This window comes from Pecten maximus, chromosome 1 (genome assembly GCF_902652985.1).
Source record: "Pecten maximus chromosome 1, xPecMax1.1, whole genome shotgun sequence".
Lineage (NCBI taxonomy): Eukaryota > Metazoa > Mollusca > Bivalvia > Pectinida > Pectinidae > Pecten > Pecten maximus.
In genome coordinates, this window is record NC_047015.1 from 11,522,214 (window position 1) to 11,644,130 (window position 121,917).

Consider the following 121,917-nt stretch of genomic DNA (forward strand, 5'->3'; position numbering starts at 1 on the left):
GGCGTCAATTTTAGTTTACAAAATTGATGCCATGCTGAAACTCGATGGGGATTGTCGAGAAGTTCAAACGGTTTTAGATAAATAATTCCAAACATCTTTAACGATGCCCAAAGTGAATACGTTAAATTCTAGTTTGGATGCGAACATTTAAGTATATGTTTGTTGTAATGATACATTAACATGTCCACATGTGTGGAATATATATGGCCTGTATATTTACCAATTGGAATTTTGCATAATGGTTTCCCAATAGCGGATTTTTCATGCTAATAGTGCAATGAAAATGTTTCAAACATATACCTGTATGACAAAAGTTGATGTTAATTAATGTGTATATCACAAAAAAATATTTTGTTTGAAATATACTACATCGTAAATATACCACTTGATGTCGAAGTGAAAGTTCATTGTGTAATTTTCGTGGTTGAATTTATAATCTGTTCCCACTGCAAGTTGAAGTACGTAGTGTCCGATGTTTCTATCATTTCCTGAATGTCCCTTGTTTTGAGTTCACCAAGTATTCCATATTCACAGCTATTACAAAATTAAGGCAACAATCAAAATCAATATATCTGCTTCCGACAAATCGTAATAAACTTTTTACCAAACAATATGAATTCATCCAAAACAACAATGCATATTGATACACAATTCGTAACTACAAATATCCATTAAAAGGTATTACCTTTGAAGATAACGTGGTCTTATATAATAATTCATTAGTGACATTTGTGTTTCACGCAACTAGCTAGTTAAAGTGTAATACTACCGTTCCCATAATAACATGGCCATTCAAATAATAAGAGCATATTTGCTTTTAACATTTTCATATGTTACATCTTGCTTACCAAACTGTACTTTTACACCGAGAATTTATGCTTACATTTTGACCTACCTTCAAATACGGTCTAGAAATTGCACATGAATCAAGAGAAACAGGTTTATACAGTTGGCATTTCTAATATTTTATCTTAATCACTTGTTTAGCTAATATACGCGATGATTCTCTTAATAACATTAAAGTAGAGAGCCTGATTATTTTATCAAAATTTATTTTATGTGTAATCCTGAATGTCTAGCTGGCGCTCACAAATTTTGGAAATAGATCGTAATGCTTGACAGGAAAAAGATTTTCTGTCAAGTGGGGAATCACGATTTCAATTATCAATGTGTTACACTACAACTATATGATGCTTGCCTGATGATGGCAATGAAAGAGTTAATTAAATCCCTTATTTAAGGTACAGAGTAAGCAATAAAATCTTTGATAAATACTTCGTACGCAAGTAGTCATTTAATAACGACATGATATAGACAATAACATTGTCTCTCCATCTATCTAAGTATCTAAACCTGCGTTACTTTCGTAAGAGTAGTATGGACGTCAATACAGTTTTAATGAAATATCTATAACACTTGCTTGACTATTGTCTTTTATATCAATAGAATTGATACCTAATTATCATGCAATTGATAAAATCATTTAAATATATACAAATGAAAACGTTTTTATATTATTCCGAATATATTCATAAACAGACATGATTTTCTACAGAGTATTTACGGATTTAATAATAATAATTCAACAAATCCATTATACATATATATATATGATCGATAAAATATTTGATAAATACTTTATATAAAAGTAGTCATTTAATAACGACATGATATAGACAATCATATTTTCTCTCCATCTATCTAAATATCTAAACCTTCGTTACTTTCGTAAGAGTAGTATGGACTTCAATACAGTTTTAATGAAATATCTATAACACTTGCTTGACTATTGTCTTTTATATCAATGTAATTGATATAATTGATAAAGATATACAAATGAAAACTTTTTATATCATTCAGGATATGTTCGTAAACAGCCATGCTTCCCTACAGAGTATTTACGGATATAACAATAATAACTCAACAAAGCAATCATACATCGGTAAGCGTTGACATATCTTCAACAAGTATGTTTTCCAGGATATGTAGACTAAAGATAGATCAAGCATAGCCTTGTGTACACTGCCAATAAAGAATTCATCACCGCCTTTAATAATTTCATATCTTTAGTCTGTCATAATAACGATATATTTTCATCCAAATGTCTGCACTAAGAAAACAATAGTTTGAGGTCAGTTCTTAAAACAAACTGTTCAGTCACAGGGAGATACAAGTAACATTTACTATTTCAAATTTACGTTCCCGATAAAACACATTTGTTTTAGACTGGCATGTGATTTTAACAGTGTTTGTAGCTCAGTAACATTTATCAGGGTAAACATGTACTGTACACGTATTTCCTAAATTGAACATAAGTATAAAATTATAAACCCGGGTACATTTTCAATCAATCGAGTATTAACAAAATACAACAAAATATACCCTATATACCATAATATATGTGTGTAACAGTAAAAAAGAAACATATTTTATAATGACGACTCAGGGATCGTTATTAATCATGTTATCAAAACTAACGACAAACATAAAGAAAGGACTTTGAATCCTTGAAATTACTAGATACTGATTATATTTTAGGATTTTATTTTCGCTTAGAAAAAGGTCGTTCATATAAATAAAGAATCATGACTAAAAAAATAACTTTCGCCACATTTGATATCTACATTTCAAATTAAATATTAAGTTTGAAAAAGAAAACTTTATAACGTAACAAATATTTTAATGAGACTTAACTTCATTCATAAAAACGCTCCTGGGCAATTGATAACTGGACGGGTTGTATATTTAAATACTAGATATGGGTTCTACAATGGAGAGGAACTCACAGTTTAATACAGTGTAGGATACGGACGATATTTTCAGTAATTCTGTTAATAATTACGAAAATTTAAAGTAAACGAAATGTAATTAGATTCATGTTCTTTCTTCTTACCTGTAAATCTGATCATAATATATATCATGTCCTTGATTAATATTACACATGTGTTATAATCACTGTAATCCTTATAAACATACTATCTTATTAATGTGAATTGAATCCTATCTGAAGCGGCTAGTTGGAAAGTCTTTTCGACAGTCATACTAACTTTAGAATAGTTACCGATACATGGCTACATATAACGTTAGATAGGTTACCGATACATAGCTAAGGATAACGTTAGACTATTTCTTTGTTAACCTACCATTCGTTGTATTAATGACTTTTAGTACAAAGAAACGCGGATAACGGGGACAGTTGGTTTGGTAATTAATATTCCTATTACGTACCTGTTTAAATGTATTCCTATTAACTATTGATTTTACGAAATATTTTTTTTGCACAAATCTCTTGGCACATTTGCATTCACACATGATAAAAATATGAAATAGCATATCATGGATAGTATTCCTTTGTTTTAATTGTATTGAAGATTGAAGTTCAAACAAAACTTATAACATCAATTGCAAATAAATGGACATCTTCCACAGTGACATGGACATTCTCCCTGTATATAGATACATGTATCTATACATTCTCCCTGTATATAGATATATGTATCTAGACATTCTCCCTGTATATAGATATATGTATATAGATATTCTCCCTGTATATAGATACATGTATCTAGATATTCTCCCTGTATATAGATACATGTATCTAGACATTCTCCCTGTATATAGATACATGTATATAGATATTCTCCCTGTATATAGATATATAATAAGATTAAGTATGATCCCTACGCACAAAGTAGTAAAAGAAAAGAAAACCTCGACAACCCGTATTTAGTATTTTCGTCGCATGGCGATTCTGCACACTGTTTATTCCAAATAATGATAAGAATAATAAATTACAGTCTGAAAGATGCCACATAAGTACTAAAGACGTGTTATCGAGTTTTTCTTTATATATAAATATAGATAGTGCGAAGTTAGATTTACTTGATATTTCTAACAAATAAATAAAAAGATAAATGATGAATTTAGGAGTTACATTTTCATTATAGACAACAATTGTAGACCACTACCTTTTCATCTCTATTTTCCTACTGTAAGATACCATTTCATCCACTTAACTTTTTTATTTACAAAGGACGTATACACATAGTTGTCATTATATATATATATGTACAATGTATATCATACAGAGCGTATACCTCCTAAATTTAAGCTAAATTGAAAATACACATTCGTGTTTGTTTTAGGAAAATGTGTCGATTTATCATAAATTTATATATATAATATATATAAAGATATAAAAAAAACAATAAGAATAACCCCTATATAATACGGAACCTCTTTTTGAAGTGGAACAAACAAGGGATACAAATTCTAATTAAGTATAGAGTTAATGGTATGAGAATGATGCCGTGCAGTATACGGACAAGTGTCTACACAATGAAAACACGGAATCATCATTGTACGCCGCAAGTCTCAGAAATAAAAACATACGGATTTATACATTTAAGAAACATTGACATATATTTAACAATATCATCGTACACATTCCCCGTTAAAAATAATGCTAGTATTTTGTAATTTTAAATACAGAAAATCAGACATTAAAAAAGTCATTAATATCTATATACACAACTGTGCCTTCAAAAAAATCCAAATGTGTAAATTTATAAATTAAATCTAAAATAACGTTATTTAAGTTTGGTTAGTGGTATTGTTATCAATACAATATCGAGGATGTAATCAATGGAAGTCGACAAAGCATTTTAAGTCTTACAGACTTTGACGTTATGGCATGACTAGGAACCGAATAAATAGAACGGAAAAAGAAGAGAGGACCATTGATAAAAATGTAATTCTATTTCATTTTTCCCATTGACCTATATAAGATGCCTGTATTTATGGTGGTGGTTTGGCTGTGAGCGGTTGTGTGTTGTGGCCAGGGCTACACAGCTGTGTGTGGAGCTGGCCGCCACCTAGCTGACTGAGAGAGATAGCACGAACCGAGGAGGCTCCAAGCCCTTGGCAGCCACCCTAACGAGGTGAACCCGATCACACACTCATATACTCCACAACCGCCTCAAAAACAAAGTGCCATTTTTTTCTCACGTTTCATGAAAACAACTTAGCATGATGGCGGCAAGAGAAGCATACTATGTTGCGTGCCTTTGAGAGCTGCTTTCCCTATCTCAAAGTGTTTTGCCGGCAGTCTGCTAAAAACGACAGTTTTGTTCTGTCAAGTTTCGTGCGTGTTGGTTTTCCGCCTTTCTTTATCTGTGTTTATTTCATGACAAACAAATAGGATGCCAATAGTTGCCATGGGAATAAAAACCATTTATATCCCGTTTGGACAAACGTGTGTGTATATACTGAGTAGTTCAACTAGGTCAGCAGGATGATAACGGGCCTATGGTCCGCCATTACCTTCCATATCATCCCTGATCGATATCGTTTTCATTAGATGGTGAACTCACTACATCATCTGATTATGGAGAAAATCCAATACATTTCCCTTTGTAATGCGAGAATGATCTCCGGGTTATAACTACAAGTGCAATAAATATAGACGGTGCAGGCGGAGTGGGATACGAGTCGTCTATCCAAGTGGCAGGTCGACCACGGTAATATGTACGTACGGCATTCAGGAAGGTAACCCGTGTTTTCTTACGTATTATGCATGACGACAAAGCCATTAAATCAATGGTTGCTAAGAATAAGACAAGAAAAATTAGAATTTAGTACCTTTTATCTGGGAAAATCCCGTACACAGCGTCACCTTGCGGTAATCACCGACCCTCACAAGCATATCATTAAATTCCAAGGCAAGCGTAAAGAACTAAGTCGTGGCTGTAAATTCGAAGAGGCGAGGAAAAGGAAAACCCTCTTGCAGCCAGTACAATATACATTAGTAAGAAGGCACAAACAACAATGGCTATGTAGGCTTCCGTTATACATAAATAACACAGTCACATACGTGCTAGGCCAACTTGGCCTGCCTTCTCGCGTTGTCTGTTTCCCGAACAAATGCAGTAATCCGGATTGCACGTCCTTTGTTGAGAATGCTTGACATCTTAACGTAGGAAATATTGGCCTCTCGTCTCCGAGGAAATCCAGATGAGCATAATATGCATGACTGATGTATTAGCTTAATCTGACACACATTTCAAACAACCCTCACGGATCACAACCTTCTCGCTTTACATATCAATTACCCAGTCATTGTCCTGCAAGGTCGCTTGCCAGCACTTCTCTCATTGGTGGATAGTAACTGCCAGCTCCGATAGGCGGAGCTCATGTCGGCGAAATTGTTTATTTTAGTGTCAGCGACTTTGGCAGATTTGGGTCGTTGGTGAATACTTGGCTCTTACACTTTGTGCGTCCCCTCCCGCTATGATTGAGCAATGAAATTTTGCGTTGATTGAATTTGATATTCAGTGGTTTCCTTTGGATTCTTGCGAATCTTATCAACTTTAACGAACCGGTTATTGATCCTGTCGGGGCTTACAATGTGGTGTCGGTGGTGGTGATAGATGAGCTAGGCTATGTGTGTGGATACACTATCACCGTGCCTAGTCGTGTCTATGTGACTACTGACGCCATGTCTTGTGCCTACCTGTCGCTAGTCAACCAGTGTTAGAGTAACCATGTCAAGGGCTCGCTCACCAAACATTATTTCATCAACCTGAAAAGAACGTTATTAAGGTTTTGAAGTTATCCATTCAGGCTTTTGCAATTTTCCGCCTTGCCTCTCCGAATCAATGACAGTATTTTATCTTACTGTGTCATCTAAATGAATCCGTTTTGCTCTAATCAAGTAAAGTACATTTTACATCTAAGAAGATCCTTTACCAACAACACATCACACATGAATGGAGATCAACATAGGCCCATGAATGTCATAATATACATCATATGGACATAAAATGGAGACCAGGCCAGCATAACACATTGGTACCACGTAGTACTACAGCGACTACGATAAGGCTTATATACAGCCTTTATAATGACTCAACACGTGTCGCTCGTAAATAATAGCGTCCGACACACTGGATACAAAGTATACGGGTATATGGATCAGGTATCGGGCTTTATTATCATTACTTCTGATTTATACTTGTGTATATGATTCGTCATCATTATCACATACGCATGTTATCTAGCCAGCATGGGTTATGTTACATTTGATGGAGCTATACCCGTCCACAGTACATGACATCGATACAAATATTATACATAAAGTATTCAAAAAGATACCGACATGTAAACGAAATCGTTATTTAATCTCAAAATCGATAAATCGACATGTAGGTTTACCTGTAGATCATTGATAAATCGACATGTAGATTTACCTGTAGATCATTGAAAAATTAACAATAAAACAAGAGGTGTTCCGGAATGCTAAGCGTCTTCTGCTTCGTCGACGTCACCCGCAACGTAGATTAAGGTCAAATCAATGTCACCATGTCACGCCTCAAAGAAAAAAAAACAAAATGATGACATCGAAAACTGTTCATTTCATAAAGCACAAGGAAATGAATCCCCCACCTCCTTCCCCCATAGAGACATCCTGATCTCGACCATAACATAATCCCAATGTCTTCGTCAACTTGGATCAGCATTACGGACTAAAACAACAGAGAACGACATGGTTTGATACAGATCTAATTAGACCATATCCATTCATTTCGAATCATGTCCGTTATCATCATGAAATTGGACATGGATAGTTAGTAATACCATAGTATTCGGAGCAGACTACCTCCACACTAACACGTGGGATGCCGATTTGTTATGAGAGGTTAAATCGTGTTTTAGTTGGGTGTTTTTTTTCAGTTTTAAAGTTTGCACACTTTTCTTTACAATCTGTCAGATAGCAATGCTTAATTCACCGTGGTATGTACGAAATAGCCCGGTCGCCAGGACAAGCAGCAATTCCAATGATATGAGTAGACGGAGTTTGATATATGACCATGAATGGAGACAGAGTTGGCAGATCGATCAAAACCTTATATAACGAATGATTAACATGAAAACGAAATGGCATGGACATCATATTCTTAGTCTGAAATTTAAAATAATATAGAACAAATGACCAGCTTCAAGATATAAACCGAATTCATATCCCATTGTCATGTCATACCCCAAGAACCCGAGCAGAAATTGGCTGTTATATTGGTTAATCGTTTCCTATATCACACATGCTACCTTGCTTCAGCAACATAAAACCAAGGTCCTGTAACTATGGTAAACACTGGCTACTTATGGAGGGAAGCCGTTCAGAACTTCATTGTGGAGTGAAGCTGTCCTGATAATATAAAAATCGATTTAATAATAATCAGACAGACCGTAGGATGAGTGTCGTCATGGTTGTATTTGAACACTGTAACGTTCATTAAGTACATTGTTTTGTTCGATCAAGATAAGACATTAGTTCATCATTTTATCATTAGTATATTGTTATGATGAATGTAGAATACATGATATTTCACATTATCTATTTTCTTTTATTTTGTAATATACTTACGATTTATTTACTGTAGTCTAATTGTTATATTGATTTAATGTGATCAACTTCGCCATGCAAAGCGTGTGGTTAAAGGGAGATCACTCTAACGGCACCTACATATACACTGCCTATTTCCAATGGTGTAAGACACGCGCCAACAATATAAAACGTACGACAATCAGTGGCAATTATAAAACAGCTAACTATACTATATCACAGGAGTAAAGAAAATATACGAATGTTCTCAAATAAGTTACATGTACATTAGAAATTGATTTTTTAAAGAATAACACAATATCATAACATACAAGTATTCTAAAGTTTGCATTCCCGTTTGAGATAGCCGTAGGACACATCATATTCTTTAGGTCTATATTCGTATTAAGTAATATCCTGACTACAGCTTCGGCCGATATCACTAAAAAGATAAAATCCATCTGATAAGTGTTATGTTCCTACGTTGATAAGACTGGTTGTTCCGTTGTGTTCCGTTTTCACTTTCCAATGGTCCAATGTGTTAATTTTTTTAATACATATGTACATATAATCAGCCATCGTTTTATTGATTTTGAGGTAGAATTTAACATTCGTCCACACTTCGCTGTTCTCGAATGAATCCATATAAAGGCATGTTCTCAAAATGATGGTGGGGGTAGTGACACCGAAATCGCCTAGGCCTATCATGGAACATGTCCAACTACCTCCACAAACTGTGTAACACACTTTAGAAACGTAACTATATTGTGGTGTACAGGGCTAGGTAACTGAGACTGACAAAGGAAATGTACGTGTAGCCTGCATTGAATTCAAGAACGATAGGCGTATTCTGCTTGTGTAAGTACATACATACAATGTATCATGCAGGAACTATCTATCTATGTCGGCTGAAGAAGAGTATGCCGCGATTTATGTACCACATCAGAATCTTGCCTGATGTCAGTCCTTCTTGAACAGTACAGTTAATTTGTTTAGTAAACCCCACTCAGCTTTACAGTAAACCCCACTCAGCTTTACATGTCCTCTTGCAATGACGTTGGTGTTGACGATCATTTTCACATTTGTGTTTCGGCTTGTTTTCGGCGAAGCACATTGCGAAGTACTCTTGGCATCCATGTTACTGATGGTCTACTGCATACCTTGTCGGATGGAAAGTTGTTCCCCGTGGAACTGGCTGTGTCATTCTTGAATGTGGCCTATGGTTGGTTAACATCGATCTCTCTTGATGCCGTCACACTTGCCTGGGGGAATTTGAATAACATTCTGCTGTGCAGCATTTATAAACATGCAAGCATGCTTTACATCCATGTCAGTCACAAGGAATAACAAAATAGCATAAGCTCCGAAGAACGTTTGACCGACATACACGCGACAAAACTAAGCTAACAAAATTACCCACGTCGTGTTTACTTGTGCTTGTGATTTCTTTACATGATTTTTTTTTTCAATTAAATTCAAAAGATTTATTTGCATTACGCATTTTTTAACAACATCAACCAGTCTGACATGCGCAGAGAAAGGAAAATAATTTGTGGTATTTAATAATGCAAAAGAGTTCCAGTATTGAAAACCGGATATGTTAAGACTTGACTTTATATACATATTTACTTTTTAAACAAGTCATTATGTATAAATATTTGGAAATAGCGTGGTGTCGTAGGCATATTGGACACACCCAACGCCAATGGACGGATATTTTATTCACAGATGAGTCAAGATTTCACTTGGATAGCAGTGACGGCCGTAGCAGGATGTATCGTCGTGTTGAAGAAAGATTCCGAGATACCTGCGTCGTAGGACGACGTTCTGTTGGCGGTGGCAGTGTCATGACTTGGGGAGGGATCACTGCCAATGGCAGAACCCCTCTTGTGTTAGTCCAAGGTATAATTTTATTGAAATTCAATACAGAGATGTAATCATTGCACAACATTTTGTGCCCTTCATTCGTGCCCAACAACGTTGAGTGACGTAACAGCAGGACAATTCACGTCCGCATGTTGCATGTTGTTATCGACTACTTAAACCAACAGAACATCAATGTTCTTCCGTGGCCGGCCGTTTCGCCAGATTTGGCACCAATCGGGCACTGTGGGACGCGATAGAACATCGTCTACGTCAACTGCCTAATCAGCCACTAGCGTTAAATCAACTAAGCCAAGACTTGATCAGGAGTGTGAACCATATTACCCAACACTTCTTCGGCATGTTAGTTCGCTCCGTGAAACGTCCGTGCCAAGCTTGCATGGATGCAAGTGGTGGACACACTTGATACTGACATTGTAAACTTGGTTTTGTCCCCATATGGAATTGAACCCATGTGAAATGAATTGTTATTCAAATCAATTTCAAATTCCATAGTATTTTGTTGTGATAAAATGAATAAAGTAACATGCAAAATTTCAACCAAATATATCAAGAATTTTTGATTTTATAAGCGTTTCCCCGATTCACAGGAACTTTTTTTCCACTAGTATATTACCTGAAACCATTATCATGTCAAAAAAAGTCATACACTTTTGTTAACAAAGCAATATTGGCATACACTTCAACCAAAAATAACAAAAAACGACATTTCTCGGTTAAGGATGATCTTCAGCATGTGAATCCATTGATATTGTGATAAATTTGAATGTATTTCATACAAAAAGCACAAAAATAACCCGTTGGTTGTCTACGTAAATGCAAAAAAAAAAAATGTTGAACGATTGTGAACACCGGCCATACAAAGCGAGGTTTTCTTTCAATAACTTTTTATAGAACATAAATATAATTCTCCTGAATATATGAATCGAAAAAGAAATTATCGTAGATCATCCTCGCAATAAGCGTATTTCGTCACATGCCTGCTATCTGACTACAACGGATTCTTTACTCACCTCTGTGCTCTGAAGTGGATCGGTGCAGCCATTTTCGTTCTCGCAAAGCAAAATATGACATTAATTAGCAAAGTAAATAGGTTCGACCCCCTGATTTGTTCCTTCCTCAATTAGATATACGAAGAATTCCTTGCGGTGCCGTCCTATAAGCAGACGATATTTTCTGATCAGTAGGATCATTTCAAGCATATTAATCAAGAGGAATAACTCTTCCACTAATGAAAGAAATCGCAAACGAAAAAAAATGATATATTTATGGCGCGGGAAGGATGTCATAATTAAATGTTTTTGCTTAGGCAAAAATAAAATATTGCCTAGGCATAATTCATAATGCTTCAACCAATGAAAACAACTTTTGCAAATAGGGAACTAGTTTATTTAGCGGATCAGGAAATCTATATTTCAAAGCATAGTGAATCATGTTCTTGAAAATATGGCGGCCGGTCACGACCGTTTTCTTCGTCAGTGTGACCTGGGCCAATTTGTTCGAAAGGTGATTAGGCTAATCAGAGTTTTACAACAATTTCAAAATCCTGATCAAATCATTTCTGGTAAAACTAACTTGACAAAATTTTATGAAACTACAACAATTTCGTCAGTCTACTCTTTTCCTACCTGCCTATTTAAGGAATATACATACACAGATTTTGAAGTAAAGGAGAAATGAGAATTTTACTTATCAAGTGATTAAGCTAATCACATTTTGAACAACTGGGCCCCGATTGCAGATTGTCCAGACTGCTGTTAGGTTGGTCACAACCAATTGCAACGACCAGGACTACCTCGATTCTTCTATACATCGTCTGGACAATCTCGTCATCCATGTAGGGAGTATAGAGAGTATAGCAACCTGCTGGACCTGGTTCAATCGGTCCGAACAGAGACGTGTATATCACGTCTCTGGTCCGAAGAGATATCGTTGAAATCAAAAGGTAAGATTTGTTTCCCTAAAATAATTCAGTTTTAAACGTATTTAAATTGAAATCAAATTATCTTTTAAAATCACATTCATATTTCGGCTAAGCCTTGACTAATCCATTTCACAACTTTATCTTCAGTATTTCAGCACAGTGTTTCTAGCTAGCAGAAGATGTGAACACGATTCAATATTCACCCATCCACGTCGTTGCTAGCAACGCGGTTGCTAAAGAAATCTAGCCAATCACAACACGAGTTCGATTGCCGGGCATTACCTCCGCCAGTTTGTCGGACTTCAGTTGAACACCGCGAGAATACATGTAAACAGTTAAACAGGTCCAAGCCTCGTCTGTCAATACATCCAATGATTATATATTGGATGTATTGACAGACGAGGCTTGAACCTGTGGTTTAAACGTATTTTATTGCCATTAAAAGCAGAAGGATTGGGCACAAGTTACAAGAACATTATAGACGCCTGTCCCTAATAATATTATTACACGTATGTACAGGATACAAGAATTTTTATTTAACGTCGCATATTTAAAACAGTAAACATTAGCGCTGTAGCACTATTCTTGCGACAAACATGAGATAAAATAACAAGTATAAACATAGTACTAAGAAATGCAATATTATCTAGTTAAGATAATATATATGTAGCATACAGGAATCGCAGAAGAAACGATACTGATAACAATACACAAATCACAGAAGGCATATGAAAGCAAAGTAACAATCGAGTTACACGCAAGCATACAAGATACAACAAACAAAGCAGCATATTAAGTAGTTTTAAAATTATCACAGAATAAGTATAGTGTTTAAAAGATTCTAATATGAATTTCATAAGTTTCATAATATAGAAATATTATTGAACACCTGCATATCACACACGTATTACTAACGGATCAGGTAAAAGCACTATGAGAGTCTAATGTACATACAATGCTAATATAGCAAAGGGTAAAAACTGAAATAATATACACTAATATAGTGTGAATTAAAACAAGAGACAATGAAGTCGGTTGAAATAGAATTACTATGGCTATAATCATACTGTTAAAAGTTTGGTTAGGAAAATATGCTGCTGCTAAGTAAATAAAGTAAAAACAAACGAAGAAGCAAAACTAAAACATGTGTACAGGTTGGCCACAGTATCAGGACACCAAAAGGAAGCACACCGGACTGGACGTGACAGAAGGACTATGCATGCGCACATATAGCACACGTATATAGTTTACGATCCCAGGTGCGCAACAATCTGCGGAAACTCTGGTAGTTTTTCTCAAGTCGTTTGGCAGACTGTTCCACACCCGGGCGGCCTCAAAACGGAATGACTTCTTACCATATCCAGTGGTGTTGACTTTCGGCATCTTGAGGGTCTTTTCATTTCTGAAATTATAAGAATGCAGTTTAGTCTCTACAAAATCAGGTGCACAACCATTTGAAATTTTAAAAACCTCTGATGCCATGGTCATGAGGCGAGTAACATGTAAAAAATCAAGTTTATCTTTTAGTAAATTATCTGAGACTGGTGATGTGAAATCATTTTCAATAAAACGAATTGCCCTTTCTTGGAATTTTTCCATCTGCCTGGTATTTGTAAGGCTACAGAAATGCCAAGCAAGAGGACAATAATTAAAATTTGACAAAATAACAGCCTTGAAAATTGGTCATTACCTTTTTTGTGAGAAAGTTGCCTAATCTTTTTAAAACAGCAAGTTCTTTGGAAGAATTTCTACACAGTCTAGAAATTTGTTTATCAATGTACAGGATCCATGCCTATTACCGTGACGAAACATATTACCGTGACGTAAAATGTTGAGGGATATTGAAAAGTCGGTATTGATTACTGACCGGAAGCTTTTGTTTTTATGTGAATACAACTTACCATGACCACTGTGTGCGAACTCAACTGTACGGCTACCGGATGTTGCGATAGCTGAAGCGAGGCGTTAAGGTAAAAAGCAGAGAGCAAGATAAGTTTTAAAGCTGAAATTAGGTAGTTATATTATGTATTGGACATATCCCAACGTAACGGTGTCTCCTAAATAAACTCTTGATATTATGTAGATTTAGAAGTTAAAAATACACATGGGAAATGATACTTTTATATCAAAACTCTGCGTGAAATCAGCTGTCGATGTGACTGTCGTATCAAATTTGCACATTTTACAGATAAACACGGATAATATATACCTTTCTGCCTGTTTGAGTAGAAACATATACGTCTCCTAAATTGAAAATGACATTCAGCATGATTCTGTCTTGACTACGTTTTGCAAAATATCGAAATAAAGTTAGCATCGAATGTACGGGTTGTAACACAAACAAATCTAGGATTGTGTACGGTCTATAGCGATGTGATTGGACGGTGTGTTGTGATTTATGTATATGCAACAAGATTTTTGCCTGGAAGTGTACGTACAGCGAACAGAATTCAATACAACCGCGTGTCAAGAAAATGTCTGGTAGTTTCTTTGGAGGTAAACTTTCCTGACCGTACAATCTCTAGAGCAATGCAAAAATGTCCCGAAACAGTTCATGATCGAACTTCGCTAGGAATGTCGTTGTGCTTTCCGTGTTGTAGCATAGAAATAGTAAACTCTGCAAAACGAACAGAATTTGAACGACGTAATACCGTGGTAATGAGTAAACAACTGGTGTTTGGATAGTTGACCTGGAAAGGGACATTTTTATTTCAATAGCATGCGTTATTTCCTCGTGTGGTCTTTTCATTTCATCTGTCTGTCTGGCACTGCCATCTGGACTCACAACAGCAAAGGGAGCATCTTTGTAGTGACGTATCTCACATCCTTCTTCTACATAGGACAACGACGGAAAGAAAACGGGTAAAACCTTTGATACCAGTGTTGCAATGGCATTGATTTCATTTGACGTTCCATACTCCATCCTTTGCATTGCCTCATCCCCGGGGGCCGGTTTTTCTTTTGAGTTCAAAACATTTTCATAATGTTCTTTCATCTTTTTTTAAACCGTAGAATCCAAGTGCTGTTTGGTCAGTACTTCCTGTCACTTTGGCGTTCGTTCACGTCTCTTGCCAGGCATATGTTCATTGCTTAATGAAGGGCGGGTTTATGAGATCTCCGCTTCTAATTCCATTAGGTCCTGTCAAGCAAATGTAGGTCTCTTGGGATGGAAAATTACAATTTTCCCCACGTTGATAACGTGCTTCATGTCGTTACAGTCAAACGCATTTATAACCCTACTGATGGTCATATTCAATCTGTAAACATGGGTTCTGATGGCACTGATGGCATATGTATACATTTCTTTCAACAGTGGTGTTGCGCATGCCGTTTCTAACTTTGTCAACGTGACAATCTTCCTTTGCCTTACAGTCCGCAGTTTGCAAACACGCTTGCTGAACATTTGCAATATGTCCTTACCAATCTTGCGAACTTGCTCCTTCTGTTCTGAAAACAGTTCGGAAAGGTATGTCATACCCCTTGCATCAAGTGATTCCAATACATTTGCAAATGTTTCAGTTAGCATAGTTCATCTTTCCGTTGTGAAAATGTAGGTTCTGTTTCATAGCCCCATATATTTACATCACCTTCTTTCTGATTCATTGCACCTGTGTTGATTCTGTTTACCGTCGATACAGAGTTTGAATGTATTGTAATGCTCCACGTTGTCCAGTTTTGCCATTTCTATCATCTCGTGCAATATTCCTGCCTTTACATTTCTTAGCTTTTGTGACAGCTCAATATCCTCTAAACATGAATGATGTGGAACAGCAAAATTTATTTTCGCGTCTTGTGAACTGGTTTCTTCCAACCTCCCATAAATCTCAGGAATTTCCCTTTGAACAGTTTCAATCCTGTTCTCCAAATATGTTTCACCACGGCGGAATACCGCATAGCATGAGTATTGTCACGGGAGCCATCATCTGTCACTATTTACTTTTATCTTCCCCCCCTGTTCCTTTTGGTGAGTGTTTTGCAGTTTTGAAATTAAGCATTTCATGTCCATGTAAAGTTTGACTGTGCTCAATTACGTCTTCAAACAGCAAACATTTGAAATCACAATAATAGCAACTGGCTCAGACTACTTATGATGCATCGATAACCATCACAATTACCCGTACGATTAATTTTTCATAAATCGCTACAACCCTTACAGTATTTTCATAACAACCCGTACATATTCCCGCATTCAACTCAGTGTATTTTTTCTCGTAAAATGTAAGTTTGCATATTATTATATCGTGTAGGAATGGTGATATAGAATAATCGGAGTTCAAACTTTCGTTTCAGAACTAAAATAGAAGACATAACACATAACGAGAGGATATAAATGAAAATAATAACATCTTTCAGATGAAATTTTCGATGAGGAGCAAGTGATTTTTAATCCTTGCGATAGTTTGGTTATAGTTAAAAGATATGTTGATAGTCTCCGGGCCAGATTGATATCTTTACATGTACAAAATGTACCATAACGTATTCTTTGTATCAATTCCCTCTTTGTCAGTACATAATTGTTAATTTCTTCTCACCTCTGCAATCAGCAGCCATTTTCAACCGCTTCAGCAATCGCAACATCCGGTAACCGTACAGTTGAGTTCGCACACAGTGACGCAGAACACCAATCACTGAAAAAAACGCCATGAAAATGCTCACAATATTCTTAATACTTATGTTCGTCATGATAATAGGCAATGTCGCATGGACCCTGTATACATCATAAGATGGCTTTAAAAAAAATGTAAGTATTTACAAAGATATGTAAGGTTATTTTCGATTGGCTAATAGATTGATCAGAATAGGCAAAAACATTCTCTACCAGAGTTCTCGTTCCTTACACTCACATCCTTCCCGCGCCATATAATTATATTGAGGATTAAAAATCATTGTATTAACAATGGGAACATTATGTCTGGCATATTTCAGATCACATATTGGAGACCCATGGTTGTGTCAAACATAAATATGTTACAGGATTTACATCCTTTGACTGTCAGCTCGAATAGACAGAGACATATATAGAATACGGATAAATGACAACAATGTGCATGATAAACAAGACCACATTCCATAAGTATGATAGTTTTTGGTTAATGTGGTAACTTTTGTAGTGGCCTATATAAAACGATGTGCTTTTTGTGTGCGTTTAAAATTGACGATGTTTTGGTCTGACGTAATGGCTGCTTAATTACAAAACTTGGACATGTCGATAGGACCCAATGGATTTTCGAAAATACGGATAAATGACAACAATATGCATGATCAATAAGACTATATCCCATAAGTATGATAGTTTTTGGTTAATGTGGTAACTTTTGTTGTGGCCTAAATAAAACGATGTGCTTTTTGTTTGCGTTTAAAATTGACGATGTTTTGGTCTGACGTAATGGCTGCTTAATTACAAACTTGGACATGTCGAATAGGACCCAATGGATTTTCGAAAATACGGATAAATGACAACAATGTGCATGATCAATAAGACTATATCCCATAAGTTTGATAGTTTTTGGTTAATGTGGTAACTTTTGTAGTGGCCAAAATAAAACGATGTACTTTTTGTGTGTATTTAAAATGACGATGTTTTGGTCTGACCTAATGGCGGATTAACCAGAACATGTCGAATAAGTTCCAGTACATCGATACACACATGCGCAAAGCCCGATTTACCTGTGCTCGCGTGTGTTTGATAGGGGACAGGGCGCTCTCGATAAAGGATATGCTTGAGTGGTCACGAATAAAGGGAGCCACCACTTGTACGGGGAAATAGCGATGTTACTTATCTCTCTATATATGTCTCTGGAGTCTAATAACGTTATTGAAATAATAAATAATTGTTTAGTTCACAGCTTGAATTTCTCTTTGAAACAGTACTTTTGTGGCTGATTTTTTCAATGTTCATCAAGTTTATATTCGAATTGTTTAATTGATATGGCATTTATAACATCAAATGGGAGACTATTCCACATATCCACAATGCTCTGCGTGAAAGAATATTTTCTGACATCTAATCTTGAGAATCCTTTATGTACTAAAGTTATGTCCGCGAGTGATTGGCCCTACATTTACGGAAAACAATTTTGCGACTTCTCCGTCATATTTTCCGGAGATGATTTTATAGATGTGTGTGCTAACGTTGTAAGCGACAGTTTTTGCAGACGTTCAGAATATGACAAATTAACCTGTTAGACAGTTTATGAAATAAAGACGGACCTGGTGATTTTATATTGTTTTTAGACGAGTCTTGACAAAGAATTCCAAGGCCAGGGACGTACATACAATATATATATACATGTATGTGGCACACAGAGGTGATTATTATTTATATACATATTTCGCCATGTCGATGTACATGCTGAATATCCTATTATAATGTGTACGTGTGTGAATGGGTTTAACCATTCACACGTTTCAGTACGATAAAGTAATGAGATCCTTGTAAAAGTAATTGATTATATATATTGTAATTGATAAATAAGGAAATACAGAATCTTCTATTTCCAATTCATCATTTGTTATTATATTATTCCCGGTTAAATGTACGTATCTTATAGTTAAGTGTTAATTGTCAGACTGCAGCCGTATCTGTAATGTGTGTATCGATAATGTAATGTGTGAGAGTAGTATGAGTCTTTGTTTTGTATTGTTGCAGGGTAAAAGATTTACTATAATAAATCACTGGTTCCAAGAAAAACTACATCGAGCTGGGTTATTATTTTCACCCATATTCCCCTCGGTTTCATGTATGTCCCTGTATTAACAGCCAAAATATATGTTTGAAAAGTTTGTCCGCATAAACGACCAGGCCCCCGTAGTTTAGTTTATGATAAACTCTTCCGGGGGACTGTCCCCGAGAGATATCGAATGGATTATGTGCCGGCAACTTTCATTGGTCGATTGTTAATAAGTGAGCCAATTAAATGACATTTTATATATTAGACAGGGGCTTTTAAAACAAGATGGCATACAAGGACAATATTACCCCCAGAGCATCAAAAACATTGTAAACTTGCAGGGTAAGCGTTGAAATGATAATTGTTGAGTCGAATAAGAAATGGTTGTTTGTTCAGTCGGTTTCGTTAGGCAATATTTTAGATACAAATATGTGTCCAGTGTCCAGTATGCGAACAAAACATGGGATTATTTCAATACAGACGATTTCTTTTCGTCTGCATATTGATATTATGATTTTACCTGTTCTGCTGTTCGGTGATCTGCACTCTTGGTTATATTAACATGTCTTTGAGTTTTGTTGAGAAAGTGTACATATGGTACTATACGATGCTGTGTTTATATATATCATTAAGCGATTCATGTTAAAAATATATTTTGCAATGTGAAAGTAAATTGCGAAATTGACAGTCGCACTGCACATATAAACTTAGATATTATGTCTCGACAACGAGGCCAATTGCTTTACTACGTTGGTCTATTTACTTGTATATGTATTATGGTGCATTTGAGCAGTTACATATACATACAATATGTATATCTGTCTTCTCAGAGACTTACATGTAATTATCAACCTCTGGTCTTCAGAATGACATGGATTGCCTTCATCAGGCCAGGGGGAAATCTAATCCAAAGGGTTCTGATGTTAATATCGCCTTTCAAGTTAGAAAATTTGGACTAGGAGAAGTCCTGATTGCACTATTATAGTGGTATTCCTCTATAATAGCTATATATAACTATAAAAACTGTAGCAAATTGAAGCATTTCCGCCAGGAAAGGTATAAGTGACGAAAAGCAAGAATTATGGTTGGTAGGTGCATTATCAATGTTCTTGATTGTTACAATATATACTAACAATAAATTTTAAATGTCACCTGTGCATCATAAAATCGCCCTTTTTCTATATATCTCTATACTAACAGAATGGAACAGAGGGAAGTAACTTTTAATAGATCAGAATGATGGTTATTATCTCCCGAGTCAGAAAACAATTAATAAAAAATGTTGTGTTACTTCACTTCCAGATGCAGCGGTTTTGTTTGGATTGGGAAAATTATGAGAAAGTATATACAGATTGTTGTGACATTCAGATGAATTGGATATTAAGAAATAAGTAAATGAAACAGAAATTGCAACATCCTATTACAAAAAAGATGATTTTACAGAAAAACGCACAGGTCACATGTTAATATTTAAACAGTTATCGTAGCAACCAATTGGAAGGACATGGATCATGCACCTTTTCTGGCGGAAATGCTTCAATTTGCTACTGTTTATATGCTGTAGCTATATATAGCTAAAATAGTGGGAAACCACTATAATAATATAATAGTGAAATCAGGACTTCTCCCCAAACTTTTTTGCTTATGCTACACAGCCTGCATGTGTAAAAGGTGTATATTGACCATGAATAGATCATGTTGCTATTAGATATTTAAGGCAAAAAAAAAAAATGCATTTCAGGTTTCCCTGCCTTCTTGATTGCCAAGAAGAAAACTGGAGAATCTAATAAAATTCGGGACCCACACGGGTCATTAATTTCAAACTGGAGAATTTGATTTTTGTATTGAATATTCGGGAGTCTTCAGTCCAATGCAGGAAACTTGAAAGGTATCATTGGTGCCTACCCTTGAATGTTTTTGCAATTATCAAGAAGCATCCAAAGTCAGAATTTATATACATGTACATCCCTTCTATAAGCTTAGTAAAAAAAACAAAATGAAGTCAAGAAAAAAATCCCCTAATATCAACATTTTTCTAGGATGACACCTGAAACTCAAGTAATTTTTTATTTGACCTAAATCTGTCATTTGGCTAATGACACGACAGGAGCATGCTTTTTGGCTCAGGTCGGAAATCTGCCAGTAGTCCGCTTTAATACTACCAGACAGTTTTATAGTCAAAGTCCTTCAGACTAGTGGATCAGTTGATTATCAAACTAAAGTCCTGAATTTATTTTTAGCTAGCTGGCATTCTACAGAAACATCTTGTTTTTCTCCCATTTTTCAATTGCATATAGAGTAGAGAACCTGCATACTTCTTTGACCCATTAATTAGTGTATGGAGATGTGAATTATTACATTGGAAACAGTAGTGTGTTTTAATTCTGTCATGGCATTCAGCAATTATTTGTTTTTCCCAGTACATGTGTTTCTTCCACACATCCAACAAACATCTGATTTGTATCCATGCAGTACCCATATACTGGACAAGAGTATGAGTTTTCAAAACTGAAAGAATTTTGACTATCAGTTAATTAATTGATGATTTGTGTAAAATATTTTAAAGGTGCCTAATTATATAACTTCATCATCAGCTGTTCAGAATCAGCAGGTGCACAGTTCAATATTGGATGCAGTGCGTCAATGCACACGTACATCGATATATTGGAAATGTAAAGTTGCTTTACAAGGAAGTAAAACAACACTTTTTTATTGTGTTTGTAGGCCCGGAATATATAGCTAATACACATATGATAATATGGACTTCAGTGTAATTCCAAACTATAAACATGGAATTAAATATTGCATTGATTTGTCTGAAATCTACGGTATGGGAAATTTATCCTCTACTAGTCCATATTTGATGAACATTTTTTTCTTATTTAGATAAAGTAAGCATCAGTTCAAGAAATCATCACATGGATATGATGGATGTGTTGACACTATGACTGAAGGTTACTCAACAAGGGAAGCACTGTCAGTTCTGTATGAGGAGCTTGCTGCAGAGGTGGACAAGTATGAGGATGAGACTAACCGCAAGAAGTGGAGGAGTTATTTGTCTCTGTTCCATCATGCCCACATCAAGTCTGCCTTCCACTGGACAAGCCTGGTGCTCCTTGTGGGCCTCTGCATTGCCCTCTTCATTGCATTCATTATTTCCAATGACAAGTATGTCTTCTGCCATGTGTATTGCTTGCTGTATTAATTCAAATTCTGTATTCAATCATGCTGCCTATGACAAAGTCCAAACTTGTTATAACATTATCAAACTAATTACTGGAACATTGATGTACAAGTCCCATGTGCACATGATTATAATCATCACATTACAAACAATAATTTGAAGAATAACAAATTATTATATAGTTACTTATTTGCGAGGTAACGGTTTATGGTTAAGTGCATTCACTTATCAGGCATTAACTATAGAACAAATTCCTGTCACTTAATTGTACACTATGAATTTAAGTCAGTAACAGTTCCGTGCCGTCACAAGGATCAAGACAAAACATGAACATACCGCTGCCTCCCAGAATACACACACTCAACACATGCATGTATCTCACTATCGCTCACACAGGGGAGGCAGTCCGTAATGACCATAGCTGTTGATGAGATGTTTAACAATATAAAACAAAACCAAAATAAATTGTATAATAAATATAAAGGTAATTATAAATCTTTTAGTTAATAAGATTAACTACATGAGACACAATATTTGTACCTGTTAGATGTTAGCTGCACCTTGCATGGGCTGATATATAATCTCTACGATGTATCAGAGTAACCTCCCTTTCTATTACATGTATCTCAAAATAATCTACAACTTAATTACATGTTGAATGAAACATGTTGGACTGTACATGTATTACCTGACTCATATATAGGTCCTCCAGCTATAGATTGATATATCCTTCTACAATGTACAAAACCTATGTCACTATATAGGTATACATTAAAAAAAAAGTACAAGAGATCTATAGATTTCTGCAGTCTCTTAAAGACAAATAGTGTTAAAGTGTCATTGATGTTTGAGGGGAAATATTTGGTCAGAATTTAAGACCAGATAACCTTAAATGAATTCAGCCAAATGATATATAATTAAGGAATGATATGTTTCAGTCAACCAATTAGCTGAATTATTGATGTTGAAAAAAACACCATTTGGCCTTTTTTCAGAGTGTCATTTAGAATACAGTTATACCTTTACAGAAAGTATCAGTCTCATAATTAAATATGTTAACAGTGATGAAGATGTAAGTGGACATGGATGGTGGATGGCTGAAGTAGTAGTCATCCTGCTGACGGTGGGCACAAACATCTGTTTCAACATCTGGAATGGCAAACAGGCACATGAGGAACTCATTTATGTCACCCGGCTGTCCCTCAGAAAACTAGAAGGTATATGTCCACCTAGACTAGTGCTTATATGGTTTTAAGATCGATGTTGTTGTATTTTAGCATAATTGATCATATGTCTTTGAGACAGCAGCTATGGTACGTGGTTGTATATAAATGGGAAATGATTGATTAATCATCCATTTTTGTAAACAAAACACATTTTGATATATCCTCAGCAATTTGTGTGATGTTTTATGTACTGTTGTCCCCTAATCCAACTTTACACTGGTCGAGGTCAGTATCTGCCTTTTCAGATTTACCAGAGACATATATATCTTTTGCGTTATTGTTTTTACACTCAGTTCATACTTTTTCATCATGGATATCTGTATAGTATAGGTAAACTTGTTGACACTCTGACTTACTGGCTGACGCCTTTGGTATCTAATGTTTTCTCTGATTTTGTTCTTAGATTTTAGCACTACTTGGTACTTGTCAGATCTATGCAATATACTGTTCATATGTTACATTTACACATACATGATTACCTAAAATAATTGTTGTTTAGAAATAACAAGTACATAATATATACTATATTACTTTTACAACTAAGTTTTAGCTATTTCACCTTTTTAGGCTATGTAATTGCAATATTGTCACTTTTATTTGTGCAACCTTCACAAGAAGCTTACCGATATTTGCAGCCAAAGGCACGGTCTACACCATGGTGATTTCAAATGGGGAAATAGAAACAATGTTGGATTAGCTGAAAAACATTTATAGGAAGTCCTAAGTTAATGAAGTGGACTAAGACTCAAGTGCAACTTAATTTCAAATGTTAATGAAATAAATACTTCTTATGTAAATCAGACAAAATTTGAATATATGGTGAAATACAGTAAAACCCTATATGCTTATAATCACTCAAACCCACATTCCTCGAATACCCTGTATTTGTGGAACTGTTCGCTTTGTCCCAACCAAGTCCTTATACCTTCTTTGTAAATTAACCTCACATAACTCAAACTGGTATTCATTGAATACCTTATATTCCTCAAATTTATATTTGTCCCCTTCCCTTTATATTCATGGCATTAATCTTTTCTGTTCGTTGAACAGGTGATCACTTGTCAATTGTTTACTTGTGTCATGCACGGCTGTGTCAGACCTCAGGGTACCTCTATGTAGATCATCCTCATGTGTACAGGAGATAATTAACAGTGGATTCATTACACACCTACACTACCATATACTTCATTATAGGCCTAGTTATTATTATATGGATATATTTCTAATAAGCCTGTATCAGAACACAAACAAAAGTTTCATAGGCATCGTCGTCTGCACAATGGTTTCCGTGTGATTACTTGCATGAGTTCCCTTGGGCCAATCAAACTCAGACTTCATACAGTGCTTCCTTACCAAAAGTGCTTGCTTGGGATTACTTTTCATGTTCAAAGGTCAAGGTCACTGTTACTATTAATAGAAAATTGGTTTCCATGCAATAATTTGAGTTCTCTTGGGCCAATCAAACTAAAACTTTGTATAGTGCTTCCTTATCAAAACTTGTTGATTGGGATTGCTTTTCAGGTTTGAAGGTCAAAGGTCACTGTTACTATAAATAGAAAATTTGTTTCCATGTGATAACTTGAGTTTTCCTTAGCCAATCAGGCTCAAATTTCATACAGTGCTTCCCTACCAAAAGTGCTTGCTTAGATTGCTTTTCAGGTTCAAAGGTCAAAGGTCATTGTTACTATAAATAGAAAATGGGTTTGCTTGCTATAACATGCTAATCAAGCGCAAAGTTGATGCATTGCTTTCTTACAGTAAGTGCTTGCTTGTTTAAAATTCATCTCCTAGCTTGCTGCTTCCGTGAAATTCTTGTTTATAATATGTGAAAACATTCATACATATTTTTGTGAGTCTGTCAGTTCCATCTGACCATAGACGTGCTAATGTGGCTGATATTGTGTAGCCCTTTACCATATTTCAGTTATATTCTTTTCTTTTAACTGGATGATTAAATCATTTGGCTTATATATATATATATATTTTTTAAATACTTATATTATATAAGTAATCAAATATTGTTAATTAAATCAAATGTTGTTAAATCTTGATATGTCTTCTTTTGTGTAATACAATAATTTAAAAAGTGTAACAAATCACAGCGATGTTCAAGTAGACATTCAGTGAGTATAGAGTAACACACATGATCAATACCTGTAATGGTCCAGGACTCTGATGACTCCAATACCCCGTATTCCTCAAACTAGGAACATGGTCCCTAGCAAGTTTGAGTTAGCATTGTTTACTGTAGTTCATATTTAGTGATATAAATTACATATGCTTTACATACGTACATATTTATTTTTTATGTATGTGTGATTATATTTGTCATACAAAACACAGAAAATTCATATGTAATATGCAAATTAAGATTTCTATACTGTCTAAATTGTTTTATGACTGAAAAGTACAGTGTACTGGTGTGTCTCCAGTACCCCTGGAATTGATAAATTGTCATTCATTATTGATTGTTTGACTGAGTGTTCAGGACCATCCCTTATCTATCACTTTATAGCTGATGATGTCTACAGGCTTCTGTAGAAATTCACTCAATACCATTATAATCTGGTTTTCTCCAGTATTTTATGGTCTATAGGTATGTAACTATTGTAGTGTGTCTAATTACTTTTTGTAGCTGATCAATGATCATAAACCTTTTGTATCCATTTGTGACATTTTTTATTTCAGCAGAGAGAATTTTAGCTTCACCTGATTTTTGGTTTTCATTAGTCATTTTAACAAAAAGAAAAAGTATTCACTGTCCACTATAACAGGCAGATTGATGCATTTCATATTTTAGGCTTAGGAAATTGAAATTTGTCAATAATGCATTGTAGTTGAAATAAATAACTGAATTTAACTGAAAATAACTTAAAGATGTATGGCGTTATAAAGTAATATGATAATATGTGTTCAATGTGCTAATTTAGAAATGTAATATTTACAGAAAATTTAATGTTGGAAGTGTCTCATTGTATCACCTGAAGTCTTCAGACATTATTGTAGTAATCAATAACTATAATTCGTTTGAAGATTAGAAATGTACCAGAGTTGTACATTCATCACACCAATATGCATGCATTAGGACATCAGTATTAAAAATTCATCATAATGAGGCAAAATGTCTTCAGCGTATCTGAACTCCTCATAGCCTCAGGCAGCAAGATGCTGCTAATTCGTTCACTGAAAAAGAAAATCATTCACATAAAGTCATCATTATTTATAGTTAAAGGAAACTTGAGGAACTCACATACTTTAAACCAAATAGTATATGTAAGCTTCATTAGATAATTCGCAGTAACTGAAGTCTTTTATGCTGTGTGATGTGAATTCACATTTAGAAAACTAATCTGGAACAACATTTTCTAAATATCATTGGTTGCAATTGGTATTCACTCAGTAGGTTAACATGCAATTCTGCCATTATCTGATTCACCATTAGATTTTATTGGAAATTGTGTTGAACATCTAAGAAAAGTTAGCTTACAAAAGAGTGAGAAGACAAAGATAATGGTATGATGACAGGCAAATTAAACCATTAACTTTATTTGTCAGCTAGTTAGAATATCAATTTGTCAATTTGAAAAATATCTAATATGTGTGTGGTCCATTGGGAGTTATCAAGAGTCATTGATATTATTCCCTGATACAGTTCATTAAAAAGTAAATATTTAAACTTTAATTACTTTAGCCGAGTTGTATGTAGCTAGCTAATACATGCCATATCATAGCTTGTATAAAAACATTGTTCAATTTCAGGGTAATGGGAGTATTCCCTCCATTCTTACTTTAAGTCATCAATCAGTCAGCTCTTTGGTATTCTGATTTTTTACCTGCCTTAAATGGTTTTGTTTAACTCTTATAACAAATAATGTCATATAACACTATAAACTTAAGCAAAATGATTAGATACACTGGCTAGTAAACAGGAAATAGTCTCCAGAATCAGATTTTATGTGAATTCATACATAGTCTCCAGAATCAGATTTTATGTGAATTCATACATAGTCTCCAGAATCAGATTTTATGTGAATTCATACATAGTCTCCAGAATCAGATTTTATGTGAATTCATACATAGTCTCCAGAATCAGATTTTATGTGAATTCATACATAGTCTCCAGAATCAGATTTTATGTGAATTCATACATAGTCTCCAGAATCAGATTTTATGTGAATTCATACATAGTCTCCAGAATCAGATTTTAAATTAATTCACACATCAAATTAAATCAGCTGGTAAATGATAAAATCTGCAACTAAGGTACAAATCATTAAGTTTGTGTGTGAGGGAACATTCACTTCTGTGAGTCACTGGCTGGTATATATATATACCAGTCCTAAAGTTAGGTTATTATTTCCAAAGTGAATAAAGGAAATCGTTGCTGTATCTTAATTTGTCAAATACATATGAAGTATCATTAGATAATTGGATTAGAAAAAGAAAAACAGAAAAAGGTGAGAAAGTTGAGAAGGCATCATACTTGGTCATTGGGATATAGAGGGGGTGCCCAATGTTGGGTGTCATTAGGAGGTAGAGGATATGGAGTGCCAGGTGGTAACATTTAAAGAATATATTTCGTATTATAAAAAATAACCCATTACAGAATTATTTGTCACAGAGAAATTAAAAATAAAACAGGCTTACTGTTTCTTTATTCACATACATGTACGTGTTTATGTGTAAAGTCTGGGTAGGTCTATGCACTAAAAAATGTAGATAGACTTATTCTCTAATAAAACCCAATGCTCCACGCTCTCCATCATGAATTTTGATACATTTACAGAGTGTATCGACAACAACACCTGGAACAGCAGTAATTACCCAACCCTGCATGCCCCCATTTCTCCCTGTGTCTCCCTCCAGTGGACTCTCCGTGACAAAGAGGTTATCAATCTACCCACCACCCTGCTGGTCCAGGGCGACATCATACTCCTCAGGCCAGGCCAGGAGGCTCCAGCAGAATGTCGCGAGGTTGAGGTCAGTAAAGCAAGGTCAAGGTCAGTTTTCAAACTCATCTGATTAATCTTATGAAGGATAACAAAATGAACCACTTTCATGACATATATCTGTTATTATCAAAGACACTCCTAAATGTCAGATTAATTTTTTCCCCTATATATACATTATTACCAAAGAAAAATGAAAAAAAAAACTTTGTAAAATTTTATTGGGCTATAATTTTAAGACTAATCGGACAACAAAATAGCCGACAGGTGGCCATTTTGAATTTTTCAGGTTTGAAGTTTGTTACTGCTATTTTTTCAGAAAATAATTTGTGAAGCTTTTTCGGATTTTATTTGTATGTTCCCCATGGTGCCTACCGTTTATTTTAGACTTTAACCCCACTTATTGCAATTTTTAGCCCTCTGTCATCAGATGGTGGGCTATTCAAATCACCCTACATCCGGGGTTGGTCATCCATCGACCGTCCATCCATAAACAGTCTTTAAAAAGCACTGGATGAATATTCATCAAACTTCACATGTAGGTTCCTTTTGGTTCCTAATGTTATACTCATTCAATTTTGAGTCTATTCAGGAGAACAAAATGGCAGACAGGTAGCCATCTTGGATTTTGACAAAGTTTGTTATTGATATTTCTTGAAAAATATTGGAGGTTTATTCCTCAAACTTTGCATGTAGGTTTTCCTTGATCCCTAGTTGTGCCAATTGAATTTTGAGTGTGATCGGAAGAGCAAAATGGCAGACAGGTGGCCATCTTGGATTTTGACAGTCGAAGATTGCTATCGCCTTTTCTTGAAAAGTAGTGGTGGGATATTCTTCAAACTTCACGTGTAGGTTCCCCTTGGTAGTTATGTCAATTGAATTTTGAGCGGGGAAATAAAATGGCCGAAAGGCTGCCATCTTTGATTTTGACAGTTGATGTTTGTTATTGATTCCTTTCAGAAAGTTCTTCTTAGATCTTTCTTAAGACTACTTGTAGGTCCCATGTGTTGTCAAATGATTTAGAGATTTGGAGGAAAAAGGGGAACAAAAGGAAAAGTAGAGAAAAGATGAGGCTTTCATAGGTGCCAAGATCTCTCTGGATCTCTTGTTCTGTATAAAACGTCTTTTATTTGTATGTAAATTGAACCAGTATTATGTGAAAAAATCAGCTCCCTTGATTTCTTTATTCAGACAGATTTCACTGTAAATTATATATATATATGTGTGACTTGGTTGTAATTCATTGAAATGTAATGTTATGTGGTTTAATCTATAAAGGAGTCCAATGAGGGACAAGACACCATTCTGAAGAAGGGAGATGTGTACTCGCCCCGAGGAGAGGAATTCACAGAAGAGATAAAGGGTGCTCATGGCAAATCCCCCCTTACTTCAAAACAATTCATATTATTGGAGACTCCTTTCATCAAACACATCAGGTAAGTGTCACAATTTATTTTCCTGTAGACACTTCAGGTCTATACAATTCATATTCTGTAGACCTTCAGGTCTACACAATTCATATTCTGTAGACATCTCAGGTCTACACAACTCATACTTCTGCAGAGCTCTCAGGTCTACATAATTCATACTCCTGAAGGCATTTTACATACATATAAACAACTCATACTTCTGTGAACACCTCACATCTAAACAACTCATACTCCTGTAAACACCTCACATCCAAAAAATAATTCATACACATGTAGACACCTCACTTTTACATAATTTTTTTATTCCTGTAGGCCCCTCAGGACAAAAAAATTACCTCAGGTCTAGACAATTCATACTCCTGTATAGCCCTCAGGTCTACACAATTCATACTCCTGTATAGCCCTCATGTCTACACAATTCATACTCCTGTAGAGCCCTCAGGTCTACACAATTCATACTCCTGTATAGCCCTCAGGTCTACATAATTCACACTCCTGTAGAGCCCTCAGGTCTACACAATTCATACTCCTGTAGAGCCCTCAGGTCTACACAATTCATACTCCTGTATAGCCCTCAGGTCTACACAATTCATACTCCTGTAGAGCCCCGAGGTCTACACAATTCATACCCCTGTAGAGCCCCGAGGTCTACACAATTCATACTCCTGTAGAGCCCTCAGGTCTACACAATTCATACTCCTGTATAGCCCTCAGGTCTACACAATTCATACTCCTGTAGAGCCCTTAGGTCTACACAGTTCATACTCCTGTAGAGCCCTCATGTCTACATAATTCATACTCCTGTAGAGCCCTCAGGTCTACACAGTTCATACTCATGTAGAGACCTCAGGTCTACACAATTCATACTTATGTAGAGACCTCAGGTCTACATAATTCATACTCCTGTAGAGCCCTCAGGTCTACACAATTCATACTCCTGTAGAGCCCCCAGGTCTACACAGTTCATACTCCTGTAGAGCCCTCATGTCTACATAACTCATACTCCTGTAGAGCCCTCATGTCTACATAATTCATACTCCTGTAGAGCCCTCAGGTCTACACAATTAATACTCCTGTAGAGCCCTCAGGTCTACACAATTCACACTCCTGTAGAGCCATCAGGTCTACACAATTCATACTCCTTTAGAGCCCTCAGGTCTACACAATTCACACTCCTGTAGAGCCCCCAGGTCTACACAATTCATACTCATGTAGAGCCCTCATGTCTACATAACTCATACTCCTGAAGGCATTTTATATCTAAACAAGTCAATTGATAGAATGAACATTTTGCCTGTCATTTGTTATTAAAAATTATCTAGAGCAAAATATCAGATTTGAACAGATACATTGGTTTTGTAGGCTTATTTTGGAGGACAGTGTAAAGAGACCAGTCAGCAACACAGAAAAGGTTCGCTATATCATCTGCTCAAAGTGGCTTGAGCACAGAATTCTGCCTGTTGTCTTGGTGAGTAGTCAGTAAAAGGGAGGTTCACTATCTACCAGTAGGGGATCAAACACAGAAATCTGTCTGTTGTGTGGGTGAGTAGTCAATAACAGGGAGGTTCACTATCTACCAGTAGGGACTCAAACACAGAATTCTGTCTGTTGTGTGGGCGAGTAGTCAATAACAGTGAGGTTCACTATCTACCAGTAGGGGATCAAACACAGAATTCTGTCTGTTGTGTGGGTGAGTAGTCAGTAACAGGGAGGTTCACTATCTACCGTTAGGGACTCAAACACAGAAATCTGTCTGTTGTGTGGGTGAGTAGTCAGTAACAGGGAGGTTCACTATCTACCAGTAGGGGATCAAACACAGAAATCTGTCTGTTGTGTGGGTGAATAGTCAATAACAGGGAGGTTCACTATCTACCAGTAGGGGATCAAACACAGAAATCTGTCTGTTGTGTGGGTGAGTAGTCAATAACAGGGAGGTTCACTATCTACCAGTAGGGGATCAAACACAGAAATCTGTCTGTTGTGTGGGTGAGTAGTCAATAACAGGGTTCACTATCTACCAGTAGGGACTCAAACACAGAAATCTGTCTGTTGTGTAGGTGAGTAGTCGGTAACAGGGAGGTTCACTATCTACCAGTGGGGGATCAAACACAGAAATCTGTCTGTTGTGTGGGTGAGTAGTCAGTAACAGGGAGGTTCACTATCTACCAGTGGGGGATCAAACACAGAAATCTGTCTGTTGTGTGGGTGAGTAGTCAGTAACAGGGAGGTTCACTATCTACCAGTGGGGGATCAAACACAGAATTCTGCCCTTTGTGTTAGGGAGTATAAGCCTGTATCAGAGGAGGTGAGGTATGTTTAGTCGTCTATTAACAATCCTTGATATATTACATCTTGTGATAAAATGCAAATTAGCGTCGTCTCAAAGTTGTTATTTTGTTTCCAGATTTTGGTGTTGATCACCAATGTTTTGCGCTTGGTATATCTGAAAGGCCACTCTGGACACTGGGCAGAAATGATCCTCGTCTTACCTGTAAGTTTTACCTATTGTGGCACAAATTACCTTCATCATCATTTGTTTCATCTTGATGAGCACAAACAATCATCTAGGAGAATTCAAATCACCTAATCAACTGGAATACAAATATTCCTCTGTTGAGTGTAATTGTAAAGACATAATTGTGTATTTAGTTTCGTGAAAGTGTATAGAAGGACTGTTCATTGATATGTTGTATTACTATTACACATCTTCTGTTTATCCTGACTAGAGTCACACACTGCTCCCGTTACTTCCGCTGCTGTTCCCTCTTGCCTGGCGTCTCCTCAACTTCTATGGCCAGGCTCGAGTCTTCACTGTATTCAGTGTGGCCAAGAGTACAAAGGTATGCATGTATCAAGTATGGTCAGTCAGTATTTTATCACTGATTCACTATACTGTTTGTTCTCATTTTCAACTTTACATATTTTGTTTTCTTTTTCTTTGAAACACACTAATAGCAAGAGGGTATTTTTTGGTTAACACTTTTGACACACAAAAAGTTTAACATCTTTTGGTTTGATCCTCGACATAATGATGATATTATGAAATATTTTCTACGGATCAGTAATTATGTATGTGAATAGATTTTGGCATATCACAACAACTGCATGTTACGCATGATGTTTTTCTTAACTACACTTTCTTATATGTACCTTCATCTGAACAATGAGCAGTGAATAGCATGATTCATAACTTGTCAATTAACCATTATAACACCCCATCAAGATTGTAAAATATTTCCTAACAATTTTCTCCTGATTTTCGTTCACAGTCTTGCATATAAAGATATGATATATACAAAGTTACTAGTGACAGCAACACCTTTACTAAAACTAGCATTGAACAGTTTCACGAAGTTACAGAGTTATGTCCCTTTGACCTATAAAACCTGTCAGCTGTGCTGTATTGATGTATAATCAAAGAAATTTTAATGTATGTTACAAAGATGGTAATCGGTAACAAGATGTTTTTAGGTATATTACAAGGATTTTTATATTTAATTATCATGATTATTTAAATGTATTAGAGGACTGTAAATATGTATATAATTCAATTATTTTGATTTACAAGGATTTTAATACAGATAGAATTATCTAAATGTTAATGACAGTGATATTAAAGCTGAGAGTGCATGTTGAAAAGCTTCCAATTATATTTAGAAAAACAAATTAAAAATTAAAATTTCAGAAATCATTTCTGAGATACCCCTTATGATGACAGTATGTTCCAGTCATAGTATGTACTATCTAAGGAAGTGCCAACAGTTTCGTTTGTTCTCTGCCTGGAAATGTGCACACCCAGGATCCAAACCTATATATAGAGGCCCATGAGTAGTCAAACCAGTATTATTACTCTTTCAATATATATACAAAATGACACATATCACACTACATCTATTCTTGATCCATCTACCACCAAACACATACGTTCTTTTTACAATATACTTGTGTGAAAATAAAACAATGAGATAATGGTTTATATTTGTTTTTGTCTTCACAAATTATGTGCTGACTGAACATGACACACTTTCATAACATTCTACCCTACATCTGCAATATTCATTGAAAAGATCCTTTAAAAATCCCTCTTTCATAGTGTTGGTATCCAGGGTTAATCCCATCCCCAGTTTTTGCCCATTTTCAGTGCACTGGCCCCCCTGAGCTTATACCCTGTAAAATATGGTATCAATAGCAGAATATTGACATGGAACTTGAACAGGTAATTATCACAAAATGATTGTAATTGATGAAAAATATTTACAATCCTAATTACATTCAACTATGAAATGACCCCCTGTGAATTGGAAAAAAAAATGGAGATTATAGCAAACACGACCAAGGCTCTAACCTTGAGTGTCCCCATAAGTAATGCAAAAATGTGTAAAAATATTGATGTTTCCAGGTATATCGATAAAAAAACAAATACATGTACCTATCAAATATCACAAAATTACCGTCACATAGCCTGGTGGTCACTTTGCACATGATTTACCAGGTAAGTGTAAACACAATGCAGATCACAACAAACACTAGTGTGTTATACCACAATAAATATGAGATAAAAATAGAAATATCAAGAACAAGTAATCAAGAGCACATAACATGATATATTATATGCTCTTACATGTACATATTTTGTCTTGTTTTTTTTATTCTTATCTTGTACAGTATAACTCCTTTATAACGCCACCCGTTATAGCGCTAAACTCACTTATCGCCACACATTTAGAAAAAACAGATTTCTCTCCATGTTAATGCACCCGTTTTAGCGCCAAACGCGCTTATCGCCATCCGCCACACATTTTTCAAAATAAATGTTCAATTTCCCCTTACCGCACCCCCGATAGGTCCGCCAGGTAATTTCACTCGGCTAAAAATAGAATTGTGTTTGCAGCCGATCAGCAGTTAAAATCCTGTGTTATAATGTTAAATTTTTAGAATACCAAACGAGTACTGTATCAAGTGACATAGACAAATGTGTATCTATCCAAAACAAAATAAATAATATTTTACAGTGTTCTGCAAAACAGAAAACAATGTACGACTTTTTGAACATGTAAAAAATTTACAGTGACATGATCGTTGTTATTGTCGACGTCGGATTCCTAGCCGTGAATAATTTTGACTGATTTTACTGATGTGTTTGATGAAATCAATCTATTTCTACATATATTTAAAATGTCAAATTGTATGATAATAAAAACATATTTTGTATATATTTTGCGAATTTTTAACATCATTTCTATAATATAAAAGGTACACGTTGATCCAACACTGCCTTCTTAAAACATGTCGGGCCTATCTCATTATTGGATCAAATTCGTTATTTCGCCAAACTCGATATAACGCCAAAATCTCCCAGAACAAAAGGTGGCATTATAACGGGGGTTTACTGTATATATAGTGAGTATACAAACAACTCGAGGGAATGCAAAGTCATACAATAATGATGGGCACCTGTGGTCACACCATATTTTTCAAGCACTTCATTGACGACGTGAAGCCACAATATGGACATATGTGGAAAAATGGATAACTATTTTGAATCCATACATTATTTGCCATTTATCATCTGTGTGTGAGTTTTATTTTGAGAGGAATTTGGATGGTACCGACCATTTTCACTACTCTAGTATGACTTGGGTAAGTGCATTAGTATTCATGTGATCAGTCAGACCATACCATGTAGAATGCTCATTGCAGGTGTGTTAGCATGGGTGGTCAGTGTTGGAGTGCATGTAAGTGTGACAATTCCACAGGTTTTCATAGGGATGATTTGTGTATTTGTCTCCATGCAGAGCACTAACTGAAATGTCTGCACTTCCTTAGATATGAACATACTGTCATCATAATTATGGGGGTTCTGTGCGATAACTCCAGTTCCCTTGGGTCGATCAAACTCAAAGCTTCATGCAGATCTTCCTTACCAAAAATGCTCACTTGAGATTGCTTTTCAGGTCCAAAGGTTAAAGGTCAAGGTCACTGTTACCAAACATAGAAAATTTGTTTCCTTGTGATAACGCAAGTTCCTTTCGGCCCATCAAACACAATTTCCCTGCAGTTTTTCCTTACCACAACTGCCTGCATGGGATTGTGTTTTTTTACAGGTCCAAAGGTTATAGTCACTGTTACTTTAAATAGAAAATCTGTTTCCATGCAATAACTCTAGCCGATCAAGCTGAAACTTCTTGAGGTGCGCATTTAGCGAAAGTCCTGCTCTGAATTGCTGAATTTTAAGCATATTTTAGTAATGCTGGTCTTGCTTACTTTTAGCATTATTTCTTGAAGTGAAAAATATATCTGTTTCTTTGTAATCACCCAACTTGCTGTGCAGGCAACATGTCCACTTCTTGTTTGTATCTTAAGGTTATCTGTGAGGACAATTTAGCACCAACAGTACAATTCTTATTTTCTGTACATTTAGGTTACCTGTGAGGACAGTTTCAGCACCAACAGTACAATATCAGTGGACGAGGCAAGAGTAGATATGGACTGGACATTGGTCAGAGACTGGTTTTGGCTTGTGTTGTCAGGTCGAGCCCCTGCCCCCACACGACGTGTCAACATCTCGCACATTCTCGGTTCTGTCACAGTATGTACATCTATAATACCATACCTGTCACAGTATGTACATCTATAACACCATACCTCTCAAAGTATGTACATCTATAACACCATACCTGTCACAGTATGTACATCTATAATACCATACCTGTCACAGTATGTACATCTATAACACCATATATACCTGTCACAGTATGTACATCTATAACACCATACCTGTCACAGAATGTACATCTATAACACCATACCTGTCACAGTATGTACATCTATAACACCATACCTGTCACAGTATGTACATCTATAACACCATATATACCTGTCACAGTATGTACATCTATAACACCATACCTGTCACAGAATGTACATCTATAACACCATACCTGTCACAGTATGTACATCTATAACACCATACCTGTCACAGTATGTACATCTATAATACCATACCTGTCACAGTATGTACATCTATAACACCATACCTGTCACAGTATGTACATCTATAATACCATACCTACTGTTGTTGTGTTGGTGATACTTGTCACAGTATGTACATCTTTAACACCATACCTACATTTGGAAGACTGGAAATTGGTTAAAGAAAACATGAAAGAAAGAATAACTTACAAATATATGATGAAGTATTGCCTAACCACACCTCCCCCCATTGTTTACCTTAGTTAGATAAAGTTTTCTCTAACCCCTCCCCCCATTGTTTACCTTGGTTAGATAAAGTATTGTCTAACCACCCTAACCATTGTCTAACCATCCAATTTATAAGATTGAATGTGTCCATCCAATTTATAAGATTAAATGTGTCCATCCTATTTATAAGATTGAATGTGTCCATCCTATTTATAAGATTGAATTTGTCCATCCTATTTATAAGATTAAATGTGTCCATCCTATTTATAAGATTAAATGTGTCCATCCTATTTATAAGATTTAATTTGTCCATCCTATTTATAAGATTAAATGTGTCCATCCTATTTATAAGATTGAATGTGTCCATCCAATTTATAAGATTAAATGTGTCCATCCAAATTATAAGATTAAATGTGTCCATCCTATTTATAAGATTGAATGTGTCCATCCTATTTATAAGATTGAATTTGTCCATCTTATTCATAAGATTAAATGTGTCCATCCTATTTATAAGACTGAATGTGTCCATCCTATTTATAAGATTGAATGTGTCCATTCTATTTTTCAGTCCCTATGCTGTGTTGACAAGAAGGGTCTATTGTCTTGGCCCAATCCCAGTGCCGAGAAAGTATTTTTTCTGTCTTCACATGACAAAGTCAACCCAACTATTGACATTTCATCCAAAGACAATGACAAGAAAAAGGAAGGACATGACACCAAGCCTGCTCTTGTCAAAGGTAGACAACTCTTATCAGATTAGACAAAAACAAGATTTACATATGTAAAATTTAAATCCCAGTGTGAAAAGCTTGTACAGAAATGGAAACCACTCATGCTACACTTACTTTGTTAGGGTATGCAGACTTTTTATCTATGCGATGACACATGTTCTATTGAAACATCAAAATGCAGTGATAGTGCTCCTTAATATTACACCTGTTGTATGCTATAGATAGATTAGCTAAGTAAGACTATGGTGTTAATTTTCCGGCAATGGCAGCATCATCAACATTTCACTTTAAAGTTTGCATTTAGATCTGTTGCATGAAAAGTATAACTCCAAAGGAGGGGTGCCAATTCGGGCCTATCAGTGATAAGGCTAATATTTTGCAGGAAGATACTTTTAAGATCAGTTGCAAATTGTATTATGTTCAAAGCATCCAATTTTGTGTGAGCTCAGTTAGGTTAGGTTTTAAGAATTCAGTTGAAATTAAAAGATAGTAAATAAATAATAAATAGGACAAAGTGACATAATTTCTTGATGGTTTATTTTTACATCAAATACTTAAAGAAAATTACCAAAAACTTCCATTAACAAACCTATAGACATATTGACAACAACGATAACGAAGTCATGGAGATCATTATCTATATTTGGCAAGTTACTCATCCCACATATTTACACAAGTCTCTAATGTATACAGCAGTGTTTCCATACTATCAAGTTGAGATTTTTTGGTTGTTTTTGGAAAAATGATGAAATTGTAGTGAATTTTGGAGTTCGCTTAAAGCATACTATACTAACAAAGTAGACTTAACACGAACATACCGCAGCCTCCCAAAACACACATACGCATTCACCACACGCATGCATGTCGCACGCACGGGAGGCCGTCCTTAAATGACCTTAGCTGTTAATAGGACGTTAAACAAAATAAACCAAACCAAACCAAAAGGATCAATTTGACAGGCAAGACATATAATTACATGTTATTACTGTTAATTCATAATGATACCAAAAAGTTTGTATCAGTTATGCATATACATTTTTGTATGCAAATGTAAAAGTGCAATACATAACTAACAAAAGTGGAATCATACAAATATAGGTGACATAGTTCATCCAACATGTGGAAACACTCATTTCTTGTGTATACGGGAGGCCAAACCTTTTCAAAGTAAAAAAAAAAATACATGAAATTGTATTGCAAGATAATTCAGAAAAACATTTCCATTAACAATTTGATAAAATTACTTTTTTCAGCATATGAATCTCCAAGCCACGTAGAAGTACTGGATCTGACTCATGACAGCAAGGTAGGAACATTTCATCTTATTGAAATGCATTCAGGAGAAGTATTGGCAGGGACTGGTTCAGAAGTATTGATAGGGACAAGTTCAGGAGAAGTATTGATAGGGATTAGTTCAGGAGAAGTATTGATAGGGATTAGTTCAGGAGAAGTATTGATAGGGATTAGTTCAGGAGAAGTATTGATAGGGATTAGTTCAGGAGAAGTATTGGCAGGGATTAGTTCAGGAGAAGTATTGATAGGGATTAGTTCAGGAGAAGTATTGGCAGGGATTAGTTCAGGAGAAGTATTGATAGGGATTAGTTCAGGAGAAGTATTGGCAGGGATTAGTTCAGGAGAAGTATTGGCAGGGATTAGTTCAGGAGAAGTATTGGCAGGGATTAGTTCAGGAGAAGTATTGATAGGGATTAGTTCAGGAGAAGTATTGATAGGGATTAGTTCAGAAGTATTGGCAGGGATTAGTTCAGGAGAAGTATTGGCAGGGATTAGTTCAGGAGAAGTATTGATATGGATTAGTTCAGGAGAAGCATTGATAGGGATTAGTTCAGGATGAGCAATGGTAGATATGTATGTATGTAACACCAAATTTGTCTGCACTCAAGTGGCTTCATCCTTTGATGGATTTTGATCAAACTTCACACAATTAAGGGACCATATAATATCACAGGACAAGTTCAATTTTATTCGGGTTGTTGGGTGAAGGTCACTAACTATTTTTAGCTCACCTGCATTTTCTGAAAGACAAGTGAGTTTATGTTGTGGTGCAGTGAGCTTATGTTGTTGTGCAGTGTCTTTTATTCTGTAATGAAAGGATTTGGTCCATATTTGATCTGAAGCATCTTTGGGTGAAGGGGAACCAGTTTTGTATAGACCATGGGTCTATCCCCCAGGGACCTGAGGGATGAGGCACAACAGAGGAAAGACAGCAATTACTTTAAAATCCTTTTGTAGGAATGAAAGAATTCAATCCATATTGGTAGAAAATCCTTGTCTGTGCTCAAACAGCTTCAGAATACTGAGAATAAAGCTTCATAAACAATATTCTAAAAAAAGAAATGATAAGACATTTTGCAGGAACCTATAGCCAAAGGTGAACCAAAATTTATAATAACATGGTAGTATTTGTAACTGCCAAATGTGTTTTTACAACATGTTTACAACACACTGAAAACATTGTCCGCATATTGTACAGACGTCATTCACATCATTGTGATTTCTACAATTATTACATCACTGAATTGTGCAATTTAGTATGATTGGGTAATCGTTATTGATAGTTCTGTCACGATATACCGCTATACCGGTGCATTGCGATGTATCCAAATGAAAATGTATTGTACTGCAATATGAAGTTAGTTGAGTCACATAAATATGATCCCACAGTTTTAAAACCATAAACTTAAATCACTTATCATAGTTTGATCAGAAACGATGTCCTGGAAATAATTCACACGTTACCCGGGCCATGGTTGTGATTTCAGGTGTGTCGGATAAGTTCTGCTTGATTGCACATCGTGACCCAGACAATTTGACAGTGTAGCGAGCTTGGGTATAATTATTGCACTACTTTAATCATCAAAGCGCTTATGTAAGTGCTGTTTTTCAACATCAATACTGTTGGATCTTAATAAAGACGGGTTTTACAGTAGCAATATATAGTCAGGTATGCTTAATGTAATTCAATAGCCAACCGAAACAAAAACGGGATATTTCCTGTGCCCGAAATTGTAAACAATTTACCGAGACGTACGATGAGTATTTTGTTGACACATTTTGTTCAAAAATGAAGTAACATTTTCAACTTCAGGATAGCCAGTACATTTTACATAGGTTTTATAATATCGGGACCAACATTTTACTTCAGGATAACCGAGTTTTTTTAATTATCCGAGTTTTTATTACTAAGAAAAAGAAGGATTTTTGCCAGGACCGAAGTAATACTTCGAGTTAAACAGGGTCTTCGAGTTATCCGAGTTCGAGTTAACGAAGTTTGACTATATATCAAAATGTGGAATTCTCCGACACCTTTGGTGTCGCTAAGATTTTGGTGCAAATTCAATAAAATCGGGCATGACATAACACCTACCTTACATACAGTCAAACCTCGATGATTCGAACTTCGTTGATTCGAATTTCTCGCTGTATCGAACTTTTTGCTTGGTCCTGAATTTTCTCACTATATAATACTACTAACGAAACTATGTATGATTCGAAATTTTATAAATCGAAGTTTTCGATGTATCGAACTTTTTTCATGACCCGTTAGCTATGATATTATAGGTAATTGACATCTCATGATTCGAACAAAAAATTTACCTGTACTGACCACTGGACAGGTGTTTGTCGTGACCCCTGCGGCAAGATTTCACACCTCTCCCCCAAATGCCCTGACTGACAATAGGGATAAGGATAGCGTGTTTTGTCACTCCCGGTCATGGGGTTAATTAATAATCAGACCAAATTGATAGATAAAAGGTGTATTTAGAAGCCATGACATTTAATCACTCCGGTAAAACATTTCGGTAGTCGCCTCTGATAATCTCCGCCGCCATTGAAATCAGCGGTCGGTGAGTAAATTTTACGGAACTGTAAAACTACCGGACCAATTTTAAACACAAACAATTAGCGATGGCTTCACTCATGTTCAAAGTGTCACGTTTCAAACTTATACATAAATATCCAAGTAAATTGATTATTTGTCATTCAATCATGCATTCTCCAACCGATCGGCATTCCGTATTTTATATGCACATAACGTAAACGCACGTGTCTTTAGCAGAAAAGCCTAACGACTTACGTAAGTGTGCATTGTACTTCTTTTGCTTTATCTGTTAAACGCGATATCATTGTACTTCTTTTGCTTTATCTGTTAAACGCGATATAAGTGTTTTGTAATCGATACAAATTTTGTTTAATTAATGAAATGCTTAGATATAATTAATGAAAATAATTTTTATTTTGTTGTGTTTGAGGTATAAATTAACTAAACTTTTCGATGTGAGCCTGACAGGCGACGATCAACACGAAGACACTGAGGACATGTAACGTTAACAGATATGGTCATTATCAAGAAAACATCAATCTATTGTCAACCATGAATAATTCGAAGTCCCGCTGTTTCGAAGTTTTTCTGTTAGTCCCTTGAACTTCGAAACATCGAAGTTTGACTGTATATGGATAAGTTAGATATTTATTTACCCCAGAACACCCATTTAGTCCTATCTAGGTGTTTTATTCCATTAGTATAGACCATGTATCGCTCACCTGGTTGGATTTGACCAAACGTCAAAATAATGCAAAATCTATTCCCCTTCCCCCAAGGATCTTTTAGACTAAATTTGGTTTAAATCCATTCATAACTTTATGACAAGTAGTGATTTAAAGGCATTACCTCTATTTCCCCTACTGGGCCCCGCCCCTCCACCGTTTATGCAAAATCTGTTCCCCTTCCCCAAGGATGTTTCTGACCAAACTGGGTTCAAATCCATTCATAACTTTATGACTAGTAGTGATTTAAAGAGTTGCCTCAATTTCCCCTATTTGGCCCCACCCCTCTGGCCCCTTGAGGGTCAGAGTCATCATTTATGCAAAATCTTATCAAATTCCACCAAGGATGTTTCTGATATGGTCGAGGGCCAAATCGATGGCACATGCTTCCGCAGAGAAAATAGAGGCACCGTCTGGTAAGCGGATTGAAGAGCAATGGTGATCGGTGTAGCATGCTGCGGAGACCTTTTCTCCATCTTTTTACACTGATGGGTCATTGCTCACCATTGCTCTTCAATCCGCTTACCAGACGGTGCCTCTATTTTCTCTGTGGAAGCATGTGCCATTGATTTGGCCCTCGACCATATCGATGAACAACTCATTAGAAAGGCAATCATTTGTTCCGACTTTCTATCTGTCCTTCAAAGTTTACAATTACGAGATCCAAAAAAAATACTCATACAAAACCTTGTTTTTCGAATATCTCGTATCTTAAACAAATGCAAAATAACTTTACTTTGGATTTGGAGCCATGTTGGAATTAAAGGCAACGAACTTGTTGACCGCCAAACAAAACATGCTTAAATCTGCAACAAACAAATATCAAAATACTGTATACAGATTTCAAACCTGTAATTAGTTCTGCCATCCAGAGTAAATGGCAGCAACGCTGGTCTCTCGAGACGAGCAACAAACTTTTTAAAGAACAACCGAAACTTAAAACATCAACACCAAGTCGGAAGGATCATAGAGAGGAAATAGTCCTCTCTTGGCTCCATACCGGTGCCATGCATAATATGTACCTCCTACATAAAAAGTACCCGGATACTTTTTATACCCCTACCAAAACATACCCCCCTTGCATAAAAAGACACCGGGCACACATATCCTACTCATTCCTTCCTTTTAAAACGAGAAGATCCACCAATGTGTTATGCATGTGATGCTCAATTCACAGTGGAGCATTTTTTAATAGAATGTTCCAATTTCAAGCACATTCGTGATAAAAACTTTCGAGTCTCGGATATGAAAACCCTTTTCAGTTCCATGGATTCGAAAACAATATTTAGCTACTTGAAAGAAATCGATCTATTCTATAGACTTTGATGTCTTTTACGTTACTCTCTTTGACGTTCTATATACTCAAAGTTCACATAATCTATTCGTACATATATATATTTTACCATTTTTAACCAACTTTTTAGGTCACCTGTGATAAAGTCTCAAGTGACCTATTCAAATCGCCTTTTGTCCGTCGTCGTCCGTTGTGCGTCGTCCGTCCGTAAACAATTTACATTTTCAACTTCTTCTCCAAAAACGCTACACCAAATTCAATGAAATGTGGCAGAAAGCTTCTATGGCTAAAAGGTCAACCAAAATTGTGAATTATATGGTTCCCCCACCCCCCCACCCCCCAGGGGCCTGAGGGATGGGGCCAAAAAGGGTCAAATTGACTAAAACTTCAAAAATCTTCTACTCTACTCTCAGATATGGTGGAATCAAATACTCTTCATAGTAGGAATGGTCTTAAGGTGCTTTACCAAAATTGTGAATTTCATGACCCTGGGATCTCACGTTTGCCCCTGGGGAGGGGGTAAACTTTACTATAGTTTATATAGGGAAATCACATTTTTGACTATGATTTGTTGGATTTGTATTGGAATTCATTCTTACCTGGTTAACATTATCAGCATGGGGTAACCGTTTGATTGTATGCACATGTTGGCCCTGACTGACCCCCAGGGGCTGATGGGCGAGGCCAAAAAGGGTCAAATTGACTGAAATTTCAAAAATCTTCTTCTCAATACCCATATAAGGTAGAATCAAATACTTTTCCTAGATGGAAGGGTCTTATGGTGCTTTACCAAAATTGTGAATTTCATGACCCTGGGATCTCACGTTTGCCCCTGGGGAGGGGGTAAACTTTACTATAGTTTATATAGGGAAATCACATTTTTGACTATAATTTGTTGGATTTCTATTGGAATTCATTCAAACTTGGTTAACATTATCAGCATGGGAAAACAGATTGATGGTATATACATGTTGGCATTGACTGACCCCCAGGGGCTGGTGGGCGGGGCTAAAAAGGGTCGAATTGACTAAAACTTCAGAGATCTTCTTCTCTACTCTCAGATATGGTGGAATCAAACATTCTTCATAGGTGGAAGGGTCTTAAGGTGCTTTACCAAAATTGTGAATTTCATGACCCAAGGGTTTCACATTTTCCCCTGGGGAGGGGGTAAACTTTACTATAGTTTATATAGGGAAATCACATTTGTGACTATAATTTGTTGGATTTCTATTGGAATTCATTCAAACTTGGTTAACATTATCAGCATGGGTAAACAGATTGATGGTATATACATGTTGGCCCTGACTGACCCCCAGGGGCTGATGGGCGGGGCTAAAAAGGGTCAAATTGACTGAAATTTAAAAATCTTCTTTTCAAGACCCAATTAAGATCAAATACTCTTCATAGGTGGAAGGGTGTTATGGTGCTTTACTGATGTTATGAATTTCATGACCCTGGGGTCACAAGTTTGCCCCTGGGGAGGGGGTAAATTTTACTATAATTTATATGGGGAAATCACATTTTGGACTATTATTTGTTTGATTTCTATTGGAATTCATTCTAACTTTGTTAACATTATCAGCATTGGATGACAGCTTAATGGTATACACCTGTTGGCCCTGACTGACCCCTAGGGGCTGATGGATGGGCTCAAAAGGGTCAATTAGATTAACTGAAATACTTCAAATCTCAGGTGACCGTTAAGGCCCATGGGCCTCTTGTTTAATAGAATGTTCCGATTTCAAGCACATTCGTGATAAATACTTTCGAGTCCCGGATATGAAAACCCTTTTCAGTTCCATGGATTCGAAAACAATATTTAGCTACTTGAAAGAAATCGATCTATTCTATAGACTTTGATGTCTTTTACGTTACTCTCTTTGACGTTCTATATACTCAAAGTTCACATAATCTATTCGTACATATATATATTTTACCATTTTTAGGTCACCTGTGATAAGTCTCAAGTGACCTATTCTAATCGCCTTTTGTCTGTTGTCGTGCGTCGTCCATTGTGCGTCGTCCGTCCGTAAACAATTTACATTTTCAACTTCTTCTCCAAAAACGCTACACCAAATTCAATGAAATGTGGCAGAAAGCTTGGCTTCTATGGCTAAAGGTCAACCAAAATTGTGAATTATATGGTCCCCCGTTCCTCCCCCCCCCCCCCCCCCCCCCCCCCCCCCCCCCCCCCCCCCCCCCCCCCCCCCCCCCCCAGGGGCCTGAGGGATGGGGCTAAAAAAGGGTCAAATTGACTAAAACTTCAAAAATCTTCTTCTCTACTCTCAGATATGGTGGAATCAAATACTCTTCATAGTAGGAATGGTCTTAAGGTGCTTTACCAAAATTGTGAATTTCATGACCCTGGGGTCGCACGTTTGCCCCTGGGGAGGGGGTAGACTTTACCATAGTTTATATAGGGAAATCACATTTTTGACTATTATTTGTTGGATTTGTATTGGAATTCATTCTAACCTGGTTAACATTATCAGCATGGGGTAACCGTTTGATTGTATGCACATGTTGGCCCTGACTGACCCCCAGGGGCTGATGGGCGGGGCCAAAAAGGGTCAAATTGACTGAAATTTCAAAAATCTTCTTCTCAATACCCATTTAAGGTAGAATCAAATACTTTTCCTAGATGGAAGGGTCTTATGGTGCTTTACCAAAATTGTGAATTTCATGACCCTGGGATCTCACGTTTGCCCCTGGTGAGGAGGTAGACTTTACAAAAGTTTATATAGGGAAATCACATCTTTGACAATCATTTGTTTGATTCATTCTAACTTTCTTAACATTATCAGCATTGGATGACAGCTTAATGCTATGCACATGTTGGCCCTGACAGACCCCTTGGACTGATGGGTGGGGCTAAAAAGGGTCAATTAGATTAACTGAAATATTTCAAATCTCAGGTGACCGTTAAGGCCCATGGGCCTCTTGTTTATCATAATAATCTAAATATACAATACAAATGCTTTTAAAAAATGACCAATTTTATCTGATTTTAACTTTAAAAATAAAAAACGATAGTATATTGTTTGGCCCTAAATGACCCTAGTTGTCGATGGGCCGTAAAACAAACAAACAAACAAACAAATTTCTGATCAAATTTAGTCAAAATCCAATCAGAATTCAAGTGTATTGGGTTCTCATATTTGGGTTTAGGATCATTGTAAGGCCTAGGGTTTTTTAAACATTTTGGACTAAGAATTTTTTTATGTCAGATCTAAAGTTTTGAAAGGCATCAGTAAACTCTTTGATAATTTTGAGGCAAGCTTTGTACCAATGACGGTACTCTTGTTGCTTAAATTTAATCATACACACTTGCTGTGCTGCAAATTTTCCTAGATTGGTTTTCCAGTAAAGATGATTTACTTTGATTTGATGATTCAGTTTGCTATATTAGCTACACCTAGAATACGTGTACCCAGACATACAACACAACACTCATCCATACAACACAACACTCAGACATAAATTACAACACTCAGACATACAACACAACACTCAGACATACAACACAACACTCAGACATAAATTACAACACTCAGACATACAACACAACACTCAGACATAAATTACAACACTCAGACATACAACACAACACTCAGACATGCAACACACCACTCAGACATACAACACAATACTCAGACATAAAATACAACACTCAGACATACAACACAACACTCAGACATACAACACAACACTCAGACATACAATACAACACTCAGACATACAATACAACACTCGGACATACAATACAACACTCAGACATACAATACAACACTCAGACATACAACACAACACTCAGACATACAACACAACACTCAGACATACAATACAACACTCAGACATACAACACAACACTCAGACATAAAATACAACACTCAGACATACAACTCAATGCTCAGACATACAACTCAACATTCAGACATACAACACAACATGCAGACATACAACACAACACTCAGACATACAACACAACACTCAGTCATATACAACAATACAACACTCAGACATACAATACAACACTCAGCAACACAACACTCAGTCATACAACACAACACTCAGTCATACAATACAACACTCAGTCATACAGTACAACACTCAACCATATACAACACACCACTCAGTCATATACAACATAACACTCAGTCATATACAACACAACACTCAGCAACACAACACTCAGTCATACAACACAACACTCAGCCATATACAACACACCACTCAGTCATATACAACAATACAACACTCAGTCATATACAACACAACACTCAGCAACACAACACTCAGTCATACAACACAACACTCAGCCATATACAACACACCACTCAGTCATACAACACAACACTCAGTCATACAATACAACACTCAGTCATACAGTACAACACTCAACCATATACAACACACCACTCAGTCATATACAACATAACACTCAGTCATATACAACACAACACTCAGTCATATACTACACTCAGCCATATACAGCACAACACTCAGCCATATACAACACAGCATTCAGTCATATACAACACAATATTCAGTCTTATACAACACAATATTCAGTCATATACAACACAATACTCAGTCATGCAGCACAACAATTTGATACACAACACTCAGTCTTGCAACACAACAATCAGCCATATATAGCACAACACTCTGCCATATACAATGCAGCATTCAGCCGTATACAACACAATATTCAGACATATATACAACACAACACTCATTCATACAACAGACTGAATAATATACCATTCTCCGTGATTGTAGTTGATTAGTAGTTGTAATACAAGAGTGCAGTTTTGTGTTATAGGTATATAATGATTATAAGCACCATGTTCATATATTATAATGATACTACAGGACTGAAGTATCACCGATGATTGTGTGTGCACTTTCATAGATGATGGACAACTTCAGATCCCTTTCTGCCTTGTGTATTAGTAATGACATTTACAAATATCTTGACACATACTATCTGCTTTGGTTAAACAGGTCCTTTAACTTTTCTTTTTGTAATGAAGTCCTGAAGAGGCATGTGTGGTTTAAAATCTGTCTCAGAGTTAATTAGTGTTGTAATAAGCTTGTTGTGCCTTTATTTACATAGTGTGATGAACTAACAACGAGGTGTGTATTTATACATGTACTCATCTAGGAGCCTCTCTTTGGGTAGTGTGAATGGATCATTCCTGTCAATAGTACAGATTCAGGTTAAGTACAGTTGATTTCAGCATGAAGGATATTGATTTTATAGTGTGACATGCAGCTCTAAGTCTGTCAACCAACACATATCCGGATATAATAATCCTGATTTTCATAATGGAATGATCAAAAGCTTTGTGTATCTGAACCAAATGGGACAGCCCACTTCAAGTAAAATAGGTAAAGCAAGTCGTAATAGTGCTGATGCACTTTAACAGAGATTTGTAAGGGTTCTTAGAGAGAGGAAATATACAGATTACAGAGTACACCAGACAAGTGTAAAGTGCATCACACACCGGGAGTTATGTAACCAGGACTGTGCCTCACTATCAAACCATGTCGCACCAAAGAGACACCCTCTATCTGGTTGGACAGCCACAAAATTAAATCCATCTAGAAATAGCATTCTGTTTTATTTTTAGAATTTCGTCAAAACAGTAACATAGTGACACACATCTGTAGCTACCATTGTGGCCATATTGAGTATTTTTATGGTTTTATTATGACTTCTGTAGAACACATTAAATGTTTTTTACGATAAACAAATGGTAATGGGGAATGGTAAAGGTTTAAAACCAAGCTATTCCTGTATGTACAGATGTTACACAAGAGGAAACTTAACCATGGCCTCCATGTAATTCTGGCCTTGATCTACCAGCAGGATTTCTCCCATACAAACATAGAATTGCTGTGTTGATGCATCATTAAACATCAATTACAAGATAGGCCAAAGTTATTAAAATATTTCATTTACAAATTTACCTGGTAGAGTTTATCAATTACAATTAAGTATCGGGTATAATTTATCATTAACAATTCAGTATCAGGTATAGTTTATCAATTATAATTCAGTATCAGGTATAGTTTATCAATTACAATTCAGTATCAGGTATAGTTTATCAATTACAATTCAGTATCAGGTATAGTTTATCAATTATAATTCAGTATCAGGTATAATTTATCAATTACAAATCAGTATCAGGTATAGTTTATCAATTACAATTCAGTATCAGGTATAGTTTATCAATTATAATTCAGTATCAGGTATAATTTATCAATTACAAATCAGTATCTAGTATAATTTATCAATTACAATTCAGTGTCAGGTATAATTTATCAGTGTCTGGTGTACATGTATTTGATCAATTACAAATCAGTGTCAGATATAATATGAATTCGCCAGTGTAATATTCTTGCATAAATCATTTGTTTAAAATAACCTGGACCGTTTTTCATTTGCTGTTCCAGTCAGAAATTGATTGTGACATCATGATATGGACAATGATGTAAAGTAATGAACTGTTAATGATTAAGAGTGATGACATTTAGCCAGTAATGTGCTGGAATTGATGAAGGTCTACCAAGTTTATTTAAATGAATGATGTATTTAATGTCATAGGGATAAAATATATTTATATAAGAGGCTTAAGGTGTTAATATTTAGCCAGTAAGATGCTGGAATGAAAGACTAACAAACTTTATTCAAGGACACCAAAGTCAGAGATGTTTAAAATACATTTAAATTAACTTTTTCTTAATAATCAAAAAGCCTGAAGTATGCACTATAGAATATGTTAATTGGATTTATATATGTGTACTATCTTATTTCTACGTCACCAAAAGTAAGGTAAATTTTATGTACAGTATAATTGGAAATAAAAATCACAATTAACAACCATTAATGTCTTTCCAAAACAAACTCATGATACTAAAATAATAATGTTAATGCCAAGTGAGGGATACAGGCCAAGTGGGCCACTTTTTCTATAGATCATAGATGCTGTAAACGATATACATATGTAGTCACTGAGATATGTTCAGAGTATATATGTTATTGATTATATTAATCCTCAGACTTGCCTGGTTATCCTGTCTATATTTTGATTATATTAATCCTCAGACTTGCCTGGTTATCCTGTCTATATTTTGATTATATTAATCCTCAGACTTGCCTGGTTATCCTGTCTATATTTTGATTATATTAATCCTCAGACTTGCCTGGTTATCCTGTCTATATTTTGATTATATTAATCCTCAGACTTGTCTGAGTGTCCTGTCTATATTTTTTTTATCAATGTTTTGTGACTGTCAGCCTGAAAATGACAACTTACTGAAATGTTCTAAGAAGGAGTTAAGTCCAGTCCATTGACTTGGTTGAGTCCATTGGAACATGAAACATGTAACCTGACATCCCTACAGATTGAGAATTTGAACTCTTCCTTCTGGACTAGGCCACTTTGTGACACTTAGGAGTGTATGAAGTCTATTGATTAAACATGTAAATAGCTGATTTTCCAGCTTGTCATCAAAGTTGTCATATACATGTACAGTCTGCTAGCTAACATCCAACTAGACATTATCCTCACTAAGACAAAATGTGTCTGGTGTCCAAAGTAGTCTTGTCAACTTCCTTGAAGTGTGTTTTATGTTACTTTTAAAAATATTATGTGGTAGATTTCATACATTCCGTGGGTATTAATTACAGTATGTATTAACATTATTTATCACTCAGGCACTATATCAAACTCTTACCTTACCTGATGCTAAATTATAATGTATACTCAGTGTATTGCCTTGGTGTCATGTTATAAACAATATACTGCCCTGGTGTCATATTGTACTCAATATACTGCCCTGGTGTCATATTGTACTCAATAGACTGCCCTGGTGTCATATTGTACTCAATATACTGCCCTGTTGTCATATTGTACTCAATATACTGCCCTGGTGTCATATTGTACTCAATATACTGCCCTGGTGTCATATTGTACTCAATATACTGCCCTGGTGTCATATTGTACTCAATATACTGCCCTGGTGTCATATTGTACTCAATATACTGCCCTGGTGTCATATTGTACTCAATATACTGCCCTGGTGCCATGGTATACACAATATACTGCCCTGGTGTCATATTGTACTCAATATACTGCCCTGGTGTCATATTGTACTCAATATACTGCCCTGTTGTCATATTGTCAATATACTGCCCTGGTGCCATGTTATACTTAATATATACTGCCCTGGTGCCATGTTATACACAACATACTGCCCTGATGCCATGTTATGCACAATTTACTGCCCATGTGTCATGTTATACACAACATACTGCCCTGGTGTCATATTGTACTCAATATACTGCCCTGTTGTCATATTGTCAATATACTGCCCTGGTGCCATGTTATACTTAATATATACTGCCCTGGTGTCATATTGTACTCAATATACTGCCCTGGTGTCATATTGTCAATATACTGCCCTGGTGCCATGTTATACTTAATATATACTGCCCTGGTGCCATGTTATACTTAATATATACTGCCCTGATGCCATGTTATACACAATTTACTGCCCATGTGTCATGTTATACACAACATACTGCCCTGATGTCATGTTATACTCAATATACTGCCATGGTGCCATGGTATACACAACATACTGCCATGGTGCCATGTTATACACAATATACTGCCCTGATGCCATGTTATACACAATATACTGCCCTGATGCCATGATATACACAACATACTGCCCTATGCCATGTTATACACAATATACTGCCATGGTGCCATGTTATACACAACATACTGCCCTGATGCCATGTTATACACAATTTACTGCCCATGTGTCTTGTTATACACAACATACTGCCCTGATGTCATGTTATACTCAATATACTGCCATGGTGCCATGGTATACACAACATACTGCCATGGTGCCATGTTATACACAATATACTGCCCTGATGCCATGTTATACACAATATACTGCCCTGATGCCATGGTATACACAACATACTGCCCTGGTGCCATGTTATACACAATATACTGCCATGGTGCCATGTTATACACAATATACTGCCCTGATGCCATGTTATACACAATTTACTGCCCATGTGTCATGTTAAGTCAATGTATTGCCCTAGCATTTTGTCATTTAATGCTCTACATACTGCCCTCGTGCCATGAACATGTTAAATGGCTTCTCAATAACCTAGAGGCATGGAATTAAAAGTTAAGCTTCATAATTTATCAATAACCAAGATACTAATGATTTTGGCCCAAAAGCATGCTGGGATAATTGAATGACCTTGCCTTACTTTCAACATCTCAATAACCAAGAGGGACACAGTCATAATATTGAGTCATTAGTACGATCTTGAGCTACTTTCAAGTTCAAAGCTAGGGGTCAAATGCAATAAAATCATTAAATAGCTTATGCTGAAGAGTCCCAGGGTCATGACCTTTGGTCAATAGCATGCTTGGATGACATTAAAAAGAATGACCTAGACCTACTTTTATGGTCACATGGCCTGGGTTAAATGTATATTGTGACCAATAACCAAGATACCCAGGCCAAGGGTTGATATTGGGCTAATGGCATTTTGGGATAAAGAGCTACTGAGGTACTTAGTTCGTTCAAATGAATGACATATTATAATTGACTAACTTTCAAGGTCACCTGAGTTAAATGTACATACTCGGTATACTGCCCTCATTCTCTGTTGTATGTCTTTTACTTACACTGAAAATATCCTCAAACTACCATATGATATACAAGATTGTAACTTTAGGCTTCACTTGGTACAACACAGTGTAAAATAGAAATTGGGTTTGATCTTTTTACCAAAAGATAATTTATATTTATAAATATGTGTAATGAATCATCTCTGTAATTGCCTTCTTTGTTGCCTTCTTTCTTAGAAACAATATTGATTTTATCAACAAAGAAGAGTTAAGTATTGATTGTGTAAGATACATGCATTGTTTCCTTTGGATCTAATTTATATATACATGTACTTTCTTTATAGACATAAATAAGTGCGTACAAACTGACATATGTGAATGTACATGTATACGCTACAAGGCATCAATAAAGTGTATCTATTGAAATATATTGTGTATTCATAACGTATGTGGAAGATTCTTAATTAAGTCTTCAAGTGTCGTTTAATTTCCCAAGCAAATGGTATTGACACATATATTTACATTTCAACTCTGTTGTGATTTACACAATAGAAGATCAGTCCTCAATATTTCCTTGTGTCTTCTGATACCACAGTGAGGTGTATGATTTATGTGACATAAGAATGAGCATGACATCATCAGGCTCCACAAGTGGAGACCTGCATCTCTATCACCAGACAGATACAGTGGTTGTCTGCTGTGTCTAACTTTTAACCCAGACAAAACGATCAGGATGTATTGAGCAGGTATTGAAGGGGGAGGGGCAGATAGAAGTACAGGGTTAGAGTGTTCCCAGTAAGAGGCTCTGTGTGCCAGATTGCAGACCTTGGGACTGTAAGCGGACAGTTGAGCTGTACCCTAGGAGAGACTGCCTGTACTTTTCTCTGCACTGTTCAGCTAACAGTACACACCAACCCTGCCTGGGCAGTTCCATTGTACTTTACAGATCATGGACCAGTCCTAAATGGGGAGGACAGGATCTCACCCAAATGTACTCTTCTAGATTCAATAGACTGTAGGCCAATATGAGGTCAGATTTAGTATCATCCCCAGATCAGTGGGCCATAACCCCCAGATGAACTTTCTACTCTGGAAATTGAATTGTTTACAAAAAATTGTGGCTGTGTATAGCTGTTTATATTTTCTGATGGTTGTTTATATTGGAGGTGGTTCACTGGGTGGTGAGGACAAACATGTAAACAGGGTGTTGTTTGGCTGAGAGAGGGAGGAGAGGTCAGATGGCTAGTGGACTAGTGCACTTTAACTGACCACTCTGGCAGCAGTGTATTGATCTGATATCACAGCCTCATCAGCACCACCACATAAACTATTGTTATTATAGAGTAGGCTATTGTTATATATATTAATGTTAGTGTTGAAAGGTGGGCTATAGTGCAATGGGAGAATTTAGATAGAGGTATAGGAGGTCATGCTAGGGTGAAATTCAGAATTCAGCGTCAATCATTACATATTTGTGTATACATATAGAAATGTCCTTTGCTAGAGGTACTTACCTGTTCAGTATTTGTCAGTGTTAACTCTACACCTCTACACCTATAAATTACTGTGTGTACTCAGGTGTAAGCTGGCTTTAATCTAACACAGAAAGACTTCATGGTTAATAATACATTTGTCATAAAGTGCAAATTAAGTATCTTTATGACAATCTCTTTGTTGCTTGAACAACATTTCCATTAGGAATATCGCGTATGTGTTAACGATATAATTGTTTTATCACACAATGCTCCAGTAATGGTATCACCAGTCTTGTGTAAGACAATAGATTGACGTTATACAAGTCATCTGTACTAGTATTATCAGCCAGCAATTTGTCAAGTGTAAGAGTACAGGCCCAGGGGCTGTTTGATAAGGCTATAATGATAATGCACACTTTTGAATGTTGAAGGCGCTCTTTTATGTACTTTATAAATCACTCTCAGCTGTTTGCTCCAAATTTCTAGCCAGTGAAAAAACTCTGGTATGGAACGATAAGGACTTACCTCATGCACTTTAATCAAATTTATCACCAATAAAATTAACGGTAATATCTTTGATAATGCACTTTGATTGCACCCTATGGTCCCTCAGAAGTCATAATAGACTGGGCGGTCTGTAGAAATGGTCTCATATGTGGTAGACTTTCAGGGTTGTAAGCTCTAAAAAGATATGTAGGGCATGGGAATTTTATGTGATAGTTACAGTCTATCCTGGTGTATGTAGCATCTCTTACAGAAGTCTTAAGGACTCATTGTAGACATCTCTTCATACATACCATCAAGATGTATACTAAACTATTGGATACACTATCAGAATCTCATTTTGTCAATATGTTGTACTTAATTATATAACATTTGACAAAACATAATCCTTCAATAATACCTGCATTATTTATTGATCATTGACTAAAAGTGATGTTGTTATAGAGTTGTTCTTTATTGACAATTGTCGGTTAAGACAGAAATGTAATAAAGTTGTCCTTTATTGACAGGTGTCTGTAATAGACAGTGTGTAATAGTGTTGTCCTGTATTGACAGGTGTCTGTAATAGACAGTGTGTAATATTGTTGTCCTGTATTAACAGGTATCTGTTATAGACAGTGTGTAATAGTGTTGTCCTTTATAGTCAGGTGTCTGTTATAGACAGTGTGTAATAGTGTTGTCCTGTATTGACAGGTGTCTGTAATAGACAGTGTGTAATAGTGTTGTCCTGTATTGACAGAGGTCTGTTATAGACAGTGTGTAATAGTGAAGTCCTTTATAGACAGGTGTCTGTAATAGACAGTATGTGATAGTGTTGTCCTTTGTAGACAGGTGTCTGTTATAGACAGTGTGTAATAGTGTTGTCCTGTATTGACAGGTGTCTGTAATAGACAGTGTGTAATAGTGTTGTCCTGTATTGACAGAGGTCTGTAATAGACAGTGTGTAATAGTGTTGTCCTGTATAGACAGGTGTCTGTAATAGACAGTGTGTAATAGGGTTGCCCTGTATAGACAGGTGTCTGTTATAGACAGTATGTAATAGTGTTGTCCTGTATTGACAGGTGTCTGTTATAGACAGTGTGTAAAAGTGTTGTCCTGTATAGACAGGTGTCTGTAATAGACAGTGTGTAATAGTGTTGTCCTGTATAGACAGGTGTCTGTAATAGACAGTGTGTAATAGTGTTGTCCTGTATTGACAGGTGTCTGTAATAGACAGTGTGTAATAGTGTTGTGCTTTATAGACAGGTGTCTGTTATAGACAGTGTGTAATAGTAGTGTCCTATATAGACAGGTGTCTGTTATAGACAGTGTGTAATAGTGTTGTCCTGTATTGACAGGTGTCTGTAATAGACAGTGTGTAATAGTATTTTCCTTTATAGACAGGTGTCTGTAATAGACTGTGTAATAGTGTTGTTCTGTATTGACAGGTGTCTGTAATAGACAGTGTATAATAGTATTGTCCTGTATAGACAGGTGTCTGTAATAGACAGTATGTAATAGTGTTGTCCTGTATAGACAAGTGTCTGTTATAGACAGTGTGTAATAGTGTTGTCCTGTATTGACAGGTGTCTGTTATAGACAGTGTGTAATAGTGTTGTCCTTTGTAGACAGGTGTCTGTAATAGACAGTGTGTAATAGTGTTGTCCTGTATTGACAGGTGTCTGTTATAGACAGGTATGTAATATGATTTCCTTTATTGACTGTTGTCTGTTAGACAGTTATTTAATAGAGTTGTCCTGTATTGAAAGGTGTCTGTTTTAGACAGGTAGATAATTGAATTTCCTGTATTGACAGATATACCTTAAAGACAGGTATGAAATACACATGTTTTTAGTTTTTTTTGTTGTAAAATTTTCATTTTAAGTAAGGGACATAAAACATTTGAATATCAAATAATTTTTCCTTGAAGAGAAACTTGTGCTTCCATATAAATTATATGTTTTGTTATTGTAGAATGTGTTTGGATTACGGTTTGATGATCCATCATGGAAGAACCACATGAGCTCCCTGAAGCCCCTGGTTAGTATATCATAATATGTCATCAATATTCAGTTTCAAAGATTGTGGAATAAAATTTGTTCAACATAAAAATGTTTTTAATAAACTTGTCCTAAACAGTTTAGTCCATGTTAAATTGATAAGGGTATGAAGGCCATGTTTAGGCGACTGTTTTGATATGGAACATTCCAAATGTTAGTGCTGCAGTACATGTACACTTGCCATAGCAGTATGATAGCTAGGATCCCCATTGTTGGTTGGGGTGTTCCATAGGGACATTCTGGGAGAGCCTGTGATGACTGAGCACTTAACAGATTAAAGTGGGTGAGTCAAACCAGTGTAAATCAATGCTGGGTAGGCCTCCACATACAAAATACTAATAGTCAGGTGTTAGTGATTATGTTAAAAATATCTATTATATATGTGAAATGGTTAATGTTAAAAATATCTATTATATATGTGAAATGGTTAGAGGGGAACCTTGGAAATCTTTATGAAAGCTTAAAGACTAAGGAATAATGTATTGATATTCAATGTAAAATTGTAAGGTACTTATAACCTGAAGACTTTAAAAGATAGTTGCTTAATATATATGTACATGTATCTCTTACTTACCTTAACCATGGGGATGGCTCTTTTTCTGACATCTTGCCAATACTACATTATATAGCAACAGTTATCAACATTCATTATCTATGCACAAAATGGTTCTTTTTTCAAACTTTGCACATATTTTAAATTACCTTTCTATCCTACTCACTTGACACCATCAATGTATTTCTAGTAATCAGATAAGTATCCACCCCAGGTTGACACCAGATAAGTACCCTCCCCAGGGTGACAACAGATAAGTACCCTCCCCTGGGTGACAACAGATAAATACCCTCCCCTGGGTTACACCAGATAAGTACTCTCCCCTGGGTGACACCAGATAAATACCCTCCCCAGGGTGACAACAGATAAATACCCTCCCCTGGGTGACAACAGATAAGTACTCTCCCCTGGGTGACACCAGATAAGTACCCTCCCCAGAGTGACAACAGATAAATACTCTCCCCTGGGTGACACCAGACAAGTACTCTCCCCTGGGTGACACCAGACAAGTACTCTCCCCTGGGTGACAACAGATAAGTACTCTCCCCTGGGTGACAACAGAATAGTACCCTCCCCTGGGTGACACCAGATAAATACCCTCCCCAGGTTGACAACAGAATAGTACCCTCCCCAGGGTGACAACAGATAAGTGCCCTCCCCTAGGTGACAACAGATAAGTACCCTCCCCAGGTTGCCAACAGAATAGTACTCTCCCCTGGGTGACAACAGATAAGTGCCCTCCCCTAGGTGACAACTGATAAGTACCCTCCCCTGGGTGACAACAGATAAGTGCCCTCCCCTACGTGACAACAGATAAATACCTTCCCCTGGGCGACAACAGATAAGTACTCTCCCCTTGGTGACAACAGATAAGTACCCTCCCCTGGGTGACACCAGATAAGTACCCTCCCCAGGTTGACAACAGAATAGTACCCTCCCCAGGGTGACAACAGATAAGTACCCTCCCCAGGGTGACAACAGATAAGTACCCTCCCCAGGGTGACACTAGATTAGTACCCTCCCCTGGGTGACACCAGATAAGTACTCTCCCCAGGGTGACAACAGAATAGTACCCTCCCCTGGGTGACAACAGAATAGTACTATCCCCTGGGTGACAACAGATAAGTACCCTCCCCAGGGTGACAACAGATAAATACCCTCCCCTGGGTTACACCAGATAAGTACTCTCCCCTGGGTGACACCAGATAAGTACCCTCCCCAGGGTGACAACAGATAAATACCCTCCCCTGGGTGACAACAGAATAGTACCCTCCCCTGGCTGACAACAGATAAGTGCCCTCCCCTAGGTGACAACAGATAAGTACCCTCCCCTGGGTGACACCAGATAAGTACCCTCCCCAGGTTTACAACAGAATAGTACTCTCCCCTGGGTGACAACAGATAAGTGCCCTCCCCAGGTTTACAACAGAATAGTACTCTCCCCTGGGTGACAACAGAATAGTACCCTCCCCAGGGTGACAACAGATAAGTGCCCTCCCCAGGGTGACACCAGATAAGTACCCTCCCCTGGGTGACACCAGATAAATACCCTCCCCAGGTTGACAACAGATAAGTACCCTCCCCAGGTTGACAACAGAAAAGTACCCTCCCCTGGGTGACAACAGAATAGTACCCTCCCCAGGTTGCCAACAGAATAGTACCCTCCCCTGGGTGACAACAGATAAATACCCTCCCCTGGGTGACACCAGATAAGTACCCTCCCCAGGTTGACAACAGATAAGTACCCTCCCCAGGTTGACAACAGAAAAGTACCCTCCCCTGGGTGACAACAGAATAGTACCCTCCCCAGGTTGCCAACAGAATAGTACCCTCCCCAGGGTGACAACAGATAAGTACCCTCCCCAGGGTGACACTAGATTAGTACCCTCCCCTGGGTGACACCAGATAAGTACTCTCCCCAGGGTGACAACAGAATAGTACTCTCCCCTGGGTGACAACAGATAAGTACCCTCCCCTGGGTGACAACAGAATAGTACCTTCCCCAGGGTGACAACAGATAAATACTCTCCCCTGGGTTACACCAGACAAGTACCCTCCACAGGTTGACAACAGAATAGTACTCTCCCCTGGGTGACAACAGATAAATACCCTCCCCTGGGTGACAACAGAATAGTACCCTCCCCTGGGTGACACCAGATAAATACCCTCCCCAGGTTGACAACAGAATAGTACCCTCCCCAGGGTGACAACAGATAAGTGCCCTCCCCTAGGTGACAACAGATAAGTACCCTCCCCTGGTTGACACCAGATAAGTACCCTCCCCAGGTTGCCAACAGAATAGCACTCTCCCCTGGGTGACAACAGATAAGTGCCCTCCCCTAGGTGACAACTGATAAGTACCCTCCCCTGGGTGACAACAGATAAGTGCCCTCCCCTAGGTGACAACAGATAAATACCTTCCCCTGGGTGACAACAGAAAAGTACCCTCCCCTGGGTGACACCAGATAAGTACCCTCCCCAGGTTGACAACAGAATAGTACCCTCCCCAGGGTGACAACAGATAAGTACCCTCCCAAGGGTGACAACAGATAAGTACCCTCCCCAGGGTGACACTAGATTAGTACCCTCCCCTGGGTGACACCAGATAAGTACTCTCCCCAGGGTGACAACAGAATAGTACTCTCCCCTGGGTGACAACAGATAAGTACCCTCCCCAGGGTGACAACAGATAAATACTCTCCCCTGGGTGACAACAGAATAGTACCCTCCCCAGGGTGACAACAGATAAATACCCTCCCCGGGTGACAACAGAATAGTACCCTCCCCTAGGTGACAACAGAATAGTACCCTCCCCAGGGTGACAATAGATCAATACCCTCCCCTGGGTTACACCAGATAAGTACTCTCCCCTGGGTGACACCAGATAAATACCCTCCCCAGGGTGACAACAGATAAATACCCTCCCCTGGGTGACAACAGATAAGTACTCTCCCCTGGGTGACACCAGATAAGTACCCTCCCCAGGGTGACAACAGATAAATACCCTCCCCTGGGTGACAACAGAATAGTACCCTCCCCTGGGTGACAACAGATAAGTACCCTCCCCTGGGTGACACCAGATAAGTACCCTCCCCAGGTTTACAACAGAATAGTACCCTCCCCAGGGTGACAACAGATAAGTGCCCTCCCCTAGGTGACAACAGATAAGTGCCCTCCCCTAGGTGACAACAGATAAGTACCCTCCCCTGGGTGACACCAGATAAGTACCCTCCCCAGGTTTACAACAGAATAGTACCCTCCCCTGGGTGACAACAGAATAGTGCCCTCCCCTAGGTGACAACAGATAAGTACCCTCCCCTGGGTGACACCAGATAAGTACCCTCCCCAGGTTGCCAACAGAATAGTACCCTCCCCAGGGTGACAACAGATAAGTGCCCTCCCCTAGGTGACAACAGAAAAGTACCCTCCCCTGGGTGACACCAGATAAGTACCCTCCCCAGGTTGACAACAGATAAGTACCCTCCCCTGGGTGACAACATAATAGTACCCTCCCCAGGTTGCCAACAGAATAGTACCCTCCCCAGGGTGACAACAGATAAATACCCTCCCCTGGGTGACACTAGATTAGTACCCTCCCCTGGGTGACACCAGATAAGTACTCTCCCCAGGGTGACAACAGAATAGTACTCTCCCCTGGGTGACAACAGATAAGTACCCTCCCCTGGGTGACAACAGAATAGTACCTTCCCCAGGGTGACAACAGATAAATACTCTCCCCTGGGTTACAACAGACAAGTACCCTCCCCAGGTTGACAACAGAATAGTACTCTCCCCTGGGTGACACTAGATTAGTACCCTCCCCTGGGTGACAACAGATAAGCACCCTCCCTTTGGCGACAACAGATAAATACCCTCCCCTGGGTGACAACAGAATAGTACCCTCCCCAGGGTGACAACAGATAAATACCCTCCCCTGGGTTACACCAGACAAGTACTCTCCCCTGGGTGACAACAGAATAGTACCCTCCCCAGGGTGACAACAGATAAGTACCCTCCCTTGGGTGACACCAGATAAGTACCCTCCCCTGGGTGACACCAGATAAATACCCTCCCCTGGGTGACAACAGATAAGTACCCTCCCGGGGTGACAACAGATAAGTACCCTCCCGGGGTGACAACAGAATAGTACCCTCCCCAGGGTGACAACAGATAAGCACCCTCCCTTGGGCGACAACAGATAAATACCCTCCCCTGGGTGACAACAGATAAGTACCCTCCCGGGGTGACACCAGATAAGTACCCTCCCCTGGGTGACAACAGATAAATACCCTCCCCTAGGTGACAACAGATAAGCACCCTCCCCTGGGTGACAACAGAATAGTACCCTCCCCTGGGTGACACCAGATAAGTACCCTCCCCTGGGTGACAACAGATAAGCACCCTCCCGGGGTGACAACAGATAAGTGCCCTCCCCTAGGTGACAACAGATAAGCACCCTCCCTTGGGCGACAACAGATAAATACCCTCCCCTAGGTGACAACAGATAAGCTCTCTCCCCTGGGTGACAACAGATAAGCACCCTCCCTTGGGCGACAACAGATAAATACCTTCCCCTGGGTTACAACAGATAGGTACCCTCCCCTGGGTGACAACAGATAAGTACCCTCCCCAGGGTGACACTAGATTAGTACCCTCCCCTGGGTGACAACAGATAAGCACCCTCCCCTGGGTGACAACAGATAAGTACCCTCCCCTGGGTGACAACAGATAAGTACCCTCCCCTGGGTTACAACAGATATGGCACCTTCCCATGGGTTACAACAGATATGGTACCCTCCCCTGGGGGACACAAGATAGGTACCTTCTCCAGGGTGCCACTTATTACCTTTCTCTGGGTGTCACTTAGGGCCTTCCCCTGGGTGTCACTAAGGACCTTCTCCAGTGTGTCACTAAATAATAATTACCTTTCCCAGTGTGTCACTAATTACCTACTCCAGTGTGTTACTGATTAATAATTACCTTTCCCAGTGTGTCACTAAATAATAATTACCTTCCCCAGTGTGTCACTAAATAATAATAACCTTTCCCAGTGTGTCACTAAATAATAATTACCTTTCCCAGTGTGTCACTAATTACCTTGCCCAGTGTGTCACTAATTATCTTCCCCAGTGTGTCACTAATTACCTTCTCCAGGGTGTCACTAATTACCTTCTCCAGGGTGTCACTAATTACCTTCTCCAGTGTGTCACTAATTACCTTCTCCAGGGTGTCACTAATTACCTTCCCCAGTGTGTCACTAATTACCTTCCCCAGTGTGTCACTAATTACCTTCCCCAGTGTGTCACTAATTACCTTCCCCAGGGTGTCACAAATTACCTTGCCCAGTGTGTCACTAATTACCTTCTCCAGGGTGTCACTAATTACCTTCTCCAGTGTGTCACTAATTACCTTGCCCAGTGGGTCACTAATTACCTTCCCCAGTGTGTCACTAATTACCTTCCCCAGGGTGTCACTAATTACCTTCTCCAGTGTGTCACAAATTACCTTCCCCAGTGTGTCACTAATTACCTTCTCCAGGGTGTCACTAATTACCTACTCCAGTGTGTCACTAATTACCTTGCCCAGTGTGTCACTAATTACCTTCCCCAGTGTGTCACTAATTACCTTCTCCAGGGTGTCACTAATTACCTTCTCCAGTGTGTCACTAATTACCTTCCCCAGTGTGTCACTAGTTACCTTCCCCAGTGTGTCACTAATTACCTTCCCCAGTGTGTCACTAATTACCTTCTCCAGGGTGTCACTAATTACCTTCCCCAGTGTCACTAATTACCTTCCCCAGGGTGTCACTAATTACCTTCCCCAGTGTGTCACTAATTACCTTCTCTAAGGTGTCACTAATTACCTTCTCTAAGGTGTCACTAATTACCTTCCCCAGAGTGTCACTAATTACCTTCCCCAAGGTGTCACTAATTACCTTCTCCAGGGTGTCACTAATTACCTTCTCTAAGGTGTCACTAATTACCTTCCCCAGGGTGTCACTAATTACCTTCCCCAGTGTATCACTAATTACCTTCCCCAGTGTGTCACTAATTACCTTCCCCAGTGTGTCACTAATTACCTTCCCCAAGGTGTCACTAATTACCTTCTCCAGGGTATCCCTAATTACCTTCCCCAGGGTGTCACTAATTACCTTCCCCAGTGTGTCACTAATTACCTTCCCCAAGGGTGTCACTAATTACCTTCTCCAGATTGTCACAATATAATAGGGTAAGTACCCTCCCGTTAGGGACATGGAATAAGAATCTATCCTGAGGTTTTACACGATCAATATCTTAAGATTTTGGAGATACTGATGAACTACTGTAGAATCTGGATAGCCTGTCCTACCAGACATTGTATAGAATTGTGTATGTGATCATGATTTTCTGTTTTATATGACCAGGGCCTAAACATTCTCCTGAACACCTGTAATGCTAAGACTGTGGAGTGGTACACCCAGTTCACTGACCATGTGGCATCGGAGGCACTGGAGAATGAGGAGACGGTGGCTGTGGTTAACAGGCGGTACTGAATCTTTATAACAAAATAATGTTAAGTTGTGGTGATTAATTGTTGAGTCAGTAGACGTATTTCCTGGTTAGTTTTCATCAAACAAATCTTAGTATACTTGCCTTGGAAATGCCTTTATTTGAATATTGGTATGACTGGTCAAAGGTGAAAGCTACTGTTACTGAAAATACTATTTCACTGTTTCTAGCACCTAACTGAATGCTAATAATACAATTGCTTTTATGAATAGTGCCTGCATTTCTGTGTCTGTTACAGATGTCTCTGTGAATTGGCCAGACAAATCGGTTTCTCTGAAAAGGCTATGGATATATTCACTATGGAGCGTATTCTTGGCATGTACAAACACGTGGTAAGCAGAGCATATCTTTGACATGTATTAGTCCAAAATAATCTTTTGTGGCCGAAGATACTTGCTGATGATGAATAAAGAATGCTTTGGGTGACATTTTTGGTTGGATTTTGTATGGAGAGGCATAAATCAAAAAGTGATTTAGTATGTAAATATATTGTATTATTGTAATTACAGCACCCTGATGAGTCGGCCAAGGAGAGACTCCATCGGGCCAAGTCTTTTATACAACACAAGATCCCAATGCCCAACCTGGTGTCTGTTGTGGTCAGGGAGAAAACCTCAGGTAAGTTTCATGTCATTAAAACATTCATTATTAGTATATTAATACATAAAAAAGACATGTTCTTGGTGATTGATGTTTCAGAAGTTTCCAAAACTAAGAGGTATATAAAAAATTATATAGATTAATGCTTCTTAAAGCAAACTTCTTTCTCTTGCCATACAACAAACAATCTAATGTGACAAAAATATTCTCAAGTTTGCTGTACAGTGGTAAGTAATAGGTAACAGAATGTTACAAACAATATATCTGTGGAACTACGTGCAATACACCAAAGTGACTACTTTTTATCCCCCTCTTTGGAAGTGGAGGATATAAAAGGTTTGTCTGTCAGTCTGTCTGTCTGTCTGTCATGCTTCATTTCCATACAATAACTGCAACAGATGTTAACAGATTTTCTTCAGGCTTGGTTTTGGGGTTCAAAGCTTTAAGGGCTCAGTCAAGTTCGATTCCCACTTTTTCTTGACTTTATTTGATGGAGTTATGGCCCCTTGATTTACTAAAGTGTAGTTTTCTGTCATTGCTGTGAAATAACCGGAATAGTTTTACAGAATTTCTTCAAACTTGATAACAAGTTTAAATGCCTTAAGGGCTAAGCCAAGGTTGAATGCTAAATAAACATTTTGTTTTTTGCTGGTTCCATGCAATAACTCCCACAAATATTATACAATTATCATCAAAAACATGGTTATTTGCTGTGACATAAGTCATCAAAATTTGTGATATGGTTTGGTAATGGCAGATGAGAAGAGAAGTCTTGCAATGGTGTAAAATGCCATTAAAGCGGGGGATATAAATTCCACAAAGTTGCTTGTTATGTGTATATGTAGTTATATGTAAAGTACTGATGGAATTTGTCTTGTGTTAATCATTATGTTACCTGTTCCAGGTGTGACATAATGGAGGAATGTGTCTGGTGTTAATCATTATGTTACCTGTTCCAGGTGTGACATAACGGGGGAATGTGTCTGGTGTTAATCATGATGTTACCTGTTCCAGGTGTGACATAACGGAGGAATGTGTCTTGTATTAATTATTGTTACCTGTTACAGGTGTGACATAACGGAGGAATGTGTCTTGTGTTAATCATTATGTTACCTGTCACAGGTGTGATATATAACAGGGGAATGTGTCTTGTGTTAATCATTATGTTACCTGTCACAGGTGTGATATATAACAGAGGAATGTGTCTGGTGTTAATTATTATGTTACCTGTCACAGGTGTGATATATAACAGAGGAATGTGTCTGGTGTTAATTATTATGTTACCTGTTGCAGGTCTGACATAACAGGGGAATATGTCTTGTGTTAATCATTATGTTACCTGTCACAGGTGTGATATATAACGGAGAAATGTGTCTTGTGTTGATTATTATGTTACCTGTTACAGGTCTAGGCCAGGTATTATCTCAGGGCACAGCTGACCTTCTGCTGGGATGCTGTAGTGACTACTGGGATGGCGAGGATGTCAGTGTCCTCGCAGAGAATGACAGGTATCCCCTATATGTCCATAAGTGTTGGACAGGAACCTATAGTGTTCTGGTAGCTGTGGGTTTTAATCCCAGGATTGTAGCTCATAGTTAGGTCAACATTGTTGAAAAGTTCACAGATGTTTTTTGTCTCTAAGTAGTCACATTCTTCATATATATTCATATACCTAGTATGCAATATTGTCTGCCTGTACGAGTACAATTGATGTCTGACCGAGTAATTAAGTCAGAACCCTGCTATTTTAGTTCATGATGACATCACATGATGAAATGTGTAATGAAGACAAGACAATTACAGCAAGTCAAAATACATTTTGAAGCTTTCAAATCAGAACATCTAACATTATGTTAGAAAGTATCTCTTTATTTCCCATACCACCTTTTGTCTGGAGAAGACAATTGGTATGCTTTATTTAAGTCCCTGAAATGGTTGCTTAGTTAACTGATTTGATGAGTGTGTATAGTGATATCCCAGTGAGGTTATGTACACACACTTTATTTTTGTTTTGAGGAAGAAGATCCTGGACTTTTACCACCGGGCTAGCATGGCCTCCTACTGTACAGCTTTCTCATACCGTCCACTCACCCAACACATCTCCCCTCACTTAGATAACCTGTATATTCAGCTGTCACATGGAGGAGAGCTCATGTTCAACTCATGTATTGAGACACAAAGGCAAGTATATGCTGACAGAACTAAGATATATTATGCTATATAAGTTACATTACTTGAATACTTTTGTCACAGGAAAACCAGAAATGTGTGGAATTTAATCCAAAAGAAATCTTCTGAAATAATGTATTCAACCCTTTTATGTAGTAAAACAAATGGTTGAGTATACAGTGGAACTTCGTTAACTCGAACTCGGATAACTCGAATACCCCGCTTAACTCGAAGTACCTCGCCGGTCCCGGCCGAATTCTCTCTTTATCTTAGTAAAAAAACTCGGAAAATTCGAATTCGGATAACTCGAAAAACTCGGATAATACGAAGTAAAAATTTGGTCCCAACAATAAAAATCCTACTTGAAATGTTCGAATAACTCGAAGTATAATTTTCGTCGATCGGTGGCAAACGCCGAAATTTTTTAAGAGCTAAATTCCGTTTGTAATACTGAACATATCGGCACTACTAACCTACATGCTATTATAAGTGTTTCATAAATTCATAAAAGAAATTGTCGGTTGAATCTTATAACAACAAGTCTTGGTGATAAAAAGTACTGCTTTACTTACATCAGGTAATTTCCCAAGGTGGTCGCCGATATCAGTACACACGATAGTCAACAACTCATCTACCCGTTCGCTCAAGCGGAACTAATCTCTGACACACCGGTAGATCTACCCGGTTGATGTTTTTACAGGTGTAGAAATGACACAGTCACCGGCGCCTATTAAATCTATAAACCGCTGAAACAATAGCGTAATTACTGCCGAGGTGTTACGAGTACAACTGTAACGGTCAGTGCTGTCTATTAAATCGGATAAAACGCCAACTCAGTTACAGTAACATTTTATACGCACATGCGCAACCCAACTTCCGGTGCTAATATACATGGAAATGGCGTGGTTATCAATAAAAAGTAAGTAGGCCGATCAAACAGTATTTTATATATGTCCAATAAAAGGTAATGGTTCTGTTACGTTTTGTATGCAATCTGTGTTAAAATTAAACGGTTATTTGTTTTGACATTAATAACTTGTTATTTTGTCGAATTCCGTTTTATCGTTTACCTTTTGCAAACATGACTTGCACATCAGATCGTTATTGAAGTGACTAAGTGAAAGAAACTTTATCGTGACTGTATATCGGCAAAACTACACCAAATTACAAGTGACATAACGAAACATTACATATATATTTACATGTATTGACCAGTCTTCACACTAAACTGATGAGCGACAGAGCGAAGTTATAATGATTATATAATGTTGACAAATATTGACCAAACTTTTCACCAAAAATGATAACTCGCTTAATTCGAACACTCGGATAACTCGAAGTTTTTTCGTGGTCCCGTCGACTTCGAGTTAACGAAGTTCCACTGTATTTAGTTAAAATAACTGCTCTTTCTGTTCCATTAATACATGTACATGTATTCTTTTAGTTCGATATTAGCTCAACTGGTCCAAAGGACCATGGTGAGCTTATGCCATACCATGGTGTCCGTCGTTCATCCATCAACAATTGACTTCTTCTGCATAACAACTGATTGGTGGTAGCATCGATATCGTTACTGGATGGGGACTCAAAATTGACCTCCCAGGGGCCTGAGGGGTGGGGCCAAATGGAGTCAATTTGGCTGGATTGATATAAATGACTTCTTCTCCCTACGGAGTAGCACCCCTATGGGGTAGGGATTCAAAATTGTACAAATGATGGGGCTGACCCCCAGGGAGCTGAGGGGTGGGGCAAAAAGGAATCAATTTTCCTTTATTGCCATAAACATCTTTTTGTATTTTTGAAACCATTTATATATATACACTTTGTAATTAGATCGCCACTCCGTAACCATATATAGTATTGCTGGGCATCAAGAGATAAACAAAATCATGTAAAAATGGGCCCTGGGGTTTTTCCTTCCTCTAGGTATTTACCAGTAGTTTTTTGGTTGTATTTGTAAAACCTTTGAGACCCCGCCCCATAACCATATACAGCATTGCTTGACATCAAGGAAAAAATACAATCCTGAGGAAAAAAAGGCCCAGGGGTCTCTCCCCACCCCCAGGGACTTATTTTCCTTGTTATATCTTTGAAATGGTTTAGATCCCCACCCTATAACCATATACCGTATAGCCGATCCCTGCAGGGATGATATTTTCGCTAATTTGTGGGTCATAGATGTGGTCGCGAAAATTTGATCTTTGTGATAATATGACAAGCATAAATATTATCCGCGATATAAATGACAATATCAGCATCTAGCAAACATGTTCATATTGAATTATATCTTTTAACTTATAGTATAGTAGGAAGTATGATTGTTAAGAAAACATTGTTTGTTAATTGACTAAATTTTAATGTAAGACACAGAAGACTTAGATATTATAATAACATCTATTGAATATCACTGATATATATCCCATGTGTCGCCATTGTTTGAAATGCTGGATATAGCATTCGACAAATCACCTACGGGAATACCCTTGTTGTAAAGACTGTATCTATAGGAAAAGGCAGAGGAAACTGAATATACTTGACACATACAAGTTGTGCAGGTGTACACTAGGATCAGGTAAGGTGTACACTGAGATTGGGCAAGGTGTACAGGTGTGCACTAGGATCAGGTAAGGTGTACACTGAGATCGGGTTAGCTGTACAGGTGTACACTGAATTCAGTTCAGTGGTGAATACAGGTGATACATTGGTGTTTATAGATAAACTGAGAACAGTTCAATAGTGTTTACACGAATTTCAAAAGTGAGTTTATCAGTATGGTTATTGTTCTGAATATAGGGGGAAATTCTGTACCTGTCTTTGTTGTTATGCAAGTTACATCAGAAAAAATCTCTTCACTGACATACATAACAGGAAGATAGACCAGTAACAGTAAAAAATAAGGGGACATTTTACACGAAAATAATATACTACGATATCTCTGGATCGTGAAAATTGAATTCATTTAAATTAAATTTCCTCATTTTCAGTAAAAATCGCGCCAAATTTAGACCCGAGGAAATAACCGGCTGTACAGTATATAGCATTTCTGGGCATCCAGAGATAAACACAATTCTGTTATAAAAATAGGCCCTGGGTTTTTCCCCACCCCTGAAGATTTATAATAAGTTCCTTTGTGGTATCTTTGAAACCATGAAGATCCTGACCCCATAACTATATACAGCATTGCTGGGCATAAAGAGTTCAACACAATCCTGATGTAAAAATAGGCCGAGGGGTCTTTCCCCACCCTAGGAGATTAAGTTCATTAAACACAATTCACACCCCTTTGAAGCAGTTGAGATCCCTTCCCCATCACTATATATATCTTTGTTTGACATCAACAAATAAAGCTATTAACAAATTGAATATGAACATATTTTGACATTTGGTCAAATCCAACCAGGTGAGTGATACAGGCCCTTTGGGCCTCTTGTTATAAAATCAAAAACCATTTAATTAGGTTCACTTAGTGATAAACATTCTACATATTCTCTGTAATAGGGACTCCCATTTGGATTCCAATATAGACCTGTTGCATGAAACGCGCCTGCTAAGTGACAGTTCACGAACTTTTAGTGTGGATTCCCTGTTTGACACCACCAGCATCTCCTCCATTGAAGATATCCCTGGCTGCTGTCAGGCTCAAAACAACCAGATATTTATTGGAATGATATCCATGCAGTACCAGGCTCGACAGGTAGGGGGTCACCAGATAGGGGTTAAAGGTCATTGGGTACAAAACAACCAGATATTTATTGGAATTATATCCATGCAGTACCAGGCTCGACAGGTAGGGGGTCACCAGATAGGGGTTAAAGGTCATTGGGTACAAAACAACCAGATATTTATTGGAATTATATCCATGCAGTACCAGGCTCGACAGGTAGGGGGTCACCAGATAGGGGTTAAAGGTCATTGGGTACAAAACAACCAGATATTTAAAGGAATGGTATCATGTAGTACCAAGGCTAACAGGTAGGGGGTCACCAGATAGGGGTTAAAGGTCATTGGGTACAGAACATCCAGATATTTAAAGGAATGGTATCATGTAGTACCAAGGCTAACAGGTAGGGGGTCACCAGATAGGGGTTAAAGGTCATTGGGTACAGAACATCCAGATATTTAAAGGAATGGTATCATGTAGTACCAAGGCTAACAGGTAGGGGGTCACCAGATAGGGGTTAAAGGTCATTGGGTACAGAACATCCAGATATTTAAAGGAATGGTATCATGTAGTACCAACACTAACAGGTAGGGGGTCACCAGATAGGGGTTAAAGGTCATTGGGTACAAAACATCCAGATATTTAAAGGAATAGTATCATGTAGTACCAACACTAACAGGCCTAGGTAGGGGGTTACCAGATAGGGTTTAAAGGTCAGAAAGGTTATTTGTGTCATATATATGGTCAAACAAATCTGTTTCCACTATTTCATCTACATGTAGAAGTAGCCAAAGATATTATTATGTGTAGTGTAGGGGGACAAAGTGTGTTGGTACTCGTTCTTGTTATCGTTGTTCTATTACAATTTTTGTCTGGGGAATACTTTTTTACGAATGAAAGATATCTTGTTTAAACTTAAAACATGCAATTATGCATCCACCAAAGGTTCTGTACAGTGTAATATACTTATAACACTGCAACCTTCATTTCAAGTTTAAAAGACAATAGTGTAAAATGTTCAATGCAATCTTGTGTGGGGAAAATTTTTAGTAATATGTATGCCGCACCCACAGGCAATATATGCACTCTGCTATATCCAGGTCGCTTCATTTCTTTTAGGAAGAGAAGGGGAGACATCTGTTCACAAAAAACAAATTTTGAGATCTGTTGTTTCATATTGATATGTTTCCTCTTGTAAAACACAATGTTAGATTCTTATACAAGTACAGGAATGACATCATACATTATTTAGTCTACAAAATGATACATTAATAACTGGTACATATTCTCCAGGAAGTGGTGCAGTTAATAGAAAAGTTAGAAGTGGCCTGCATCAGATTTGTTCACTTTTCTCAAGAGAATGAAGTGAGAAGTAGAGTAAGTATATTTCCATTCCTCTGTCTCCCACCTATACTGTAGGATACTCTAGGTATTCACTATATTTGTCAGTTTTTCTATCCAAGCCTTAATTACTTCAGCTACAATCGCCAAATTGTGCATGCATACCTGGTATATCTCTTTGGAAGATGGAAGTTCACATGATGAGATTGCGAAATTCCTACCATATAGAGACATATGACTATGTTTGCCTTGTATAACATTGCATGGGCATTATTTAGGTACCTGTATCTACAATTCAATTTTTATAGAACATCTTGGGGTGGTACTACTTCATGTAGAGTTATAGCCCTTTGGTCAAGTTGATATGAATGATAGCTCACAATGATTTGTCCTGTCTTATTTATAACCATTTTGTAATTTCACGGATGCATGAAACAATGTTTTACTTCTAAAGGTTGACAATTAAAATGTTTTGGGTGATGATTCATCAAAATATATGGTCTATTTTTAAACATTCGGCTTCAACATGCAATATTCAAATGCATAATAATTGCATGCTTTGTGAGATCATTTTTATCATTATTAAAGCATGTAATGTTTCATTGAAATTATATAGGGTAGTCAAGTTATTTGATAAGTTTTAGCCAAGGGAAGTGATTTGCTAGACATTGCATCCAATGTTAAGGGAACTAATTTCTTATCTGATCTCATTTAGATTCAGTAAACTTATTAGCAGAGTTCCATAGGGGTAACCAAAAAGATGTTATAATGTCTTTTTATAGAAAACACTTGTCTAGTGAAAGAATTTAACACAGAGAAAAGTTTTTGCAATCTTCCTGACTAAGAAATCAAAATAGAAAATGTGCACTTCTAAAATAAGGGAATCAGTTTTTAAACAGACATTAAAAGCATTTTATTAATTTAACGGTTGTTTGCTTAGGTCTTTGCAGAGAAGATGGGTTTGGAGGCTGGATGGAACTGTCATATATCCATGTTATCTGATCCAGCACACAGAGGGGAAACAGTAGCCTCATCTGCTGCTGATCTACCAAACCGCATGTCTCGTTACTCTAGCAGAAACTCATCTGACACAGTTGCCAAAGATACAAACATGGTGTCATCGACATACAAACATTCCCAGGATTCCATGCACTCACGCTGTCAAAGTGCCCCTAGCATAGTCAACTTAAACTCCTCTCAAGTAAGATTTGAGATGACAACTGATACTTCCAGTAGTGAACCACGGTCTCCCCGAGTGTATATAGGGGAGAGAACTCCATTGACAACCGATGTGGAAGATGATGAAGAAGCTATGTTTACCAACACAGAGCTGTCTAAGAGCTACAGTAGTCAATGTAATACCAACCAGGATCTAGACAACATCACCGACATAGAAAGTCGTCATGCCTCTAGTTACTTCACTGAGAATACAGATAGTCTTACAGGGGCCTTGGACAACAGGGTAAGGCATACATAGATTTGTTAACAGATTCAAAAATTACTGAATATAATTGGCAGTATTGCAAAAGTGTCTCTAAGTGACATCTCAAGATAATTGAGAACTGTCATTCCATAGGAATGCACAAAGAATGCTTTTTGATTGATCTTTTTTTTATATATTAACAGGCAAAACTTCCTCGAGGTATAGAGAACATTCGACCTCATTTACAAACTGTTGATAATGTTCCTCTTTTAGTCAACTTATTCACAGACTGTACAATTCACAGTAAGTACAACTCTCTAATATCAATACCGGTATTCGTAGATATGTCTTTTGTTGGTTTTATTAGGTCACCTGAGACAAAGTATCATGTGACCTTTTCTAATCGCCTTTTTTCCATCTTTGTGTGTCATCCTTCCATACACAATTTACATTTTCCACTGCTTCTGAGAAACTCTTGAACAATTTTCAATGAAATTTTGCAGAAACCATCCATGGCCTAAGGTCAACCAAGACTGTAAATTATATAATCCCCACCCACAGGGGTCTGAGGGGTGGGGCCAAAAAGGGTCAAATTGACTGAAAATAAAAATCTTCTCAATACCTAAATAGGGTAGAATCAAATTATCTTCATAGATGGAAGGGTCTTAAGGTGCTTTACCAAATTTTGAATTTCAGGACCCTGGGGTCCCATTTTTGCCACTGGGGAGGAGATAAACTTTACAATAGTTTATGTAAGAAAATCACATTTTTGACTGTCATTTGTTGCATTTCTTTTATAATTAAATCTAACTTGGTTAGAATTAGGAGTTTTATAATGCAGTCTGATGGTATGCAAATATTGGCCTGACTGATCCTCAGAGGCTGATCTCCATATGTGTTCAGTATTTATATTAAGATACAATATCATGTTTCTATTACAGCTACAAAGGAGATGATGAAGATCATGCAGGAGTTTGGAGAAGTAGTGATGTGTGTTGGCAGTTCAAACAACATCAACAACACTACCATTTTCCTACAGGCTGATTGTAGGTAGGTGTAACAGGTACCCTCAGTTTGGTAATTACGGCCTGATTGTAGGTATGTGTCACTGGTACAGCCTGATTGTAGGTAGGTGTCACTGGTACAGCCTGATTGTAGGTAGGTGTCACTGGTACAGCCAGTTTGGTAATTATGGCCTGATTGTAGGTATATGTCACTGGTACCTTCAGTTTGGTAATTACAGCCTGATTGTAGGTAGGTGTCACTGGTACCCCCAGTTTGGTAATTACAGCCTGATTGTAGGTATGTGTCACAGGTACCCCCAGTTAGGTTATTACAGCCAGTTTGGTAATTACAGCCTGATTGTAGGTATGTGTCCCTGGTTCCCCCAGTTTTGTGGATATGGAGTTTTCCTATTTTTTTTGCTATGATATTGGGTATGGTGAGATAGGTTGATGTTAAGCCTTGTATGAAATTCTGAATTATTGATACACATATGAGCGTTGTTTATCCTATATTTATAACATTACAGATGGCAAGAACAAATGCTTGGCCAGTCAAACATATTTTACTGCTACTAAATCTCAGACATATAGGTCAATTTTAGTCATTTTTACAAATTTACAAGGTTTTACAATATTTTTGTACACAAACCATACAAGTTTTTCATATATGGAGAAATCCATAAAAGCCATAAAATCTTAAAATTTTTGTTCTGGTAATTACTTCTATAGATATAATAAATACCAAATGTTGACTTAATCTAAATAATAAGCAAAAGCGGAGACATACGGGACATGTATAATTACTGAAATTCTTGTTATAAAACAGGTCAATACTTATGAGGACATAAGTTAGGTATATGTGTGTTCCTTGTGACTAGACCTTTTTATTGGTACCGTGATTTGTGGACCTGCTAACCTTGACTGTGACTAGACCTTTTTATTGGTACCGTGATTTGTGGACCTGCTAACCTTGACTGTGACTAGACCTTTTTATTGGTACCGTGATTTGTGGACCTGCTAACCTTGACTGTGACTAGACTTTTTTATTGGTACCGTGATTTGTGGACCTGCTAACCTTGACTGTGACTAGACCTTTTTATTGGTACCATGATTTGTGGACCTGCTAACCTTGACTGTGACTAGACCTTTTTATTGGGACCGTGATTTGTGGACCTGCTAACCTTGACTGTGACTAGACCTTTTTATTGGGACCGTGATTTGTGGACCTGCTAACCTTGACTGTGACTAGACCTTTTTATTGGTACCGTGATTTGTGGACCTGCTAACATTGACTGTGACTAGACCTTTTTATTGGTACCGTGATTTGTGGACCTGCTAACCTTGACTGTGACTAGACCTTTTTATTGGGACCGTGATTTGTGGACCTGCTAACCTTGACTGTGACTAGACCTTTTTATTGGTACTGTGATTTGTGGACCTGCTAACCTTGACTGTGACCATTGACCTTTGTTTCAAAAAATAAACCTTGGCCACAGTTTAATAATTGTACGAGTATGTTCTTTGTGAAAAGGCCTTTCCATTGGTACTACATTTTTTGGTCTGCTTGACCTTGACCTTTGACCTACTTTTAAAAAACGAATTTGAATTTAAACCCACTCATCGAGCTATGTTGTTTCCTGGTAACTCTTGTTCAGTTCAGATTCTTCCTTTATCTTTTGAATTTTATACAAAAACTTAATTGTGTTTTGAAATGTATTTTTTATTTATTTTTTTTTGTTTTTTGTTTTTTTTTGTTCTATATTTTTTTTTTTCTGCTCATTACAACTGATTATGATGTGTGTATTTATTGCCCTCAGCTTGGCCCTGGAGCCTTTGTACCCCCAGGTGTGTGCAGTAGATTCTCTGATGACCAAACCCTGGAAGGAAGACCAGCTGACTCCTATGCAGCTAGCTAGTACTCTCATCAGCATTCCCTGTCCTCTGACGTTCAGAAAAGAGGACAACATCAGTCTCGTCAAACTCATTGCCGAGGTGATACAGTTAACTTCGTGTGTTGGGGATAATGTTGGGTTTAATGCTTAATTATCTCACTAATGAAATATTTCCTTTCAACTTAATATTAGCTTGCGATGCCATTACCAAGTAATTGGTTATTTTCTACATACAGAAGTGACCAGGAAATACATAAGGGAAGTCAAGAAATTCAAAATTCAGTCCGCCATAGTTACAATAAATAGTGGAAGGTGCATGACCCATAATCTAATCAATTTCGTATTTTTTGGGCACTGGATAGCATGTAAAAGATTATAAAATAGATGTGTATATTTTGAACTACTGTATAGTGCCAATATTCACTTAAAACCACCAGCAAACCACCAAGTTATCCAAAGGATTCTAGAAATTAAAGAAATTAAATATAGCACCTTTAAATGTACAGTTGTTTCTCTCTTCTCAATGCAGTTAGTAGTCTGGGAAAGCTATATTAACCCTGGTTTTTGTTGTCACTTAATTTTCACGCTTATATTGCTTCATATTTACTGTGATCAAAGTCCAGGATTGTGTAAAGCTATTAGCAAATATAAATGTTTTTATTTAGTTAAAATATAAGAAGCATTATGTAATGTTATAGGCACGGTCATTCCTGATGAGCAGCAGAAACTGTTTCTACCTAATGTTGTGTTACCATTTGTCTGTGAGCCTGGTCCAGCTGCTGGGCAGCATGGTGTTGCTGCCCCCTGTTCTTGCCTCTCAGCACCTCCTCTGGATTCTCTTCATTGTCATCCCATTCCTGTCCTTAAGTATGATGGGATTACCCGTCGATCCCCGGGTGATGAACAATGCAACAACTCATAACTCCGAGTATATCACAAAGGATGTAAGTAAACAAGGGGAAGTAACTCTAAGAATGAATATCTCAAATGATGAAAGAAAATAAAGGGTATTCTGATATTATCTATCTACATTGTAGAGGTTTCCCATATCATGTAAATGTCTTGATTATGAAATAAAATACTGTATTCTACGTGTGTAATATGTAATTCAAAGGGAAACCAGTAATTCTTCTTTTTACATATCTTTAGAAAATAATTGGAAAAAAAACAACTTCCTGCATCAAGTACATGCTCACATAAGTAGCATACTTTTTACTTCATTCTATATTGAAGGCTTTCAATGCAGTAAATAGAAAGCACCATTCTTATTTGTCGATACTAAATGTTGACAAAAAAGTGATGATGCTTTTAATGGGGAAAAGGGTAATACATGCAATCTAATTAAAATTAGACTTGTAATTTTCACTCCTCTACGATATTTTATGATACCCTTCAATACAAGATCTAGCAATACCCCATAGGAGGTTATCTCAGCATGACCTTTGAGCTTCAAATATAAGCCAATGAAAACTTGTCAATAACGTCATCAATCAACAAATGACAAAGAGTCTTATACGAGCCTTCGGTTCCGTCTCCGACTCAATTCAACGCTTGATTTGAAATACATGTACGCAAAATCTCTCAAACATAACTGCATTATGTTAATGGCTACTGTAATAAAAATATTACTAATCCTCTGGACGTTACATTGAAGAAGAACAGAAAACGATTAAACAATATCTCGTCGACAGGACGGATTGTATTGCCAACTGGATTTCGAAAATCGTTATCATACACGTTATAATTATATTCCCTTTCAAACTAATTTCTTTCACAACACTGTTGCCTTCACTGTCTATCTCTCGTATGATGAAGGAAAAACCAATTGGACAGCAAACATTTGTTAAATTAAAAGTTCGTTGAGGTTTCTTTGTGAGCCGGAGTGGGCGAAGCCATGTTGTTTACAATTGCTATCGACCATCGGAATACCTCGAGACATTGTGTAAGTATTTATACTTCAGAAGAATGAAATCACACTGACAATTTCATAGGCGGGGCGTTGATTGGCTGAGCTCAAAGGTCATGCTGAGATGACCTCCTACGGGGCATGGTTAGATCTTGTATTGCAGTGTATCGTAGAGTATCGTAGAGGGGTGGAAATTAGAAGTCTAATTTTAATTAGATTGGTAATACATGTATCCTCTCTTTAATCTTGAGCTGCCAGACTGCTGTTAATTCAGATGATTTCAATGATATTCAGATTATTTTAGTAGTTGTATATTCTAAATTAATGAACTTGCCTTCAGGTGGTACAACAGTTCCTGCTGTACTTTGTGACGAGATTTGTACCAGCGGGTGTGGTCTGTCTCCTTTGCTATGGCCTCACTCTTCACTCCTTCTGTGCTGGGGAAAACATGCCCCAACCTTCCTGTGCAATCTATGCTTTTGGGTAAGATCTTGTATGTCAACATTTGTGTTAATCATATAAAATTTGTATTTTATCCTAAATGATTTTTGTTTCTCCAGTGGAATTTCATGAAGTCATTATAGGAATGTGAAGAAAATTTACATATGAACAAATACATTGTATGTTTATTTTGATTACTATGCAAAGTGATCTACATAAGTACCACGTTGACCATTATTACCAAGAATAAAGCACTGTACACATGTCCATTACCTTGGTGCCATTGTACCACCTGAGATGAAGTCTCAAGTGACCTTTTCTATTCTCCTTTTGTCCCCAACCCAAGGGGCCAGATGTCTTAAAGTCCTTTATTAAAATTGTGAATTTCATGACCCTGAGGTCTTATGTTTCCCCCTTTCCCCCTGGGGAGGGGGTAAAGTTTACTATAGTTTACATGGGGAAATAACATTTTTGAGCAATATTTGTTCCAATTGCCATTGGAAATAATACAAACTTGGTTAGAGTGGGATGTGTGTTGAATAGTAGGTGCATATTGGCACTGACTGACCACCAGGGGCTTATTGGCGGGGCCAATAAGGGTTAATTAACTGAAAATTGAGAAAACTTTTTCTCAAGACCAAAATAAGGTAGAATCAAATACTCTTCATAGATGAAAGGATTTTAACATGCTTTACCAAAATGTGAATTTCATGACCTTGGGGTCTTACGTTTGCCCCAGTGGAGGGGGTAAATTTTACAGTTGTGTATATAGGGAAATTACATTTTTTACACTCATTTGTTTGATTTCTGTTAGAATTCATTCTTACTTGGTAAACATTTTTGGCTTTGGATGACATCTTAATAGTATGCACATCACGGTCCTGACTGATCTCCAGGGGCTTATGGGAGGGGCCAAAAAGGGTCAAATTAACTGAAATTTCAAAAAACTTCTTTTCAAGACCAATATAAAGTAGAATCAATTACTCTTCAAAGATGGAAGGGTCTTAAGGTGCTATACCGAAATAGTGAATTTCATGACCCTAGGGTCTTACGTTTGCCCCTGGGGAGGGGGTAAACTTAACTATAAATTATATTGGAAAATAACATTTTTGACTATCATTTGTTTGATTTCTATTGGAATTCATTCTAACTTGATTAACATTATCAGCATGGAATGACAGTTTAATGATATGCCCATGTTTGCCCTGACTGACCCCCAGGGGCTTATAGGAGGGGCCAAAAAAGGTCAATTAATTGAAATTTTTCAAATCTTGTGTGACCGTTAAGGCCCATGGGCCTCTTGTTTTCATTTTGTTAATTGGAGTGATTCCCCTTTTCTGATGTAATACGTAGGAAACTAGGGGCCTATACATTTATAAGGGCAAACTGCATTGTTAATTTTTCATTGTAACATATTTCAGGCATAAATTTTGACAGACCTGCAGATATCAATACAGGCCTTAAAAGTCCTTGTCAAGGCTTGTCCAAAAGCAAGATAAAATTTCTAGGTCTGTCGCTATTTCATAAACGAACAACTCTGGTCAACCGTTTGTCCCGTGATAAAGGAAAACAGACATGATTTATACATTCAGTACACAAGCATTAGTGCACACCTACTTTAATGTTTTAGGACACTTGTGTATGTAATACACTACACGTATCAATGTCCCTTTGTAGATTACATTTATCAGTGTTGTTACATGTGCCGCTAGTTCTTCTCTGATCTCCTTTTTATAAAATTTGAGATATTTGAGATGCAGTACCAATTTGAATCGATGCTTTGCTGTAGCTTCCAGCTTAGATATGAAAACCTGACTCCAGGTAATGTCAGCTCTCTGGTAACGTGAATATTTCTTTCTATAGTGCCAACAGCAGTAGTCAGCTATGGTATGACAAGTATTCCGGGGGCCTGGTGCTCGCCCAAAATGTCTTCACTTTTTATCTCGTCTTTTACTTTGGTAAGTCTTGTGTTATCACACTTTTATAATAAATAGATTATAAGATTTATCTGAAGTTTGATGGGTATTGATAAACTCATGAAGATATAGAGGTTACACAACGAGTGATTGTTGGATGTGAAATAAATTTCATATTCAACAATCACGAGTCGTGTGACCTGTTTCTACCACAATAATATCGGCTTGAATCAAAGGGAAACGCGGCCAAGTGTAATTTCGCGTATGCAAATAAAGTGTACCGGTGACGTCCGTGACCAGTGATGTGACGGCATTCGATTATTGATGACGTCAATAACAATTACAGCCTGGGTCAAAGTTCGAATTCTTGACCAATCAAAAGACTGGAAGGTCATATTTATCCAACAGTTGGCACATTTATATATTGCCTTGAGAGTGGAATAACACAGCGTATTATGGTAGAAACATGTGTTTTAAAAAATGTGATTTTATTCTCTGTATAGGTATATATCTATAAAGATGATATATTCTCTGTGTCAGTGATAATTTTCTCCTGTTTCATTGACAATTTGCTCCTGTTTTGATGACAATTTGCTCCTGTTTTGATGACAATTTGCTCCTGTTTCATTGACAATTTGCTCCTGTTTCATTGACAATTTGCTCCTGTTTTGATGACAATTTGCTCCTGTTTCAGTGACAATTTGCTCCTGTTTTGATGACAATTTGCTTCTTTTTCAGTTGTGATATCCGTGAGTTTTGTTCACTGGTCAGACCACATCTGGCAGCAGAACCCCTTGACCAATCGTCTGTGGGTGTGTACAGTCTTGTTGCTGTAAGTAGCTGTGCTTAAAGTCCTTACCTGATCAACATAAGTATGAAAAGCTCAGCCAGTAGGACCAATTATTCATTTTTATACGCCCGACGAAAAAAGGCCGTATTATGTTATCATGTTGGCGGGCGGGCGGGTGGGCACATATGGTGTCCGGACCCTAACTCCAATACTACTCGACCCAGGCTCTCCATACTTGACACAAATATACATCTTGATGAGCCGGAGTGTCGCATACCAAAATCATGCCCCTTACCCCCGTATTTGCGGAGTTATTCCCCTTTGATGATTTTACTTGTCTGGACCATAACTCCAGTACTACTTGACCCAGGCTCTCCATACTTGACACAAATATACATATTGATGAGCCGGAGTGTCGCATACCAAAATCATGCCCCTTACACCCTTATTTGTGGAGTTATTCCCCTTTGATGATTTTACTTGTCTGGACCATAACTCCAGTACTACTTGACCCAGGCTCTCCATACTTGACACAAATATACATATTGATGAGCCGGAGTGTCGCATACCAAAATCATGCCCCTTACACCCTTATTTGTGGAGTTATTCCCCTTTGATGATTTTACTTCGGGCACATATGGTGTCCGGACCATAACTCCAATACTACTGGACCCAGGATCTCCATACTTGACACAAATATACATCTTGATGAGCTGTAGTGTCGCATACCAAAATCATGCCCCTTACCCCCGTATTTGCGGAGTTATTCCCCTTTAATGATTTTACTTGTCCGGACCATAACTACAATACTACCCGGCCCAGGCTCTCCATACTTGACACAAATATACATCTTGATGAGCCGGAGTGTCACATACCAAAATTTTAAAAGTTGAAGTTGAAATTGTAAAAAATATTGTGATTTTTTTTAAAATTTTGGCATATTATGGACTTAACTGTTTTTCCAATATTCTTGAGTTAATGTTTTGGTTAAAATTTTGTAATTGTCACCATTCACTTAATAATGGTATTAGGAGGCTGATTCTTTGCAAAGAGGTTCTTTTAATGTATATATTCTGTATATAAACATGTGAACTAATTTTTGTGTTATTGTGTCTAAACCCAGGTTTCCCATATTTGCAACATATATACATCTCATCATTTAAGGTTGCCCTTCGGTTTCAACTACACACCATTATGTGTATCAAGATCTCCTTCCAACTTTCCAACAATGATACTTCATTTTAAAGCATTACAACCTGTGAAACTACCCCCTTCCAAGTGTCAAATATTGCGGCGGGCGTATGTTGTGGCCCTCCAACGGGCCCTTGTTGAATTTAGATAAGTTTTGGAATAAGATTGTTAGGTAGGAAATATGTGTCTTTATAATGGGACTTAAGTGATATGTTTTAAACATGCTTCCAGATCATTCATTGTCTTGTTTAGAAAGGTTTTCCATTGTTTGGTTTAGTAGGTTATATACTCGCATATGAAATACGATTTGTACATTCCTTAACACGTGTATACGAGGTACTGACTTGATGTTTTACAGGATGTGTGGTCAGGTGGTGCTGTTTGTCTGTGATATGTCTATAAGGGGGGCTGGTCAGCATCGACTGATGTCTTTGGCCAGTGTTCATCCGACCGTGTGGGCGATTGGCTTCAGTTTCCCTCTTGTCATCCTGTTCATAAATGAACTGGTCAAGCGTCATGAGGTCAAGTAAGTGACAAAAATGTAAAATATCTGCATTTCACTCTTTTGTTTAAAAATAATTTAGGTTTAAATGTTAATATGTTTTATGCTCTTATCACGTGTTGATATTCACTGTACATCACACTACAAAAGTACCATTTCCTCATCCACACAATATCAATGAAACTGCACTGCAAGTTTAATGTTTTTATTTTTCAGACTGTACTCTCGATACCAGAAACGAACACGACTCCACTTTGGCACAAAGCTTGGGATGAATTCACCATTTTGATAACATTCTACATAATTAAACTAATAAAAGTATTCAACTGACACAGAGACTGGTAGCAGTTGTGTTTCGGAAACATTACTAATGGTAGGCATGCCTTGGCTATCAGCAGGCCATTACTAGCTACAAGACTGATACACAATATTCTTTCTTGGTTATTAAAGGCATATCTAAATTAATGTTGTCAACACTGATTTGAAAACATGTATCAAGGCCATGATAGTATTAGCATATTGTGTTTGACAGCTTTACACAGTAAATCTGTGGAGTGATCGACCATGTGTGATTTGAGGTTTTACAGAGGTAGCAACCTACTATGTTTTACAATGTAAGGCTGTTCGGCTGTTCAGCTGTTCGGCTGTTCAGCTTACATTGTAAGGATCTGGAGCTAGCAACCTACTATGTTTTACAATGTAAGGCTGTTCGGCTTACATTGTAAGGATCTGGAGCTAGCAACCTACAATGTTATACAGTTTTACACTGTAAAGCCATGGAACTTATTGATGGTGCAATTATAACCATAGCCTTCCCTTACCAGATACTCCAATATTGTTGTAATGAGGAATAGTCCCTGAATAGTACTGTTTTCCGATCATGAGATTTTCATCAGTTAAGTGATACCCTATACCTTTTAATATCATTGATTCTAGATTTGATGGGTTTTGTAATATCTTAGATATGCAAGATACCATGTTATTAAGGTAAAATTATGATATCTTATTTTTTTAAATATGAATGCTGTTTTTATTGATGTTTGTATGGTACTACAGCTGTTACACCGCTGCCCTATATTGTTTATGTACTCCCAATACTTGTGCTATTTAAATTCCAAACCACTCCTGTGTAATATTTTTATACATCAATCTATAGTTAATTGTTTTTCATTCCATTTTATGTTTACTGTATTTATTGGTACAAAATTGCTGAAAGTGTTTTGTGATTATCAATTTTCAAGCTAAGTTATTATAATTAATTCCCTCAAAAATATTGTAAAACATTGTATTTTACCAAAGTCCATTATTATTGTAACTAATCCCTGAAATCTCACTGAATATTCATTTCAAATATTTGCTATCGAAAAAAAATGACTGAGCATTAGTTGTTTGTGTGGGGTAAAAATGTTAACTTATCTTAGCACTGGTTTTTACATGATTTTATCATAAACAAAGTAAAACATTCACATATACCTGTCTGTATTAGCTCCATTGATTAGCCATTAACAGTGTCAAAATTGGTGAAAAACAATCATGTGTTGGTGAGCTGAAGTGATATATTCACGATTTGTTGGCATTGCATCACATTTGAAGTGTGTGAAGCGTTACAATTACGTCTTGGCTAGGTATTATTTTTCCTAACAGCTTAACTGTATTGTGATTAACACATAATGGAAGATACTGATAAAAGGGAAAATAAATCAAAATGGAATGCATTGTTCAGTCCATATCTGCATTTTAGTTTCGCCTGCAACAAAGTCACAAAGTGAGACTATGGTGTCATCAAATTCTACCAGTGTAACTAGGGGGTACTACTCCAGCATGAAGAAGGGGACTGAGAATAAAACCTGCCACATAGATAGACGTGCGGTGTTTAATATAAAGGTCTCTGTGAATGAAATTTATTTCATTATAATACACAATACAATCTACTGAGTAATGAATTCCTTTAAATGATATTATTAATTAGCCCACCTACATCTAGGTTCCCCTTGGTCCCAAGTTGTGCATAATCAATTTTGATACTGTTCAGAAAAACAAAATGACTGCCAAGTTAGTTTTCACTATTCTTCCTTGATCTTTCACAAGTTTTATAGATAGGTTCCCCTAGTCCCTTGTTGTACATAATCAATATTGTGACTGATTGGGAAATAGAATGTCTGACAGGTGACTATTTTGACGATTTGAGTTTTGTATTGTTATTTCTCAGAAAGTTCATAGTAGATGTTTCTGGAATCATGTGTATTTTGAATGTTGAAGTTTGTTATCGCTCTTTCTCAAACTTATGTTGGTTCCCTTTGGACATCTAGTAGTCAATATTCACCGATTAACATATAAAATGGCAGACAGGCTGTCATTTCGAATTTTGACAGGATCTTTCTCAAAGTTCTGATGAATATTCTCCTTGTTGAATTATTAACAGGAAAGAAAAGTAGAGAAAAGAATAGTCTTACGAAGACCCAATAAAGATCGTTGGTCGGCATCAAGATCCATCTGTTTACAGTGCTGTATATAAACTTATACTTCAAATACATTGGTAAAGTTTGGTTTTAAAATGAGTTTGAGGTTAGGTGAATCATTTCTATACCTACCCCACTAACTAGATTAGTAAAAAATCAGTAAACCTTGGTCACAGTAAGTAAACCACATGAGATCGAGCTTTAATATCCGATGAGTGTTCCTTGTGACGAGACCTTTCCATTACTTTTACTCGGATGAGTGTTCCTTGTGACGAGACCTTTCCATTAGTTTTACTCGGATGAGTGTTCCTTGTGACGAGACCTTTCCATCAGTTTTACTCCGATGAGTGTTCCTTGTGACGAGACCTTTCCATCAGTTTTACTCCGATGAGTGTTCCTTGTGACGAGACCTTTCCATCAGTTTTACTCCGATGAGTGTTCCTTGTGACGAGACCTTTCCAATTAGTTTTACTCGGATGAGTGTTCCTTGTGACGAGACCTTTCCATTAGTTTTACTCCGATGAGTGTTCCTTGTGACGAGACCTTTCCATCAGTTTTACTCAGATGAGTGTTCCTTGTGACGAGACCTTTCCATTAGTTTTACATTTGCAGACCTTTAAATTGACCTACTTTTGACGACCTATGTTTCCTTTCTTGTGAACATGGTTCATACTTTTTTCTCTCCACAAAACTCCTGCCGGCTAAATGCTGATTTGAGTGGTTTTTAGTACCTAGTTATGTCAGTTGACATTTACTACAATAAACATTTGTTGGTGCTGTATATTTTTATTGTCAAATGAAGTAGTTATCTCCCTTTTCCAACATATTTGGTTTTTGATCAAACAGATTTTATGAAATCTGACACTGCCAACTTAGTGGGTGATTAATCTAACTGCTGTGATGTAATCCTGAAGTTTGTATTATTGTTGGATGCATGTCACCTTCCTTATCTCCTGTTATCACCAGCTTGGTTATTACTGATGCTGACAGCATGTATTACATAATCACTGTTATTGAGATGTTTTAACACTAAAAGTGCTGTTGTTAAACATATATAGCCATGTTTAATGGCTAACAGATTTTTATAAAAAGTACTATTTTATTTATTATTTATCCAAATTTGATATATGCCAGCTTTCACCATATATTTTTGCATTCAGATGTGGAATGTGTAATAATTTATTATAGTTGGTGATTAGACCACTAACCGTGCAATACCATATTGCATATCGAAGGATGCGAGAAAGATATACAGGTGTGTCAGGTATACAGTAAGTTTGTCTAACATGAGTTATGAGTTACAAAGTAGGTATCAAGGTGCATCAGGTAAGGTGAGTATTTATACTTATCATATAAACAAGCTATGATAGGTACAAATGTGTGTGTGACATGAGTATTCAGAGGAGTTTGTGTTGTGTAAAGTGTGTGTGACATGAGTATTCAGAGGAGTTTGTGTTGTGTAAAGTGTGTGTGACATGAGTATTCAGAGGAGTTTGTGTTGTGTAAAGTGTGTGTGGCATGAGTATTCAGATGAGTTTGTGTTGTGTAAAGTGTGTGTGTGACATGAGTATTCAGAGGTGTTTGTGTTGTGTAAAGTGTGTGTGACATGAGTATTCAGATGAGTTTGTGTTGTGTAAAGTGTGTGTGTGACATGAGTATTCAGATGAGTTTGTGTTGTGTAAAGTGTGTGTGACATGAGTATTCAGATGAGTTTGTGTTGTGTAAAGTGTGTGTGTGACATGAGTATTCAGAGGTGTTTGTGTTGTGTAAAGTGTGTGTGACATGAGTATTCAGAGGTGTTTGTGTTGTGTAAAGTGTGTGTGACATGAGTATTCAGAGGAGTTTGTGTTGTGTAAAGTGTGTGTGACATGAGTATTCAGAGTAGTTTGTGTTGTGTAAAGTGTGTGTGACATGAGTATTCAGAGGAGTTGTGTTGTGTAAAGTGTGTGTGACATGAGTATTCAGAGGAGTTTGTGTTGTGTAAAGTGTGTGTGACATGAGTATTCAGAGGAGTTTGTGTTGTGTAAAGTGTGTGTGACATGAGTATTCAGAGGAGTTTGTGTTGTGTAAAGTGTGTGTGACATGAGTATTCAGAGGAGTTTGTGTTGTGTATACAGTAACTCCAGTGTGTGAGTATTTATGTAATGTGTATATTACTAATTACATGTAACCCCTGTCTGCCTTGGTAGGAAAATCATGTTACAAGTCAGGTACAGTCTGAACAATGTTGATTCTAAATCCAAGATGTTATTTGGGAGGAAATATTAGAATCTTAGATTAACCTGAAAATGTGTTTTGTGGGACAAGGCTACTATTTGAAAAATTACTTATTATAGGGGTCCGATACATGAATATTAAAAAAATCAAAAACCATGATCTAAAGATAACTATAAGGCCCAGTATTAATGATAATACATTCATACTCTTATTAATACCAACATTTTCTTTTATAAAACATGTTATATTTAACATTTACATGCATGTGTATGGATGGAAGGAAAACAAAAAATTTTATGGATGTATTTTAGTGTAATGTTAATATTGCAGTTAATGTTTTGTTAAATGTCATATTTATTATTAACTAAATCAGTGAAATAACTATGTTTGGTTGTTAAACACTGTGTTATATTAATGTCATTAATAGTTTAACCGAGGAAATTATAGTAAAAGCTATAGAAAGTCTGTTAACTAACATCAAACATAAGACACATGTTAACGGTGACTTTAAATTATAGCTTCCTGGGATTTTACTAAAAAAAATGTAGAATTTTTACATGAATTTAGTGTGTAGACTTGCAGCATTTAAAAAAAAAAACAGAAAGAGAGAAAACAATAATATGACATGATTGTTTTCTGATAATTATAGTAAAATAACTACAAAATTTGAATTAAAAGTATTCTTACTTACCAAGTTTGATACAACCAAAACGCGGCCGCCCTATCCTACGATTTATATCTCAGTATGTGACTATTTACCCCCTCCTTACTGTACACGATGGAGAATGGTCCCATATATATTATATATAAATATCTCTCCAACTCAAGATATTGTTGTGAATGAAAGTCTATGATGTTATTGCTTGTGTAATACTTGAGTAAATATATGTTTATATGTTTCTTGTTATTTTGTTTTTTTGTTACATTTCCCTAAAGGAAAAATTCATTAATCTGTCACCATGGTATCACATCAGTGGGCTGATTGATAAGTTGTGAGCCTCGTTTTGAAGGAGGTACTCAAGGATGGTCGATTTACATGTAAATCCTACTATTCTTCGACTATATATATAGGGCCGTGTACCCAAGAACTGGTCTTATTTGGTTAGTTTATATCGACGAGGTAGCACTCTAAAAGTAAACAAGACAAGCGGCTTTTGCAAAATGGACAAAATCGGTAAAAGAGCAGTGATCCAATATTAGTAAAAGGTTATCCATAATGATATGGTAGCATCACTAGGGAAAGATGTCCCTTCATATGCTACAGTGGAAAGGAAGGGGAAAGATGTCCCTTCATATGCTACAGTGGAAAGGAAGGGGAAAGATGTCCCTTCATATGCTACAGTGGAAAGGAAGGGGAAAGATGTCCCTTCATATGCTACAGTGGAAAGGAAGGGGAAAGATGTCCCTTCATATGCTACAGTGGAAAGGAAGGGGAAAGATGTCCCTTCATATGCTACAGTGGAAAGGAAGGGGAAAGATGTCCCTTCATATGCTACAGTGGAAAGGAAGGGGAAAGATGTCCCTTCATATGCTACAGTGGAAAGGAAGGGGAAAGATGTCCCTTCATATGCTACAGTGGAAAGGAAGGGCTGCCAATGTTGCAACCCCAGAAAAGGTCAATAAAGTTCATGACATTGTTATGACTGACAGACGAGTCACAGAAAGATATATTGCCAGAAGAGGTGGCATTTCACAGGAAAGAGTACATTCCATTCTGAACGAGGACCTGTAATGAGAAAGCTTTCGGGCCGATGGGTACCAAGACTTCTGACAGTTGATCAGATATCACACCCGGCGCATATTATCGTGTGCTAATCTTGAGGAAGATTTGTCACTATAGATGAAACATGGGTCCATCATTTTACCCCAGAGGCCAAACAGCAATAGAAACAATGGAAAACACCCGGGCTCTCCCCCGCCAAAGAAGGCAAAAACTGTTCCATCAGCTGGGAAGGTTATGGTCTCGGTACAAATAATCAATGGCACATAATATGCTTAACTTATGAGGCAGTTACGGGAAAATATTAACTCAAGCGCCGCGGAAAGCTCACCAAAGGTGTGTTATTCCATCGGGACAATGCTCCTGTTCACAAGTCTGTCATTACCATGGCTGCCATTCACGATTGTGGCTTTAAATCGATTGAGCTTCCGCCTTATTCACCTGATCTCGCCCCATCAGACTTTCATCTATTTCAAAACTGAACAGCGTTTTCAGGCACCCACTTTCAGTCCAATGATGACGTCATACATACAGTGGATGACTTTCTGAATAGTCAGGAAAAGGAGTTCTATAAAAGTGGCTTTGAGGCCCTTAAACACCGCTGGCAAAAGTACTAGTGTTTAAATACTGAAGGGGGTTATGTTGAAAAATAATACATTATGTCCAGTAATATTCAAAACCTTCAATATGAGGCTCACAATATATCAATCAGCCCTCGTAGTTCGAAAGATGAAGTCTTCTTTGTCTGAGTTTAAAGAGCGATCAATTTCCGAGGTACTCGAGGTGCAGCGATTGATTCTGGAGCATGTGTTTACTACATACAGGTATCGTACTGCCCTACGCTGTACCATTTCAATTGTATTAATATTTATTTGGGTGCAAACTTCCTATTCTTTACAGTTATACTAAAGTGAAGATCGTACTAGGAATTTGTTTACCTGCAATTTTCTGATGTTTAGCCAGTTTTAAGATTCTCCTCAAAATGCCTAGAGTGAACATGGGAGTCCCATTAAAGCTGAGATTGGTCGTAACACCCAAATACTTCTCCTGGTCTACATTCTAATATGTTTCCGTGTAGAGTATACGATATGGGCTATGAGGGTTAACGTTTAGTTGTAGACAACACATTGCACAGGGTGGAAGGTCATTTTCCATGGTTTTTCCCAGAGCGTTAGTGTGAGACGATCTTTCAGCAAATTTTGATACCCTGGTAGCAAACGTCATAAAAAAATCTGCATTTCAAAGAATGCGACCATCTTCGAAAGCTGTTTGCGAGGTATGGAATAAACAAAAACGTCAGTTTCCTTTGCCAATCAAAGAGTGTTCTGCGATGGGACGACAGTGTAAAATTCACTATGAAAAGACGCATTTTCGTTCTAACAACTCTTTGAACCAAATAGAATGACATCGCCGAATAGTGAACGGTCGCTGTTAGTGTTGAAGATCAACATCTATACCAGACTGACGAATCTCGCTCTAAACTTTGCAAATATGAGTTAAATACCAGGTGGGTTAAATCATTGATGGATAACCATATACTTAGTACCAAAACTCCAGATGTAACAAATGTGCAGGACATTACATCGGCACACCATATAAGACCGAAAAGGGGGGCTTTTATTTATCAACGGGGAATCACGGAAAAGACTTGTCGGGTCATCAAACTATAGAAAACAAATAACGCGTGGCTTTCTCATGCAGGATGCATTTTCTTAAGGGAATATAAAAAAATCAAGAATGAAATCAAAGTTAATTTTACCTACTATTCTGGAAATTCACTGCCATGTACCCAATGAAAAGCTATCATTAAGATTAAACTTTTACAAAAATGATAAAGATAAACACTGGGGCTAGATGGAGGACTCGGTTAGGTGTGTAATACATAGGGAGGACTCGGATAGGTGTGTTATACATAGGGGGGACTCGGATAGGTGTGTTATACATAGGGAGGACTCGGTTAGGTGTGTTATACATAGGGAGGACTCGGTTAGGTGTGTTATACCTAGGGAGGACTCGGTTAGGTGTGTTATACCTAGGGAGGACTCGGTTAGGTGTGTTATACCTAGGGAGGACTCGGTTAGGTGTGTTATACATAGGGAGGACTCGGTTAGGTGTGTTATACATAGGGAGGACTCGGTTAGGTGTGTTATATATAGGGAGGACTCGGTTAGGTGTGTTATACATAGGGAGGACTCGGTTAGGTGTGTTATACCTAGGGAGGACTCGGTTAGGTGTGTTATACATAGGGAGGACTCGGTAAGGTGTGTTATACATAGGGAGGACTCGGTTAGGTGTGTTATACATAGGGAGGACTCGGTTAGGTGTGTTATACATAGGGAGGACTCTGTTAGGTGTGTTATACATAGGGAGGACTCGGTAAGGTGTGTTATACATAGGGAGGACTCGGTTAGGTGTGTTATACATAGGGAGGACTCGGTTAGGTGTGTTATACATAGGGAGGACTCGGTTAGGTGTGTTATACATAGGGAGGACTCGGTTAGGTGTATTATATATAGGGAGGACTCGGTTAGGTGTGTTATACATAGGGAGGACTCGGTTAGGTGTGTTATACATAGGGAGGACTCGGTTAGGTGTGTTATACATAGGGAGGACTCGGTTAGGTGTGTTATATATAGGGAGGACTCGGTTAGGTGTGTTATACCTAGGGAGGACTCGGTTAGGTGTGTTATACCAAGGGAGGACTCGGTTAGGTGTGTTATATATAGGGAGGACTCGGTTAGGTGTGTTATACCTAGGGAGGACTCGGTTAGGTGTGTTATACATAGGGAGGACTCGGTTAGGTGTGTTATACATAGGGAGGACTCGGTTAGGTGTGATATACATAGGGAGGACTCGGTTAGGTGTGTTATACATAGGGAGGACTCGGTTAGGTGTGTTATACATAGGGAGGACTCTGTTAGGTGTTATATATATAGGGAGGACTCGGTTAGGTGTGTTATACATAGGGAGGAATCGGTTAGGTGTGTTATACATAGGGAGGACTCGGTTAGGTGTGTTATGCATAGGGAGGACTCGGTTAGGTGTGTTATACATAGGGAGGACTCGGTTAGGTGTGTTATACATAAGGGGGACTCGGTTAGGTGTGTTATATACAGGGAGGACTCGGTTAGGTGTGTTATACATAGGGAGGACTCGGTTAGATGTGTTATACATTGGGGGATTCGGCTAGGTGTGTTATACATAGGGAGGACTCGGTTAGGTGTGTTATACATAGGGAGGACTCGGTTAGGTGTGCTATATATAGGGAGGACTCGGTTAGGTGTGTTATATATAGGGAGGACTCGGTTAGGTGTGTTATACCTAGGGAGGACTCGGTTAGGTGTGTTATACATAGGGAGGACTCGGATAGGTGTGTTATATATAGGGAGGACTCGGTTAGGTGTGTTATACATAGGGAGGACTCGGTTAGGTGTGTTATATATAGGGAGGACTCGGTTAGGTGTGTTATATATAGGGGGGACTCGGATAGGTGTGTTATACATAGGGAGGACTCGGTTAGGTGTGTTATATATAGGGAGGACTCGGTTAGGTGTGTTATACATAGGGAGGACTCGGTTAGGTGTGTTATACATAGGGAGGACTCGGTTAGGTGTGTTATACATAGGGAGGACTCGGTTAGGTGTGTTATACATAGGGAGGACTCGGTTAGGTGTGCTATACATAGGGAGGACTCGGTTAGGTGTGTTATACATAGGGAGGACTCGGTTAGGTGTGTTATATATAGGGAGGACTCGGTTAGGTGTGTTATACCTAGGGAGGACTCGGTTAGGTGTGTTATACCAAGGGAGGACTCGGTTAGGTGTGTTATACCTAGGGAGGACTCGGTTAGGTGTGTTATACATAGGGAGGACTCGGTTAGGTGTGTTATATATAGGGAGGACTCGGTTAGGTGTGTTATATATAGGGAGGACTCGGTTAGGTGTTATATATATAGGGAGGACTCGGTTAGGTGTGTTATACATAGGGAGGACTCGGTTAGGTGTGTTATACCTAGGGAGGACTCGGTTAGGTGTGTTATATATAGGGAGGACTCGGTTAGGTGTGTTATACATAGGGAGGACTCAGTTAGGTGTGTTATACATAGGGAGGACTCTGTTAGGTGTGTTATACCTAGGGAGGACTCGGTTAGGTGTTATATATATAGGGAGGACTCGGTTAGGTGTGTTATACATAGGGAGGACTCGGTTAGGTGTGTTATACATAGGGAGGACTCGGTTAGGTGTTATATATATAGGGAGGACTCGGTTAGGTGTGTTATACATAGGGAGGAATCGGTTAGGTGTGTTATACATAGGGAGGACTCGGTTAGGTGTGTTATACCTAGGGGGGACTCGGTTAGGTGTGTTATACATAGGGAGGACTCGGTTAGGTGTGTTATGCATAGGGAGGACTCGGTTAGGTGTGTTATACATAGGGAGGACTCGGTTAGGTGTGTTATACATAAGGGGGACTCGGTTAGGTGTGTTATATACAGGGAGGACTCGGTTAGGTGTGTTATACATAGGGAGGACTCGGTTAGATGTGTTATACATTGGGGGATTCGGCTAGGTGTGTTATACATAGGGAGGACTCGGTTAGGTGTGTTATACATAGGGAGGACTCGGTTAGGTGTGCTATATATAGGGAGGACTCGGTTAGGTGTGTTATACATAGGGAGGACTCGGTTAGGTGTGTTATACATAGGGAGGACTCGGTTAGGTGTGTTATACATAGGGAGGACTCGGTTAGGTGTGTTATACATAGGGAGGACTCGGTTAGGTGTGTTATACATAGGGAGGACTCCGTTAGGTGTGCAATACCTAGGGAGGACTCGGTTAGGTGTGTTACATATAGGGAGGACTCGGTTAGGTGTGTTATACATAGGGAGGACTGGGTTAGGTGTGTTATACATAGGGAGGACTGGGTTAGGTGTGTTATACATAGGGAGGACTCCGTTAGGTGTGCAATACCTAGGGAGGACTCGGTTAGGTGTGTTACATATAGGGAGGACTCGGTTAGGTGTGTTATACATAGGGAGGACTCGGTTAGGTGTGTTATACATAGGGAGGACTCGGTTAGGTGTGTTATACATAGGGAGGACTCAGTTAGGTGTTATATATATATAGGGAGGACTCGGTTAGGTGTGTTATACATAGGGAGGACTCGGATAGGTGTGTTATACATAGGGAGGACTCGGTTAGGTGTGTTATACATAGGGAGGACTCGGTTAGGTGTGTTATACATAGGGAGGACTCGGTTAGGTGTGTTATACATAGGGAGGACTCGGTTAGGTGTGCTATATATAGGGAGGACTCGGTTAGGTGTGTTATACATAGGGAGGACTCGGTTAGGTGTGTTATATATAGGGAGGACTCGGTTAGGTGTGTTATACCTAGGGAGGACTCGGTTAGGTGTGTTATACATAGGGGGATTCGGCTAGGTGTTTTGTACCTGAGAAGGATTCGGACAGGTTTACTCTTGGTAAGGTATCAAGATCTGGCATTAACAATCCGATGTTATCAGGCGCACTCCTCTTTAGAACACTCGGAGGGGAACGATTGTGACAAAGAGTTGGTACACATTGAACTGTGATATCGACATACACAACTGTAAGAGAGCTGTGGTACAGTCATGTCCGATATAAATTACCAATCACATGTTTACAGCCTAATCAGCTTAACAACACGTCTTTCGAGTTTCCAGCTGCTCTATCAAAATGTAAACACGAGGAAACAGGACGGACAGTGTAGGTCTCAACTCAATATCAAATCCCCATTGACGTATTGATGTGTAAATAACATCTTAATATCGAACAAATCATATTATTATATTTATCCAAAAGGAAGCTTCATCGAAATACCCGTCACTGTTATTCTAAAACAAAATGTATTTAACGTGTAGGTATCAAAATAAAACGTGGCGTCAGTCAATGTGAGAGTAGAGTGTTATCTATGAAGGGTACTTGACAGTATTTTTTACTCCAATTAGGTCCACGAGGAAGGTGTTACGATAGCTAGAGGATTACATCAGGTAAGAGTTTTTACTGTATTATCTAAAGGCTTAACATTATCTTAAATTATTTCTCCTTGTTTCTTTAATAATTAGGAGGTACTCTATATATTCTCAGTATTACTATGGGTATATGTCATATATAATACCCGTAATTTCTATGGGTAGGTACTCTATACATTCTTTGTTTCACTATGGGTATATATCTTATATAATAACCGTAATTTCTATGGGTAGGTACTCTATATATTCTCAGTTTTACTATGGGTATATATCTTATATAATACCCGTAATTTCTATGGGTAGGTACTTTATATATTCTCAGTTTTACTATGGGTATATATCATACATAATACCCGTAAGTTCTATGGGTAGGTACTCTATATATTCTCAGTTTTACTTTGGGTATATGTCATATATAATACCCGTAATTTCTACGGGTAGGTACTCTATATATTCTCAGTATTACTATGGGTATATGTCATATATAATACCCGTACTTTCTATGGGTAGGTACTCTATATATTCTCTCTTTTACTATGGGTACATATCATATATAATACCCGTAATTTCTATGGGTAGGTACTCTATATATTCTCTCTTTTACTATGGGTATATGTCATATATAATACCCGTAATTTCGATGGGTAGGTACTCTATATATTCTCAGTATTACTATGGGTATATATCATATATAATACCCGTAATTTCTATGGTATCCATGGAAATCGTTTATTATTATTATTTTTGGTAGAAATACTGTTCCGTTTCAACGTGAACATTCCGTTTTAACTTCATACAATCTAGGAAAAGAGCATGCATATTTCGGTCATACAAAAAATCAATCATCTAAAACAATTGAAAGCCAATTTATCTATAGATATATAGCTACAACATAAGCAGCTAGGATAGTTTAACACAACGCTATATATTATAGGTTATTTCAATGTCGCTTGTGGTTTTCATTCGTGAACAATGCCATCGTTATCTTCATTCTTTGCGGTGTGTACAAGTCCTGGTGGTTCTATCAAAAGCATCCTCACAATATCACAAATTTCCTTGCAAAAGGTCGGCTTCTGAATGAAAACCTTACATCGATGGAATTATATTCTCCCTTCAGCGATATGAAGTCGTATTCGATGCTCATTAGTATAACTAGTGGAATCGAAAGCCTTACTTTGACATCGTTACATTAGGCCCAGATCTGTACTCCGATATTACGGGTGGCGATGGAGAAAAAGACGCTTGTCCTTCTGAAACATGTGGTCTTTTCTCCAAGTATTCTTTCAATATTGGGTCACATGAGGGGAATCTTTATCTTGTTTAAAACCCTCGTTTTATCTATTTTAATTTGAATAAAGTTTTATCTACTTGCTGTTTGTTAAAGGAGCTTACATTTCATTGAAACCTAAATTAGTCGATAGATATAATATGACAGTTCTATTCGTGCTTACAGCCGAAACATAAAGTTTGTACGCTGTTGTGTATTACTACCATCTTGTATTTCAGTGATGGGTTCCGTGGCCAGTTTAATATTCTTGCCCGACTCTGACTGCTTGGTGGTCAAAGACAAAATCAAAACTACAGACGCTAACTGGATAACGACCCATGCGATAGCAGCAGAGCGTACGTATACATGCTAATGGTAATATTGCCTATTACTGTTTAGTTCATAACCTTTGTTGAATTATCTTACAAAGTTATAGTATAGATGCCGCAACGGCAATATGACGACACCTAAAAATCATAAAGATATTGACATTGTATCTATAATAGGATACATTATATAATGCATTGTATCTATTTAAAATTACAGTGAGTATAGCCGAAACGGAGAGACTCTGGTTCCGGTTCCGCCAGCTTGGTTGCAATAAGGACGGAGTTATCACTGAATCCATTGTACAAACTATCAAACAGGATGCCTTCGCCAAGGGGGTGAGTTTATCAAACTAACGTCTGAGTCAATGGGGCGAGTGTATCAAACTAACGTCCGAGTCAATGGGGTGAGTTTATCAAACTAACGTCCGAGTCAATAGGGTGAGTACATCAAACTAACGTCCGAGTCAATGGGGTGAGTACATCAAGCTAACGTCCGAGTCAATGGGGCGAGTATATCAAACTAACGTCCGAGTCAATGGGGAGAGTATATCAAACTAACGTCCGAGTCAATGGGGCGAGTATATCAAACTAACGTCCGAGTCAATGGGGCGAGTATATCAAACTAACGTCCGAGTCAATGGGGTGAGTATATCAAACTAACGTCCGAGTCAATGGGGCGAGTATATCAAACTAACGTCCGAGTCAATGGGGCGAGTATATCAAACTAACATCCGAGTGAATGGGGCGAGTATATCAAACTAACGTCCGAGTCAATGGGGCGAGTATATCAAACTAACGTCCGAGTCAATGGGGTGAGTATATCAAACTAACGTCCGAGTCAATGAGGTGAGTATATCAAACAAACGCCTGAGTCAATGGGGTGAGTACATCAAACAAACGTCTGAGTCAATGGGGTGAGTATATCAAACTAACGTCTGAGTCAAGGCAATGAGTATATCCAACTAACGTCCGAGTCAATGGGGAGAGTATATCAAACTAACGTCCGAGTCAATGGGGTAAGTATATCAAACTAACGTCCGAGTCAATGGGGTGAGTATATCAAACTAACGTCCGAGTCAATGGGGTGAGTATATCAAACTAACGTCCGAGTCAAGACAATGAGTATATCAAGCCAACATCTAGGTCAAGGGGTTTAGTACATTACATGCTTACCTTAATCAAGAGGATGGTTATCTTTCATTAAACTAATGAATTCATTAAAGGGGAGATTTCATTAAATCAAACTAAAAACATTGGGTGAGTAGATATATAATATATATTCATTATTGTGTGTTTAAGAGAAAGCATCTTGTCGATTTATGTAAATGCGCCACCAGAGTCTAAAAACTATACTGCATCAACTAAACAAATGTATAAATATTTCAGATTTTGAAAATGTTCCTGTCTAGTAAAAAGAAGTTGACGTTCGAGAATTTCCTACGAGGAATGAAGTGGTGCGAAACTGGGGATACGGATACCAAGCTGAAAGGTTCATATCAAAAAGTGTAAAATTAGACGAGTGCTGTAGATTAGGCGGGGTTATATAAAAGGTTGTTCACTACCACTGAGTACATTGTACATTCGTCTTCTTTACTGTGCCTAGTGGTAACATATTACATTCTATTTCCTTGAACGATATGAAGTCAGACGTATTCCACGCTTTTTAATACAGTGTATTGATACGGATCTGACCTGAATTTGAATGGTGGATATCGTCCATGACAAAGAAGACGCTCACTTTTCTGAAATCAATGGTCTTATTATCATTTAACTTTTTCAATTGTCACAATGCTAATCTATAATAAGCTTGAATTTCGGCTTTGTTATAACGACAAAATTATCCGTCGATTTGAGTTGGAATTACGATTTCATTATAATCGCGGAACTCTTTGTCGATTTTGAGTTGGAATTACGGTTTCATTATTGTGGCGGAACTCTTTGTCGATTTTGAGTTGGAATTACGGTTTCATTATTGTGGCGGAACTCTTTGACGATTTTGAGTTGGAATTACGTTTTCATTATTGTGGCGGAACTCTTTGACGATTTTGAGTTGGAATTACGGTTTCATTATTGTGGCGGAACTCTTTGACGATTTTGAGTTGGAATTACGTTTTCATTATTGTGGCGGAACTCTTTGACGATTTTGAGTTGGAATTACGGTTTCATTATAATGGCGGAACTCTTTGACTATTTTGAGTTGGAATTACATGACATATTTCTCCACAATCATATTATCAATTTCAGCTGTGTTCAACCTGCTAGGTAGCTCAAAGAATGTGACACGAGCAAATTTTATCAAGGTGTTGGAACTGGTATACACCAACCCAGAAGATAAAAAGGTATGGGTAGGTTTGACAGGGAAATGATCTACATGTACATGTATATATATATTTTTCTTTAAGATTGTAAACACCAAAATTACGGTCGTAACTCTTCTAAACCTCAACTATAATGTAGTGTATTTATGTTGGGAACAGTGATGTTATCTTTCTTTGTCTCAAGGCCTTTATATAAAGTCTAATGGGTCGACATTTCTTTATTATTGTAACTTATTTACACTAGAATGTCAATCTTCTTGTCAGGCAATACCTGGGATTGCAGACGTTGTTTTTCAACAAATGGACTCGGACAAAAATGGTGAGTCTTATGATCCGTTATAACACTGGCATCCTGTACATACTGCACAGGACTTAGTACACATAAATTGATCCATTTTCTCATAGTACATAGATGTATCCATAGTATATCAATGAAGATAGTTTCTCATAATGCATAATGTATCCAGTTTCTCATATCACATAAATGAACCCAGATTCTCATAATAAATAGATAAGCCCAGTTTTTCAGATTACGTAAATTGATCCATTTTCTCATATTACATCAATGAACCCCGTTTCTCATATAACATAAATGAATCCAGTTTCTCATGTTAACAACCGGGGCCTCCTTAGTATACTGGCCGATTGACTATAAGGTACAGGACATCCCTAATATAGACCCAACTACAGTAATATACCAGGGACCAGCGTCATCATCTGCTGCATCATTAAACAGTTTCTTGTATTTGGTATAGGTAACTTTAGTGAGAATGAGTTCGTTGACGGGATTAAAAGAGCCATACCTGAAGAACTGCTCCAACAAGTTCTGGAGTTCGAAGTGCTGCCTAATTACATGAGGGAACGTCTCTACGAAGACTTACCCGAGGTAAAAGTCCACCCCTCTTCCTACTCCCATGTGAAGCTAAAACGTATTTCTAACTTTTCAGACTATTTATCGTCTTTCATGCACAGAAATTAGAGTGGATGAATTAAATCCGGTATACCTAATTCCCGATGTGTTTTTGTAAGTCATGACCTTGTACAGTTCCAGATGGACGTGACCTTGCCTAGTGGAGAATCCAGTGCAGCACCATCTCCGTCCCCGAGCACGTTCATTGGTGGACTATCGACGGGACGATCCACTCCTTCCGATCGCACTATCAAACACCTTGTAGACAAGATATACACCAAAGATCTGGAACGCCTTAGTAACAAACTCGGTCTGACCAAGGAGGACCATGACGAGTTAAAGAATAAATCTCGGGATAACAAGCACCTGGTTAGTCTCGATGATCTTCGTGTTTGGACGTATGTTTCATCCCGACTGAGAATGATGGTCTAGACCAGCGAAACTGTAGGGATGTAGGGATTACTGAGAGTACAAAATACTAAACCACATCACTGTAAAAATTTAATATACTACTAACTTCACAAATTAAAAAGCCTACAAGTTACCGCTGAATTGCTTCTCCTACACAGTAAAAAAGTTGTTTAATGTACGAGGTATGTCGGAGTTACTGGCGTTTTTGTGTAGAATAATCAATAGTTGTAAATAGATTTGTGACTTCATTCCGAGAGTTTACATGTCGACTTCAGTATTTTACTACAGGCGTCCGAATCTGATAAGTATTAATATAAAAATAAGTAGGGGCTAATCTCCTCGTAAATACTAACCAGATATATATATATACAGACGCCTGCGATTCCCCATAAATACTAACCAGATACAGACGCCTGTGATTCCCCGTAAATACTAACCAGATACAGATGCCTGTGATTCCCCGTAAATACTAACCAGATACAGATGCCTGTGATTCCCCGTAAATACTAACCAGATACAGACGCCTGTGATTCCCCGTAAATACTAACCAGATACAGACGTCGGGTGATTCCCCATAAATACTAACCAGATACAGACGCCTGTGATTCCCCATAAATACTAACCAGATACAGACGCCTGTGATTCCCCATAAATACTAACCAGATACAGACGCCTGTGATTCCCCATAAATACTAACCAGATACAGACGCCTGTGATTTCACCATAAATACTAACCAGATACAGACGCCTGTGATTCCCCATAAATACTAACCAGATACAGACGCCTGTGATTCCCCATAAATACTAACCAGATACAGACGCCTGTGATTTCACCATAAATACTAACCAGATACAGACACCTGTGATTCCCCATAAATACTAACCAGATACAGACGCCTGTGATTCCCCATAAATACTAACCAGACACAGATGCCTGTGATTTCACCATCCGACTGACCCTTACAGATTCCGGGGAGTTTTCTTTGTTGGAATTTGTAGATAAATTTATAGACGTACGACATATACACAGGGGACAAGTGGTTTGTTGTAGTCTTATTTTATATCCATGGTACTGGAATATGTTGATTCATTAAATACTGTCAATTATTTTTCAATTTCAATTTCAAATAATTTTATTGACAAAAATACAATTGTCAAAGGGATTAGACATCAGGCATTGCCTATATAAGTCTTCTCCCTAAGAACAACACAGTGGTACAAAATACAGACATTCATTAACAGTACACATACTCAACACACAACAAAACAATAATAGTCATCTAAATTAAAATGTAAACAATTGAAGGGAGATAACTCCAATATGATTATCATAATTAAATGGGATTTAAATGGTGTAAGAAAATAAATATATACCGGTAATTCAATTTTTTCATTAACATAATAACTTGAATAAATGATTTCACCATCCGACTGACCCTTACAGATTCCGGGGAGTTTTCTTTGTTGGAATTTGTAGATAAATTTATAGACGTACGACATATACACAGGGGACAAGTGGTTTGTTGTAGTCTTATTTTATATCCATGGTACTGGAATATGTTGATTCATTAAATACTGTCAATTATTTACATATTCTCTATCGCTGGGAGTCCTATCCAATATATTTCGGTTACATAAAACCTTAACAACGAGATCAACTTAATCGTCCTCTCCAGTACTCTGTCACTGATGCTACGACCCAAAATCTTGGAAATGACAAACAATATAAAACATGCTAAAAATGCAAACAGAATGAGATGAACTAACCCTATACTCTGATAAAAGAGTAGATGTTAAATGGTCCCAGACATGCATACATGTACATGTAAGTAGCCAATTGTTTTTAATTTGATACATCAATGTTAATACTATAGTCATCTTTTCTATTATCATTTACAGGCAACTTTGATCTTAGTAAAGTACAGAGAGAGGGCTGGAGGCCAGACCAACAGCAGGGACTTAGAAAGGGCGCTTCGAGATGCAGGCATGATCGAAGCGTCTAAACTACTTGCGCCATGACGTCACCATTATCACGTACCGAGGTATTGCTACAGCCAAACAGTGTCAACAACATTACGTACCACCATGTTCTGTTGTAGCCAAACTTACTTTGACTTCTTGTCCTTAAGAGGAGCCACAACTCGTAACCATAACAACATTGCCGCAATATTGATGCGTACTCTTGAAAACTTGAACATGACGGTCATGCTATTGACGGACTGCAAAATGGGGTTATTGTGATGGAAGTTTAACGAGTACCGTAACTAATTTGTCAAGGACCATTCCTTTTTATTGAATAAATATACAAAATATTATATTAATTTTCATAATTCATTCTTTCCGTCCACGGTTCCTCGACGACGTCGTTGTAATGGTTTTATGTGTGTAAGCTACTGCACATTATACGGAGATATCCCACTAAATACTGAAAGGCCCAAACACATTATGCTTCAGAACACATGATACAGCATCTGAACCAATGAGATGAATGTTTAATGTGCGTCAACACTCTTCTGAATAGGCATGTCCATCTCCAACCTTAGTAAACTACACTAAATACCATCATATTAAACCAATTATCTAATTGGGACAGTCTTCACTCTGTAACGATTTCAGGGTAAAAATGTTATAAAAACTGTAAAACTGTATATTTACGCAAAGGCAAGGTCAGCCCTGAAACTGTTGATACTTTTAGTACCTGGTAATAAATAAGCTCTGTCTCATAAGTGCACATTATCTTCAATCAAGGCTAAATACTCTCTGTACTGTAATTAAAAATAGTTTCTACCACAATAGGTGAGTGGTATTCAACTCCCAAGGCATGAACTAATCATTACAACCATTGAATAACATTCAGGCACACGTGGAATAAACTCTAAATGCGTTTTGATTGGTTGACAAACGGTAACCTTTGACAGAGACTATTTTTTAATCACGTGGTTCAATGCAATTTGATTGGCTAACACTTAAAGGCCGCTTCATGATGTCCTAGAAATGATAACGCATAAGAAGAAGTTCGCAATTGTTTTGCTATATTCTTGAATATATATAAAGATTTTTAAAAATGTATTGCTTTGAAAGATTAAACCTACTTAATATTTTGTTATAATTAATTTTTCTTTGTGTTCATGGTAAATACTCAAATGTGATTGGTCGAAAAATTCTTTTCATTCTTCTATGAAAGAAATTCCGAGAATGGCGCGAAAAATGTGACGTCACAATACGCCAATTGACGTTGCGTATTGATTTGAGAAAAAGAATCCCATTTAATACCAGTAAAATTGTACATAAAACATGTTTTAAATTAGAAAATCATTTTCAAAAATTAATTATAAGCGTTGATGTCAATTTTTTTTAGTTTCATCAGGGTATGAAACAAATTTTGTTTGCAGAAGAAATGACATCAATGCTTAAATGATTTGTAATAAATTTAATATTTCCCTACATTTCCAAATTTGTCGGTTTTGCATGTTTATTAGTGGCATTTCAAATTCGGTCATATCCTTACACACCACCCTGATATTGTGAAAAGAACACACGTTGACCCCAAACAGGTTGATTCATTCTCAGAATAACTTATCTATCGTGGTAGAAACAGGTCACACAAACTTGTGGTTGTTGTATATGGTATTTCTTTCACTCGTGTTTTTGTAACTTTTGAAAAATAACTAGCTCGAGTGAAAGAAATACCATATACAACAACCACTTGTGTAATCTCTATATCACAACTATTTCCTCAATGTTGGCTCCTTGGCTATGTATGTTTACAGGTTTCTGATGTTTCTTGTTATGGAGCAGATTGCAGTCATGTAACATTGGCCGTTCCTGTTGGAAACAGATCCATAACGTTTTCATTTTTCAATAGTGATCTTCATAATCAAATATAATTTTAGTTAAAAAAAAACCCTCTGCCATGCGTGGTATAATTGGTAATTCCCAATTGTCTGAAGCACAGGTTGAGTTTGAATTAAATACCAGTAGTTCTAGTACTAAACGGTATTTAACGATGCAAAACGGTACTAAATAGTACTAAACAGTACTTAACAGTATACTGTAACAGTATTGTAACAGTACTAAACAGTTCCAAAGGGTACTAGAATTACTCATTTACTTCGCCTTTGATTACATCAATGGAACTCTATAACTTCCTCTGTATCTTTTACTTGAATTATTTAAAGAGGCAAGAGATCAAAGTCTGTACAAACCCATTCTTTATTATCTATATAATGTTCACACACAAAAGACTCTGTCATCTAAACCTGAAGGAGGAAAATGCTTTGTTGTCATCACAACGCTTCAGTAGCTCCTGCTTCCTTTTTACACTCTTACCCTGCAACACAATAACAAACCTTTACAAAAGACAAAAGGATATAGAAACAAGAGGTCAACAGGGCATGTATATAATACTGGTTTAAAGTGCTGTTTGATATTTATTAAGTTCTTTTGGAGTCAAACATAAATGCTGAGCATTGTATTGAACAATTCTCCACTATTATAAATACATGCAAGACTGACAGTGGAGGGTGTGCTGAACATACACAATTTTACTAACAATACTGTCGTATATTTTTGATAAGATTTTATATAGTAACTGTCCTTCATTGTTGGCAATATGTATTTGTACAGAGACATGTTTTCATATATTCAGACTGTATAACATAAAGCTTTCATTGTATTTAAACTTTCATTGTTTTTATTGTTGCTATGAAGCCAGGGATATAAATACAATGAATATTGCTGTATATATAACTGCTGCATGGGCTAGCGCTAGTCATAAAAGTTTGTACCCACAAAATAATCTGAAAGTTCCAAACCATGAAAGAAGGTACACATACACATTTCCTGTTATAAAGTAACAGCATATTCTATAGTATAATGGACTGACCAGTGACCACTACAATATGTATGTTATAAAGTAACAGCACATTCTATAGTACAATGGACTGACCAGTGACCACTAAAATATGTATGTTATAAAGTAACAGCACATTCTATAGTACAATGGACTGACCAGTGACCACTAAAATATGTATATATGTCTACAGTTTTAACATGTTTGTTTATTGTCAAAGGCAAGAAAGTGTATGTACTTTCTTACTTTTGATCAGTGCAAACAGACATTTTTAGTGGTACATCTGTATACCAATTTATCATTGACCTAATCTATTAGGTTTTGCTTTATTACTCAAAAATGTACTGAAACAGTTCAAGAACACAAAAAATATCACTGCATGTAAAATCAAGGACTTTTAAAAAGTTCTTCAACTTGCCTCATTGTTACTTGCGTCTATCAGCTCTTTAGCAAGAACATCAGTGAAGCGAGTTGTTCTATCCTTCTCCCCAGCACTCTTAATCAGGAAGGTCATCGCTTTATACATTTGTGTGTCAGGATTACAAGCAATAGGAACCTGAAAACAAATTGGCTAGAGTGTGATTTAATTACTGATTCCTGACAATGGTCAGTCTGATTTAATTACTGATTCCTGACAATGGTCAGTCTGATATTATGAGTCAAACAACTTTTATCATAGGCTCTAATAATAATAAAATACAATGATTCACTTCAGATTTTGTCTTTAAGATATAAAGAATATCAATTTGTTGTGGAATAATTAAGAAGCTTAAGACAGGTGATGATAAGGCCATGCGACATATGTGTGTCCCATTTTACACCCATCATTTATAAGAATTGAGAACAGGCAATGTCCATACATAAAGGTAACTGTGCCATGCTTTTATGTTTCCATGATAATAATGGACCTACCGTTTTTGACCTAATATGGGCGCCCCTACCTTTTTTCATGGAAATAAATCTTTGACTGAGTGTCAAAATGGTGTTCAAAAATAATAATTCACGTGAAAAGTTTTGCTACTTTATGTGTTCAATTTTCTTCAGCAAATTAAGTAACTGGAAGTTTTCGCCACATTTTGTCTATTCCTACAGATGACATGTCAGTGCAAAGAACACCCGAAACTAAACACACATGCAAATAATAACTTACCATCTTTATTTGAAGATAAAGTAAAAGACTTCATTCTTGTTGATAAATAACTTTTGTTCAGAACAGAAAGCAAGTAAAAGACAACATTGTAAATCAATTATTAGGTCAAAGAAAACATTGCCTGATATGATCTGGGAAATCACCTGTGTCTGTAAATAGAACACAAAAGAGTTCCATTTGAACTTTTCCTACTTCCTTTAACAGGATAAATACTCACCTCATACCACACCCCACCACGTATAACTCTAGTGGTATGAACATTGGGCCGACAGTTCTCTAAAGCTTCAAGGAACACTGAGACAGGATTTAAATCTATTTCATCTCGACTGCTTTCTTTTGCATTTTGATATTTCTGTAACTGTAATATCTTCACTTTCTTAAAGGTCTACAAATACATAAAGAAAAGTGTTACATTATACACGGATATATACAACAAGAGGCCCACAGAGCCGGTTTTGCTCACAAATATTAAGAAGTGCATTATAATGACAAAATCAAATCTCACTGAAGTCTAGACTTTGATTCTTCAGATAACCTTATGTGAACTTTTAACTTATGTGTTACCCCAAAGAAATTTAAAAAATCAAGATCATGAATCAATGAAACATTATAGCACCCAGCTATATGCCAGTCAAATTAGCATGTTGTATCTCTTTTTCAGATTTACTCAAAGAACTTAAAGATCAATAGACCATAATGTCTTAAGAATGACAGAAATATGAAAATTAAAACATTTATCTTCTTTCATATGATGTACAAAAAACATCAAATGGTGAAATTATTTTCACTGATACAATAATTACAAAAATTACATGTATACATAATTTAACCAAATATAAACCTCCGAATTACCTCTTCCATCAGATCCCTTGCCAACTTCTTATTCCCTTTCCTCATCACTATGTTTATAAATTTCCTATGGACAAAAATAAAGCAGAAAATAGGAAATTCATTATCCAATTACATATATATAATTATATAGATAACACATTTTTTCCAGTTTATTTATGAACTGAACATTACTTTGTCACATATCTGAATAAAGTACCTTCAAAATGGTTACTCTATTTTCCTGTTGGTTCATTTAAATTTGCCATTCATAAGTTTTCCTTTCCCGTGATCAATACAATATCTCTTTAGTGTGTAGTCTATTTTACCATTATCAAATTTTATTTCGCATGACTCAAAGATATTAATCATCCTTTCCATGAGGACATCTCTCTCACCTAGTCATGCTAAATTTGACCCCGGTAAATCCACAAAATGTGTCCATGTTTATGTTTTGAATTACAGACAACAAAAAGAATAAGTGAGAGTAGTAAAAGTAGGCCGTGGCCAAAGGTTAGCCAATCAGATTTGTTAGGGGACAGAAATACCCAATCATGCCTATAGTATGATTCCAATATCAACTTGTATCTAATATATTTCATTGATGAAGGCATGTACATGTAGGTCCCCAAAATATACTCACTGAACTTCAGGTACATATGTGAAAGACATGGACTGTTCAGTCCTTGGTGCCATTATTGGTCGGAATAGCCTTGGATCAGTGGCCGAGACTGGTTTCTTTAGTTCTTTTTTGTCCATGGTGGGCTCTAAATACTGTGCTGTATACCATTTTGAACGTACTTGTACAAAGCTGAAAACAATGAATTTTTTTTTTTTTGTATAGTGAATACATCATTTTGATATCCAAAAATATGTACTAGAAAATTTATTTTGCATGCACAATCTCCATTCATTTTAATAAAAAGAGATGTTAGTGTTGGCAATGATGTGATTTAAATAACTAGATATATATGTATATTCATTGAGTACAACTAAGACAGGAACTTCAAATCTTTATCTTCGGATCACCAACACATAATGCATACGATACATTATGCTAATTATTTGATATATAACATATAGTAACACAATTGAAGAAGGAAGACAATTTTATGACTCGTGCCCTGACCGGGCCTCAAATTCACGATCTACAGCACCCAATGCAATTGCCTAGCCAGAGATACCCGCAGCTTACCGCTCCGCCACATCAGCGTTCTTAAGAAGAACATTTCAATGGTGCAATGTTAGTCAGCCCGATATCCTGACATGATCATATATATAATACTATACTTCAATAATTGGTCACGAATCCATATTGCCTTGTATATAGTTACTTATATATGTGTACAGTTTTCGATATCATATCAGGAGATTTAGATGTATGGAAGTCAACCTGATGTGATTAAAATTGGGTTTGCTTCATAAAAGTATATGAGTAGCAGAACTACATGGACCCCGACTGGGCTGTATACCCAGCATATGTATACTTTTTAAAGTCTAAATGTACCAGATTCAAGTTCCAGGTCTGATATATAATATTTGTAATAATTTAAAGCCACATATTCACAAAGAAACATATATCAATGTTTACATTTTGAGCTTTTTACAGTTTTCGGACTTGATACATACCTAACAGATTATCATGAATCAGAAACTGAAAGAAACTATGTATTAATGAAAGTATACGGGGTATTCCCAAAAATAATAACTGTGGCTGCCGGACCAAGTTTCTCTGAAAATTTGTCCCACAATGCAACGGCGGGTTTTACAGTACATACAAAATGGCAGAACCCTGAAAGCGTGGACCTGCGGAAAGGCACACAGATTCTGTCAAAAAAAGACGGAAACATGAGTGGAATCGGCAAAACCCGAGTATTTCCTTAGGAAAGGAAATTAAATGATTCGTTGGAACTTAGCGAGAAAAGAAAAGGGAAAATTTTGCCGGACATCTTTTGGATTGCTGGTTAGCTTTTGAACATTGTCAACTGCACTGATCTAAAATTTTATTGATGTTTTGTTGTATGCATATATTTTGCTACATTTTAAAATTAAGCATTTAAATGTAAACTATGTTTATTTTGTTCAGTTATTACGCGGATATTCTGTTAATATGTTTAAATGAAAGCATTATTTGGCAAAGTTCACATATGCTCGATATGTAAACAACAGCCATGTGTGTAGTTTATATGCAGCGCACGTTGTCATAGCGTCATTCTCTGCTCCGTGACAAATCTTGCGATAAATATAAATGCGGCAAGTTATTTTTATACACTGATGTCTCAAGGACTCCCCGGTCAAGCGTCCAGGCCAGTGGTCATTATAATGTTAGAAGAGCGTGAATGAGCATCTTGGATTGCCATTAATACATGTGTGCAACTAGAATTTTAGGTTGTTTGTGAGCATGTGGCTTTAAGCTTGTAATAAATCTCACAAAGTGAATGATTGATTTGTTTCATCAGGGACAGACATACATGTAAGTCCCTGGATTCATCTTACTTGTTCCACTTCTAAATGCCATATTTTGGGGGTATGTGTACGTAAGTGCTTTCACTACTCCAATAATATTAGAGGTTTACACGACAGGAAACTTTTGACAGGTCGCAATATCCACCAATGTAATCAGGTGGAATAAGACCTCATATACGTATAGGAGTATGCTTTCACATGTTATATCACAGGTGCCTGACTCGTTTCATAAAATAATAACAGAGTACATATAAATGATGTACTCTATGTTATTATTTTATAAAACGAATGCACCTGTGGTTATATATAGGGCCTATATCTCCTGTAGGCCTTGGCAGCTGCAGACAAAAACACTGCATTGATTCTGCGACAGCGGATAACGAAATAGAGATGAAAAAACAGTTAATTCCATACTTACGTCGATAAACGAGAATGAGATGATACCAAGCACTGAAACAAAAATTTCCCCTTACACAGGGTCATAGTGAAGTTAGCTTTCAACACGCCTAGCCTGTGTAAGTCCTGCGTTGTTTCCTTACAGAAGAGTCAAAAGGCAATGTGTCAGATGCCGCGAACCTTTATTGTTACACAGATCAGCGTCATCAGTGAGTTTGCAAGCAGACGAGGAATTGACTGCTGAATTCTGTTTCTTATTATTACGGAGACCGAACATTTATGTACAAAACTGATTTATCCACTTGCAGTTCTCCTTTTCACATATCGACATCCACTTCCAATTTTCCGGTCTCTCCTCTTTTCACTTGGTACCAACCTAGTTCAAGAAAGGATACACGTACACTGTTGTAAACAGGTAATAATATGAATGAAGGCAAAGCCTTAGAAGAGCGCAGCTATAAATTATAATCACCTGACTCGCTCACCGTTAATCAAGAAGAAAAACACAGGACATGAGAATAACAGTCTAAGAACATGTACCACCTTTTCATGTTTTTAGATTTTTTTTGGGGGGGGGGGGGGGGGGGATGTTAATCTAAAATAAACAAACAAACAAACAAAAAACATGTAAACACCTTGTAAAATTAACAATGTATTACATCTATAAGTATATCGGCTGAAATTCTTATTGTTTGTCCTGATGTGACTTACATTGTCTTCACTTTGCATTGTCGGATTCCAGATGATCGCATATATCATATCTGTGATGACATGTGCACTGCATAAGGGCATCAGTATTCTACTGCCACATTGCATATGCTACTAATTCTAACAATGTAAAAGTGCAGATGATACAAGATTGTCATGATATATATAACAGGAAAGCGAATATAGTGTGCCTCCACAGGGGATCGAACCTGCGACCCTCTGCTTACTGGTCCGCCGCTCTACATACTGAGGTAAAGGGAAATTCCTCCGTTCACCCCGAACACACATTAACCCAGGTAACGCGGAGAAAAACCACCGGCCTACAGTCAGTACCTGGCAACTGCCTCATGTAGGTTTCGAACTCGCAACCCAGAGGTGGAGGGCTAGTGATAAAGTGTCGGGACACCTTAACCACTCGGCCACCGCGGCCCCTACAGCGCTCTTATAAACAAATAATCGTGAACAAGGATATTGCATGAAGTTGATATCAGTACTTAAGTTGAAGTAACAGTATTGACTACTGTAGCATTTACATTTTGACTAGGGCACATGAGTTTGACATTTTATCAATTAGAATATATAATAATCCATATAAGAATATGCCTCCTTATATTAGTCCCTCGTGTGTGAATATCAACAAATTAGAGACATTCAAATCGTCCATCATTGCAAAAAATTACTAACTTTGCGCAACCCCAAAACACCCATTTAGTCCCATCTGGGTGTTTCATGTCGTGTACGCTAGTCAAAATTTCATACTTAACTCGATGCCATACTGCCTATAACTACCTTAATCAGTTATTTCTATATATTTTAGATAATGAACTTTTAGGTCACCTGAGACGAAGTCTCAAGTGATCTATTCTAATCGCCTTTGTCCATCGCCGTGCATTGTCGGTCCAACGTTGTCTGTCATGCGTCTGTAAACAATTTACATTTTCGACTTCTTCTCCAAAACCGCTGAACCAAATTCATTGAAATTTGGCAGGAAGCTTCTATGGCTGTAAGGTCAACTAAAAATGTGAATTATATGGTCCCAAACCACCAGGGGCCTGAGGGGTGAGCCAAAAAGGGTAAAATTGACTGAAATTTCAAAAATCTTCTTCTCAAAACCCAAATAAGGTAGAATCAAAACTCTTCATAGATAAAAGGGTCTTAAGGTGCTTTACAAAAATTGTGAATTTCATGACCCTGGGGTGTCACGTTTGCCCCTGGGGAGGGGGTAAACTTTTGTATAGTTTATATAGGGAAATCACATTTTTAGCCCCCCATCATCAGATGGTGGGCTATTCAAATCACCTTGCGTCCGTGGGAGAATTCCGCATTTTCATATAGTAGTGCTCTCTGGCCCCACACCAGACATGGTGTCAGGGCTAGAGGAAACTCGGGCTACCCCCTAGTTTCCTTAGGTAATCTTTGGTGTGGTACAGTGTCAAGGTATACAACCACAATATTGTGTTTATCATCTAGTTCTTCTGTCCAATTTCAAATGCGCTAATTAGTTGTGTGACATAAGAGTGGCCTTTTCGAAACCCATGTTGATAAATAGTGGACAGGTTGTTTCATTCCATGTAGCCCAAAATTTCATCTTTTATGGTTTTCTGCATGACCTTTGAAACCACAGATGTTAGCTATAGGCTTATTGGTCTGTAGTTTTCTGGCAGTTCTTTGGAACCTTTTTTGTGAATAGTCATCACATCTGCAATTTTCCAGTCTTCTGGAATAATTCCCTCATTTAAGGATTTTTAGCCATTGTGTTCTGTCCATCATCGTGTGTCGTCTGCCGTGCGCTGTCCGCTACTACTCCTTGACCCTTGGGTGGATTACTTACAAATTTAGTTTAAAACATCATTGGGGGAGGGCAATCATATTTTATATAAATGAGGCTGGTCTGACCCCTGGGGCCCGAGGGGCGGGGCCCCAAAAAAGGAATTTTGGTGAATTTTTGCTATAAAATCCTACTCCTCCTTTACCCTTTGGTGGATTACAGTTTAATTTGGTGTGAAACATCATTGGGGGAAGGTGGTCATATTTTATATAAATGAGGCTGGTGTGAGCCCTGGGGCCAGAGGGGCAGGGCCCCAAAAAAGGAACTTGGCTGAAATTTTGCTTTAAGATGCTGCTCCTCCTTTAAGCCAAAAAGAATAAAAACCAGATTTGATCTGAAACATAACTGCCTGCGTATAAATAATTTATGGTAATGATGCTGGATCTGCTGTAAGTGTTTGTCAGATGACCGTTAAGGCCCATGGGCCTCTTGTTAAAATGTTTTGGTTAGTGGTTCCGCAATAAGTGCTGCAGCAGATTTCAAAATGACTGGTGGGATGTTATCTGGGCCAAAAAATGTGTTAGGTTTCAAGTTGTAGGATTTTGTACTCCTTGTTTTAAGTAACATTTGAACATGATACAATCAATTTTGATTTAGAACAATAGAGCATTTATTTACTTAATTAACTTAATCAGTTCCGATCAAACTGCTTTCAGTATATATATATATTTTCGAATTTCGCTTACAAGCATTTCCTGCAAGTTTCAGGTGTCAATTTTTGTGCATTCATTTCTATCCCCAAAAAATGCCATTTTTCGCCAGTTTGGTACAGTATACATGTAGCTTATAGCGATATATTGCAATTGCTATAGTGATGAATTTCCATATCCCCAACCAGTCAGGGAGATGAATATTAATTTTCAACATTTTAAAACCAAATTATCTGTAGCGGAGCTGGACTGGACTGAATGCCGATGGCCAGGTACGTATAGCTTAAATGGTTGGGGAGCCCTTCTATACAGCTAGATTGCAGAGCTCTCAGTTCAAGTCCCAGTCTGGTCACTGTGATGATTTAACTTTTAATTTTTGACATTGTATTATATACTGGTATGTTTGTCCTTGTAGGTCGGGATGTTTGACTCTCTGTGTTGTACAGATGTGAATAGGTGACAGGATGCAGACAAGTCAGACATCACTACAATATGACCATTATCAGGGGGCAGTGTACCCACTTGACTTACATGCAGACCCAAACCATGGCCAGTTTAGAAAGACACACATAAAATCACTGGTGAATCTGTGTGCAGAATACATTGTACGTGATGCTTCCTTTACCAGAGAAGCAGTGCAGCATATTCCCTACCACCTTAGTGTGGCTCTCATGCAAGCAGCCCTTCTTGATAATCGTGACCGCTCGATGGAAACCCTGATTTCTCATTGGCCTCTCAACAGCCTCACTCTTAAAAAGCTTGCTCCGAGTCTTTTCACATCTGTGGTGCCTTTGTACAACTCAACATACTTGACTGACATTGTCCGTCAGAGTCTGCGCTACACCACCTGTCTATCACACACATTCCTAGAGTGTCTAAAGAAACGTACACCAACAAAACTTAAGTATCTTGACATGACAGGATTCCCTACAGGTAAAAAGTTACTTACATTTCAGTTCATTGTAGAAATATTTAGAGTATTGAATTATTTAGTATACTAGATGGATACATTTGGATACATTTATATCAATTTAAAGTCAGTCTCAGGTAACAATCGGCTTAAGCAACGTGCATGTACCAGACATTCAGTTTAAATTTTCCTCATGTATTTTGTTTTGCAACCCAATGCGGTAACAATAAGTGATACAATTCACAGTTGAATAAGGGAGAATGTGATAACCATCATGCTTAGCCTTCCCTTTTTATTGCCAGTGTACATGTCCTATTTCAATTGGCCCTGATATGTTATAGCTGAAGTAATCCTGTTTTATCTGGCAACTCACTGTATGTTGGCACACAACGAGGCCCGCCAGACTGTCATGGTGAATATGTACAACAGAGTGGTCAACCTGCTCCCCTGACCAGACTCAGTCGAATGAGTCTTCCCCCCAGCTGATGACTGCAGATACTACCATCCCAGATTCCAGCTGTAGGTGACGTGACCAATACATCTTAGATTTTTAAAGACAACATCCGTCTTATCTGTTATAAAGCTAGATTGCATAAGATGTTTAAGAGAAAGAGACAAGAGAATATTGCAGAACTTTGAAGTAGGATAAATGAGTGGTTTCTACAGCTTTATATTTGTAACTGATATATACAGGCTGGCTTCGTGCGAATTTTACCACCAATAACATTCTGTAACATTGTGCTATATTGTTTTTGTAGTTACAGTGAAAATGGATGCCTTTGTCACCTCCGACCAGACACATGCAGAACTATGTAAAGCTCTAAAAGTCTCTGGCTTCCAGGACAGTAAGCTGAAAATTGTCCTGGAAAAATTAGATGCAACTTGCCTTGGGGAACAGAAGCTCCAAATACTCCTACAACAAATCAATCCAAAGGTATGCTACAGATACAAGGCATAGATGGTCTCTAAAAGACATGTCAAACTGTTGAGAGCACTGTAGATCCATTTATATCTTATCAAGGGAATCCCTTCATATATGTTTAACCTATAGATACAACTGTAATATTATATATACATGTATTTTATATCACCAATATTTGTGGAACAGTTTTTTAAGTAGTCTAGTATTTCAACTGAATTTGATATATTAATCACAAAAGTGAATGTTTATATAAAACATATATCATGCCATACAGTAGTGAGCAAGAGCAACAAACACCAATGTCAGTATAGTGACACCTGATAATGCTAATGGTTGTTTCAAAAGAAAGGCTTTAAGCATTTCATGAACTGAGCAGGACCTACAAAGGTAAATAAAGGTATATCAGTTAATAGATGATATTGATATATCATTTTTTACATTCAGGAGCTTAGCCCAATATGTAAAGGAGAATGTTGTACCACCTACATAATGTTCAAGATATCATTGGGGAAACAGACTCCCCTCATACATCTTTGTAAACTGCTATATTTCGATCAACCTGTTGTAATCCTTTCTCATGGATAGTAAAGTAAAAACACAGTTTTACATATTTGCACATCAGCATTCAAGCAGGCATTGTTGGAAATAAAAATAATGTACTCTCTGATAAATTGATACATTATCTTTTTCTTATGTATCTTTGTAGTTCCTGCAAGGTCTGCGTCTGAAGTATAACGCACTGAGTTGTGAGGACTTCTGTAAGTTGTCCCCTGTGTTAGAGAGGTTTGATAGACTTACTGCCCTGGACCTGTCCTGTAACAACATCAGACATAAGGATTCATGTGACAGTTTGGCACATCTCCTGTCTTTTCTGCCTCATCTTATCCGACTAGACCTCAGCAACAATCGTGTGAAAACCCGCCTTCGCCAGGTTTTATCCAATATGACCAGTACATTGCAGTACTTGCGACTAGTGGCTTGTGGTCTTGCCTTGACTGATGTTGCATATTTATCAGTCTCCCATCACATATCTGGTCTACAAGAGCTGGATCTTAGTGAGAACAATCTACAGCCAGCTGCTGCTAACCTCAGTAAACTGTTAAAGGGCTGCAAGTCCACACTGCACACACTGGAGATGGAGGACTGTAAGTTGCGTGACGACACGATGGAGATGGTGGCCGGTAACCTAGCCTCTATGGAAACTCTTATGTACATGAATCTGTCAGACAATTCACTGAGTTTGTCTGTTCATGAGTTTGTGATGGAAGCAGTGGTAGGACTGCCCAGTATTCAGGCATATCGACTGTCTTTCTCCAAGGACTGCTACAGTGCTGATATACCAGACTATCAACAGGTGATGAGGAAGGACTTTTGTGTAGGACAAATGTATCGTGTAATGAGGAATGTAAGAGGGGAGGCCACTCTCCCACATCTAATATTTGTGGAGCTAGAGAGATTAGATTATGTGGAATGAATCAGAATGACAATAAACGAACAGATAACAAACTGGGATCAATGGAATAAGTCATTCATATGCCGTAAATCATGTCACTTGTGATATATATCTCTTTGCATATATCATACTTAACCTACACTACAAATCCATACAAGTTACAACACAAAGGCCAATAATTGTATGATGGCACTTCGTTCCTGTATGGAAAGGCCGTCGTAGCAATACTTGGCTTGGTGGCTCTCGATAGCTAGGTAGCTTAGTTAGTGACATTTTGATTGATGAATCTACAATGATAATAGTTCTGTACTACAGTAGAACACTATATATCTAATCCTCTCTAAGGATATTTAGTTAAGCTGTTGTTTGAATGTGACTTCATGACAATATTTAAATGTTTTTATATGCGTGTGAAAGGGGCATCACAGGAGTTAATTATAAGATCTTTGAAAGTTTGGATGTGTGGCTATGGTGTATGCAGCATTCTACTGATGTACATTAGTATTGTAAATCTCTGACTATCCCAGATTATGGACAATATCATTGTTCAATATTAATACTCATGAGCTGGAAGTAGTAAAAACCTGACTTCACGGTCAAAAAATAGTGTGGAAAGGAAACGCCACACTCTCAATTTGACATTTGTTCTTAAAAACTGAAATACAGGCTTAGCAAAACCAAAGATTTATGTTGGGAGATCTTATCTGGTATTAGTTACCTCATGAACCAGCAGTGTATTTCATACCAACATACAGGTCACAATAACCTACATTCTGTTGTTTCATGCAGAAACATATTATGTGCAGGGTATTCATTATGCTCCTACTGTAATTGTTTGTTTTTTCTAGTTTAACTAGCTTGCCTTTGGTTAGAATGAAAGTTATAATTACAATGGTCGGTATTGCTTTGTGATTTGGAAACAAAAGTTATGAAATGAAAAAAATTTAATCTCTTGAACTGTAGCAGACTTATACAATTATGTACATGTAGTGTTATGGTTATTGTTGCCACTACAAATGGATCCAGCAAGTGCTCTATAAACACAATCTTGTTGATTCACATACACCCATATTAACCACAGGCGTCTGGTTAGTATTTTTTGGCGAAAAAGAAAAGAAAAAATAGCCCCAATTCCTACATATACTATATCAACAAGGTAAAACACTTGAAGTGGGGGTGAGATTTGATTCACTTTTAAGTTCAATATGACTAAAATATTAAATGCACACAAACTTCAGTAACGTACCTTGATTTAAAATCCTTAAATATCAACTCTGTTATTGTTTATTCGTATGACAATGATTTAAAGATGAGAAATTGGACAAAAGCAGTCGTGATAGCCGAAGATGCGTCAGTTCTGGAACGGAAGTAGTTTATATATTTTAGAGAGGTTTTGCAACAGGCAATCTTATTGATGGACAGCTCTGTAACAGTCCTAACCATAATTGTCCACCAATCAGACTGGCCATTTTAAAACAGCTCTTAGATAGATAGCCTACGACTGTTCCACAGTTGATGTATTGTCTGATCGTCAAGTGTTGCACCTTGTAGATTTAGTTGGAGGAAGAGCTGATAAGTGATATTTTTCCATAAAAACGTGTACTAACAAGATGCAGACGCCAGTGCATTGACTTAGGTAAACCATTGTGTTTCGCATTTGCAGAGAGAGATAGAGAGATAGGTTGTACACAAACTTCTAATGATATCTACTGATGGAAATAAATATGAATACATACACATTCAAGGTCGTTGTTGATATGTCAGATTTTTCCTGTTTAGCTTCAAAAACCTCAATATAGTTGGTTCCCACCCTCTTTACCTCACAAGACCACCATGTAGTTGGTTCCCACCCTCTTTACCTCACAAGACCACCATATAGTTGGTTCCCACCCTCTTTATCCCATAATACCACCATATAGTTGGTTCCCACCCTCTTTATCCCATAATACCACCATATAGTTGGTTCCTACCCTCTACCTCACAAGACCACCATATAGTTGGTTCCTCCCTCTTTATCCCACTTGACCACCATACAGTTGGTTCCCGGCCTCTTTACCTCACATGACCACCATATAGTTGGTTCCCGGCCTCTTTACCTCACAAGACCACCATATAGTTGGTTCCCACCCTCTTTACCTCACAAGACCACCATATAGTTGGTTCCCGGCCTCTTTACTTCACATGACCACCATACAGTTGGTTCCCACCCTCTTTACCTCACATGACCACCATACAGTTGGTTCCCGGCCTCTTTACCTTACAAGACCACCATATAGTTGGTTCCCACCCTCTTTACCTCACAGGCCACCATATAGTTGGTTCCCACCCTCTTTACTTCACATGACCACCATACAGTTGGTTCCCACCCTCTTTACTTCACAAGACCACCATATAGTTGGTTACCGCCCTCTTTACCTCACAAGACCACCATATAGTTGGTTCCCACCCTATTTACTTCACATGACCACCATATAATTGGTTCCCACCCTCTTTACTCACAAGACCACCATATAGTTGGTTCCCTCCCTCTTTACCTCACATGACCACCATATAGTTGGCTCCCACCCTCTTTACCTCACAAGATCACCATATAGTTGGTTCCCACCCTCTTTACCTCACAAGACCACCATATAGTTGGTTCCCGACCTCTTTACCTCACAAGACCACCATATAGTTAGTTCCCTCCCTCTTTACCTCACATGACCACCATATAGTTGGTTCCCACCCTCTTTACCTCACAAGATCACCATATAGTTGGTTCCCTCCCTCTTTACCTCACATGACCACCATATAGTTGGCTCCCACCCTCTTTACCTCACAAGACCACCATATAGTTGGTTCCCTCTCTATTTACCTCACAAGATCACCATATAGTTGGTTCCCACCCTCTTTACCTCACAAGACCACCATATAGTTGGCTCCCACCCTATTTACCTCACAAGACCACCATATAGTTGGTTCCCTCTCTATTTACCTCACAAGACCACACTATCTGAAAGCATGTGCCTCTTGTACATATGCGTTTATTTATAATCCTCAGTAGGTAATTGCAGGCTTGAACATTTACTATGTAACTATCGATCGGGAGTTGTCCTGGTTCTGCCACGGGATGCAAAGTTGACTATTCTTCTACGAATACCTATAGAGTGTTTTACAAAACTTTAGATCAACTTGTTCAAAGTGGGATTTGTCAATGTAGGATAGGTATTCAAGTTGTGTACCAGTCCTTATCATGGTCCAAAAGCTGTTGATACAAATCCATGTACCAAACTCCGGAGTTGTAGGCTAGTATTGGTTTATTTATCCAATGACGCCTCGGTTTTTCTTTGATCTTTTGTTGGCGATATATTGCATTCTATGTGATATTTCAAATATCACATAATTATGTGATATCTGAAATATCACATGGCATTTCTGATTGGTCCATGCCTCAGTCTTGAGGCGGGGCCAATTTCAAATGTGGGCGTGACAAATGAACAAAGACAGGAAATACATTTTAAACAAAATTTAATGAAATACGAGTGCCGTTTAGAAATGTTCTTTGTTGTCTTCTTTCTTCACCTTGTATGAACGTACAGCCGTGCTGCGATGTTCCGTCCTGTCCATATTGAGTTGTTCTTCAAAACCTGACGAAACAGAATATAAAACCCTGTTCAGTATATTTTAACAGATCAGTAAAAAAGAAACGCATTCATGATTACATATAAAATTCCAGTCATTTAAAAAGAAATGGTTATACAGATTACGCCAAATATAATCATACATTTTCGTTGCACAAAAATCTTATCATAAACAAAATAGATTCTAGTGATGAAAATGATAACAGGACGAGTGGATAAAAATACCGATTAACCGATTCATCGATGTATTTAAACAATTTCATGGACTTTGAAAGATTCGTGACATCGTGAACGTCGAAATTTACGAAAAATATTTCATTTCACAATTTGTTCAAACAATATGATTTTAGACTTACCTGCTTGGTAAAGGGAAGTAGCGCAGGTCCTCTTTCCGGAGCAGTTACCGTTTGTTTAATTTCCCTCGAATCCTGCAGTCTTTCACATGTTTTTCACATTACCATTCAGTTTATTTACAATTGGTTGCGTTAATTCCTTGCAAATATCCAATGTCAGTAGCTACCGTGTCACTATCTTCCAGTTCCTACTCATACTTGGTCGAGGTCGGTAAACACATCGACATCAATGATCAGTACCTGATCTGCCATGGTTGACAGTCTCACTAGAAATGAATAGGCTACTGTGACAGAATGAAACGTGTCAGAAATTGGCGGGAAACATATCACAGTGACAGGTTTTTATCAATTTTATAGCTCCACCCCTAGGCACGTGGGTGACAAAACCTCGGCTGTCATTGGATAAAACAGATACAAAATGGGTACTCGTGACGTATCGCATATATCACACTCGTGCTACGCACTCGTGTGATATATCCGATACATCACTCGTACCCATTATGTATCTATTACTTAAGGTATTGGATAATTTAGACTCGACTTCAAATGGAACTGCCTCTATTTGTTGGGAATATTCGTTCATTGAAAAGTGCGTTAAGCCCTTTGCTTGGCAAATCTATAATATATGAAAAGGGATTACCAGAGGCATTTTATAACGTTGCCCTGCAGATTATTCACGAGTGCAACTTACGTCGCTGTTGCCAATATAAAAAATATATGTCTACTATTTATAGGTTTATATGGTTGGAAGACCATGGATTTTGTTTTATAAGGATAAACTGGTAAGTTCTATATTGAGCAATATGAATGAAAGTTGACTAGAGTTCCTGGCAATATTAACAAGTGATCGACAAACATCATACAGCTGGTCTGTTAGTTTTAGTGGAACATTCCTAATCTGCTCACGGACGTCATTGATGTATAAATTAAAAGGTGATGGGGTTTAACTATCTCCCTGTTTAACCCCTCTGAATATATCACAGCGTTTGAAGTTAAATGAAGTTCGTTGCCAGCAGACTGGTCAGTATCCTTATCAACATCCAATCAAAGTGTTTTAAAATGTT

The 121,917-nt window shown here is 37.5% G+C and overlaps 4 protein-coding genes and 3 long non-coding RNA genes across 8 annotated transcripts; 3 read left to right on the plus strand and 4 right to left on the minus strand.

Moving 5' to 3' along the window:
* Positions 1–5,626: 5,626 nt before the first annotated feature.
* LOC117324922 lies at positions 5,627–16,759 on the minus strand. Of its 2 annotated transcripts, none has more exons than XR_004532092.1 (4): positions 16,721–16,759; positions 13,544–13,590; positions 7,248–7,368; positions 5,627–6,580 (listed from the first exon to the last, which is right to left on the minus strand). It is a non-coding gene; the product is annotated as an uncharacterized LOC117324922 (long non-coding RNA). The 2 variants fall into 2 exon arrangements; XR_004532093.1 differs by lacking the exon at positions 16,721–16,759 and adding an exon at positions 14,090–14,573.
* A 2,372-nt stretch (positions 16,760–19,131) lies between these two features.
* Positions 19,132–83,770, plus strand: LOC117324931 (transmembrane protein 94-like). The gene is made up of 29 exons (XM_033880776.1): positions 19,132–19,201; positions 21,746–22,027; positions 23,106–23,260; positions 28,056–28,249; positions 29,497–29,654; positions 31,011–31,116; positions 32,053–32,139; positions 32,375–32,488; positions 36,070–36,237; positions 37,417–37,585; positions 38,833–38,885; positions 57,052–57,117; positions 64,094–64,215; positions 64,477–64,570; positions 64,748–64,856; positions 66,244–66,346; positions 66,855–67,019; positions 70,506–70,701; positions 71,962–72,045; positions 72,950–73,471; positions 73,636–73,735; positions 74,374–74,482; positions 76,254–76,428; positions 77,027–77,272; positions 78,575–78,717; positions 80,539–80,633; positions 81,330–81,423; positions 82,931–83,098; positions 83,291–83,770. The coding sequence occupies exons 2-29, from the start codon at positions 21,804–21,806 to the stop codon at positions 83,361–83,363; spliced, it is 4,092 nt and encodes a 1,363-aa protein (XP_033736667.1). The 5' UTR covers positions 19,132–19,201; positions 21,746–21,803; the 3' UTR covers positions 83,364–83,770.
* A 2,234-nt stretch (positions 83,771–86,004) lies between these two features.
* Positions 86,005–88,642, minus strand: LOC117324940. Its single transcript, XR_004532100.1, has 2 exons — positions 86,121–88,642; positions 86,005–86,076 (listed from the first exon to the last, which is right to left on the minus strand). It is a non-coding gene; the product is annotated as an uncharacterized LOC117324940 (long non-coding RNA).
* Positions 88,643–95,256: 6,614 nt separating this feature from the next.
* On the plus strand, positions 95,257–103,034 carry LOC117324948. The gene is made up of 9 exons (XM_033880791.1): positions 95,257–95,500; positions 96,989–97,105; positions 97,296–97,414; positions 98,465–98,567; positions 99,323–99,417; positions 99,661–99,715; positions 100,152–100,282; positions 100,442–100,675; positions 102,617–103,034. The coding sequence occupies exons 2-9, from the start codon at positions 96,991–96,993 to the stop codon at positions 102,734–102,736; spliced, it is 972 nt and encodes a 323-aa protein (XP_033736682.1). The 5' UTR covers positions 95,257–95,500; positions 96,989–96,990; the 3' UTR covers positions 102,737–103,034.
* Positions 103,035–104,910: 1,876 nt separating this feature from the next.
* Positions 104,911–110,583, minus strand: LOC117324966 (28S ribosomal protein S7, mitochondrial-like). The gene is made up of 6 exons (XM_033880815.1): positions 110,432–110,583; positions 108,191–108,358; positions 107,572–107,635; positions 106,937–107,104; positions 105,988–106,125; positions 104,911–105,047 (listed from the first exon to the last, which is right to left on the minus strand). The coding sequence occupies exons 1-6, from the start codon at positions 110,494–110,496 to the stop codon at positions 104,967–104,969; spliced, it is 684 nt and encodes a 227-aa protein (XP_033736706.1). The 5' UTR covers positions 110,497–110,583; the 3' UTR covers positions 104,911–104,966.
* Positions 110,584–110,650: 67 nt separating this feature from the next.
* On the plus strand, positions 110,651–118,619 carry LOC117324956 (leucine-rich repeat-containing protein 14-like). The gene is given in 6 exon segments (XM_033880802.1): positions 110,651–110,824; positions 114,011–114,528; positions 114,847–114,953; positions 114,955–115,024; positions 115,264–115,439; positions 116,134–118,619. Coding segments are annotated over 5 exon segments (1,590 nt in total). The 5' UTR covers positions 110,651–110,824; positions 114,011–114,059; the 3' UTR covers positions 116,902–118,619.
* Positions 118,620–120,370: 1,751 nt separating this feature from the next.
* On the minus strand, positions 120,371–120,989 carry LOC117326007. Its single transcript, XR_004532408.1, has 2 exons — positions 120,857–120,989; positions 120,371–120,506 (listed from the first exon to the last, which is right to left on the minus strand). It is a non-coding gene; the product is annotated as an uncharacterized LOC117326007 (long non-coding RNA).
* Positions 120,990–121,917: the final 928 nt, after the last annotated feature.

What these genes read in the sequence shown, in the direction of transcription:
- LOC117324931 (XM_033880776.1), top strand. Translation starts at nt 21,804, where the DNA reads ATGACTGAAGGTTACTCAACAAGGGAAGCACTGTCAGTTCTGTATGAG. An exon ending in ACATTCTCGGTTCTGTCACA is followed by an intron (nt 36,238 to 37,416) that starts GTATGTACATCT and finishes TCTATTTTTCAG; the next exon opens with TCCCTATGCTGTGTTGACAA. An exon ending in TTATCTCGTCTTTTACTTTG is followed by an intron (nt 80,634 to 81,329) that starts GTAAGTCTTGTG and finishes CTTCTTTTTCAG; the next exon opens with TTGTGATATCCGTGAGTTTT.
- LOC117324948 (XM_033880791.1), top strand. Translation starts at nt 96,991, where the DNA reads ATGGGTTCCGTGGCCAGTTTAATATTCTTGCCCGACTCTGACTGCTTG. An exon ending in AGGATGCCTTCGCCAAGGGG is followed by an intron (nt 97,415 to 98,464) that starts GTGAGTTTATCA and finishes TAAATATTTCAG; the next exon opens with ATTTTGAAAATGTTCCTGTC. An exon ending in TCTACGAAGACTTACCCGAG is followed by an intron (nt 100,283 to 100,441) that starts GTAAAAGTCCAC and finishes GACCTTGTACAG; the next exon opens with TTCCAGATGGACGTGACCTT.
- LOC117324966 (XM_033880815.1), bottom strand. Translation starts at nt 110,496, where the DNA reads ATGACCCTGTGTAAGGGGAAATTTTTGTTTCAGTGCTTGGTATCATCT. An exon ending in ACATATGTACCTGAAGTTCA is followed by an intron (nt 107,636 to 108,190) that starts GTGAGTATATTT and finishes TTTTGTCCATAG; the next exon opens with GAAATTTATAAACATAGTGA. An exon ending in CAAGGGATCTGATGGAAGAG is followed by an intron (nt 107,105 to 107,571) that starts GTAATTCGGAGG and finishes ATGTATTTGTAG; the next exon opens with ACCTTTAAGAAAGTGAAGAT.